Source organism: Camelina sativa, chromosome 5 (genome assembly GCF_030686135.1).
Source record: "Camelina sativa cultivar CO46 ecotype springtype chromosome 5, ASM3068613v1".
NCBI classification, from domain to species: domain Eukaryota; kingdom Viridiplantae; phylum Streptophyta; class Magnoliopsida; order Brassicales; family Brassicaceae; genus Camelina; species Camelina sativa.
Window position 1 is genome coordinate 1,350,450 of NC_141884.1, and position 119,220 is coordinate 1,469,669.

At 35.4% G+C, this 119,220-nt stretch overlaps 24 protein-coding genes, 2 long non-coding RNA genes, 1 other non-coding gene and 3 pseudogenes across 41 annotated transcripts; 14 read left to right on the top strand and 16 right to left on the bottom strand.

Annotated features, from left to right (window-relative positions):
* Nucleotides 1-359: 359 nt before the first annotated feature.
* LOC104784788 (fasciclin-like arabinogalactan protein 8) lies at nt 360-2,174 on the top strand. The gene has a single exon (XM_010509865.3). It carries the CDS (start codon nt 647-649, stop codon nt 1,916-1,918), a length of 1,272 nt encoding a protein of 423 aa, XP_010508167.1. The 5' UTR covers nt 360-646; the 3' UTR covers nt 1,919-2,174.
* A 501-nt stretch (nt 2,175-2,675) lies between these two features.
* Nucleotides 2,676-7,747, top strand: LOC104784789 (uncharacterized). 2 transcript variants are annotated; one of them, XM_087512928.1, is made up of 13 exons: nt 2,676-3,242; nt 3,343-3,521; nt 3,619-3,722; nt 3,816-3,896; nt 4,027-4,127; nt 4,232-4,318; nt 4,462-4,664; nt 5,055-5,256; nt 5,350-5,400; nt 5,510-5,608; nt 5,704-5,763; nt 5,966-6,090; nt 6,366-7,747. In XM_087512928.1, the coding sequence occupies exons 1-13, from the start codon at nt 2,988-2,990 to the stop codon at nt 7,531-7,533; spliced, it is 2,715 nt and encodes a 904-aa protein (XP_087369054.1). In that variant the 5' UTR covers nt 2,676-2,987; the 3' UTR covers nt 7,534-7,747. The 2 variants fall into 2 exon arrangements, with proteins under 2 accessions (XP_087369054.1, XP_087369055.1); XM_087512929.1 differs by having other exon boundaries at nt 5,969-6,090.
* A 2,982-nt stretch (nt 7,748-10,729) lies between these two features.
* LOC104788752 (protein LITTLE ZIPPER 1) lies at nt 10,730-11,635 on the top strand. The gene is made up of 2 exons (XM_010514536.2): nt 10,730-11,068; nt 11,168-11,635. The coding sequence occupies exons 1-2, from the start codon at nt 10,971-10,973 to the stop codon at nt 11,346-11,348; spliced, it is 279 nt and encodes a 92-aa protein (XP_010512838.2). The 5' UTR covers nt 10,730-10,970; the 3' UTR covers nt 11,349-11,635.
* Nucleotides 11,636-12,040: 405 nt separating this feature from the next.
* On the bottom strand, nt 12,041-13,953 carry LOC104784791 (4-hydroxy-tetrahydrodipicolinate synthase 2, chloroplastic). The gene is made up of 3 exons (XM_010509868.3): nt 13,479-13,953; nt 13,162-13,245; nt 12,041-13,061 (listed from the first exon to the last, which is right to left on the bottom strand). Exons 1-3 carry the CDS (start codon nt 13,562-13,564, stop codon nt 12,134-12,136), a joined length of 1,098 nt encoding a protein of 365 aa, XP_010508170.1. The 5' UTR covers nt 13,565-13,953; the 3' UTR covers nt 12,041-12,133.
* A 1,772-nt stretch (nt 13,954-15,725) lies between these two features.
* On the bottom strand, nt 15,726-17,208 carry LOC104784792 (AT-hook motif nuclear-localized protein 22). The gene has a single exon (XM_010509869.3). It carries the CDS (start codon nt 16,866-16,868, stop codon nt 15,900-15,902), a length of 969 nt encoding a protein of 322 aa, XP_010508171.1. The 5' UTR covers nt 16,869-17,208; the 3' UTR covers nt 15,726-15,899.
* A 6,842-nt stretch (nt 17,209-24,050) lies between these two features.
* LOC104699457 (LOB domain-containing protein 18-like) lies at nt 24,051-26,483 on the bottom strand. Its single transcript, XM_087512933.1, has 2 exons — nt 25,768-26,483; nt 24,051-24,703 (listed from the first exon to the last, which is right to left on the bottom strand). Exons 1-2 carry the CDS (start codon nt 26,140-26,142, stop codon nt 24,284-24,286), a joined length of 795 nt encoding a protein of 264 aa, XP_087369059.1. The 5' UTR covers nt 26,143-26,483; the 3' UTR covers nt 24,051-24,283.
* A 4,944-nt stretch (nt 26,484-31,427) lies between these two features.
* Nucleotides 31,428-32,422, top strand: LOC104788753 (LOB domain-containing protein 19). Its single transcript, XM_010514537.3, has 2 exons — nt 31,428-31,825; nt 31,905-32,422. Exons 1-2 carry the CDS (start codon nt 31,517-31,519, stop codon nt 32,166-32,168), a joined length of 573 nt encoding a protein of 190 aa, XP_010512839.1. The 5' UTR covers nt 31,428-31,516; the 3' UTR covers nt 32,169-32,422.
* A 5,435-nt stretch (nt 32,423-37,857) lies between these two features.
* Nucleotides 37,858-40,281, top strand: LOC104784794 (protein BRI1-5 ENHANCED 1). The gene is made up of 4 exons (XM_010509872.3): nt 37,858-38,185; nt 38,618-39,160; nt 39,761-39,956; nt 40,066-40,281. The coding sequence occupies exons 1-4, from the start codon at nt 37,981-37,983 to the stop codon at nt 40,202-40,204; spliced, it is 1,083 nt and encodes a 360-aa protein (XP_010508174.1). The 5' UTR covers nt 37,858-37,980; the 3' UTR covers nt 40,205-40,281.
* Nucleotides 40,282-40,381: 100 nt separating this feature from the next.
* Nucleotides 40,382-40,454, bottom strand: TRNAK-CUU (transfer RNA lysine (anticodon CUU)). The gene has a single exon. It is a non-coding gene; the product is annotated as a tRNA-Lys (tRNA).
* A 1,872-nt stretch (nt 40,455-42,326) lies between these two features.
* On the top strand, nt 42,327-44,493 carry LOC104784795 (putative protein S-acyltransferase 14). Of its 2 annotated transcripts, XM_010509874.3 has the most exons (8): nt 42,327-42,777; nt 42,867-43,092; nt 43,187-43,278; nt 43,409-43,532; nt 43,628-43,713; nt 43,811-43,876; nt 43,965-44,091; nt 44,429-44,493. In XM_010509874.3, the coding sequence occupies exons 1-7, from the start codon at nt 42,568-42,570 to the stop codon at nt 44,088-44,090; spliced, it is 930 nt and encodes a 309-aa protein (XP_010508176.1). In that variant the 5' UTR covers nt 42,327-42,567; the 3' UTR covers nt 44,091; nt 44,429-44,493. The 2 variants fall into 2 exon arrangements, with proteins under 2 accessions (XP_010508176.1, XP_087369060.1); XM_087512934.1 differs by lacking the exon at nt 44,429-44,493 and having other exon boundaries at nt 43,965-44,402.
* Nucleotides 44,474-46,308, top strand: LOC104784797 (uncharacterized). 3 transcript variants are annotated; one of them, XM_010509876.3, is made up of 7 exons: nt 44,474-44,648; nt 44,845-45,197; nt 45,285-45,451; nt 45,533-45,613; nt 45,721-45,796; nt 45,902-45,967; nt 46,073-46,308. In XM_010509876.3, exons 1-7 carry the CDS (start codon nt 44,614-44,616, stop codon nt 46,183-46,185), a joined length of 891 nt encoding a protein of 296 aa, XP_010508178.2. In that variant the 5' UTR covers nt 44,474-44,613; the 3' UTR covers nt 46,186-46,308. The 3 variants fall into 3 exon arrangements, with proteins under 3 accessions (XP_010508178.2, XP_010508180.2, XP_010508179.2); XM_010509878.3 differs by having other exon boundaries at nt 44,509-44,648; nt 44,853-45,197; XM_010509877.3 differs by having other exon boundaries at nt 44,514-44,648; nt 44,790-45,197.
* On the bottom strand, nt 46,281-47,247 carry LOC104784796 (uncharacterized). Its single transcript, XM_010509875.3, has 2 exons — nt 47,090-47,247; nt 46,281-46,991 (listed from the first exon to the last, which is right to left on the bottom strand). Exons 1-2 carry the CDS (start codon nt 47,147-47,149, stop codon nt 46,386-46,388), a joined length of 666 nt encoding a protein of 221 aa, XP_010508177.2. The 5' UTR covers nt 47,150-47,247; the 3' UTR covers nt 46,281-46,385.
* Nucleotides 47,248-49,679: 2,432 nt separating this feature from the next.
* Nucleotides 49,680-50,264, bottom strand: LOC147943167 (uncharacterized). Its single transcript, XR_015598193.1, has 3 exons — nt 50,039-50,264; nt 49,908-49,972; nt 49,680-49,823 (listed from the first exon to the last, which is right to left on the bottom strand). It is a non-coding gene; the product is annotated as an uncharacterized LOC147943167 (long non-coding RNA).
* Nucleotides 50,265-50,975: 711 nt separating this feature from the next.
* LOC104784799 (pentatricopeptide repeat-containing protein At2g45350, chloroplastic pseudogene) lies at nt 50,976-52,916 on the top strand (annotated as a pseudogene). 2 transcript variants are annotated; one of them, XR_015598195.1, is made up of 2 exons: nt 50,976-51,419; nt 51,539-52,916. The product of XR_015598195.1 is annotated as a pentatricopeptide repeat-containing protein At2g45350, chloroplastic pseudogene, transcript variant X2 (transcript). The 2 variants fall into 2 exon arrangements; XR_015598194.1 differs by having other exon boundaries at nt 50,982-52,916.
* A 108-nt stretch (nt 52,917-53,024) lies between these two features.
* LOC104788755 (uncharacterized) lies at nt 53,025-56,611 on the bottom strand. The gene is made up of 4 exons (XM_087512935.1): nt 55,676-56,611; nt 54,908-55,168; nt 53,821-54,720; nt 53,025-53,725 (listed from the first exon to the last, which is right to left on the bottom strand). The coding sequence occupies exons 1-4, from the start codon at nt 56,103-56,105 to the stop codon at nt 53,238-53,240; spliced, it is 2,079 nt and encodes a 692-aa protein (XP_087369061.1). The 5' UTR covers nt 56,106-56,611; the 3' UTR covers nt 53,025-53,237.
* A 4,445-nt stretch (nt 56,612-61,056) lies between these two features.
* LOC104784803 (uncharacterized) lies at nt 61,057-62,872 on the bottom strand. The gene is made up of 8 exons (XM_010509884.3): nt 62,567-62,872; nt 62,352-62,462; nt 62,117-62,264; nt 61,938-62,027; nt 61,780-61,834; nt 61,565-61,687; nt 61,415-61,471; nt 61,057-61,315 (listed from the first exon to the last, which is right to left on the bottom strand). The coding sequence occupies exons 1-8, from the start codon at nt 62,737-62,739 to the stop codon at nt 61,191-61,193; spliced, it is 882 nt and encodes a 293-aa protein (XP_010508186.1). The 5' UTR covers nt 62,740-62,872; the 3' UTR covers nt 61,057-61,190.
* Nucleotides 62,873-63,189: 317 nt separating this feature from the next.
* On the top strand, nt 63,190-65,566 carry LOC104784802 (uncharacterized). 2 transcript variants are annotated; one of them, XR_015598197.1, is made up of 6 exons: nt 63,190-63,643; nt 63,962-64,170; nt 64,264-64,435; nt 64,618-64,826; nt 65,034-65,292; nt 65,376-65,566. XR_015598197.1 is itself a non-coding variant. In XM_010509883.3 (6 exons), the coding sequence occupies exons 1-6, from the start codon at nt 63,418-63,420 to the stop codon at nt 65,502-65,504; spliced, it is 1,176 nt and encodes a 391-aa protein (XP_010508185.1). In that variant the 5' UTR covers nt 63,329-63,417; the 3' UTR covers nt 65,505-65,566. The 2 variants fall into 2 exon arrangements, 1 of the variants encoding a protein (XP_010508185.1); XM_010509883.3 differs by having other exon boundaries at nt 63,329-63,643; nt 64,264-64,407.
* Nucleotides 65,521-67,054, bottom strand: LOC104784801 (UDP-glucuronate 4-epimerase 4 pseudogene; annotated as a pseudogene). Its single transcript, XR_015598196.1, has one exon. The product of XR_015598196.1 is annotated as a UDP-glucuronate 4-epimerase 4 pseudogene (transcript).
* A 1,345-nt stretch (nt 67,055-68,399) lies between these two features.
* On the bottom strand, nt 68,400-71,273 carry LOC104784800 (3-phosphoshikimate 1-carboxyvinyltransferase, chloroplastic). Its single transcript, XM_010509880.3, has 8 exons — nt 70,634-71,273; nt 70,287-70,531; nt 70,036-70,189; nt 69,568-69,782; nt 69,369-69,486; nt 69,012-69,222; nt 68,866-68,927; nt 68,400-68,782 (listed from the first exon to the last, which is right to left on the bottom strand). The coding sequence occupies exons 1-8, from the start codon at nt 70,979-70,981 to the stop codon at nt 68,564-68,566; spliced, it is 1,572 nt and encodes a 523-aa protein (XP_010508182.2). The 5' UTR covers nt 70,982-71,273; the 3' UTR covers nt 68,400-68,563.
* Nucleotides 71,274-71,616: 343 nt separating this feature from the next.
* On the bottom strand, nt 71,617-72,832 carry LOC104788756 (F-box/LRR-repeat protein At3g03360 pseudogene; annotated as a pseudogene).
* A 1,871-nt stretch (nt 72,833-74,703) lies between these two features.
* Nucleotides 74,704-76,579, bottom strand: LOC104784804 (cyclin-B2-2-like). Of its 4 annotated transcripts, XR_015598192.1 has the most exons (6): nt 76,004-76,453; nt 75,641-75,747; nt 75,409-75,543; nt 75,294-75,315; nt 75,023-75,201; nt 74,704-74,912 (listed from the first exon to the last, which is right to left on the bottom strand). XR_015598192.1 is itself a non-coding variant. In XM_010509890.3 (5 exons), exons 1-4 carry the CDS (start codon nt 76,059-76,061, stop codon nt 75,177-75,179), a joined length of 240 nt encoding a protein of 79 aa, XP_010508192.1. In that variant the 5' UTR covers nt 76,062-76,579; the 3' UTR covers nt 74,704-74,912; nt 75,023-75,176. The 4 variants fall into 4 exon arrangements, 3 of the variants coding, with proteins under 3 accessions (XP_010508192.1, XP_010508188.2, XP_010508187.2); XM_010509890.3 differs by lacking the exon at nt 75,641-75,747 and having other exon boundaries at nt 76,004-76,579; XM_010509886.3 differs by having other exon boundaries at nt 75,294-75,543; nt 76,004-76,498.
* Nucleotides 76,580-79,793: 3,214 nt separating this feature from the next.
* On the bottom strand, nt 79,794-81,911 carry LOC104784806 (DNA repair protein RAD51 homolog 3-like). Its single transcript, XM_010509893.3, has 9 exons — nt 81,738-81,911; nt 81,501-81,599; nt 81,268-81,390; nt 81,158-81,191; nt 81,000-81,070; nt 80,705-80,931; nt 80,455-80,586; nt 80,246-80,312; nt 79,794-80,147 (listed from the first exon to the last, which is right to left on the bottom strand). The coding sequence occupies exons 1-9, from the start codon at nt 81,847-81,849 to the stop codon at nt 79,972-79,974; spliced, it is 1,041 nt and encodes a 346-aa protein (XP_010508195.1). The 5' UTR covers nt 81,850-81,911; the 3' UTR covers nt 79,794-79,971.
* A 66-nt stretch (nt 81,912-81,977) lies between these two features.
* LOC104784805 (putative tRNA N6-adenosine threonylcarbamoyltransferase, mitochondrial) lies at nt 81,978-84,925 on the bottom strand. Of its 2 annotated transcripts, none has more exons than XM_087512936.1 (13): nt 84,539-84,925; nt 84,385-84,429; nt 84,073-84,143; nt 83,839-83,935; nt 83,650-83,740; nt 83,514-83,563; nt 83,234-83,424; nt 83,050-83,135; nt 82,856-82,931; nt 82,696-82,779; nt 82,500-82,614; nt 82,329-82,417; nt 81,978-82,245 (listed from the first exon to the last, which is right to left on the bottom strand). In XM_087512936.1, the coding sequence occupies exons 4-13, from the start codon at nt 83,903-83,905 to the stop codon at nt 82,078-82,080; spliced, it is 1,017 nt and encodes a 338-aa protein (XP_087369062.1). In that variant the 5' UTR covers nt 83,906-83,935; nt 84,073-84,143; nt 84,385-84,429; nt 84,539-84,925; the 3' UTR covers nt 81,978-82,077. The 2 variants fall into 2 exon arrangements, with proteins under 2 accessions (XP_087369062.1, XP_010508193.1); XM_010509891.3 differs by having other exon boundaries at nt 84,073-84,147.
* Nucleotides 84,926-88,769: 3,844 nt separating this feature from the next.
* Nucleotides 88,770-90,922, top strand: LOC104784807 (cytochrome P450 704C1). The gene is made up of 5 exons (XM_010509894.3): nt 88,770-89,438; nt 89,516-89,800; nt 89,895-90,233; nt 90,321-90,521; nt 90,617-90,922. The coding sequence occupies exons 1-5, from the start codon at nt 88,917-88,919 to the stop codon at nt 90,803-90,805; spliced, it is 1,536 nt and encodes a 511-aa protein (XP_010508196.1). The 5' UTR covers nt 88,770-88,916; the 3' UTR covers nt 90,806-90,922.
* A 334-nt stretch (nt 90,923-91,256) lies between these two features.
* On the top strand, nt 91,257-93,200 carry LOC104784808 (protein GRAVITROPIC IN THE LIGHT 1). The gene is made up of 2 exons (XM_087512937.1): nt 91,257-91,474; nt 91,750-93,200. The coding sequence occupies exon 2, from the start codon at nt 91,799-91,801 to the stop codon at nt 93,086-93,088; it is 1,290 nt and encodes a 429-aa protein (XP_087369063.1). The 5' UTR covers nt 91,257-91,474; nt 91,750-91,798; the 3' UTR covers nt 93,089-93,200.
* A 738-nt stretch (nt 93,201-93,938) lies between these two features.
* Nucleotides 93,939-95,358, top strand: LOC147943168 (uncharacterized). Its single transcript, XR_015558505.1, has 3 exons — nt 93,939-94,297; nt 94,568-94,633; nt 94,889-95,358. It is a non-coding gene; the product is annotated as an uncharacterized LOC147943168 (long non-coding RNA).
* A 3,272-nt stretch (nt 95,359-98,630) lies between these two features.
* On the bottom strand, nt 98,631-102,038 carry LOC104784809 (methionine aminopeptidase 1A). 3 transcript variants are annotated; one of them, XM_010509896.3, is made up of 15 exons: nt 101,613-102,038; nt 101,337-101,387; nt 101,069-101,254; nt 100,890-100,965; nt 100,572-100,619; nt 100,412-100,456; nt 100,221-100,320; nt 100,043-100,094; nt 99,914-99,955; nt 99,754-99,815; nt 99,565-99,663; nt 99,379-99,452; nt 99,222-99,291; nt 99,063-99,128; nt 98,631-98,980 (listed from the first exon to the last, which is right to left on the bottom strand). In XM_010509896.3, exons 1-15 carry the CDS (start codon nt 101,684-101,686, stop codon nt 98,817-98,819), a joined length of 1,209 nt encoding a protein of 402 aa, XP_010508198.1. In that variant the 5' UTR covers nt 101,687-102,038; the 3' UTR covers nt 98,631-98,816. The 3 variants fall into 3 exon arrangements, with proteins under 3 accessions (XP_010508198.1, XP_087369065.1, XP_087369064.1); XM_087512939.1 differs by having other exon boundaries at nt 100,039-100,094; nt 101,613-102,003; XM_087512938.1 differs by lacking the exons at nt 98,631-98,980; nt 99,063-99,128 and having other exon boundaries at nt 99,173-99,291; nt 101,613-102,003.
* Nucleotides 102,039-106,770: 4,732 nt separating this feature from the next.
* Nucleotides 106,771-109,297, top strand: LOC104784810 (putative pectinesterase/pectinesterase inhibitor 17). Its single transcript, XM_010509897.3, has 2 exons — nt 106,771-107,797; nt 108,445-109,297. Exons 1-2 carry the CDS (start codon nt 106,951-106,953, stop codon nt 109,128-109,130), a joined length of 1,533 nt encoding a protein of 510 aa, XP_010508199.1. The 5' UTR covers nt 106,771-106,950; the 3' UTR covers nt 109,131-109,297.
* Nucleotides 109,298-111,094: 1,797 nt separating this feature from the next.
* Nucleotides 111,095-111,905, bottom strand: LOC104784811 (auxin-responsive protein SAUR36). The gene has a single exon (XM_010509898.2). It carries the CDS (start codon nt 111,763-111,765, stop codon nt 111,292-111,294), a length of 474 nt encoding a protein of 157 aa, XP_010508200.1. The 5' UTR covers nt 111,766-111,905; the 3' UTR covers nt 111,095-111,291.
* A 2,032-nt stretch (nt 111,906-113,937) lies between these two features.
* LOC104784813 (Golgi SNAP receptor complex member 1-2) lies at nt 113,938-116,088 on the top strand. Its single transcript, XM_010509899.3, has 6 exons — nt 113,938-114,251; nt 114,585-114,781; nt 115,195-115,284; nt 115,403-115,474; nt 115,586-115,715; nt 115,806-116,088. The coding sequence occupies exons 1-6, from the start codon at nt 114,119-114,121 to the stop codon at nt 115,901-115,903; spliced, it is 720 nt and encodes a 239-aa protein (XP_010508201.1). The 5' UTR covers nt 113,938-114,118; the 3' UTR covers nt 115,904-116,088.
* The last annotated feature ends 3,132 nt before the right edge of the window (nt 116,089-119,220 follow it).

The following is a 119,220-nucleotide window of genomic DNA, read 5'->3' on the forward strand; positions in this document are numbered from 1 at the left end:
CAAACCATTAAGAGTTCATACATATTCGTTTTTGTACGATACTAATAAAAGTCAGTTTTGAATCATCATTAATAACTAAGAGTCTAAGATACACATTCTTATCCAAGCCACTAATCCACAACCACAAACAAATTTTTGTGTTTGGAACATTTCGCATAACAAAAACGATAACACGAGAAAACGTTACTGACCATCACATTATTTTACTTATTCACAATCGATCAATGATAAATTAAGTTAGATTAACAAAAAACAAGAATCTAAAATGTTTTATTTATGCCAAATAAATATCTGGTTTAAGTAGAAAAAGAAGCCCAAATATCTCAAATTGGAAAAATTAAAGAACAAGACAATTAAATGGAATGGACTCTTTCTTCTTACAGCTATGTCCGAAAAAGAACACATGGCCCCCAATCCAACCCAACTCTCTCTCACTCTCTTATAAACAACACACATTTCAAAAATTAAAAAAAGGCAAAACTAACTCTAGTCATTATTCTAACTTAACCACGGTTAAAATGTTAACCGTGGTTAACAATGATCCTTCTCTTTCCTTTATTAAAACTTCTCATCTCTCTCTCTCTCTCTCACTCTGTCTTCTCCACTTCCTCTGCTCCACACTTAAAAAAACTCAAACCGTCTCATCATGGCGGCGTCACAGTCACGGACCTTCTCACTTCTCGCCTTGTTCACTTTCTCCATCCTCGCCTTCGCTTCAACCGTGAGTAGCCACAACATCACTCAAATCCTCGCTGATTCTCCTGATTACTCTTCCTTCAACAACTACCTTACTCAAACGAAGCTCGCCGACGAGATCAACAGCCGCACGACCATCACAGTCCTCGTCCTCAACAATGGCGCTATGTCTTCACTCGCCGGAAAACATCCACTCTCCGTCATCAAAAGCGCTCTAAGCCTCCTCGTCCTCCTCGATTACTACGATCCTCTCAAACTCCACGGCCTCTCTAAAGGCACAACTCTCTCCACCACACTCTACCAAACCACCGGAAACGCTCCCGGAAACCTAGGATTCGTCAACATCACCGATCTCAAAGGAGGCAAAGTCGGATTCGGCTCCGCCGCTTCAGGCTCCAAACTCGATTCATCTTACACCAAATCCGTTAAACAGATCCCTTACAACATCTCCATCCTCGAGATCGATGCTCCGATCATCGCTCCGGGAGTTTTAACCGCTCCTGCTCCTTCCGCCGCCGTGTCTAACATCACCGGATTACTCGAGAAAGCCGGATGCAAAACCTTCGCGGATTTGCTTGTTTCGAGTGGAGTTCTCAAGACTTACGAATCCGCCATTGATAAAGGCTTGACGGTGTTTGCGCCGTCCGATGAAGCTTTTAAAGCTGAAGGTGTACCAGATCTGACGAAGCTCACACAAGCTGAGGTGGTCTCGCTCTTAGAGTATCACGCCCTCCCTGAGTACAAACCTAAAGGCTCACTCAAAACTAACAAAAACAACATCACCACATTGGCCACTAGCGGAGTCGGCAAATTCGATCTAACTACCTCAACCTCCGGCGACGAGGTTATTCTCCACACCGGCGTTGCTCCGTCGAGACTCGCCGACACTGTGCTCGACGCGACTCCCGTTGTGATATTCACCGTGGATAACGTCCTCCTCCCTGCTGAGCTATTCGGAAAATCCAAATCGCTTTCTCCGGCACCGGCGCCTGCACCGGAAACAGCAGATGCGCCTTCTCCGGCGGAAGGACCTTCACCAACCGCTGCTTCACCACCGGCACCTCCGATGGACGATGCACCTGATAGTGCTCCTTCAGACTCGCCGGCAGGTTCAGCAAAGAGTAAGTCGGCTAACGCGGCGGTTGGCGTGAGCTCACCGTCGTTGTTCACCTTATTGGTCACATTCGCCGCCGTAACCGTCTCCGTGTCTCTGAGGTTTTGAAACCCTTTTCGAATTCTCCGTAATTAATTATTTACGCAATCTGCCACTCCCTCCTTTTGTTTTTTTTTTTTTAATTTCTTTCTATTTTTGTGGTTCTGTGTTGTTGAGTTGGGATTAGTGAGTGAGTGAGGTTTTTTACTTTTATTAATCTTTTTGTTAATCACATTTTGCATTATTGCTTTCAGTGTTTGATCTGCTCGATTATATCCTGTTGAGATCTTTGGCCTCCAAGTTATACTATTTAACTTGTTTTCCATTTTTGGATATAGCTTTCATATATTATAATAATTTTTGTACCGACAAATAATGCAGCAAACTACTAGAAGTGTTTTACCTATGGAGTTTAAAGTTTTATAACATCAAAATATTAAGGTTTAGAATTTTGATGTGTTCGTTCTCTCATGAAGTGATTGATTCAAAAGATGCTCTAAAAATTGAGTTGGGCCCAAGTTCTTATGATAGAAATCAGACTTTTTGGTTTGTTTAGAAAGCAAAAGCAAATTGATACCTTCCTCCTTATTTTTACCTTCGCCGGCTTAAAACGCCGTGTAATGTTTTCCCGGGAAGCAACGAACAATGCAACATTTCCACTTTTGGACTTTTTACTTGATTTAATTAATTAAAAAATGAGAATATTCCAAATTTGTGTGTTACAGCACACGATGCCGTTTTAATCATGAACAAATCAATTAAACCGGTCTACATTACACGGACTGTCGAGGGTTGGAAAAAAGGTGGCCCAGTTATATTTATTAATGAGAGCGAAAAGGCCCGATTTCTTTTTTCTATCATTCTCTTGACACCGACACTTATTTCAACAATGAAACAAACGTTTATATATCCCGAGAACACAAACCCTACCGTTCTCAACTTTATAAAACGACGAACATTGTTTATTTCCTTTTACCTAACGACAGAGCGTTTAAGCATCGGTCTTCCTCGAGAAGCTTCACTGAGTAGAAAAGTCCAGAGAGACTCGTTCTTCCTCACTCGTTGAACTGAATATTATTATATAGTTAGGGTTTCAAAATCCCCGCCAATTTTCTCCCCTTCCACGATCGGAGCTCTAATGGCGTCTACGGCGGCTGAACAAGTCGAGAGAAAAATTGCGTCGGTAACATCAAACCCGAACCCGGATATCAAAGCGGCTGTTGCATCTCGGATCAATAGCCAAAGCGACGCTTCTCCATCTCCCACGCTCAATTCGAAGGATTTCATTGTCTCCGTGGCTGCTAAAGTTGCTTCTCAGCCTTTGCAGAACTACGATTTAAACGTCTGGGGAGTCCTCACCGCAATTTCAAGCAATGCTCGCAAACGCCGGCAGGTTCGTTTCCTTCTCACCGTTTTTGGTTTTCTGGAACTTGCCTTATTGTGTAATTCTCGCTTAAAAAGTTTGATTTTGATTCCTGATTAATGGCTTTTAGGGAATAAATATACTGTTGAGTTCTGATGAGCATTGCTTAGGACGGCTACCATGTCACGCCAGCTATCAGGTGGAATCAACTGCAATTAGTGGGAACCATTGTAAGATATACCGTAAGCCTGTAACAGGTGGTGATGGGGATAATACTTCTAGCTCTGATGTCTTTGTAGAAGACACAAGGTTAGTGAACCTCTCTTCTGTTGCAATTGTGTGATTTCATTTTCTATGCAGTTTATAAAACCTAAGCTTACGCCTCCTACTCTCTTTGATGATTCAGTACAAATGGGACGTTTATCAATTGGGAGAGGTTAGAAAAGAAGGGTCCTGGAGTCAGGGTTCAGCACGGTGACATTATATCACTTGCTGTTCCTCCAGATCATGGTAACTTTAAGTTTTCTGTGTTGTATTTCCAATGTTATGCCACTTTTCCCATCGATTAACATGTTAACAAAGACCTCTGCATTTTTTTTTCAGAAAAGGCCTTTGCATTTGTTTACCGAGAAATACTTGGTAATGATGCTGCACTTTCCTGCATGAACAGAAAAAGAAAAGCAGGTATAAGTCACGAAGGTCACATATATCTTTCTTTTTTTTCTTCTAACTAAGGAATGGCATGTCTTGGGGCATTATATAGCATGTGTTAAACTTTATTCACTTTTGATCTGTGTGTTTTGCTCTTTTGAAGAGGATTCTACCTGTGAAACTAAGAGGCAGAAAGGCATAGGCATTGGTGGTCCCAATCCAATATCTCTGGATGATTTTAAGAGCCTCCAGCGTTCAAACACAGTATGTTCATCATCTGTTTTGGTTTCCATTATAACATGTAAGTGATTCTATCAATCTTGGTGTCATTCTAACTCAACTTTTGTGTAAATCAATGTTCTATGCAGGAACTGAGGAAGCAATTAGAAGCACAGGTGCTTACCATTGACACTCTGCGTAATGAATCCCGCTCAATTGTGGAGCACCATGAAAGTGTATGTTGAGTTTTTGTCTTTGAATCTTTGTTGTGGCGCTTGTTGGTTTTGTTATGAAAAGTTCTGTTAAATAATAACAATAATCACGTTTGAGTAATTGGTGAATATATGAGTATCCTTACTCATATTCTTTGAATTTGCAGGAAATAAAACAGATTAAAGAATCCACCGCAAAATCATTTCATAATGAACTGATTGAGCTGCGTGATCAATTAGATGCTAAGCAGAAAGAACTGGCGCAGGTCAACAAATTATCAGCTGAACAAAAGAATTCCATAGATGAACTTGGTGAGAGAGTAAACGCTTCTTTGCAATCTCTCAGTGAAGCAAATGAAATAGTTAAAAGGTAACGAAATGCTTTTCCCTTGTTGATTGTTATTCTTATCTTCTTAAGATCATATATTATGCTAGTATTGTGAAAAATTTAATTTACCTGTCCCGAGAAATGATCTGCTTCACGTTGAGTCCGCCCTCAAAGTATAAAAGTTAGAGGTCTCTGAGGGTGAAAAAGTGAGGCAGCAGACACTTCGAAATGTTACTTTGGTCTTGTTTATAGCTTCAACATGTATATACACTGATTCTTTTGGTTGTCAGTTGGTCTGTGAGCGTTTCATGTTCAGAGAATTTTCTTCATATTGAGTTATTGACCTTTCTGGAATATCTTATGTGGCTTTGCTTTTATGGCCTAAATATTGCATATAAGTAACCCTAAGTAAAAACGACATATTGCTTTCAGTCAAAAGGCTTCTATAGCTGAACTGAAGACTGGGTTGGATGAAGAAAGAGATCAAAGAAGAGAGGAAAGAGAAACTGCCACTGCTGAACTTAAAGCTGCGATACATAGATGCCAAATTGAAGCTCAGGAAGAATTGAAAAGATTTTCTGATGCTGCTATGAGACACGAGAGGGAACAACAAGAAGTAATCAACAGAATGAAGGTATGAAAAGAATTAGCGGTGTTTAAGTTAACTCTTCGGTCTTCCCATCATTATGTCCTTAGAATAAGACAGTTTACTTGACAAATATTTTAGGATACAGAGAAGGAAAGATCAGCGCAAGTGGAAACTTTGATGTCAAAATTGGTATGTTCTTGTAACGTTTTTCATAATTAGCCTCTTGATCACACAAACCTTGTACTCCTATGTTTTTTTCATTTTGTTGTCATTTAAGAATTTTGGTTGTGTTTTATAGGAAGATACGAGGCAGAAGTTGGTCTACTCTGACAATAGAAACCGTCAGCTAGAAGCTCAAGTTTCGGAGGAGCAGCTTGCTTCTGCTAATGCACAAAAAGTACTTGACCTGAATGCAATTTCTGTCTTATATTGCATGGTTATTTTCTCTCTTTTATTGCTGTACTAATGGGTTCATTTTTTTACTTCTTACAGAAAATAGAAGAACTTGACCTTGAAATAAAAAGACTCCAAAAGGATCTGGACAGTGAAAAGGTAAGAATGGAAACAATTTGTGTGCCTTATACTGTTTTCACAGTTTTACATTAATGACATGCTTCTGTTTCCTACCTCTGATTTCTGCTACAGAATTATGATAACATGTTTTAAAGATTGTGGACTTGTAGCTAAGACTTTTTTTTTGCGGGGTCTCCGTCTCCAGTATATGTTTAAGCTGAGACTGTCTTTGTTATGTTAGCAGGCAGCTCGAGAAGAAGCATGGGCTAAAGTTTCTGCTTTAGAACTAGAGATAAGTGCTGCTGTTCGAGACCTTGACGTTGAAAGACAGAGACACCGTGGTGCAAGAGAAAGAATCATGCTCCGGTAAGAACAGTTCCATGTATCGTACAAGAACGTTAGGCTGATATTTCTAGAGTACATGGTGGTTTGCTAACATACTTTCTGTTTGATGGTGAAAAATTTAACACATGCATTTTCTTTTTCCTCGTTTAAGTTTGTGATTAGTGCCTCTATACAGTTCTTTTGCTGTCTAGGTTTCCTGGTTGGAAGGTAGTTTCTTGTTGACAGTGTTGCGTTAAGATGCACTTCACGCAAGTTTGATTGGTCTAACTAATTGAGGACAATGAATCTTTATGCAGTGAAACTCAGATGCGGGCATTTTATTCTACGACTGAGGAGATCTCGGCTCTCTTTGCAAAGCAGCAGGAACAGCTCAAGACTATGCAGAGAACTCTGGAAGATGAGGATACTTGTGACAATACTTCACTAGATATTGATCTTAATCCAATAACCAGAAGTCCCAACAGAGCTAATATTCAGGATGATAGAAGAGCAACTTACCATTCAAATTGTGCTGCCAGGACAAGCTCGTCCACTTCAGGGCAAAGGTCTACCAGAAATGAAGTTTTGGACACGTCTTGTGAAGATGCAGATGCTACTCAGAAGCATGATTGTGAAATTATGAGTCAGGAAGGTCAAAACACCCAAGAAGCGGAGTGTACAAGCTCTGAAAAAGTCGTGAAGGGTGTCTTTGGCTCAGATATAGAAGGTGTTGGTACAGCACCCATTTTGGGAACAGACCCTGTTGGAACAGAGCAAGTTAATGAAACTCAAAGTCCAGGAAATGATTATGAGAGAAGTGATCATCTGAGGAAGTCAGTCATTTTAGCTAGTGATACAATGCAAATAGATTGTGAAACTCAAGCACTTGAAAGTGTTCAGAATCAGGATGATGGAGCTGTTATCTTGTTAAGGAACCCAAACGATCGAAGGGATACCCAAGACACAGAGGGCGTAGGCACTATAAGGACGTCAGATCTTCTAGCTTCTGAAGTTGCTGGGAGTTGGGCTCATAGCACAGCTCCTTCTGTGCATGGAGAAAACGAAACTGAAAGAGGTAGAGAGGATGAAGAGAGTCAGACTCAAAGAATCAAGGAAGTGACTGTAGTACACGATTCTGCTGGTCAGGTAGGCGAAAGCCAAACTAAACCGACAAGTTCAGGGATCATGGTCACTAGGGAGGATGATGCCGAGCGTGGAGTTGTTAACGAGCCAATTGGGATCATTGATCAATTGAAAACAAAACATGCTACTGGTTCGGACTCTGAGACAGAGAGTTGTTCTGAATCTGATGATGATCATGAGAAGGAAAAACACAGTCCTGTCTTTGATTCTGATACAGAGGGTTCCGATGTGAATGATGATAAGGGATCACACTCTTCAGAACCTGATTCAGAAGGAAGCCATGAAGCTGACGGAGATCTGAAACAAGTAGACACAATGGACGAAGACGATAAAGCTACCTAGCAAGATTCCCTTTTCAAGATCTCATTCTCAGTACATTCATGAAGTTACACTCTTTCCAAATCCATCTTCTTCTTTTTTCGTACACGCTGAGCTTATTTTTTCGTTTGATTTAGAAGTAAGGTTAGATAACGCAGGGAAAATGGTGAGTTTGTAACATGGGGAGTTGTAATTAACGTGGAATCTAAAGTAAGTGATTAAAAGAATTGAAAGTTTAGGATGTGTCTACTTCACAACAAAGTCGCTCCATAGTGTGATGCAATGATAACAAAAGTAGAAATATGAAGAGGGGGGGGGAAGGAAGGGGCTAAGCTAAAGAGATGGGGCTAAAAATAGACAGCGGAAAGAGTTAGTCAGAGGAATCATCAATGGTTAATCTGAAATTAAAAGAGAGACTTTGATAGTGAGAGGACGAAGAGGAGCTCCTTTTACAACCATTTCATCATTATAGAAACAGTAACAACTCGAGAGGACGAAGAGAAGCTACTTTTACAACCGTTTCATCATTATTAAAACAGTAACAATTCCAAAACTTACCCTCCAAAAACCCTCATCAATATCCTGGCATATCTCTTATGTTTGATGAGAAGATCCATTGTTGTCTATGGAGATACTGAAAAGGATGGCTATAAATAAATAGTAGTAGATATAATAATAGAGTTGTAACGAAATAATAACAAGTATTGAACACTTTTTAGATAAGCGTGGATGGGGGGTTTCATTTTAGTGTTGACTATATATCCTCCAATTCCATTGATGCCTCTTATTACTTGTTTGTCTTTGCATTTTGGTTTCTATGAAAATATCAATACTTGAAATGAGTAGAGTTTATAGTGGTCCTAGTCCTTACCCTCATCAATTTATTCTTTTTTTCTCCATATATATCATCAATACATGTAATGAGTAGAATTTGTTTTTGTCAATGATCGCTTGATATTTTTTTATTGAATGGTTATGAAATATAGATTTATATAAATGTTCCACAGAAACTACATACTTTGAAGTGTTTTTTTTTTTGCATAAATCTAATATAGTAAATTTTTGTAACGAGGTTGGTATAAAAATAAATCTTTAGTTTGGAAAATATTGAGTATTACTGATTGGGCTATACGAGAAGAAGAAGAAACGGGATTGGGCATGTGCATGTGGGTTTTGAGCATTGAGGAGAAGAAGAAAAAAAGAAAAATAGCCCACAAAAATTCATAATGCATGATGATGGTTGATGATAATGATGAAGAATCCATCGTCGTCGAGTGGGGGGGAATGGGGTTATTATGGCAAATGGGTATGATGATTGTGGGAAGAAGAAGCCAAATCGGTGGTTTCGTTTTCCAAATTAAATGTGCTTTGGCTTTTGCTTCTACTCCTACTCGAGTACTCCATGACTTTTTCCACTACTACATACAATACTCATACTGTCATACATGTATAATATTGCTAAAAAAGTCACTGCACCCGATTCGGTTGTATCCATTTCACACTTTTTTTCCTCTCCCTTCCAAGTTTCAGAACCATTCCCTAAACCCCAACGCCCAACCTCCGCTGCCTCACGTGATCCATCACGAGCCATGATTTCCTTTTGGTACTTTTTTCACCTGATTCTCTTACGGACTTCCCCCCGAAATATTTTCATTTTATATACTAAAATCATAATTCATAATCATATGGATTGGTGTTTACTGTTTAATATCAAAACTACCCCCTTTTTAACGGGTTGGAGGGTGAAACATACTAGAGAATTGACTTTAGGATTGGCTTTATATCAATACGTAGGTTATAAGAGATCGTAAATTAAAAATGTATATACGAACTACAGTTACATAATTTCTACATGTGTGTTGCGTTTCATGTTTAGTCTATAAAATTTACCGCAAATAATCTTTTTACTTTTTGGGTATGATTTCATAATAATATGTATTTCAATCAAACACGAAATGTGTTTTATCGTAGATTTTTAGACTGCTGCCCAAAAAAGGAAAAGAAAATGAGAGTGCTATTAGTTTTAAAATCTTAATATTACACATCCAACATGTAGAAAAAACTATTGGACGGGGAACGACGACAACACATTGGTGTTGGTTCACTTGGTTGTGATATGTAATCAACTTTAGAACTTAAGTCTTGGTTGTGATATGTATTTAACGGAATGATTAACCATCATTAGATATGACTTTCAACGATTTGAAAATTCTGGATTTACACTCTCTATACCTTGGATGCTTAGGTACGTAATCTTCTTTTTCCCTTTTGAAAAAGAAGGGTAAAACTGGGATTAGGTTTGAGAAAAGCAATATTAAACCGGAAAAGAAAAGAAAAATAAAAAAAGACAAAGACTTGTGGTGATTATAAAAAAGTTAAGAGAAACACACTTGTACTTGTTAAGAAGATCGAGGTTTTGACGTACTCTTCCTAACCTTTTTTGACTTATTTGGCTCCTTAATAATCATGATTTGACCTTTTGGCAGTCAAAGAAATCTGCCAAATCGATTCATAAACCTCCAGATAATGAATCTTTTGTTGTAGTAATTAATTTTGTAGGTTTAATCTCTTCACATAGACGGTATAAAATTACTTTCTTACTTTTTGGTGTAAAAAAAACCATTTATTGTTATTGTAACGGTATTGAAGTAAAGGGAAGATTATTTATACATGTATGTGTGTGTCAGTATGTGTAACGGTAAAATATAATGTATGAACATATTTGGTTGAGCAAGGATAGAGACATAGCTAGAGTTAACAAGCCTGGTTTCCGAATTTGAGTTGAGTTAGGTCAAAGATCCATAAAGTTTATTTTATATCTTAAAAAGCTTGTAATAGTAATTTATAAGGTCAATATGTATATACATTTGTAAAGTCTAATCTCTAGTGTATTATTATCATGTAGAGCCAAATGTTACGCAGATTTGACTAACTGTCACCTTGATTTAAGCTTTCCATGCCACCGTCAACATTGTAATTAAGTTGACAAACAAACAAAAACGTATTGTAAGTTATAAACCAAAATTGAATAGTTTGTTTATGTCGTGCGTTGTGTACCTTTTAACGGTGAGTTGTGCTTTTTAGGAAAACCTCTTAAAATTATCTTCTAAATAGTTCGTTTAACTAAAATCAATCAGTCAAAAAATAATAAAAGATAGACTGATAGAGAGATATATATAGAGAGAGAAAAGGACTTTGTTAAACTTCTTCTCTTCTTCATCCTCAAAAAATTTCAACTTCATCTTCTCTCCCTCATCACATTTTTCCCTGTCCCTTTGTAATCATGATTCTTCTTTCGCCATCATTACCTTCTAAAGGAGTCTCTCTCTCTCTCTAAAAGAATAATGCAAACACAAACTTTCATCTATATAAGTATATAACGCGTCTATATCTCTCCCCAACTCAACAAAAACGTCTCACTACTTCTTCTCTCTATCTTTTTCTCTCTTCAAGCTCCAAAGATGTGTTTGAGTTCTTCAGAACCATTTTCAGACTCACCCACGAGATTAGTTTTGTACCTCAAAACACAAAGTCACGTTCGTATCCCTCGTCTCTCCAGGTTTCCAATCTCTTCATCATCACAAATACACATCTAGGAGATTATATAATCGAGTTAATGTTCTGTTTTTTTCTTTTTCTTGTTTAATAATTATTTCAGGAGGAGAAGGATGTGGCGGGAAGAAAAGGAGATGGAGATGATCAATCTAAAGCTTTACATGGAGAATCAAAACATCATACGAGAAAACGAGAAACTTAGGAAGAAAGCTCTTCTTCTTCACCAAGAAAACAAAGCTCTCTTCTCTTTGCTTCAGACCAAAAAAATCTGCTCTGTTCCATAAAGACCATCCACCAATCACTAAGATCATATTCTTCTTTCTTTACTGAATTAGTAGTAATAATAATAAGATCTGAGGGGCTCCAAGAAATAGAAAAAAAAAACCATAAAATTTTGGTTATTTAAAGTAGTCTTCTATCTAAGTTGGGTTTATATAATCAAGGGTTTAGTTATTTATTTACTCGGTATACGTCTAATTTTTATGTTATTTTTTAGTTTAATCTCTCATGTAATCTCGATCTCTCTGTGTACCTGAGTTCTTTTGTTAATGGTTAATCTATTTTTTCTATATTTGCTACTACTCAACAGATCCATAATTGATATACTCCTTTGTTTGGATAACATTTGTATAATAAAAAAACTTAGACTATTTTCTTTTATAAATCTCTCCATCGACGAGAAATTTTACACAGCTGGGTACGAACATCTCACGTGACGTGGGTACCCTAATCAACGTAGAGAATCACCTTAGTATTAAATTTTGGATTTTTGAGTATCCAACCAAAATTTATGATTTTCACATGGCGCTGCAGTGACAGTTCCAAGATGGCAAAGCCATGCCGTTTCAATTCAATACATTCCAAAACATGCATGCCGTTTCTATCACAAGGACTCATCCTCCTTCCAAAACACTTGAATGAAACAGAGTATACGCAGCAGAACATAACGAATGAGAGACCAAAACAAGATCAGAAATATGATGAAATCATTCCATAAGTTTCATTCATCAGCTATATATAAAACCAAATGATAGTAAAACAAAGATCCGAAAAAAAAAGTAACAGTATGCTAATATCGAGCGATAAGGATAAAATCATCATCATCAAGAGCCTGCACATCTTTCTCACCCACAAAATGCTCTCGTCCAATCTCCTTCACCAGTTTCACAAACTCAAGCCTCTTCGACAGAGGCAACGGGGCGCACGGTAACCTGAAAACAGGCCTCGACACTCCAAGCTGAGCCAAAGCAGTGTTCAATCCAATCGGGTTTGGCTCATGGAATAGCCAAGACATTAAAGGTAGAAGCTTTGAGTTCAAAGACGAGTTCCTACCTTCAAACATCAGTTTCCTCATCAAACCCGGAACTAAGTTACTAGTAACAGATATAACCCCGGTTGCTCCATAGTCCCATCTAGAATCATGACACTCATCATCATTCCCACTCCACACAACAACTCCATTCTCAGTATACTCTTCAACCCGCTTGTTCCCAACACATTCCTTCACACCAGCCAAGTTAGGACTCTGAGAGAGTTTGAAGATGACACGAGGAGGTATATCTTGCCCTGTTCGAGCAGGAACATTGTATATAATCGTCGGTCCCATATGAAGAACTGATTGGAAATGTGCTATTAGACCCTCGATCGAAGTCTTGCCATAGTAAGGGTTAATGTGAAGAGCGGCGTGCATTCCAACAGCGAACCCTTGTTCAGTAGCGTGGATAGCTTCTCTTGTACAATTGCTACCAGTGTTTCCAATGACTTTGATGCTTCCACCAAAACAGTTAACAGTATGGCCTATAAGCATAATATGTTCGTCCCAGCTCATCAACTGTCCTTCACCAGTTGTACCACCAACAATAACACCTTCAGCGCCGTTTTGTATCTGAATGTTCACTAAGTCATCATAGGCTTCAAGGTCGAATCTTCCATCAGGTAGATAAGGTGTTTTGATAGCTGTGATCACACGTAGAGCTTTTATGTCGTCTGTATTTGTCCTGACAAGAACCAAAACAAGTCCCGGGTATAAAATAAACTTCCAAAACAGAGAGTATATATACAGTATAAGATATCATAATCATTGACATACACACAAACCTGTTTTTAACCTCCAAGCTGCGCATAGGGAGATGAAAGTTGGGTACAACAGCTGCTGTTGGAGAGACCCATTTGGAGCTCCTTCTGTGGTTATCAACACATTAGATTGACTCAAATCAATATGCAGAACAATTTCTCAATGATCATAAACCGGTTTGATTGAAATTCTATGATTCAATTTCAACTAGAGACGATGAATATGAAAGCCAATTCCAGATATCAAGATAAGTAAAAAAGACAAAAGCTTTCCAGCAAAACTCTGAAGAACGTTTACATATCTGGAGGCAAGATATAAAAGGAGGAGAAGAGAAACGAACCTTTTGTAGCCATTGAATCGCTTTGGGCAGGGGAATTGTAGAGCAGAGTCCATAGAACACAAACCATAACCTTTCAAAGCAGCCATCTTTGAGAAACACACACAAAAGGAACAAAGAAAAATATAACCAAAACCTTAAAACGTCACGCCAAAAGCTGGGAAACAAAAATCAGTTCACGACGATGATGATGCTAATAGTTCCAATGATAGTTGAACAGAGAAGAGAAACAATCGAGCTTTGGTAACAATGGTGGATGAGCATAATGAGAAAAGATTCCGATAAGATAAGAAGAGCGAGCAGTGTGGATTTTTTGTGTAACAAGGAAAGAAGAAGAAGAGAGCGGCGAGGAGCTTTGAGACGGAGGAAGCAAAATATTTTACAAAGCCGCCCTTTAGGGTTTTTGTTTTGTTTCTCTCTATCTCTATCTCCTCAGATTTTGCCACGTGGGTTCGTGATTTGATTCGCTAAGTTATTCAGGTCAATTTTGGTTTTTTTAAGGTTTTTTTTATAGCATAAAATCCTTCTGGAAGACTTTTTTTTAGCTTAAAACAATCGTTTAATATGATGATTAAGGGCTCCATTCGGATTTTAATCTTTCCATATTAGTAGGGTAAAGCGAGGATCGAGCATATTTAATTCATGCAACGCACGTTCGTGTTCATACACGGTCAATCGTGACTGCCCTATATTGTATGTTTTTTTTTTTGATAACCAAGTATAGTACTAAACTAGTATATATTATAAGCCTTAATGAATACTAAAACTCTCCCTTCTGAGCCCATTACAGGCCCAAATTCGACGGATTTTGACCAAACGACGAGCACTCTGATGACCAGTATAGGCCCAACTTCCCCAATACTGAAATCTATTTTTGTATCTATTTTTGGACCTAATCAGAATGATAGACCAAATATGTTGGTTATATACTTATATATATCCCAATGAACTAATTGGTACGTAGCTATTATATGTTTATCGCAAACCAGCAAGATTCAAAAGGTTGAACCATGAAAGAGGGAGGAAGATCAAACATTAGCATAAAATACTTTGTTCCTTTCCACGTTTATATAAATAAAACAAATTCATATCCATACTTGACATAGTGACAGTAAGGAAATATAGACATCAATGCCATTCATTATACATATACTCTCATAGTATTAGTCTCATTGAGCCATATAAAAGTAAGCAAAATGGTTGCATCAAGCGTTTTAACAGAATATTTTCATTTTTCAAAATCTTGATCATCTATTGTTTGGAATTTGGATCAATATCCTTGTGATTGATATTGGTTTAAATTAGGAGAACAAAAATGACCGATAGCTTCATATAATCATAGGTTATATAAACAATAAAGGGTGGAGTGTGGTTATAAATGCAAAAAGAGAGAGTGGAGGGAATGAATGATGGGCAAAGTGGGAGGGAGGTGGCTTTGGAAGTAAGGAACTCTCTCTCTCTCTCTTTCTTCTCACACTTTCACTCATCGCCTCGTAAAGGAACTTTTCTTCTTTCTCTCTCAGAGACACGCACGTGCGTCGGTGCATCACCCAATGCTCTTCTCTTAATTGCTTTCTCATCTCTCAAGTGAGTTTTAGTCGTCGATGTATGTACTCATCATTTTCTTGTTCCAAATTCTAGAATCTATTTCTACTTCGACCCTTTTAATTTTCTCTTGTAGTATATGTAACCGAAAAATGATTATTAAAAATATTTTTGAATTTTAATATTAGGATATTATATACAAAAATTTCCGTGTAAATGTGTAAACATAGAAGTATAAGCCAAATGCAATCACCTTGTTCCCAAGTCTTGTTCTTGTCATTATGCTTCTTGCCTCACCATCTTCTTACCAACCTCGGAACAATCATCTCTCTTTTTTTTTTCTTGTTATTTTCCAGCTTAATATGATATATATTTCTATAGCCGTTTAATTTTATAAAAAAAAACCGTTGTAAAATCTTTGAACGCAAAATTATACAGCCAATGTGATTGAGTTTATAACGAAAAATTCATTATTTGACCTCTTACCAAAAGAGTAACGGAAGAAAATAACAGCTTAACATTGTTAGTAAACCTGTTTAGTCTTTCAAACAAATCATAGCGTATGCTCTATAATTCAACATAGACGTAAAGCTAATAATCACCAACACATGAATATAAAAACTCATAAATCAACAATTTATAATCTCCTCCTAGTCAACGCAAACACACAACCCTCCTCTCAAACCTAAAAATCGATCAATACCATGACCAAAACGATTCTCTTCGATTCATACGTACCACGAATCTTCGTCAAAGACTACAATTATCTTTAGAAAACAAAGAAGAAGAAAAAGAAAAAGGGAAATTAAAATTTGACTGAGAAGAGAGATTATAAATTTAAAACAACGAACGTATCTAAGTACTTGTTTTTTTGGTGATTTAGAAAGATGGTCGTGGAGTTCCCCAATAAGCTTCAGCTGGCAACTGAACAGAATTCATAAGATTAGGAGGCAACCCTTGTATAAACGACGTCGGATCTTGCATCAACTGTTGTTGTTGCTGCTGCTGCTGCGTCTGATTCTGAGTCTGCGTTGGCGTTTGCGTCCCACCACCCATCGCTGCGTTTCCATCGATATTATTAGCAACCGCTCCAGCCGTTTGCTCTTCTTGATCATCTTCCTCTAACGGCAACCTCTCATACGCAGCGTTCCCAAACGAAGCTGCCATAATCACCACAGGTCCCGAAGCCATGAGTGGACCAACCACGCTTCCTCCAACGACCTGTCCTTGACCACCGGCTAAGTAAATCGTTAGACCTGACGCAGCTGGTGGAGCAGGTGGAGGAAGGAAAGATCCCGAGAGTGAGAGAATCTCGAAACGTCCGTGTAAGTTAACGACTGACGAGCCACCACCAGGTACTGAAGCCGGTTGTCTTATGGTGACGTTAGTAACGGCGCCGTTTCCGCTAAGAACGCAGATGCCACGTTGACGACGGCGAGCGAAGACGGTAACGCTCTCCATGACGTCACATCCGTTTGCAACTTCCATGACATGAGATTTGAGAGCGTTTGCGCTGTCTCGAGTGATGATGATTGGTGGTTTTGGTTTGTTCTTGGACCCCGCTGGTCTGCCACGTGGCCTTCTCGTGATATGATTATCGCCTCCTCCGCCTCCGCCGCTTTCTCCCCCTGAGCCGGGAGTGTTTTGATCTTTTCCGGCAGAAGAGTGCTCGTTGGGATCGATCTCAGCGTCTCTGTCACGTTTTAGCCCGCCGATTCGGTGCTGGTCGATCTCGTGGCCGTGGTTCTGTTGCTGCTGCTGCTGCTGATGCTGGAATTGATGGTGTGGGTGAAGATGGAGATCTCTTGAGAGAAAAGGTGGAGGAAGAGAGCGAGAGACCTGATCCATTAATTATTTCTTGATTGGAAAGCAAACAATTGAAAACCCTAATTAATCAATAAATCTCCTCTCTTCTCTTCAACTAGAATCAAAAACCAATAGCTTAGCTTGACGATGATGTACAAAATAGAGCTCAATTCAATTAATTAAGGGAAGAAACGATTGAAGAAGAGAGAGGTTAATTAAAGGAAGAGAGGAACAAAAGGTTAATTAATGAAACTAGAGCTGGACTAGTAATACATGAAGATGAAGCTTTGTAAGAAGAAGAGGGAGAGAGAGGAGAGAGAGATGGGTTTAGGGTTAGGTCTGAGAAGAAGAGGAGGTTAAGGGTTAAGAGAGTATTCAGATGAAAGATGATGAATGGGTTTAGTTTTGGTTTAGATAGACAGCGTGCCGCATGGGCGGTGTGTGGGTCCTACCTACTGTGTCACTTTGTGGGCTCTACTTTTTTTTTTTTCTAAATCTTTTGTTTGTGTAATAATTTTCAGTTGTGTGTTTGTCTCCAACTTTAATTGTAAAAATTATTACAAGGTTTTTTTTTAATTCGTGAAAATATTGGATGAGGTTTACTAGATATAGTCCATGGATGCGTGAGATTATATCAAACATTATAATGGACACACAAATTGAAGCGCACGAGTCTATAATCTATATTGAATCAGAAACTATTTTTAATTTTTGTTTTTAATTAAGCTGATGATAAAACTGATGCATATATGCATGATTTTGTAGGTGGTACATGCCTTAATGTACGGTCTTTAACTACATATTTTTTCAATTCACGAGTCTTTTTTTTTTCTTTTTCTTGCCAACAATCACGAGTCTTTTCTTTTATACTCGTACTATGTTTATCGATGTAACGGTAGAACATTTTTTAAAAAATAACAACAATTTTATACACACGCATTCAAACTTTTATAGAGAAAAATATAACAGTATATTCTGTATACAATAATGTTGGTAGAATTTATAAGCTTATCTATAGATATTTTCCTTTTAAATCACATATATAAATAAAAGAAATGTACTATGATGCATGTGTCAGTTTAATTTGTGTTTATGTATGAGAAATTTCGATTTGCCTTGATAGGACAATTCTTAAACAACCATTAAGGAATAAGACTCCCAATGCATATGATTTTTTTTCTTTGTTTTCACATTACTGATTTGTTTTTCTTGTTAACAAAAAATAATTTTAAAACATACATGTGTCCGCATATATACGTACGTTAAGATTAATTAAAGTGCATGAAAGTTAGTGACAAATAATTAAGAGTTGAATTGGAGAAAAGACGATGAAAATGTGAAGAAGAGACGTTATTGTGGTTGGATGATGACAGAAACTGTTTAAAATATTTCACTTAAAATCTAGCATAACCACTTAATTCTATAATGTATATACTTACTGCTGCCTTGAATTATACTATTCTGAAAAATATGGATACTGTTATTTTATTTCATAAATATTTAAAATAATATCTGTGTACTTCAATTTATGTTTTAGTAATCACATTTTTCTTTTATTTTCACGTTTTGTATCAGAGTCAAAATTATACTACTATATACGTGTTACCAGTCGTATGTTTGGTTTACAACATCAACTGGTCGTTGGCTAATAATACTACACGTTTAACATCAGCTTCAATTTAATTCGTTGTCTAATTCACCTCCGTAAAAATTTATGTAATTTTGGATATATATATATATATATATCGTTGCACCACTTTATATTAGTAACCAATAAGACATTATCAAGTAAAACTGACTTTAAATTCCTTTTATGAGCATAAAGCAAGTAACTAGTATTTACCACTACTAGTAGTATAGTATTATAAAATGTATATATACAGAGATTAATTATGTTGGGTCGATAAGGCAGGCAGATTCAAGCTCGTAAATCGCGTAAGCTTGGGGAAAGACTAAAGAGACAGGGGAGTGGAGGAAAGAGAGGATGACAGGCGCGTCAGACGCCGTTGGATGTTTGTCCCCGTCGGTTGCGATGCCTTCACGTAACAAGACCAGCCAGCGAGGACCAGCTCACACTCGCACGTGCAGCCGCTGACTGACACGCGTGAAGGCCTTCATTTAATTGTGGTAACTAATTTACTTTTGAAAACATTGACTCAGTTTTCAGGATGTGCCTGAAACTGAAAGATCAGATTCAGAAGGGTGGCTTTCACGTCACGATGCTGGGGAATATTTTTGGTCACCAACGGGTGTGTTTTCACAAAAATAGTACTCCCTCCGTTTCAAAATATAGGATGTTTTGGAGAAGTTTTTTGTTTCATAATATAGGATGCTTTCAAATTTCAATGCAACTTTTAGATTAGTTTAGTATTTTATATTATGCAGTATTATTTCTGATTGGTTGAACTTGTTAAAAGTAGAGACTTCTTAATCTGCGTGCTTTGCTTAAAACATCTTATATTTTAAAACGGAGGGAGTAGTATATATTTTCTACATTCGAATAACTTACCTTAAAATATGTCAAAACTGTCAAATTTCCCAAAAATATGTAAAAGCTTCTTCAGTTCTTCTTGTACTTCTTCTCACCCCACCAATGTAACATTCTCCGGACAAGACATCTCAAAAAGTGTTTGACAGTGCCACTTCTCATTACTTTCTTGTTTTCCACTTTATTTGTTTTCCTATTTATATATACATTTTATTTTATTTTAACAAATAGTTAGAATCACGAATAACTACAAAAAATATAAATGATGCATGTTACGATAAAAAATATCTCAACTTTAAATACAAAAATAACATACGTTTTAGAATCGCTGTTACATATACAGGCATACCGCTCTGGATTCGATTATGTGATTAAAAAAAGGTTTAATCAACAAATTTAGTTTTCATTACCAAAGATAGTAGTATAGTACTACTCAATTAATGCTGGATACTGAAATTTTGAAGCTTGTTAAACGTTGGGCAGATAGACCAGCATTAAAAATTGTGATCTCTTGATTAAATCTTGTTTTAAATGTATATGAGTATACCTCTTTAATAACTATTTTTATGTGATTCATTAATTATGTCGGATTATTTATTAATAATACGGCGTTCTACATATAAAATTTATGTATACATAAATAATACTATACACATGATCCCTTACAAGTTTCATAATGTCTACTAAAAGGTCCTTAGCTTTTGTTTTCTTCTTGATTCCATATTATATACTACATGATATATAAAACAATATTCAGCCAATATAAGAAAAACAAGGGTATTCTTTATAGATATGTGATGATTGGGGAACAACCTTGAGGAAATTCCTCAGTCTAACACCATTACAACTATATAAAAACAAATTTGTGGGCTATATGTGTTTGTTATGTTTACATATAGTCTGTACCATGGTCGATAATGTTAACACTTTTTTTTTTTTTTATTATAACGTTCATAAACATATGTCATCTAGGGATCTTTCGGTGATCAGCAAAAAATCAAATAATAAGTATTATGCAAATATTATGGAAAAAAAAAAAGAGTATGGTTTATGAACGTCGGCGATCATCCCGCTAGTAAATCCAAATTTTGTTGTTCCACTTTTAATTTTCTTTTGCCATTCTATTTATATGGTATCTTAAATCATATTCATATAAGTATCGTAATGAATACAGAATACGAATACGTATACTACTCGTGTAGTTAATCATAAAGAGAGAGAGAGAGAGTAAAATGTGTGTTGACCGCATGGGAAGAAGAGAGAGATGTAGGTTGAATCTGAAACCAGGACGTGTGGGCGTGATTCTCACCCATCCCCCGCGGATCCCGCTGACACCCGACCCGAACCGATCCGGGTGGGTGGACATCGGACTAACCACTCGCATCTCACGTTTTTTGTCTTCACTTGAAATCCAATTAGGATGGGCCATGTGGCTCTGAAACCCATGTTAAGATATTCTAAACTAATTGCTTTTTGAAAAAACCAAAATCTGCAACCATTAATACCACTTGGATCATTACTCACTAAAGCCTAATTAACATGTTATGTAAACCCCCATTTTGTAGTTATCAAGAAATTTTGAGAATAACTAAATCTTTTTTTTCTTTTGCTTAAAGGAATAACTAGACATTTGGACTGTTGTGTGTGTATAATCTCTTAGCTCAGTGAATTGCATATGCTCATTAATGTTCACATCTTACCTTTTCTTATCATGTGTATATAAGTTCATTATTTTAATCGAATTGAGATATATAGCTGACGATGATAATCACATGATTGTCACTATAAAATCGAATTTTAATCCATATAAGTAATTCATTTGGAATGTAAGACATAATTATTAACCAATTAATATTTTTCGAAAAGCTATGGACTGTTGTGTGTATTATCTCTTAGCTCTCAGTGTCATATTAAATCGAGACAGCATAATTGTATGTGATAATATAAAAAGAGGAAATTAGTATTTCCAAATTGCTATATTAAGTATATATCCATTTATAAGTATAAGATTACATTGATAAACAATTTAGGAGGCATTTGATATAATTATCTTCAAAATATTCATGAATATAATTCACTATGTAATCGGTTATTTAAAGTCACTCAACATAACTATAACGTAACCTGTTGACAAAAAAAAAAAACTATAACGTAACCTATGTACTAGTCTCTATAAATATGAAATAGTTTTGTAAGAAAACGAAAGAACAAAACACAAGCAGTGACATGCAGTCTCTTATAAATAATTGTTGGTAGGGTATTTTTAGAAACTCTGTTTTCAGAAAATTTATAAATCTTGTAGAAAGAATGTAACTTTCTCAATCAGATTCGCAAACTATGGAATATGAAAATATCGGTTAAGTAGAAATGAAAAGCTAATGGTTTGATTTAAGTGAGAGATAAGGACGGACGTGTAATATAGACAAAAGCAAAACATAGCTCGATGCATTTTTTTGGCACCCAATAACTTTTTAATCTATTACGTAAATCCATATCGGAATTTGTCATATATGCTTTGCTTTTTTGGATATGTGACCTTATGTGAATATATATAACTCGTATGAAAAGGCACTCAAGCTTAAGGACATATAACTCGCAATGGACAAGTTCTTTATGGCTAAAATGTTGAAGACAAAAGATATGTCATCTATTCAATTATATATTACAAGATATTACCAAATGTCATTTTCTAACCTAATCAATCAAGTTGGTGTTTATCATCACCTTAACAAAAAAAACATCATTCGTCTAAATCTTGCGTACCATTCCATATTCACCCGAGACTTATAACTCTATTGAAAGTTTTTTTTTTTTTTTACCTATCTACGAATATATAACCACTGAAATCAAGAACCGTAAAAAAAAAAAAAAAAAGAATAAGTAATTATGCGAGCCACCCCGAGTAATCTGTATAGAAAAAAATTGAAAAAAAAAAAGAGATTAAAAAGAATGGACCACAGGTCCACAGCCGAGGTTGTCATGTGATGGACAGCGATTTACTTGGAATTATTAATTATCTTTGATCTTCTTTTGAAACGAACATATGCCTCGAGAACTCGGTGCCAAAATGTCAACGATTCTCTTAACATCAACTTAAGCATCAAAGCACGACGCATTTGGATTATTTAATTAAATGTTATTACAATCATAATCTTCTCTCATTAATTTTTGTTTATGTTGTTGTTGGGCGTTGATTATGGTTCTTAGTTACTTATCTAAATCGACCGTAGAAACTATCTATCATCTGTTCTCCTACGACATTATATTCAAATTTATGATTGTTTATTCGAATATTTTGTACATAAATGACAAACAAACAAAATTCAGAGATGAAAGTTGAATATTAACCAAAGAGAGTGATCTGCGTATTCGTAAATGGCTGTCTTTAAAAATGTACATTATCTTATTTCTACAGGAAAAACAGAGAAAGCACATAGTTATCATAATATTTGAAAGAATAAAAAAATACACTAAATTTCAGTATAATTTCGTAGAGATTATGAAAAATAAAATTCTAACAAACATCGATAATTGAAAATTTTGTTATCAGCAAATCTGACTATCATAATAACGAAGGAAACATAGGTAGCAATTAACAGAGAGAGACAAAGAGTCAAAAAGTTATATAATACTAACATTCAATATATAAGCAAATATGGGAGATAAAGGTACAATTTAATAGTTATATCAAGATTTATAGATGCAAATATTTTACAGGAGAGAGCTCCGACATGTAAGGAAGTGCAAGCTTTGTTATTCTAATCTTGCAACATTCAACAAAATGATTGCGTTTGATGTCGCTTAATATTAAATATTGTGCATGGGACGAAATAAGAAAATAAAAAGTGAGTTCGATAACGAAACTAACAATAAGATATATATATAGACGAAGTTAACTAATAACTAGCTTTCTATATAGTACTATAATTATACGAATTAAAGAAGAAAAAAACAGTTCACCTTTCCCCTGGCTTATTCACATAGTGATATAGATTTATTAAAAAGTCTAACGTAAACGAGCTCTTTTATATAATTACATGAAAATTCCCGTCATGTATATGTGTACTATACAACATTGAACTAAAAATACTAAAATACGTCTACGTTATCGAATTTCGAAAAGAAAAAAAAAACCGAAATTCCCGATCTAGAGAGCTTAAACCATCATTACCAGTCATGAAAGTTTACGACCTTATCAAGCTCAACCAAACCCATTGCGACTTGCGAGAGTGTTAAAACTGGCCTAAACCTAGGTCAAGGCCCAATAGAATGTAGGACGAGTAAGAATGCATGTAGCACCAACAACAAAACAACAGAAGTTTAAAATCGAAATTGTGTTGAGCTTGATAAGGCCGTGAATTATTTTCTATGAAGAAAAAAAAACAATAACGTACACGTAAATCAGCTAGCGAATAAGACTTTTTGTTGAAACAGTTAGTGTAAACACTTTTTCGAATTATTTATTAGTCTATTGGTTGTGCTCCTTGCAAATTTTGATATCTGGATGATTCGTAGTTTAATTGTATCATATCTGCTATAAGTTTATAACTCTGTAACTTCATTTTCTGGATAAAGAAGCAGATATTATAAAACTTAAGAGTGTGAGGGGTTAAAAAAGAGCTTGACAACAACAACAAAATGAAGGTTAAGGCCCACGATAACAAAGGGCCTTGCGAGAAAATCCCCCAAGGCAAAAGTATGAAGTATGAACTATGAAGATATCGTTTGACAACTAATTTAGTAAAAACGTAAGACTGAGTTATATTCAAACTTAATAATAGGTGAAAAATATAACGGCAAATAAGATATAGTCACCAGAACAAGTTTGGAAAATACAGTGTAAATGTTAGACAAATTATAATCAACATTTCCTTATAATATTCGAAGAAAATTAAATTTTATTGAGTAGTAATTTAATTTTCCTAATAACAAACAGGTAGATGTAACGATCAAAAGATTCAAAACCAACTCATCTAGACATAGACCGAGACGGCGAATCGTCGGTTGCTGCGGGCGGAGGAGATCCTTGTCTATGGAGGAGTTCATGTGCTAATGCTTGAAGGTCACTGTTTTCACCACCGAGGCCTATGGTGGCAGCGGCCGAAGATGACGATGATACACCGTATTGCTGGCGTGGATCAACGAACCTTCGTTGTTGTGTGGCCCACGCCGAAGACGGTGTAGTTTGATCGAAGATGGAGGCTAGATCGTAGGTTGAGGGTAAGGGTGAGACTGATGCAGGTATATCGGTTATGGAGAAAGGCGGAGGAGGTGCGAAATAGAGCGGTTGCTGCTGCGATAGAGACGGTGGCCGTGTTTGTGGTTGAGGTAGCTCTAGTGATGCCAAATGGGCTTGTAAGTAAGAAACTTCTGCTTGTAGATTCACCACCTATGTATACATTTTACGAGTTAGAAAAAAATATATAAAATGATACTATGTAACTTTCAGGACATTACGTGAGGATGCGACTAATTTATGCCTTGCAATTTCTTGCCAACATAATACGGTTAGTTTGATAAGTGAAATCTCTATCTCTTAGTTTTTTTTATACGTTTAACGTACGTGATAGTTTTAACTATCCTAAAAATGGTTTATACGTGTTAAATTTTAAAACTTCTGATTTCATGTAATTGATTATACTTATCTAAAAGTTTAATTAATTACCCTTCTATTCAGCTTGATTTACTTTCATTCAGAAATCGAATTAATGTATTTTCGATTGTTAAGGTTGTTAAGCCACAATTTATGTAAGGTATTCTAACATAGAGAGTAATAATTTTTAATGACACGCATGGTATAGATTCATCCCATTATCACATGGAATATGGACATGCAGATACAGTAACAGTTAATGAAACTAATTAAATGCGAAGAAACAAAATAATGTTTATACACAAAATAAATACTACTATTTTATATTCATAGTACGATAGAAAAAGATCGATATATAGTGGAAAATACAAAAATTGGTATATCTACGTATTAACACAGAAAATTGTAGCCCGACCAATTCCCGAAAACCAGCAAAGAAACAAAAACTCCATAATTTTGCAATGGGACTTGTCACGACCGTATCATTTTTATATAATTGCATAATACATTATTTTAAGAGATTTCATAAGTAATTAACCAGACAACCATGCCTTTTTTCCTTTATACTCAAAGTAGAAGATTAGATAACCAAGAAAACTCAAGAAAGTGACAAGCTCTCGAAAAACTCTAAGAAGATTTCATTTCATGCACCCAAAAAATTGTTCATCTTTAACCTAATTTACATGACTAGAAAATTATATATATTCCCAAACGAAACTGAAGTTTGCTACTTTGGAAAAGAAAAACGTAACTGTCATCAAAATAATTTTTGGTTAGTTTAATTCAAGAAGTATGTTTCACATATAGTGATTTCCAACGCATTTTAATAATTCTTTACCAAAAAAGGTTAAATTAATTACCTGTTGCTGAAGAGCAAAGATGTGAGCGACGCAACCATAGATAGGGTCCCTTATCCGAGCCTGAGCTTCATAGCAAATAGTTACGACAGCATCGGACCTTCGATGAACTGGTATGTGCAAAAGAAGCTTCGAGACGTTACTGGCTCCGAACACTTTATGCACCGCTGCAAAATAAGCTGAGCCTTGCTCGGAGTCGAAGTAGGGTGCAAATATACATCCCGGCACACACTTTCTCCTTAGAAACTTACAAGCACCACATGGGCCGCCACCCCCACTGCCACTACTGCTTCCTCCACCCCCGCTGCTACCTCCTCCTCCACCACAACCACCACCTCCGCCTCCCACGGCAGTGATTGTGTTCCCACCACCGCTCATGATCACCCTCACACAATGAACGAGTTGTTGCTCTCTTTCTCTCTTTTGTTTAGGGTGTTGAGAAAAAAATGTATTGAGATTTAAGTTTGGTATTGTTTAAAGAAGAGATGAATATTTGAGAAAAGGGAATCAAGAGAGGAGAATTAGGGTTTGGTAAGAGGAGAGTATAGAGAAGAAAGTCTTTAAAGCCACGCGAGGACAAAGCTAACCACAAAAAAAAAGGAAAAAATAAAAGAAGAACGATCTCTCTCTCTCTTTTCTCTTTCTAGCTATCTCGTATTTAGTTGTTTGCGTGAAGCAAACATGGGATAAGCCTCTTCTATTATTATTTCTCATATGTTATATAACCTTTAATGACACAATTATATCATTTATAAATCAAAAGAGACATAAAAAGGGAAAAATCGTTTGATTATCTATTTCCCTTGGAACATCTCGTGATAAAATTTTATTTTCCAAGAAAAATAAAGTTCTTGCTTTCTCTTTATTTACTGTGAATTTACATGTGAAATATTATTTTTGGAGACATCTCAGTATCTCACGACTTTAATTATATGAATTACGTATACAAGATGGATAAATAAATAAAATAAATTCATATCATTAAATAAGTTATCAAATTATGACTTGACGTCTAATTAAATTAGGCCATCAAAAATTATTATATTTACAAAATGCATGCCATTAAAAAATAGTATACTATTTTATCAATTTAATAGCCATAGTGCATAAAGAAATGCTAGGTCTTAGTTATTTTCTTTAATGATTCGATTTTCCAAAATTTGTATAATCGGAATAATAATGCAAAAGCGTACGTAACTGATTAAAGACCTTCTCAAGTAAAAATATGGATAAGAAAACAAAATCACTATTAGCTTACGAAATAGTTAAATTAGTTACGCATAGTCGCATACTACTAGAGCATTGTTAACTCATCCATTCCCATATTTTAACTTCACGTTCCCCATCGATAATTACCGTAAACTGTGAAAGTGAAGGTTAATGGATTCGATTTCGGTTTATTAACGAGATCAGAGTGAACCGAAGTAACCCGGGAGTCAAAATGTCTAAAATCTCTCGGTTTGAAAGGAAACAAAAAAAAAAACGTAGCTACGTGTGCCAATAACAGAAGTACACATGGCGATAGTGATTGTAACTGCCTTTAGCGAGTGAAAGAAAAATGAATGACGTCATACGTCACGTAGGTCCCACGCGCCGTTCCCTTAGAAAGTTAGTAACGCCCCTTTTGCTTCCCCAGTGTCTCCTCCACGCGTCTGTGTTTTTTTTTATAAAAAAAATCTTTAAAATGTGTATATAAAATTATTGTATAATTCATTTTATAAGTTAAAAAATGAAGTTTGTTGTACTTCTAATTAAGAAAATAAAATAGAAAGTTTAAAGTAAAGACGTTGAAGTAAAAAAAAAAAAAAAAAGAAGGACGTTAATGTTTCCATGAGGAAATGCTAACAATCAACGATATGATTAATCAATTCAATAGTTATCTAACAACAAAATGTAAAGCTTGCTCTATAATTAACTTTGAGAGTTTCATATATATATTTCAGTTTTATAGTTTTAGGTAAAAAATATGGTCGACCACGAAATTTTGTTTTGGGAATGAATGCATATGAGTCAACAGACGATTCTAATTGCTATCATAAATTTCATTCTTTTTTGTTAGTGATTGATTACTCGTCCTAAACATCGTCGAGTTATGTAATAGCGTAATATATTATACTAAATGAGATAGGTACAGAAGGTGGAAGTGACATGGTACCTCAAATCTTGGGGATGTACAAAAAGAGTCGAACATTTTCGATCAAACACAAATTAGTTTTAATTCAGTATATTTTTCTCATAGGTTGTTTCTTTATAGCTCATTATGTTTTAATATACACATAACATACTCATATTATCATTAATCACTTGGCTTTTTGTTGATGAAACTTTTTCGTCCACTCGTGCAGTCACGCCCTAATTCGCTTATCTTAACATTCTCGTCGAATTTGGTAAGGGATATATATTATATATGTATATGATCTGTCTTACATTTTAATAGATGTAATTACACACATGCGTAGTTTCTTTTAACTCATATTCATATTGTGGGTTGATACTTGATCCTATCATCCTAAGACTCTATTATTCCTTTGAACTCTAAAATCCACCAGTCAAAATCTACTCAAAATAATATTAAAAAATTATCCGCTGTCGCCTAAAAACAAGGCAACACGATTTGTTTATAAGAGTTTAAGTTGGAGCTGATGACACTGATATACTACTAATCTTCAATTAAATATGCTAATATTTAACAAAATGATCATCAGTACAATCTAGCTACGGTAATTTGACCCGGTTGGTCACTTACTCGTAGCAACTAACAAACTGTTTTTTTTTTTTTTTTTTTTTTTTGCGTGTGCTAAATTATCTGTAAGAATTTATCGTAAAATATATGTATCGGACTAGTTAATTAGCTGTAGATTTCAGTTCAACCAAATATATATGGGTTACAAGGAAGCTTTTGCTCATCAGTAACAGAAAATCTAGCTAGCTAAGTATTAATCAGAATGAACTGTTAAAAGTTTCCAATGTCGTCACACGTTATGTAATTAATTAAGGCCCAACGACTTTAGTCAATGAGTGGTTTGTCTCCGTATTTCATAAACTGACAAATGATTCCTTAAATGTAGAAATGTTGCCTTAGATTAAATTTGTATATTAAAAGAGTTTATGTACTACGTATATATGCTTAAACTAAATTATAAATTATAGTATAAACACAATCCCAAAATTCTTGTAACTTGTTTATGTAACCACAAACACAAAAACACACGCACACGCATACATATGAGTTCCTTTCAAGTCCAACTGATGAAAATATAATAAATGACTAATGTAGCAAGAAAAATATGTATATCAAATTCATAGAGCTTCTTTCTCAAAATCATAAAATAAAAACTAGGAGTATTTTGTTTGATATAATAATTGGCCCCTGGTCGGATAATTTTCAGACAGTGGTTGTATATCAGACGTAAGACCGTTTCGATCTATAGTTCTGGTCGCAATTTCAAATTCGACAATATTGTGGTCAAATCTCAAAATTCTTCATTATTTTTTTCGAAGCACATCATCAAAATTTATGGGGCTTTATAATGATAATGTATAAAAATAAAAATGTGTACAACAGAAAGATTTCAAGCAATTCTTTAATTAAGTAAATTGTACTACTGATCGAATAAATAATATAAAATATATAGTGTTTTAATGTTATTAAAAGAAAAAAAAAAGGAAATGGTGCAAGTTTGAAGTAAGAAGCTCTTTTGGGGGGTTAAACTAAAACATTAGAAAGTTAAGGGGCTGAAAGCTAATGATGTAAAATAGAGTGTAGAGACTAGAGAGTGAGAGAGAGTCTCTCATGGATTAGATTAGCAGACAAGAAACCGAACGGCGCGAGTCTCTTCTCCAACGCTCTCGTTTCATACTTACTCTTAATTAAATTCGAGCTTACCCAATACATATATATTATGGATTGCTGAAGATTATTATCAATATTTTTTTTTCAAAAAATTCATCTTGTTTACGTTGAATTCAGTCCATCTATTTTTAGGAAAAGAACTATGAATGATGACGTGATTTTATATATTTTTACGGGATTGGTAACTGGTTTTGCAAAAAAATAAAAAATGTCTGGTTGGCAAATATTGAACGAAACATAAGTACAATTGTGATCAATGCATTACAAATGTTAGACCATAGATGCAATAAAAGGGGTTTGGTTATAGGCTCACTATTAGAGAAGCGATGGTGAGGTCAGGTAAGTAAGTGACTGATCGCTTAGGTCCGTCCGTGGGACAGTGAAGTCATAGAGAGAGGATACGAGTCTCGCTTGGCCCACGTGTCTAGATTTTACGACGTGGCTTTGTTTTGGTGTAGTAGTGATCTGAGAAGCAAAACGTACCTAGCTAGCGGGTTGCTCTATCGATCTCAACCGTCGATTCTCTTTGCCTCTTTGACTGGAACTTTTTTAGAGAACAATTTTTTTTTCTCACTCGCCGCATTCAAGCGCGTGCATTTCAATGTAGTGTGTCCCCTTCTACAATTTTTTTATTTTCCCATATGGTTGATAGAAATGGATTACAAACATGATTTCTTGATTAACCTTTTATAAGAATTTTCTGGATAAATTGTTTGTTATACATTCTTTTCTTAGAGTAAAATTTAATTTTCATTCGTAAAAATAAATAGAAGCACTGAAAAGATCGAAAGTGAGTTATGTCGGGTGGAACAGAAACAAAAAGGAAGGAGAGGCAATAAAGAAGGTCAAGATATTGGATTTTCAAATCTCTCTGCACGTATGATAATCGCTTTGACTGTGATCGTGACCGTGATTGTGATAGTGGAGAATGGAAAAGAGAGATATTATTAACCTGTCTTGTCTTACTTACTTTACAAATGCTATACTTATTGAATACTTTACATGGTTTTTGTGTTTGTGTGTGTTTCAGTGTCAATTGTGCAACGTTTTGTCGCAGTCTGGTTTATCTAAACCAACCCTCGTGAGTCGTGATGATGTGCTGTTATATATAGGGTTATGGTATGAAATTATGAATCAGTCGACATTTCAAGATCTCTCTCCTTCCTACATTTCCAATGTCTATGAGTTCATGTGGGGATATCTATACATGTATACACTCAAGTCCGTCTACATACGTAAAGAAAGAGAGTGAGTGTGACAGGAGATGTGATAGTATGAAAAGAAATGTGCATGGGGAGGGGCCGCTAGGGCTAGAATATATGTACGTAAATTTTTGAAAATGCAAAGGGTTTTTAGGGTTATGGATGGACATTTGAGCTATATGAATCGATCACACGTGGTTTGTGCTCTTTGACATCGATCTTCATCATTGCGTATATATATATATATATATATATATATATCTTCATAACAGTATACTAGTTCAGTTGCGTATACATACAATCTTGTGAATAATTGTCTTTGCTAGGCTTTCTTTGGTTTAACTTTTACACTAAATATCTAGAAGTACATGTTAGCAGAAGATCATTTATAACATCGAATTTTGGAACCCATATTAATTGTTCATACGAAGATATATTAGAATTATGTACAAATGATGAGTAGTATTCACGTAAAGACCAAGAAATAAAAAAGATGTGAAATGAAATAAATAAGCGGCCGATCATTCAATAGTATACAGAAACTTACATTGACAGTCAAAACCCAAACACTTTTCATTTATTTATATAAATGTTGAAACTAGTTCATCGAGTTGCCTTGATGTAATTAAACAACCCATCTCCTTCTCTCTCTCTATCTATACTATCCCCCTCTTTCTATCTCTCTTTACTTTTGAAGATGATGACCGGAAACGTGAACGGCGGTGGAAGAGGAGGAGGAGAAGGACCGTGCGGGGCTTGCAAGTTCTTGAGGAGAAAGTGTGTGAAAGGGTGCGTTTTCGCTCCATATTTCGATGCAGAGCAAGGCACGGCGAGGTTTGCAGCGGTTCACAAAGTGTTTGGAGCCAGCAATGCCTCTAAAATGTTACAGAGATTGCCTTTGCACAAGCGGTTTGACGCAGTGGTCACGCTCTGTTACGAGGCCATGGCTAGACTTCGTGATCCTGTTTATGGCTCTGTTGGCCATCTCTTCTCTCTTCAGCACCAGGTTCTTCATCAAAACATTTTTTGTAGAACACAACTGTTTATATATATAGAAACTTACAAGCAAGACTGTGTGCATTTAGGTGATGAATCTACAAGCAGAGCTTGCTCATGTTCAAGCTCGTCTTTCAACATTTCAGCACTTTCCTTTACAGTCGCCACAGCTGCCGCCTATCGATCTTGCGCATAACAATGAATATCCGATGGAACAACCGAGTAACTTGGATAGTGCGTGGGAAGAAGAACCTTTAACTCAAGGTGGAATTGAAGATGGGGAATTCCAAGAACTGGCGATGCAGTACATCTCAAGGTACTTACCAGCGGTCAAACTTCCGGCTGGCAATTAGGTCAAACTACTAGTCAGACGTATGTATCGTAGCAATGGAGAGTAGGAAAAAAAAAGGGACGAGTCTCTGTTCCCAAAGTTGACCATTCCACTTAAGATCACTACTATGCCAATAGGCCCATCTTAAGAGATATATATAGCTAAAATTATGTATGCCTGTTAGAATTGGTTATTGCATGGAGTGTTTTTTCGATAAATCTGGTAACAGAGCAAACTCGTTTTAAGAAAGAAAACAAAAAATATAAGATAAGAGCTTATGCGTACCACTTAAGATTCAATTACTGTAGAGCCACCAGATAGGTATCCAAGATGCAATGAAATACTTGTGGAGCATGGAATATATATACCTATCTTTCTTGTAAAGAGAGCTTATATAGTGTACTGTATAATGGAACTAAGGTAGAATCATAAAAAGGAAACGCATGAGTAACGCAGAAACAGAACCTGTTTTGATTAGGGGAATTCGCCAAGAGATTAAAAACAGAGCCTTAAATAGGAAGACAATTCACTACAAACATATAGAGAGACAGAGAGAGTATATGAAAGTGACATATTAAATCTTTGTTATGAAATAACTGCAAACACCATAAACTCACTAGAACAGCAGATAACAGTTTCAATCCTAGTTTAAAGCATCAGTAGGATTCAGAGTTTAGTGGAGTTTAATTGGTCCAAACATATTTTAGTCTTCTCACAAACGATGAGGGGGGGACTAAACCAAAGATTTTCGGAGTTTCATTGGTCCAAACTGATTGGTTTACAACTGGAAACAATTTTAGTTGCCCGAACAGTACTATAGTATAATAGTGATGCTTCAAACAGTTCAACCAGACTGGGAGATACGATTTACAAGAGAGAAATAACTTCTTATGAAGGTTATAATCCACATTTTGTTCCAAAAAAAAATAAAAAAAAATGAAGGTTATATAATCCACACATGCATTATGCATAGCTCTTAGGTAAAAGCGTTTTTTGTTGTTTTTATTTATTTGATTCTAAAAGTAATTTTGTGCAAATACTACTACTCATACATACTTTGCTAATTCTCAAGTCTTTAAAAAATAACGATTTAACTCTCTATGGTTAATTAGGGTTATGCCTTTTTATTTATCTTCTGTCATGTGTCTGATGCCTTATTACTCTCTCTCTCTCTCTCCGACTAACACAGATCAAGAACCAAACACAAACACTCTAAACAAGAGGCAAGACTTATTATTATACTAACATATATATGTTAGAGATTATTTTGACCTTTTGTTGTTCCAAGCCAGCTAGCCATGATGCTCTGCTCTGTTGCTCTCAACGGAAGATGCAGCCCAGTCCCAACGTAATATTTTGTTTATGGTTACCGTTGTGATAATTGATATATATATATATATATATATATTATATTATTATAAAGGAAATTAAACAAACAAAGACACATCCCTTAATTAATTTTTATAATTATTAATTAATATATGACCGTTGTGATTATAAATTTCCTTTTTTCTTTTGAACCGTTGAGAGAACCCATACGTGTGATTTACGCTTCCTTCTTCGATCGTCCTTTTTTGAGAGAAAGAAATCAAAACTCTCTGTTTCTCGCTTCTTCATTCTTCTTCTTCAAAACCCTATCTTATTGTAAGAGTATGTATTATTTGATGATCCATGATGAAGTAGTTTGTTGTCTTCGAATTCCGATGGATGACGATGATCGGAATTCTTCTGTCTCCATCATATCTTAGAGTAGACATCGTTGAAAAAAGCCGATGATGATCGATCATATCGATCGAACGATCTCTGCAATGATCTCCATCCATCCGAAGAGAGGAGGTTCTTAATAGCGCTAATCATCATTGATAAATTGGATCGTCGGTCGCGTCGGAGTGAAATAGATCATGTAAAAAGAAGTCTTATATGAAAACGACGGCGTTGTAAACATTGGGCTTGCGAGTCATCACTGAGTGAGTCGCGACGATGCTCTCAGGTCATGTATATCTATCTCTCTGTTGATTTTTTTTTTTAAAATTACTAATGTAACATTCTTTTGTGAGCAGTGAGTTAATTTTCCTTATTTTTTGTCTTCCGTTTAGTGGCTTCAGATTGGATGCAGACACAAAAGGTCGAGAGGTCCATCCTCTTTTTTCTTAAGATATCACAACACACAGGTATACTCCCTTTTTCCCCTTTTAAAAAAAAAAAAATAATTTAAGAATAATGATTTTGATTTTTAAAACTAAATTTATATGATTTTTTCAACTGTTTTTTAATAATTGTTTAAAAATATTTTAATAAAATATATATTCAAACTAATTAAAGTGTTAAATTTTAAATACGTTGAAAACAAACCGGACTTAGCATCCAGTCCCATTCTACAAGTATGTAAGCAAGGTGTATAAGTTTAATATGTATAAAATAAGTATTGTTAATTTAACAATTAAGTTTTTCAACTATTTTTTGGCATAACTTGTTTAAAACAAAAATTCTTCAAAAAGGTAGATCTCTTCAATGCAGCGGTGTGGTGGAATAAATTTTGAGGGATGTGGTTTCTTAGAAGTGGAAAAGTCTATGACAAGCTTGATTTGTGTTCGAATGTTTGCATGGACATGGCGGCAAAACACGCGCTCTGGTTGCCTGCAACGACGTGACCGCTCGCGATTCTCACCACATCGTATTCACTTGCAACGCTATCATCGCCGAATGCCGATCACGTGCGAAGTCAAGAGTTACAAAGACGTACGCCTTAACCTCTACGAAAGAGGTCACGAGTCCAATATTAAGCCTCTACGAAAGAGGTTAATTTCTTCAATCGTATCATTAAACTCCACTTGGACCATGGCGTGTAGATTTTTCGGCATTTTTAATTCAAGATTTAGAATAATTTAGTAATATTACAATAGAAATCTTAAGTCTTAATTACTAATTAAATCTTCCAATAACAACATGGATCAAAAAACCTTTTGCATGGTAAATTTACTGATCTCTCATGGAAACGTCGAGAGTGATGACAACTACATGCACTCGGGCTTGGAGTTTCACTTTAGCAGAAAATGTGAGCCGGAAGTTTTTTGACTGCCTCCATCTTAGGTATTTCTACAATGTATAGTATTTTATATACTCTCTTTGTTTCACATATTTTACTTAAAAGAACATATTTTAAAATTCATATTTGTTTTTTTCTTCTAAAACTATAATTTAGTACTTGATTTTAAAAATTCAACCGACTACAAGAAAAAAAAGTGCATAATACAAATATTCATGAAAAATTAGATGTATTTAAAGTGCATAATGTATATAAAAATTTAAACCATAGTATCTAAAACATCCTATATATTGATTACTTTAAAGTTCAAATGGAGTATTTATACATTACTTCAAATTTTTGTGTTTATAACAGAATGTTGATAATGAAAATATTATTGAATTCAACGGAAAACGCAAAACCTAATGAAAATAACATTTAAAGCATCTTGCTTTTTTCAATACATGTCAAAAACTTAAAAACAATACAGTATTTTGTAAAGTAATAATCAGTTAAAAAACAGATACTCGGTACTTAGGGAGTGATATTGGTTTGAGATTTATGAAGATTTTTGAAGAGTTCAATAAAATTATTAAAAATGAATAAGTGAAAGATTGTTAAAGATTGGTAAAGAGTTTTGTTGATTAGTTTTCTAAAATCTTGTAAAGTCCTCCAAACAATCTCTGTATTTTTATGATACTTTCCATGACTTTATTTTGTAAAGAAAGTGTCTAAAATCATGAACCAATAACATAATAACTGAACTCATTAACAATCCTAGATTCTTTTGTTTTAATTTAATAACACAAAACTTTTAATGACTTTATAAAAGTCTGAATCTAATAACTCAGATTTGTTAAGATTTTAAATGACTTTTTACAAATCACAAACTAATAACACTAAACTTTAACAGAGTTTAACAAAATCTTGATCTAATAACAACAGATTCTACGTAACATTTAAAGTCTTTAAAACTCTCTTTTTTCAAATCTTAAACCAATAACCCCCGCTTAGTTTGTTTGCGTATATTATTAGGCCGCCAATAATACTTGAATTAATAATCTTGACTTCATATTCGTCTAATATTGTTTTATGGACCATATATATAGAAGCGTGATGTGAATTGTGAACCAAACCCAAAAGAAATATTTAATTTGGCATACGTCACGCGCATTCACTAATAAAGTAATAACGTCAATATATAAATAATTAAATATAGATAGCTGTGATCGATTTTTTTTTTTTTTGGGGGTCTCATATACTAATATATAGCTGTAATCGATTTAAATTGAATTAGGGGGTACTACTATACTTGTAAGGTTTAGAATAGCCATCTACGATATAGACTTCCGAACGTAGGGATCATCGATCCCCCTAAAACTATAGTACTGTTACTGTTGTATAGTCATAGAGGGTGTTTTAATAATTAGACAAATATATTACAAAAATATAGAAATATCGAAGCCTCAAATCACCAATGTCAACAAAAAATGTTTTCTTTTTTTTCCTAAAGATTTTGCTTTAATTTTAAAACGTGAAAATTCGGATCCGAAACTCGAACATCTTACGCATGCTTAGATCAAAAAGTCACGATATCAATTAGCTCAACGTTAAAAAAAAAAAAAAAAACTAAACGTAATACAACATTTTTTTTCGTTTAACGTTGTAATAAAACATCCAGTGATCCAGATCCTTGGAAGAGTGAACGAACGAACATTCAAATACTGTTCCGGATAAGTTTTTAACGGATTACAAGAAAAAAACAAAGTGTTCCCCTCTGCTTATTTGTTTTTGCTATACAGGCGAAAAAACGAAAACTATCAAATCATATAATTGATTAGAGGTTTTTCTTGATTTTTTTTTCTTTCTTTTTCATTTGTTACTTTTTGTTTTTTTGTTGTGGTTGTTGGAAGTTGAACTCTTAACTATTTTAGTCTTACAAAAATAATATATGTAATGAAAACGAGTTTTTGTTTGGTATCTCTCTCATATGAAATTTCATACTATTTATATATGCATACTTTTTGGACTTGGAACAAAAACATCTATGGAAACTGGAATTTCCTAGATTAGCAATTTGATTATATTTAATTCTAAAAATGTCTAAAATGAATGGCCGATCCAAAAGGTTAAAGTCAATTATACAAAGGAAGACAACGAGAAAAGGAAGAGAGTTCGCAACATCGACAAAGCAACATCCCGAAAATAACGGTAGCTTTGTGGAGTCACACAAAAAAAAAAGAGAGAGATAGTTGCAGGATCATGTGCCACGCCTACGCTTTCTATTCCATTCCATCTCATTCACGCGTTTTATTTCTTTCTTTCTTTCTCATTCATATTAATTAACTATATATATGTAACCACAATCCTGCTAATAATATCCCTTAATCTATGCCTAGAACATGCAGAATATTATAATTTAATACATTCATTCGATCGCACCACTAGAAGCCAAAAACTATACTAGTAGTAAAAAAGAGAAGAAGAAGCTCATGATGATTCGTACAAAGAGGATGAAAGAATGAAAAATAACGGAATCCAATAACAATGTTTGTAATAAACGGACATAGAATGTGAATTATTTATATAAATGATCTGTAAAAAATGTAGCATTCGATTATAACGGATATATATATATATATATATTAATATAATAAAACAAAAAATTTGTAATAAAGAGAGAAGAGGGCAAAACGGGGAACATGTCACGCGGATAGGTGTGAGAGAGTAAATGACGTAGGTTCCGTTATTTAAGAACCCCTTCTAGAGAGGTTCCCACACACCAGAAGAGAGAGAAAGAGAGAGAGAGATGGGGAGAGATGAAGAAGAAGATGACAACGGAGGAGGACGAGAGGGAACAAAGCTCGTGGCAGATGAAACGGTCCCGTCCTTGTTGTTGGACGGGACAGGGTTGGTTTGTGTTACGGGAGGTACTGGTTTCGTTGCTTCTTGGCTCATCATGCGTCTCCTCCAACGTGGCTACTCCGTTCGAGCCACTGTTCGAACCAATCCAGGTTCGAGTTCCTCTTTTATTAAATTATCATCATTAATTTGCCAAAATGCGAATAAATTTGTTCTTGTCTTATATATATAGCTGATTGGTCCGTTTCAACATATATAAAGTACATAAATAGAAAGATTGATTATAGTTTTTAAAAAAATATATATAGATATAACATTTTAAAGTTGATTTTTGGATCGACAATTTAAAATATATATATATTTTATGGATGTGAGGAATTTATTGTACTCGGCTGGAATTATCTGTCAGTTTGTAGGATCTTGAAGCTCCATAGCTATGTCATGTTACATGCATCTTCTATACAAAGTCAACCATATTTTTCTATAATCAATAACTAAATAACCAACCATACGATATAAATGTAAGTTGATAATTTCATAATTAGTTTTGTTTATATATCTATTGTATTTTATGCATATTACAGAAGGGAATAAGAAAGATACAAGCTACCTAACCGAACTACCATTTGCATCGGAGAGGCTTCAAATATTCACCGCTGACCTCAACGAACCGGAGAGCTTTAAACCGGCGATCGAAGGATGCAAAGCCGTATTCCATGTGGCTCATCCTATGGACCCGAGCAGCAACGAAACCGAAGAGACCGTTACGAAACGCACCGTTCAAGGTCTCATGGGGATACTCAAGTCGTGTTTGGACGCTAAAACCGTGAAACGGTTCTTCTACACGTCAAGCGCCGTAACCGTTTTCTACAGCGGTGGCAACGGAGATGGAGGAGGAGAAGTGGACGAGAGCGTTTGGAGCGACGCGGAGGTGTTTAGGAATCAGAAAGAGAAGAGAGTGAGCAGCTCTTACGTTGTGTCGAAATTGGCGGCGGAGACGGCGGCGCTTGAGTTCGGCAATAAGAATGGATTGGAGGTTGTGACTCTCGTTATCCCTCTTGTCGTCGGACCTTTTATATCTCCGTCGTTGCCTTCCTCCGTCTTCATCTCTCTCGCCATGCTCTTTGGTACTTAATTCTTATAACCAATAGAATTTTTTTGTTTTCTTCTCCATGATTAGTCTAGAGCTAATTATAAAATATCTAACAATGAAAAATTTAACTACTTTCATTATACGTAATATAATGTAGGTAAAGGTATTAAAGATTATAAAACCTATTACAAACATTTTTGTTTATCAAATAAATTAAGTAAATTCATAGTACTATAGCTGGCTAGCTAGAGTAGTACTTAAATGGTTCACCATGTATCGTGAGAGACCATAGCTCGAATTTTATCATTTATAATACTTATGTTTGAACTGCCTGCTACTTTGTAGACTATTCTATATTTATGTTTGGATATTGTGACTATTAAAAATGTAACAAGTTTTATAACTTTAATCAAAATATATATTTTCTATACGAAAAAATTAAGGAAATAGAATTCTACTTATAAACTAATAGATATTGTTACAATATGAGTAAACAAGTAGTTTAACTATTAATAATATACAAGTATAATGCTTTTTTTTTTTATGTGCGTGTTAAAACACGTGTTTTCACGAATAGTGTTTTGAGTAGTAATCACTATTCACAATAACAATTTACCCTTTTTCTTGTACGAAGGAAATTACAAGGAGAAGTATCTGTTCGATACTTACAATATGGTGCATATAGATGATGTGGCAAGAGCGATGATATATTTATTAGAAAAGCCAATCGCGAAAGGGAGATATATTTGTTCGTCGGTGGATATGAAGATAGATGAGGTGTATGAGTTCTTGTCTACGAAATATCCTCAGTTTCAGTTACCTTTCATTGAGTAAGTAAAACTTTTACAAGGATAATATTAACTCCAAGACGTGAGCATATGTTGTTAATTTCTCTAGAGATTTTTTGATTTATTATGTGTTTTATGTGGGTACGTAAAGTTTGAAGAATTACAAAGTAGAGAAGAGGATGAGTCTCTCGACGAAGAAGCTGAGAAGTGCAGGGTTCGAGTTCAAGTATGGAGCCGAGGAAATCTTCAGTGGAGCTATAAGGAGCTGCGAAGCCAGAGGCTTTCTTTAAAAATTCTTGGGTGATTTAATTTGTGTTAAAATTTTAAATTTGTATATGAATTGAAAATATATATTTTTTTCCCCCTATATTGGCCATTTCGGTTTAGTAGACGCCTAGACGGAAAGAAAAAAGAGAAAAAAAAAATGCTAAACTCCATATACATATTGGGTTTAAAAATAATAATAACGCCCACCGTGGGGTTCGAACCCACGACCACAAGGTTAAGAGCCTTGCGCTCTACCAACTGAGCTAGACGGGCTTGTTTTTAATACTTCCGAATGATAAATTTATTACCGCTTTGTTTTGTTTTCTACAATTTGTGAATGATCGTATTCGAAGATGTTAGTATAAAATTAATGGTTAATCTCTATCAGGCTTTCTCCAACAATAATATAGAGATTCTGTTTTCCGAAGATAGTCATATCCATAATATATATCGGCTCTATGCATGTGTTGGGACTTGGGTGTGCATATGCATAAGGTTCATTAATTTTTTGAGTTTTTTTAGTTAACATTTAGGATCCAAATTTTGTATAAAAAAAAAATTACATGGGAAAAGGGTCCAAATTTTTATTTTTGCTCTGGGTCCATAAAACTATTGAGTCAGGCCTGATTTATGAAATCGCTAGCTACCAGCAGCAAAGCATGTCATTTTCAAGCTCGTGAAAAAATTAATAGACTCAGTAAAGTTTAAACTAATCATTAAAAATGATACAATAATCAAATTCTCACTTTTATTTTGATATATCATTAGACAAAGAGACTTACATCAAAGGAGCATGTAGAGAGAGATATCATACATCAAATGATCCGATCGAGGAAACGAAACAATAAGTCTTAGTAGTAATAAAAAACATTGATTATGAGCCATTTTATATGGTACTAACGGAATAAAAGATTTCATCAATCACACACAAATATGTTGAAATAAGTATGCACTAAGAGTAAAGTTGGGAAGTAAAATGCAAACGTAATCGATTAGTCATGGTCATCAACTGAATATTCCGCTTTGAGTTTATTTAAAATAATCATGATGTATTATCATGTAAAAATAATCATGATATATTATTTTGATAGTTTAATTCCCTTCACCTTTCACTCTATAAATAATAATTCACTCATCCTCCATCATTATATCCCAACATTTAAATATATACTTTGTTTTGATTTTCTTACAAGCAAAATATTTGAGACATTATCGTGGAAAAGAAATTGTTTTTAAATTTGATTCTATATACATATATGTTGAATGTTGTAACTTACATTTTTAGAGTTTCTTTTACATATTATTCAATTAAATTTTTATTAAGGTTTTGTAACAAAATATAAAGCTTTCATATGTGTGATAAGAATCATGTTTATTGCACAAAGTAGGCCTGGGCATTCGGTTAACCATTCGGTTTCGGTTCGGTTGTATTCGGTTTCGGTTATTTTGGATATAGTAATATAGTAACCATTTGGATATTTTTGAAATTTCGGTTCGGTTCGGTTCGGTTTCTTTCGGTTCGGTTTCGGTTTATGGTTATTTAAAATAACCATAACTAACATAAATTATATTAACATTAACCAAATAAACCAAATATAACCAAAACTAACCGAATATAACCAAAATTAACCAAATATACAATAACAAAAATACAAAAAAGGGAAAAATATGGATTCAATTTTACAAAATAGTATTTAACTTTGTAAATTCAAAATAATAACATTTACATATATTGATTATTTAAAATATTTAATTGTTTTGAATCTAGAAATAATTTATATTTTAAGTTTATTTTATAGTTTTGCATAATATTAAGTATATAATATTTGTATCTTCTAGGTTTTCGGATATTTCGGTTAACCATTTAATTGTCGGTTCGGTTCGGTTTCAGTTAGTTTGGATATAGATTTTTACTAACCATTCGGGTATTTGAAGAATTTCGGTTCGGTTCGGTTTGGTTTTTTTCGGTTCGGTTTCGGTCGGTTATTTGGTTATCGGTTATTTTGCCCAGCCCTAGCACAAAGAATGTTTAGCTTAACCGGCTCCTGAGGTCTCGAGTTCGAATCCGTCGTTCTACGTGTTACTTTGCATTTTCCTTATTATTATTTTTTATTTTTTAAATATATATTTTTTTCTGTTAGCTCTGAGAAGGGAAAAAAAAAAAATTAATTTCGTCAGGTTTGAAAGCTTCCCCCTTGTTGATCTGACATATCTTACTAACATTTGTCTCGATAAACCCTTTTGAATCATCATCCCCTCTTTTGATTTCAGACAGAATCTTAGATTCCTCGTTCGAATTCAATTCCCCATTAGCAACAAAACCGGAAAAGATTAGATTTTTTTTTTTTTTTTTTTTTTTGGTTTCAAGGGATCGCTGATTTTGAATATGCATAGATCTGGCACTACAATGGCGTGGAACGTCTTCAAATTCTGTACAGCTCTACGAGGGCTCGGTTCAATCATGATCCTTCTGGTCTTGGGTGTTGTTGGTGTAACCTATTACGCCGTCGTTTGGACCAATTACGGACCTGCACTATCAGCTGGATGGCTCGATTCTCTTGCTGCTCTTTCTATTATACTCCTTTTCCATTTCTTGGTAAACCCTTTTTGTTAGTTTCATTCTTAATCCAACTAAAAAAAGCTTCCTACTTTGAGTTAGTGATTATGTTGTGTTTATTGTTGTAGTTGGCAATGCTTTTGTGGAGCTACTTCTCTGTTGTGTTTACTGATCCTGGTGTTGTGCCTCCTAATTGGAGGTTAGCTTCAGACGAGGAACAACGAGGTGGAGAGTCTGATCCCTTAAACAGTTTGGAGTTTGGCGGGTTGCATCCGGATTCTTCCAACCAAAGAACTCGGTTTTGTAGAAAATGCAATCAACCTAAACCTCCTCGTTGCCATCACTGCTCTGTTTGTAAGATCACTCAGTCACACTATCTCTCTGTATTTATTTTTATAGCATTTGTTGAATGAGCAGGAAGCTGATTTGTGGTTTTCATAAAATCTAGGTGGCCGATGTGTGTTGAAAATGGACCACCATTGTGTTTGGGTTGTTAACTGTGTCGGGGCACTTAATTATAAGTATTTCCTTCTTTTCTTGGTAAGTCTACTTTGATCTATTTAGTTAGTTTTCCCTTTTATGTTTTGATCCCTGTGCTTTGCTCTTCCCCATAGAAAGGTTCAAACTTTTTAGTTAGCTCCTAACTTTAGAGTTGAATTTCAAAATGCAGCTTTACACCTTTTTGGAAACAACTCTTGTGATTCTACTTCTCATGCCGCACTTCATAGCATTCTTTAGCGATGAAGAGATACCTGGAACCCCAGGCACCCTTGCTACTACTTTTCTTGCATTTGGTACGTTTCCTGTTTCTAGTGTTACTATGTTTAATCCGATTTTCTCGGTTCCACTTATCAATCCATCTCACAATGTTTCATCATCTTTACCGCAGTTTTAAACCTGGCATTTGCTTTGAGCGTTATGGGTTTCTTGATCATGCACATCTCCCTGGTTTCCGCCAATACCACAACTATAGAGGTATATATATATGTTCTTTTCTTTTTCTTCACTATCATCTTAACAGTTTGGTGCATAACATGTTAAGATTTATTTGGTGTATTGACTCTGTGAACAGGCATATGAGAAGAAAACAAGTCCAAAATGGCCATATGACCTCGGTCGAAAGAAAAACTTCGAACAAGTAAGTGTAGAATTGGAGGATTCGGTATCAAGTTCTTTATTTCTCTCTCTCTCATGTTGTAATATCTTTTTGGGGGGTTGATGTTTAGGTATTTGGTACGGATAAAAGATACTGGTTGATTCCAGCATACTCAGAAGAAGATTTAAGACGAATGCCGGAACTTCAAGGGCTCGAATACCCTTCCAAACCGGACTTTGATTCCCAAGATTTCTGAAGTAAGAATACTTTCTTTACTGTAACAATACCCCTTAGAGATGACAGTGACAGAGACTGAGAAAGAAAGACCATGAAAATAACTTTGGAGGAGTAAAAATCTACTCTTTAACTTACAAGACTCAGCTTCCAGCTTGTGTGTGTCGTATCTTCCCACGGATAGAAGAAAACGCTGAGACTAAGGGCAAAATCAAATTTTGTAATTTCCATGTGAATATTGATTATAGTTAACAATGTAGAGCCGTTGAATAGAATTTCCCTCTGGTTAAGTTACTGATTTATTTTTCTTAAAAGTCTATTCCTTTTGTTACAACCTCTTAATGTATTCCTTTTGTTTAGTTTCAATGCTTGCCATTGGACTTTTGTGGTAATAGAAATTCACAAGGATGAAGAATGATGACGAAGCTTCTAGGTTGTATTGACACGTGTCTCAATCTCAAACGTTTGTTTTCTGTTAAATATGAGGTTATAAATATAAAAAAGCAGAGTGATTTAAAGGTGCTCTGTCTCTAGGCTCTTCTCGGATGCTCTTCGCAAGTTCTCAAATTCTCTCGACAAGGTACCCTCTTTGCTGATGTCTTTGTTCGAACTCTTCGATTATCTTATAGAACTTTGTTTTCTTTATTAGAGATTTAGTAAAAACAATTGTTCATTGAGATTTGCTTAGTGAAAATCTGTAAAATTTCATTGATGGTTACAGTACAGAGAAGAGTTGCTGAGATCATGTCTAGTGCCTAACTTGTTTTATACAAAAGGACTGCAGAGAAAAATAGAAAATTTGGGGAAATGGGAGATCCATTTGGTGGTAGGTTTGGAGGATTTAGAGGTAGCTTGGTTGGAGGAAGAGATCCTTTTGATGATCCTTTCTTCTCTCGACCATTTGAGGATTTACTCCAACCACCCAATAGTTTCACGTCAGGTGCTTCCTTTAGTACTAATGCACAGAAGAACACTGATGGAAGAGGAGGAGGGTTAACAATTGAAGAATTACCATCTGATGAAGAAGAATTAGAAGAAAGGAAAGGTTTTAGGAGTGATGAAGAAGAACATATTAGTTCAGTGAATCAACCATCTGTTGAGCACCCTGAAGATGATTATGATTCTGATGGTAAACTACTAATAGTGATTAGACAAATTTGTTTACGGATTGTATCTAATTACAGCTTTACGTGATTTTGTTTGGTGGTTGTTGTAGCTGAGAGGAAGATTCGGAGTGTGAATCATAGGAGTGATTTCAATCGAAGAGAGGGTACACAGTCTCGAGTTAACACATTCAGACATCACACCTCTAAGGTTACATATGGTGGCATAGATGGTGCTTACTATACATCTACTAGAACCAGAAGAAAAGGAAGTGATGGAGTAAGTTTGTTTCTCCTTTTCGATCCTTTCTTTTAATGGAAGTATTGTTACACGTACGTGCTAATTGGATTCCGTTTCTAGATGGTGGTAGAGGAAAGCAAAGAAGCTGATAAGACTACAGGTGAAGCCACTCATAGGATCTCCAGAGGAATCAATGATAAGGTGATTGATTATTACAGAGTTGATGTTTTGCTATATCACTTCTTGGTTCCACCAAAAGTTAAATAAATATTTAGATGTGTCTGAGTCTGTTTGTTTGGCGTATTCAGGGTCATTCGTTTACTAGGAAGCTTAACTCAAGTGGTGGCGTTGAGTCGACACAGACTCTTCACAACCTCGAAGAAGGTCTGCAGAAATCTACGCAGCCGAATCAGTAAGTAAAGCTCTTTGAAGGAAAATTGCAAGCAGCTGAAGAAGTTTCTTTGGTTTTTTTTTTGTTTCTTGTTTCAGAAGAACTAAGTGGCTTTGAAGAAGCATGGAAAGGAAATTCATCTCTTACCAAACATGAATCAAGTGGTTAGCAAACCCTTTATCTCATCACTAATCTTTGATCTCATTCGGTATCGGTCCACTTTACTGAATTGTTTTTGTTCTCTGTACTATACTATACCTATGTTGCAGGCTTTAATCAAAGTTTTGGAGGGTGGCTTCTCCCATCTCTGGACCAAACTCGGACCGGTGCAACCACTTCTGCACCAAGAGCTAAGAAAGTTGTTCGAATCAACATTGAGTGATAGAATCATCAGAAAAAAACATGTATCAAAATCTATATTTGTAATCAAATAATGTTGTAGATGATCTTTTGATACATTCGAGGAAGATATAAGACTTTTGATTATGGAAAATTATTATTCAAAGTTTTGTGTAACGTATATACATCATTTAAGACTACAAAATGAAGGGGTGCAGAAACGGTAGAAGAGGTCATTCAAAATTAGCGTCTGAATAAATGCTCTTCTCCCGATTGATGATCCACGTGTCTAATCCAACGGCTAGGAACCTTCCTGGAGTCACCACGCTGGTGGCCACCAGTAGCACCCACGTGTGCTATATCCAACCCTCTACCAACCGGCAAAATCATGGATCTCACCACACGTGTCCCTCTTTTCAACACATCGTGCCATTTAAACCCAGAGATCGCTCTCTGCGTGGCGTTTTTACACACCAAAACGGCACCTTTGCTGCTCAGCTTCGCAAACCTCAGCGTTCTAACGAACTCTCGCCGCTTCGAGTCCACCACCATGAAATCCACGCCGTGAAACTCCTCCACCGCGTTTTCCACTGAGTCTCCCACCACCACAACCTCCGTAGACTCCGTCGAAACGACTCCTCTCATGGCCAGCACGTACTCATGTTTAGATTGCTCGTCGGGTACTATACACACGTGTCTTCCGCACGTGTGAGCTGCAGCGACCGCGAGTCCAACGCTAGTTGCGATAGGATCGCCGCGTGACCATGTCTCAACGATGAGTCTCGCGTTCCATCCAGCCGCTGTAGCTGATAAAAACTCCGCCACGCCTGAGTCCTTGTAGCTCTTACACTACACACACATAGTATTATATTATTATTAGGCATGCAAAACTATATAAAGACAAAATCATGTATAAAAAAACACATAGAATACAAAATATCACATACCGATTTGACGGTGTCGATGTAGGCGTCAGAAGCAGTTTCAGGCGACCAGACAAGCTTCATAGCGAAAGTGAAATGGAGTTTGATGATTTAGGAAAGAAGACGAATTAGTGGTTAGGTTTTATAAATGGACAAACGAAGCGTTGACATTTGCTTACACTAATAACAACGTGTCAATTGGTCTCATTGCTCCTATTTATTACTCCTTTTTTATCCTTACCATCCTTTTTTTTTATTATAGAAATCGGTTACTGGTTATTTTGTCAATCAATAACTCTATTTAATTTTTTTTATTATTTTAATTCCATTCTATGCAAAAATCGAGAATTTATGTCGTCGATTTGCGTTAGCCCACTCTTTGACAACCTGTATTGTAAACCAATACTATCTATATATACAAACTGTAAAAGTTATCTAGACATGAATTACATAACTGATAATTTAATCACTGCAGGTTTTGTTATAATACGGTCTAGTTGAGTGCTTCTGTATTGATACTTATTTCATTGTCGTCAAAATGGTACGTAGAGTGTGAAAAAAACACGTAGTAGATCAAAGGATAACTTTTGATTGCTGATATTGTGGACTTGGTGAGATAACTTGAATAATAACATGAGACGGTCAGCTACTTTCTTTGATTTTTTTGTTTCTTTTATCTCTAAATTTTCAATCTTTGATTTGTAGCCTTTCTTGTTTCAACATAATGACGGTTCATATAGCTATTTTCCTTTGCATTCGCTTTCATTGTGCTACCCAACGAATGTATAATAAAAGGTTATGTAAGAAGAATTAAACATATATATATAAACGTAATTTATCGCCGGCTAGTTTGGTTTATTATGCACGTACCACATAAGCTAACGGGTATGCGACAAAGATATCTATAGATTACATATATATAAGATATTCGTTGAAGATATCTACAAATTATTAATTTAAGTTAATTAAATATATAAGAAAAGACTTCTGTATAGTAGAAAATTTGTCTCGGTCTTAGGTAAAAATAAAATAAAAAATAAATCAAAACTATAAATACCTGGTTTGATTAATCAAAAATGATCAAAATCCAATCAGAGTCTGACAATCACTTTGTAATCCAATTATAAGGTGAAAATAATTAATGAAGCCAATAAATATCTCATATTAACATGATATAATCATCAGTTCATTGATAAAACTATATATACGATTTAACTACGCCGGTAAAATCGCTGGAATTACAAATAGTAAGTGACTAAGTGTACATGTGCGTGCATGTGTGCCAAAATGCGTAAGAAACTGAAGCCCATGAGTACGATTTACGAACTTAATTTGCATAACTATAGCAACTTAAATCTAATACTATAAAGCTTGTTAGTATACTATTTTTGCTCGAGACATGCCTGTACCATGTCTCCTGAATTAGTACGAACAACCAAATAGAGAACAAATCAAACACTCTTAAGCTTAATTATTAAATTAAATCAACAACTCAAGTTGACATGATTTCACTTAATATTAACGATCAAGTAGACGACAAAATAGCGCTTTAGTTTTAATAAAAAAGACGTACGCACGATATTTTAAAAATTGCAACTATGCATTGAAATCATATGATATGAATAAACCTAATTTGATAAAGGGAAAAAATTGTACGATATATCGTACCACTCCATCCTGACTATGACTTATGCAAGAAGTCAATGCCTATCGCACTGCTTGCTTATCAATTTATATATCTTATTATCACCATCATTTTTTCAATTTTCTAAACTTGGTTGTTTGATCATCAAGTTGGAGGTTGTAAAAAAAAAAGGGTCTTTATTCTAGGATTTATACTTTCAAGTCTTTTCCTATGTCTCTCTCTCTCTCGCTCTCTCTAATTTCAACGATGAGCAAAAAATATTAACAAAGTCCATAATAATATCACAAAGTCCTTAATTGAATATTACAATCATAGCAACAAAGTCCTTAATTAAATATTACAATCATAGCAGCAGAACTAAGTGTTTTTTAGGTGATCATATATCATATGCATAGTACAGTAAAACCTCTATAAATTAATAAAGTCGGGACCATGAAATTTTATTAATTTATAGGGGTTTTAATTTATCGTTAAATTAATAATTATTAATTTATAAAGAGATTTTTAATTTTCATAATTAAAAAATATATATATTATAAAATAAGATACTTTTGTTATCATTCATAATATTAAAGAATTTTCTTAATTTATAATCTTGGCTATCTTAATTGTTAAGTTTAGAGTTTAGGTAAAAATGATAAATGTTAGAAGTTTAGAATTTAGAAGAAATTGCCACTATTATTCATGGTAGTGATGAAGTCAAACAAGATATTGCGATAGTTTTAAAACCAAATACATCACATTTAGGATTCTCCATAATTTTTGGATGCGATTTGAGAAGACGGCGATGAAAAAGATTAGAGATGAGCTCTAATAAGAATGCAAATTCAAGAATATGGAAACAACAATAGAGTCATATTTCACTAGATCTTCTTAGATATATATATATATATATATATATATATATTAATATTACTTTGATTATTAATTTATGATATTGATGGAACCATATTTTACATAGGATTTCCGAAAAAAATTATTATCTAATTAATTTATCAAAATGTGTCATATTTTACACCAGCCTAACTCGGGACCAGAATAATTTATTAATTTATAGCGAGTATTAATTTATAGAGGTTCTACTATAGATAGGTTGGTTCTCTTTTTCCCATTCTGCAAAACAAAACAAAAAAAAAAACAAGATGAGAAAACTTTTAAAAATATCAAACTTTTGAAAAAATGAAAAAAAAAAATTACCATTTGGTTACATTTAAGGCATTCTTCAGCATGAGACATGATCGTTCCATCTCTAGGCGGTGGCGCTACAATGTTGTAAAAGTTCTATTAAAAGTTACGAACTAAGACAAAAAAAAAAAAAAAAAACTCACCGTATTTTGCAAGAACGTTTTAACCGAGTGCTTGGAACCGATTTCCCCTTCAAAAAAGTTTATTTCCTTGACGAACCCTTCTTTAGCGATGTCACCATCAGCTGCATCCCTTGAAGTTGAAGATCTCCCTTTTCGTTCAATGAGTTTCTCGATCTCAGTCTTCAGCTCCTCTTCCTTGTCTTATATCTTCTTCACACGCTCGTTGACCATCAGTTTTTTACGGAACAGGGTTTTGAGACAACACTCGGACATTAACTTAAGTTGACATGCATGATTTCACTCGGATATTTAAAATTAACGATATTTTAAAATTAAGTAGACGACAAAACAGCGCTTTAGTTTTAATATAAAAGACGTACGCACGATATTTAAAAATTGCAACTATGCATTGAAATCATATGATATGAATAAACAAAACAAATTTGATAAAGGGGAAAATTTGTACGATATATCATACCACTCCATCCTGACTATGACTTATGCAAGAAGTCAATGCTTATCGCACTGCTTGGTTATCAATTTATATATCTTATTATCACCATCATTTTTTCTATTTTCTATACTATACATAATCTATTATTTCGTACATATTTGTTGGTGGACATATTTCTATAATCAACTTAAACTCTACGATCCAATCCAATTCGTTTAGATATACGAATATCCTTCAAATTCAAAATTTCTTTAATTCTATCTCATTTTATTATCTTTAATGTCTCTGTTAGTACGTATCATTTAATAATTAACCCCCAAATTAAAACATATAGAATACGACAAGAAACCTAATTTCCTTTAGCAGGTATTGGGCTTTTCGATAAGTCTACTACTAATATACTTCTGGGCCTTAGAGCCCACTGATAAACAAAATTTAAAACGACATCGTTTAAGTGATTCTTGTAGAGAGACTACAGATAGCCGTTAAAAAGATAATAAACCCAATCCGGTTTATTATCTTCAACAGAGGAACACTGGTGATGCTTGTTTCCGCGAGTTCTCATCATCCATGGAGTTCGATTTCAACTACTGTTCAACTCCTCGGATGCTGCAAAAATTCGAAAGATGTCAGAAAAATCCACGCGGGATTGATTACTTCCGGATTCATCAAAAACTCTAATCTCACTACGAGGATCGTTCTCGCCTTCGCCGCTTCTCGATACCCGCATCTCGCCGAGTTTGCTCGTTGTATCTTCCAAGAGCATCACGTATGTTCATATTCACAAGGAGGAGCGGTGGAGGATCCATTTTTATGGAACGCTGTAATAAAGTCTCACTCTCATGGAACAGAACCAAAACAAGCTCTGTTTTTGTTCTGTTTGATGCTCGAGAACGGTGTTTCCGTGGACAAATTCTCAATGTCTCTTGTTATGAAAGCATGTTCAAGGTTAGGTTTTGTAAAAGAAGGAATGCAGATTCATGGGTTTTTGAAAAAGACTGGACTTTGGTCGGATTTGTTTCTACAGAATTGTCTGATTGGTTTGTATTTGAAATGTGGCTGTTTAGGTTTTGCACGCCAGATGTTTGATAGAATGCCGCAGAGAGACTCTGTTTCTTATAATTCAATGATTGACGGGTATGTCAAATGTGGTTTGATTGAATCAGCGCGTGAACTGTTCGATTTGATGCCAAGGGAGTTGAAGAATTTGATTTCTTGGAACTCTATGATCAGTGGATATGCTCAGACATCAGATGGAGTTGATATAGCGTCAAAGATGTTTTCTGAAATGCCTGAGAAGGATTTGATTTCTTGGAACTCAATGATCGATGGATATGTAAAACACGGAAGAATCGAGGATGCTAAAGGTTTATTCGATGTGATGCAGAGAAGAGATGTGGTTACTTGGGCTACCATGATTGATGGGTATGCGAAGTTAGGTTTTGTTCATCAGGCTAAGACTCTGTTCGACCAAATGCCTCATAGAGATGTTGTGGCATATAACTCCATGATGGCTGGTTATGTTCAAAACATGTATCACATGGAAGCTCTTGAGATATTTAGCGACATGGAAAAAGAGAGTCACTTGTCACCCGATGAAACGACTTTGGTGATAGTTCTTTCAGCTATTGCTCAACTTGGTAGATTATCCAAAGCTATGGATATGCATTTGTACATTGTGGAGAAACAAATCTTTCTAGGTGGGAAACTAGGCGTTGCTCTCATTGATATGTATTCGAAATGTGGAAGCATACAACACGCCATGTTGGTTTTCGAAGGGATTGAAAACAAAAGCATTGATCACTGGAATGCCATGATTGGTGGGCTAGCTATTCATGGTCTTGGAGAATCCGCATTTGATATGCTCTTGCAGATCGAGAGACGCTCCATAAAACCAGACGATATCACCTTTGTTGGAGTTTTAAATGCTTGCAGCCACTCTGGATTAGTGAAGGAAGGTATTCTCTGCTTTGAGCTCATGAGGAGGAAACACAAGATAGAACCAAGGCTGCAACACTATGGGTGTATGGTTGACATACTGTCGAGATCCGGAAGTATAGAGCTAGCCAAAAACTTAATAGAGGAAATGCCAATTGAGCCAAATGATGTCATATGGAGAATGTTTCTCACCGCTTGTAATCACCACATGGAGTTTGAAACGGGAGAGCTTGTCGGGGAACACCTTATTTTGCAGGCTGGCTATAACCCGAGCTCATATGTGCTCCTCTCTAACATGTATGCTAGTTTTGGAAAGTGGAAGGATGTTCGTAGAATTAGAACGATGATGAAGGAAAGACAGATAGAGAAAGTTCCTGGATGTAGTTGGATTGAGCTTGATGGAAGAGTCCATGAGTTCTTTGTAGATACCATTGAAGTTTCCAATACATTGTAGATAAACGATTGTTCAAGCCTTCAAGGGCTTAATCTTATTCTGCAATTCCTTGACATTGCCATACATGAAGACAATGCCACAACATATCCGCATGTTGGTTGGTTGGTTTTGTGCAGCTAAAATATGTCTTAAAAAAAAACTTCCCACAAGATCAACTAAAATGTCTGAAAATTGCTTAGTTTATACAGCCTAAGTACATCAGTTACAGTTACAAGGAGATAAGATTGTTACATCATAAACCGATATTTTCGGATCCCCTATACTGAACCTAAAACAGAGTTAACATCAGGGGACCGGTGATTGTCTGAAACCTTGGTGTGCCGATTCTTGGACTGTCCAAGTTGGACAAGCAAGAATCTGGTTAAACGGAAAAACTAATAATTCGCCGCGAGTCTATTGAGTTCTTGCATAACATCTTCCATGGATGGCCTTTGGTTTGAGGATTCATGAGTGCAGAGAAGACCAAGTCTAGCAAGCTGAGCAGCTTCTGCTTCCGGAAAATTCCTTCGAAGATTTAGATCCATGAAATCTTCATTCAATCTTCCTGACTCTACAGCTTGCAAGATCATCAAATGGCTGATTTTGCTTTTACCACTGAGTATCTGCAACAGAATCATACCAAAGGCGTAGACATCACTCTTATCAGTGAACCTTCCTGTAGTTATGTACTCAGGAGCTAAGTATCCCATTGCAGCACTTGCTTTAAGCTTGGAGAAAACGATATCATCCGTGAAAAGCTTGTGAAGACCTGAATCCGCAAGAGAAGGATTGTACCAATGATCAATGAGAATCTTCTCTGCAGATAGATTCTGGTGAACTATTGCAGGCTTGTTCCCATTTTCTCCATGTAAGTAAACAATCCCTGAAAGACAGATAACAAATGAAGACATCAGATTACACATACAAAAAAAAAAAACAGAGTTTTAGCTTGAGAAAGAAGGAATCGTAGAATCTAACCTCTGGCTATTCCATTTATGATGGAAACTCGAGTAGTCCATTCAAGAACCTCGCCAGTCTCATCCTTCACATCAAGATACTGCAAAAGGTTACCGTTGGGGACAAACTCATAAATAAGGAAACATTCTCCACGTCCTTTGGAGCAGCAAAAACCTCTCAACCTCACTAAGTTCTCATGCTTCAACAATGTCAGCATCTTCAACCCTTTGAGAAACTCAGTTTCATCGGATTTACAGCTCGATTTAGCTATACATTTGACAGCTGCAACAGAGCCATCTCTAAGGATACCTTTATAAACAGAAGAGACATTACTCTTCCCCAACAAGTTAACCTCAGAGAAGCTCTGAGTAGCTCTCTCAATCTCCTCAAGATTGAACATAAAGCTCTCAAAGACTTCTTGAGACAATGCACTGTTGTTGTTACTGTTCTGTCCTCGTCCTAACGGATCCCAACCACTCGCGTACTCTAAGCTGATCAATGGGGAAGAGCTTTTTCTTCTAGAAGCTTCTTTGAAGTTGTACTCAGTGCTAATCCTACCGTCCATAGCATCAAGACTGTTTCCAATCTTCTGTTTCCTTCGTCTGTACCATGTGAATGTTGAACCACCGAAGATTGCAACTGCGAGGATTGAACCAATGAGTCCCATGACGATACCGAAAGGTGAAGACTTTGAGGCTTTTGATGAACACCCGCCGTTGTTGTTGTTACTGCAATTGCTTCGTTGTAAATCTGCAGACTCTGGTTTGACGTCAACGGTTGTGAGATTCTTTGGGTTTGTTGGGTCTGGCCGGTCAAGATTCGGACCGTTTAAAGCGGTGCAAGCTTTCAAATCCGTGAACCCTTCTCCGCATAAACCGTGATTGTTTGAATACTGGAATCCATTGTTTAGCCTCTTCAAAGCTTCATAATCAAGAAACAAGTGAACAAAACATCTTTTAATGTGGTTGTAAAATTCGATTTCGGTTTGGTACAGATTTTTGAATTGGTTATCAATTCAGCTAAACCGGATTGGTCAGCCCTAATCTTTAAGTACTCTTAAAGAATCAATTAATAATCATAAGTACAATTAACAGAAAATTATAATTACCAGAGGGAACGAAGCCGGAGAAAGAGTTATTGCGGATGTCGAGAACTTCAAGCAAAGGAGCACCGGCGAGTTTCACCGGAACAGGACCAAAGAGATGGTTGAAGCTCAAATCAAGCCTAGTTAACGTATTAATATCACCTAAACTCGCTGGAATGGCACCGGAGAGTTGGTTATACTGTAAAGCCAAGACAGTTACCTTCTTGAGAGAACCTAACTGCGTCGGTATGCTCCCACTTAACTTGTTGTAACATAACTGAACAACTGCAAAATAAAAGTACACCCAACAAAACATAGTTATGAGTAGATTGAATTTTTTTCTTGAGTTTTGGCTTTAGCTCTTTTTTAAATCTTTTTTCTTTTTTTGAACAACCTAGTTTCCCTAGTTTAATCTATGATCAAAAAGCCCCAATAAAATACTTTTTGGGGGTTTGCATAAAAAAAAGTGAAGGTGTACAAAGAAAAAAAAAAAGAGTTTCCCTATTTTCTAGGAGAATCAAAAAAATTCAAACTTGAATGGGTACTCAAACAAAAAGTTATTTTACCAATGTTCTAAAAAATTGATTGGATGATTAGATGAATTTTTTATAGAAAAAAAATTATTCTAAAATCTAAGACCCATTTAAAACTAAATAAACTCATTTTCGCTTATCTAATAAACCAAACTTGACCCATTTAAGGTCTTTTGGCTGCAATAAGTGAATTATTAGTGAATGAGTTTAATTAAAAACACATGCATATATATAAAAAGACCTACTATATATAGTTTACCTTGAAGATTGTCTAAGTTTCCGATTTGAGGAGGGATTTCACCGGAAAGATTGTTGACATTGAGGTATAAATCTGTGAGGAGAGGCAAATTTGAGATAGCCTTAGGAATCTGACCGGTCAAGGAGTTGAAGTGAAGGTATAAACCGGTTAAGCTAGTGAGAAAACCGATTGAAGGAGGGATAGTTCCGGTGAGACCCATTCCTTGAAGAGATATGTTAGCAACACGGTGGTTTCCGTCGCAAGCGACGCCGTCGAATGAACCGGGAGAGCAAGGGTCGGCGTCGGGAGTCCATGAAGTGAGGAAACGTTTTTGAGGGTCAAGAGAGGATTTGATGTCGAGGAGAATGTCAAGCTCCGAGGAGGAAGACAGTGAAGGATGAAGGAAGAAGAAGAAGAGGATGAGAAAGAGTGAGAGTGGTGGAGAGGCCATGTTTGGTTGGAGAGAAGAGAGAGAGAGAGAGTGTGTGATGAGGAAGAAAATGACTTTCTCTCTTGTGGTTTTGAAAGCAAATTTTTTTGTTTGTCTATTGTATTAGTAAAATACTATCACGTCTTGATTGTTAATACTGAAAAAAGCGTAAACCACAAAAGTGTAGATATCGTAAAAATAATAATAAAAAAGTTAGTTCAACAACGAAAATGTAAAAATAAGTATTCATAACTCTAGTTTTATGACTTTTTCTATTGTAGTTCGACAAAAAAAAAAAAAAAAAAAAAGAAGACGTATTACTTATTTGCTCGTTAAAAAATAAAAAGTATCTCAAAAACTTTTACAACACTATTCTAGTTGTTTGTTCATGTTACATCAAGTATATTACATTTACATTCCTAATCTATCAAACCTTTTATATATAGTTTAACATTTATTTTTGTGTGTGGTTGTTTTTGAATGATTAGTAAATAAATACATAAGCTTATTTGGAATTGAAGGGAAACAAAAGAGGAGTCGCGAAAACTGAAAATATAGAAGTCCACGAGTGAGTTCATTTCATTTTCAGTACTATCTACGGTAAAGACTACTTTTAAAGACTTTTCAGAGAAAAACAATAATAGTTAGGCGAATCTTTAGCTTTCTTTCTTTTTTTTTCAAAATTGAAAATGATACCACCCTCTCTAGATTTAATGGTAAGAAAACTTGTTCCTTTTTCAGTGCACCAGCTATATAAAATCGTACTTTTTTTATATCATTGTTTTACCTTTTCATATATCCATATAAAGTTATTATATGCTACCATTACTTACTTAGTCTAAACTCTAAACCAAAATAGTTGATTTATAAGTGAATTCATAAATTAATTATCAATCCACTTAAAAAATAGCTACCATTATTCTATAGTTAATGAAATATATACTGAAAGAATGTCAAAACTGTGTGATAAGGATTCCAGTTAGGAAAAGAAAAAAAACCTTTACTTAACTAAATTAAAGCTCGACTTTGTCAGATCATCATCATCTGTAAATAACTAAATACTAAATACACTTAGATATGACATGTAGAAAGAACCTGATAACCAGCTTTATATGTTCACATAGAGAATAAGGTACAAAGATATATGGGATTTCTTGAGATTATTCCTAGAACTAAATTACTATATTTGAATGCAAATAATTGTTACATGAATAAAACAAAGAATAGCTTATATTTTATTTGCATATAAAAATAAAATAGAATAAAAAAGAGAAAAAGGCATCCAAGAGGCATGGGGCTAAGAGTACATCAAATGGGACAAAGAAGGTGATGGAGGCAAGTCAATAGAGAAGCAACATGTGAACATTTTTTACTCAATTTTTTTCTTAAACATTTTTTTTTTTAAAGTTAAAAATTTTAAAACATGTGAACTCCTGATTGTGTTAATGTTTTTGCTATCTTCTTGATCTGGTCATAGCAAAAGGTAAAATAGACCAAACACCTCGCTCTCCTCTAAGTATGACATGTGAGTTTACAGAAACAAGAAAGACATAAAGCAAGAGAATAAAGCAAAAAGGCTATAAGGCTACACTTAAGATAAATATTCCATTTTCTCTGTAATCTTCTTTCTTCGTGGGTAGTGGTGGATGATTTTTATGGTGAGGTGGTGGATGATATCTAGCTACACCTATATATATATATATATATTATACTATATATATGGAATTAAATCATCGAGTGTTATCAAAAATAATGTGTGCATGATGATAACTTAATTAGTGCAGTCAATTCTCTATATGATGATAGTGTTAGACCATAGTTGAGCTCCTAAATTAATTAATTATGATTTTATTTTCTTGCTAAGCAATACAGTATGATATATTTACTTCACTTATAAAACTATAAACACACTTGAAAGAAATATTTCATGACCAAACTAGTTGACATACATTTACTGTATAATAATACTCCTACGAATTAACTATGCAGATATATATGGCATACAGTAGAACAAAAATATCTGACAAAGCTGAGAGTTGAAACTATTTACACAAATAATCAAACGTATTTTCCACCATTATACTATTCTAAATAGTAATGTTATTTACCTGGCTATATGGTATCTGTTTGACACAAGTAGATAAGGCCATGTTTATTAGTATATTAGATCGGGTGTTCTTAGGCATTTTAAAAATGAAAATAATTGAATAGTGGATTTAAGATCATGCTCATTGATTCTAGAACTATTCTTGGGCCTGATCTTGTGTGACGTGTCTCTCTCGGATTGGAACAAATTAATTAAATAAAATGTTTGTCTTGTTTAATTAATTAAGTAATATGTTTATTTAAAAAAAAAAAAAAAAATTTATTTACAATGTTTTTTTTTGTTTCATAAAAATATGGCATTGTATTTGAATTTTAGTAAAAGTTTTATAAGTTTGCAATTAAAATGTTATTTTATAAATTTTTATAATTGTAATATGTTTAAAAATATTAATAAACATTATATTATTAAATAGTATTAAATATTCTTAAATTATTTATTAATCTATGTATTTATTAAACATTCTTAAATTTCTATAAAATATTATATTATTAAATCTTAAGATCTTACACATGATCTCTCAATAACTAACTTCTTAACCAAAATTCTTAACTACTGATCTTACATTATTTTTACAATATTTATACTCTAAGAACACCTTAAACTGATCTCCCTATAAACATTACCTAAGTATTCTAACGAAAGAAGTTGATTGTTTTTTTTGTTATTCGCATAACTTATATATACAGTATAAAAAATTGTAATCATGGAGCTTATATACCTGTCATTCTGTGTTCTATCATGGACATTACTTCGTTTTGTCTTCCCGTGTTAGGTGAGATAGAAGAAACTTTTTAATATTTGAATTCTCTGAATTTGAAATGTGATATTTTTATTTTTCCAGCTTGTGGAACTTTTTGTAGTGGAGCTTATCTTTTTATGAATATGACCAAAAAAGTCTTATTTACTGTAATTATAAATAGTTTTAACTATTTAACGTAAATGAGAACCGCAAATCTGATATTGTATGTGACGAAACAACTTTAACCAGTATATTAATCTTATACTACTAACTAAAGAAAATTGTTTTGATGCATTTGATCACACATGGTAATAAATTGGCACGCCTATACAACATATAGCGTTTGGACCAATTTTATAGATCTAAATAAATTAAAGAACACATCGAACACATATAAGTTTCGGTTTTCAACGTCTAAATATACGAGAAGGACAAAAAAAAACACTATTTTTTTAATATAGAAAAAATGGTAATTGTTCCAGTCAAAAATAGACACGATATATAACAAAACAAAATTCATAGTTTTGCTCAAAAACAAAACAAGGATTGATATATCAGCAAAATGCGGTGCCTACCAAGTACCAACATATGATTATTCATAAATAAAAATATAGTATTTGATGTTATTCAATTTGTAACAAAATATGAAACATCGATCTCATACATCCAAACAAAATGGGATAGGCTGGGTTAAAGATAACGTGTGAGGGTTTTCTCTGGAGACGATCCAAATTTAAGGCGTGACTTTTAAATCATATCGATCACACTACTGTTTGTTTGTTTTTGTTGTCCAAGGGTTTTATCACACTACTGTTTCTTATATATCAAATATTATAAGACCATCCGCAATAGGGAACACTTGGTGTGTTCTTAGCTTATTAAAATTATAAATATAATGAATAGTGGCATAAGAACATGTTGTCCAGTTCTTGATGTAGAACTGATCTAGGCTCAGTTTTAAGCTGACGTGGCAAGCTGTGATTGGATACAATTTTTTGCAAACAATTTTTCACAAATTAAAAGAGGATTTGATTTAAACTATGTATTAATTAAATAAAATGTTTGTTTGTTTTAATTAAGTAATATGTTTGTTTGTTTTTTTTTTAATCTTTAATGTTTTTTTTGTTTCACAAAAATTTGGTATTGTATTTTGAATTTTAGTACAAGTTTTATAAGTTTGCAATTTAAATGTTATTTTTACAGTTTTTATAAATATAATATGTTTAAGAATATTATATTATTAAATCTTATGATCTTAAACATGTTCTCCCAATAATTAACTTTTTAATAAAAGATCTTAACTACTGATCTTAGATTATTTTCATAATATTTTTACTTTAAGAACATCCTAAAGTGTTCCCCATTACGGATGTCCTAAAAAAATTAGTTCAAAACATTTTTTAAATTAGTCAATATTTTAGAGGAAATTTTTACAAGGTTTTTGTCAGGTACTTAATTATTATATTGACTAGGAAACAGTACATAAGGAAAAAGAAATATGATATGAAAGGTCTGCATCACGGACATCGAGTTTTTTGTTGGAGACCACAAAAAAACAAGCAAGTCGAAGACAAGATTCAAGTATAATGTTCAAAAGCATACACTAATTTAATTTAATTTTATTATGTCGTATTATATTCATTCTCTGCTAATAACTGAAGAGTCCAATTCCTACTGCTGTTTACAAAGAAGAAGATAGTATATCACGTGACCAAGACAAATGTTCACTTTAAATAGTTTATTAGCAGAGTAATCTCGTCGACAATACATATCTTTTCTGAGTTTTTCTCTTTTTGCTTTCACAGTTCTCACTCTTTTTTTATTCTTGCGTTTCTCTAAACCTTTTTTAAAAACAATTCATGATATGTTGAACTATGCTTTTAATTAAAGAAAAAAACCTGACATTATGATACAATCAAAGACTAATGATACATTAAAGATTTGAAGTAATTGACAACCTGCAGCTTAAAAGACTAAATCCAGCTTTAAGCATATGCATAATTACAACTTTTCAGACCAAACTTGCAAAAAGAATAATTCTTTCATTGTTCTTAAATATTTCTTTCGTACTTGGGCCTTGAATTCTCTCTATTCTAATAGTTTGTTTCTTTTTGCACGCATAGGTCTTTCGACAGCGGAAACAGTAAACACCATAATCTCAATTGTTCCGGTAAACTGTCATATGTGCAATTAAAAACATTGAGAGACATTACATAATCGAGGTTCACAAGAATCTTCGCATGATGTTGAATTGTATGAATCAGAAAGGAATGGATTGCCGATCAGGCCAAGACTCAATCTTCTGGAAGTAATCGACAGGGACTACACCATCAATGCCTTCAGTCAAAATCACTTTGTTGTCTGAGACGTAGAACGCAATCCCATCTGGATATATTCACAAGTATTACTGATTATTAGATCTTTGATGGACACAACACTTATTTTTAAAAACAGGGAATTAAAGGTCTCATGCTAAAGTAGTACCTTCAAGAGCTTTCTTCATGTCGAGGAAGATCAAAACATTAACATTCCTTCTCATGCCTTCGCCAAAATCATGTAAAATTTTTAAAATCAGATAAATGTGCATATTGCAACAATAATGCAGAACAACAACAATAGGATCAAAAATCTTACCACTAATCACTTCACCATCTGTTGGTAAGCCACAAGAGAAGTGAACATGCATTCTATTCATACGCTTTAACCCCGATGCTAAGATGGATTCCAAATTCTTCCTATAAGTTCCATGTACACACACTGCCATTACAGAAACTTCTAATTAACACAGAGCAACAATGCAAGTCATACATATAACAGAAGTCACAAGTATGTGTCCTACTAGTTAGTACCTGGAGCTTCTTCAGGTGACAGTATTGGTTTAAGTAACTTTTCTGACTCCACCGTCTGCACACAAAGACCCAAAATAAATGGAAAGGTCTCAACTTTCAAAACATAAGATGAAGATGAAAACAGCTAAATGCTAAGGAATGTTTTAAAGTTCAATTACCGTGATGGAGTGGCCTTGGTTAGCGCGGATCAAGAGCTCACCATTCTCTTCTAAGAGGCTAAAACGTTGTTTGTTGTCTCTTCTCACAGCCTGCAAATTTAACGAAACCATTCCAAAACACTCAATTCAAACGAACTACAATCGAACTTGCTCGTTAAGTGAAAGACAATGAAACTGACCTCTCTGATTTCATCAATCGTGTGTGACTTCAGTTGAACAGTAGCAGTCGTTTTCAAATTCAGCTTAAGTAAATCTTCAACTTTAACAAAACCATCACCTCTCATGTTCAATCTCAGCTCAATAGCCATATGTCGCAAGATTCGTGTCCTAATCACCCAACCAAAAACAGAGTCCAAATCAAGCTATATACATATATCTACAATACATCTCGAGGCAGTAACGATCGCAACTTACAAAAGTCTTCCAAGCGCATCAATATTATCTTTTCCGCCACCGCCACCGCCGCGGCCGTGAGGTCTGCGTCGATCGTTCTCTCTCTCATAGCCTGATGATCCTCTACCGCCGCTACATCAATCAAAAGACGAAAACTAAACATCACATGAATCAATGAGGCAAAATCAAAAAGGGATGTTGAGAGTTTTTAAATAATGTGAAAATTTTCGATTCACCTTCGGCTAGACTGAGCGAAGGAAGAGAAATTAGGTTTTCTAGAAGAATTGGGGAGTGAAGCATCCATGAAAACAGAAGAAGAAGCAGGAGACAATTTCGGGAAGATAGTGCTCAAGGTCACAGCTTGAAGACGACGAAAAAAAAACCGACCAGTGTGGTACATTGATACCATAATCACCGATTAAACCGGTTCATAATCGTGTGACTTCGGTTTAAATCAACAAATATCTATTGGGCCTTTCGTTTTCTGGCCCAGTAACATTAGTTAAAATACAAGAGAAAATCGCGTCGTGGAGAGGAGGAAGACTGACCAACGGTTACTGGGCCAATGGCACAGGACTAGACTGACCAACGGTTCTTAACGGTTTTGTTTTCGTCATCCAGCCAATTTGGTGAAGAAAACTCTTCGATTGATGAAGGAAAACGCCGATTTGTTGAACAAGAGTAGCCAATCGTGACGGCGCCGGTGGATTTGATGATCCTGGTGGATCGAAGACTCGGAGGTTTCGTTTTCTCTCTCCGTTTCGTTCCTATCTCGCCGTCAATGTGTGAGAGAGAGAGAGAGAGAGAGAGAGATGACGAAAACAAAGAGAGAGAAACGCGGACCAATCTAATTGTGACACGTAAAGGATCTAAAAGTTTCCAAAAGCTCCAGAAATAGAACCAAATCCATTGTTTTAATGGACACTTTTATTGGGCCTTTCGTTTTCTGGCCCAGTAACGAGAGAAAATCGCGTCGTTTGTTAATTATATGTTAAATAAACAAACGTCACGTAGTTTGGATCCGTCTCGGTTCTGGCGGGGTTAGTGTACTCAATCCTCCTCCGATCAGCGATTGCAATCGAAATCAATGGCTTCCCGGAGAGATTATCGGAGCATGAGATCTTGTAGCGGATGGCGTCGGTTTCTCTTACTTATTCCTGTGCTATTTGTTCTTCCTCATCTCTCGTCACTTGTTGATTTTTCTTCCGATTCGGTGAGGAACGATGCGCAAACCGTTCGTAGTAAGAAATCGAATCACCTTGTGCTCGGTCCTGTAGCTGGTCAAGGCTTGCCGGATCGATTACATTGCCGAGGTTAGATTTTTTTGCGTATACTCCTATTTTTAGGTTTGCTAGAAGCTCACTACCTAATTGCTATAAGTTCGTAAATTAAGCACTATTTTGGTATAGGCAACAGATCTGAATCAATCACCATCTTCGATTTGTGTTCAGAAAGTGATCTGAGTAATAGTTTTAGTATACCTTGAATGTAGAACTCAGGACTTTTGTCTTATGAACATTTGAATGAGATGTCATACACTTAGTTTGTTTTGGTTTGCTTCATAAACGTTGGATCATTGTTTAGGAACTGCAATTTGGGATTGACAGTGTTGTAAATTGTCTTTTGTTTAGGCACCAAGGCTCTGAACAAGACTCACACTTCAACTTCTCAAGTGTCTGGTGCTGGAAATGGTGTTTCTTTTGTCACAGTGTTTACTATTTATAATACTACGGTAAATAATGTGAAATCCTCCAATATGGTTTCTGTTGTTGGGAATGTTACCTACAGCAAGCCACAGAGGTCAATGGCAGTTCTGAATGCATTTGCCAACTTCATTCAGGTAACTAACTTGCTTAGTTTTCCTCTAAATTTTGAAACTTTTTGGTGTTTTTTAACTTCTGCGTCTGCTATCTGATACAAATCTGGTTTTTAGGTGACTATGCCCAAGAGCAGTGTTGTCATATTGACTGATCCAGCTTCTGATCTCTCCATCCAACAAAGCAATGTGGTGGTACAGCCTGTTCGGGGTGATTATTCACGGGGTAACCTGATGCTTCAAAGAATCAGGTCTTACATTGTAAGGGCAAAATCGCACTGATACCTAGGTAGAATAAATTTGTTGCTTTTGCCTATCTATCTATCTATCTATCTATCTATTTATATGGCATCATCCATTTCTTAAGACCCAACCTAAGTTTCCTTTTTGTGTCTAGTAAAGTACCTGAATTATTGTGAGTAAACAAATGCTCATTGGGTCATGATTCTTGTTAAAAATTTGATTCTGCAGGCTTTTCTTGTGATGAAGCTTGAGAAGAATGAGGGTGGGATAAACCACTATATCTTCACTGATTCTGATATAGCTGTGGTTGACGACATCGGGACTATATTTGACAAGCATCCAGGCTTCCATTTAGCACTCACATTCAGGAACAATAAAGATCAGCCGCTGAATTCAGGATTTATAGCAGTGAGAGGCACACGTGAAGGGATCCTAAGGTTTGCATCTATCCTTTTCTCTCCTTGTTTAATTGAAATAGAATATCTTATGCTAGTTAAAGAAATTCTCGTTGTCTCTTTGGAATCAGTATCTGAACCTGGTATGAAAATCAGCGTTTATGATCACAAAAAGCTGATTGTATCTCTACTAAAACTTATATGTACTCAGCATATTGATGGCTTTGTCTTCATGTGATTCGAATGCAGGGCGAAAGTTTTTCTAGAAGAAGTCCTAAAAGCATACAAAGCCAAATACATGAAAGCTTCGCGCATGCTTGGTGATCAATTGGCTCTAGTATGGGTTGTAAAATCTCACCCTTCCTTTGACGCAAAGAGATTTACAAAGCCACAAGCATTCACAGAGGAAATAGCTGGAGCTTCAGTGCTGTTTTTACCATGTGCTCTATACAACTGGACACCTCCTGAAGGTGCTGGTCAGTTTCATGGCATGCCATTAGATGTCAAGGTACACTCTAAATCCCTAAACCTTAAAAAAACCCATCACGAATCCTTTCATCATATTCTCACTACTATTAAAAAAAAACACAGATCGTTCACTTCAAAGGATCAAGGAAACGCCTAATGCTCGAGGCATGGAACTTTTACAAATCTACTTTAAACATTCCAGATATGTTATGTCTTGTTCTAGGTAGTGGAAGAACTAAATACGATTTCTAAATCGAAGAATAGACTGTTTTTGTGATTTCTCTTTTATTTAATCAAATCAAACAACTACAACAGTTACGTACCGGAGAAGTAAAATAAATAAATTAAATTAAAAATCACCGAATGGGTCTCTCTCTGTGTTCTTCTCACTCTCTGTTACAACAATCCCCCAAAATTACTCAAACAGAAGAAAAAAAGGAAAAATAAAAACACAAGAAATCAAAAGATCATCATCTAGCGGCGGCTTTAGACTGACCGGAGGAGGAGTAATAACTCAAATACCATCTGACAAACTTCTTCAAACCGGTCTGCAGATCAGTGGTGGGTTTATAACCAAGCTCACGTTGAGCTAAACTAATATTAGCATGAGTAAACGGAACGTCACCGTTTCGTGGCATCTTAATCAAATTCTTCTTCGCCTTCACTTTCAACTGCCTCTCCAATATCCTCACCAGATCTGAAACCGGCACCGGCGACGTGTTCCCTAAGTTAAACACTCTCAACATCGCCGGACCTCTCTTCTTCCCTCCTGTCCCCGTACTCTTCTCCGCCGTATCAAGCGACGCTAAACATCCTTTCACTATATCGTCAATGTAAGTGAAATCCCTAGCCACCGTTCCGTGATTCGCCGATTCGAATATCGAAATCGATTTGCCTTTTAAAATATCTTTAGTGAAGAAGAAGTAAGCCATGTCAGGTCTTCCCCAAGGTCCGTAAACCGTGAAAAATCTCAATCCGGTTAGTGATAAACCGTAGATGTGGTTATAGGTGTGAGCGATCTCTTCGCCGGCTTTTTTAGTCGCGGCGTATAAACTCGCCGGTTGATCTGTTCTATCTTTCTCAGAGAAGGGGACTTTAGTGTTGAGTCCGTAGACTGAGCTAGACGAAGCCCAGACTATAGCTGGCTGTGGATTCGCGGATTTGCAGATCTCGAGGAGATTAACGAATCCGGCGATGTTGCTGTGAACATAAGAGCTAGGGTTTTCCATTGCGTACCGTACACCAGCTTGAGCTGCTAGATGCATAACGTGAGTGAAGGTAACGATCTTGAAAAGCTTACGAAGCAATTCGACGTCGTTTATGTCTCCTTCTACTATGAAGATACCGCTTCTCTCTAGTAAAGCTTGTCTCGCTCGTTTTAGAGATGGATCGTAGTAGTCGTTGAAGTTGTCTAACCCGATTACGCCGTCTCCTCGTCGTTTTAATGCGGCGGAGACGTGCGTGCCGACGAAACCGGCTGCTCCGGTTACTAGAACTGTGATTCCGTTGGTTGTTGAGGTTCGGATACGAGCAGAGGATCGGATACGTTTTTCCCAAGCGGGTCCTCCGTAGGTGTTGGTACGGAGTGAGCGGCGAGATGGATCGGATGAGGAGGAGGAAGGGGAAGTGTTGACGGAAGGAGGAGATCGGAGGAAGAGTAGTGAGATGAGACAGAGGAGGAAGAAGGAGAAAAATGCAAACTTTGTGAGAGAAGATTGGAATCTGAGACGATGCAAGTATGAAGATTTCTCCATCTTGAACTTTCCTGGGCTTGAAGGTATCATCTCGTCTAGACGCGACATTTTTTTCTCTTCTTCCTCTTCTTCTCTTTTAATGGCAGCTTCTTCTTATTAGAGAATCTTCAGGTTTCTTGGAGGGGGATTAAAATTAAATGGAAGGTTTCTTTATTATGACTCCAAAATGAGAAACACGAATATTATCTTTTTTTTTAATTATATATATTTATATTCGAGGATCAAAGTTTGTGTGTGTGTGATAAAAAAGAGACTGTTGTAAATTTTCTAAAAGTTAGAACATGGGGATTGAAGATTTTAGAGATCCAAATCAAGGAGGAAGAAGAAGAAGAGAGTCAAAAACAGGTATTTTGATCTGTTTGACTTGAATTTAAATTAGAAAAAAAAAATGAATAGAAAAGATGGAGATTTCTGTTAATAATTGATAAATTTTTTTTGACTGTAAGAAGTTGTTTGAATCTTCTCAAGAGGACTTGAAATTTTGTTTGATTGGTGAATAAGAATACTCCAAGATTTTCGGGAAGCCTCTGATCCCAAAGAGGTTTTTGAATTTGAACCAAAAGTTTCAACTTTTTGGTTAATAGGTTTGTTTTGCGGGGATAGTTGTTAAATAAGCAAAAATGACTCTAAATTTGAACAAAAGGTTGGTTGTTAGATGACCCTAAATCCTATGTTTATTCGTTTTCCTTGATTGGTGCTGTAAGAAGATATTTTGGGCTCTTCAAACTTTGGTTTTAGCGCTTTCCTCTATAAAAAAAACACGATACTCTAAATTACTATACATTTCCAAGAAACCAATTCTCTAAATAGGTGATCGCCAAAGTGTGTAGGGTTAAAAATCATGGTTTAGTATTAGTAGTGTGTTATAAACCAACTTTTTTAAAAATGGCTAAACAATAAAAGGTTGTTGGAATCACAAGATAGTTTTTTTTTTTTCTTTTTATTATTAGAAAAAGGAACAAGTGAATAAAAAGGCTATAATGGCACTCAAGGACCCCATGTGAGGATTTTGATTACATAAGACAAGAACATGTCCTCTTTTTCTCCTTTATGAATTGGCATAACATGTCCCCGTGCCTTTGTCCCTCTTTCAGATGTATCTACTCCAAGATCTACTCTCTTGTCTCTTTCTCATTGCTGTTAAAATTCCAAGACAATGCAATACTATACCCATTTAGCTCCGTCTTCTTGATTTTAAGGCAATGTGATTCGACTGTGATAGCGATTTGAATGTGTTAAGAGATGTGGTTCTCGAGTGATGCATATTTTGTATGCGATTTTGTCCAAACGTGTAATCAGGCAATAAACATTTCCCATACAGAGTTGCTATCAAAACGGGCTAGGACAGAATGGGCTTGGTCACCCCATCATAACAACACTAAATACAAGTGTATAAAGAGCAAAAAACTGATTCAATGATTGCATCTCACTCAGTTCCAGTACGTACACACACAAACAATACTCTCGGTTTCTAATAATGTTACAGAGGCAAGAAACATGGAAAACAGATAAGCAAGCATTGGATCGAAAAAGTAAAGACAGTGGTGTTTCGATTGTTTAGTGCTTTGTGATTCTTTCAAGGACTTGGAAGTAGTCAGGGAAGGTTTTTCTGGTGCAACCAGGATCTCTGATGGTGACCGGAACATCAGCACAAGCTGCAAGAGAGAATGCCATTGCCATTCTGTGATCATCATATGTATCAATCTCCGCTGGTTTCAGCTTTTTTGGTGGAGTTATCACACAATAATCTGAACCTTCTTCCACTGTAGCTCCCAGCTGAACACAAAAAGAGGAAAAATTTGTGCACTGATTTACTTAGAACGAGCATTATAAACCGAGAAACGAGGGGGAAATCTTACCTTTCTAAGCTCTGTGCAAATGGCAATCATCCTTTCTGTCTCCTTTACTCTCCAGCTAGCCACTATATTAACCAAATAGAATGAACTATTAAGTGACCATGAATATTGAGAAACAGTAATCTAAAGAGAGAGTTTTTTTTACTTACCATCTCTAATGGTGGTTGGACCATCGGCAAAGAGAGCAACGACGGCAAGAGTCATGGCTACATCAGGCATTTTGTTCATGTTGACATCAATAGCGCTCAAGTGTCTCATTCCGAAAGCATCTCTAGGTGGGCCTGTCACAGTCACACTGTTCTCTGTCCAGGACACTTTACATCCCATTTTCTCAAGAACCTCTGCGAATTTCACATCTCCCTTGAGACATCACAAAAATTTGAGTTTAGATTCTTCAAAATAAGTTCACACAACTTGACAAAGCCTTAGAGAGACAAAAGTTTGAGCTGATCGAATTGCATTATAAACTTAGTATCATCATTGATGATTCAGAGTAGAGATAGTACCTGCAAGCTGGTCGTTCCACAACCTTCAACAGTGACAGTCTCGCCAGTAATGGCAGCGCCAGCCAAGAAATAACTAGCACTAGAAGCATCACCTTCTACGTACGAATTACCGGGAGACCTGAATCATATCACCATTTTACATTATATTGTCAATCTAAGGTTTGTGATTTCAGGTAAGGAAGAAAATAATAACTCTTACTTGTATTTTTGCCCGCCCTTGACAAAGAAACGATCCCAGCTATCACTATGCTCGGCACTAACCCCGTAACGTTCCATCAACTTCAGTGTCATTTCAACATATGGAACAGAAATCAATTTATCGACTATCTCAATCTCGACGTCTCCAAGAGCTAAGGGAGCTGCCATGAGCAGAGCGGTCAAGTACTGACTACTAATTGATCCCGAGAGCTTCACCTGCAAATGCAATATATGTCTGAGGTGTCAATCAAGTAATCATACAAGCAAAAAGGTAACTGAGAAAGAAAAGTAATCACTACTAGAGAAATCAATTTCACACCAACCCCAACTTCTTTAGGATCTATCCGCTAACAACAAACTAATAAATGAAACTTGGACAAGCTAAGCTATGATGAGATCACATTGCTACAAGTGTTCATAAAGTAAGTTTCTAGATTCAAAATCACACAAGCCATTTGTAAGATCACACCTTTCCACCAGGAAGGCCACCATTAGCGTTAACACGAACAGGAGGGCAGTTAGTTCCAAGAGTGCATTCAACATCAGCACCAAGCTGCTTAAGACCAACAACCAAATCTCCAATAGGTCTTTCTCTCATACGAGGCACCCCATCAAGCACATAACTGGAATAAACCGATCGAATAAATAAATATATCAACACAAAGCTCCATTCTATAAACATCAAAAACTCACTCAGAAGCATCAACTCCTTTAATCTACCTTGCATTGCCACCTGCAGCAGTTACTGCAGCGGTAAGTGGACGCATGGCTGTTCCTGCATTTCCGAGGTAAAGTTCGATATCGCTCTTTGCATCTACGGAAGCTGGGAATATCCCACCACATCCTTCAACTACGGAACGATTGTTATCACTGTCAGTTTCCACATTAAGCCCTAGTTTCTTCAACGCATCAAGCATGTAATTGATGTCATCACTGTTCAACAAGTTGTCCACTACAGTAGTTCCCTATAACATGACAGCCAAAATGGTAAAGTCTCTATCTTTCATCCTCAAGCTAGAAGAAAAACGATACAAATCGGAGACATATATATATATATATATATATACCTCAGAGAGAGCGGCGAGAAGCAGAATCCGATTTGATAGAGACTTGGAGCCAGGAAGCTTAATCAGACCCGAGATTTCTCTAATGGGCTGAAGCACAATCTCAGACGCTTTCTCAGCCGTGGAAACAGAAGCCATAACCTTAACAGGACGAATCTTAGAACCGCCGTTTAGAATCATCATCATCCCAGTCTTCTTCAAACCCAAGGACGAAATCGGATAAGCACGAGGCTGCTGCTGTTGCGTCTTCAACGAGACCGATAAGGGCGATTTGTGTTGATTGGATTTTGAAAGATTGGAGATAATGAATGGGTTTTGTACACCATTGCAGATTCTGCTAGCTTGTGCCATTGGAGAAAACTTGTTGTTAGAAAGATTTGATCTTTCTTAACTCTGCTTTGGTCTAAATTTCTGATTACAGAAAATGAAATTTATAAACTTTGGCGGCTTTACACTATTAGGGGGTTTGGGGGGAGTTGGTGAGAGGAGAAGAAGGCATCCATCAAAATCTTTCACCAACCCAACTCTTACGACTCTGGTCTGGTTAGGAGAGCATTGATCATACCCAATCATGACATGACACGTGTTAGTTAGGTGTTCACGTCAACAAGTCGAGAAAGCAAGTGGTGAGAGAGAGAGAGGCTCTTTTGTTCTTTGGTAGGTGAGAGAAATGTTATTTTCTATTGGGCCTTAAGAAAGTTAATGGGCTTTTTTTAGTTGTGAATTTTTGGAATTGATAAATGATAAGTTAATTAGTAAATTGATGTAAAAAAAATGTAAATTAGGAAAATTTTGACAACCAAAATGGAAATTCATGTTTTGGCGAAAAGGAAAACTTCAACCATAAAAGTACAGAATACCAAATTACCAATGGGATTTTGAAGTAAATCAAATACAAAGAAAACATAAGCATATTTTGAAATTTCTTTATTTGGCTGTAAGAAGAAGATATGAGATACTCTGTTTTGAAGCAACTTCGGATTGGTTTAGGTGAACACAATGGCTACATTGTTGTCGTGTGAGAGCACTGGAACCATTTGAAGCAACTTTTCAAAACCTCTTCCTTGAAGATCATCTTTCAGTCCAATTACGACCATCTTCTCTAATCTCTTTGTGTTTTTCAGCAAATATTTCATGAAGAAAGACACATGCTTTGACCTTAGTGGCCAACTTTCCCTAAGGATCCTGTATCGATTCAGATTCAAACTATGCGAATACAAGTAGTAGTCAAGATGCTTGTCCTGTAAACAGATGATCAATATCTCAGGTTCATCGAACTCAAAACGTTCTAGGATGATGATTCAAGCTCGTCAATAGCTTGAATGGTCAAGGAAAAAAAAAAAAGGTGGTTCAAGGTGAACATACCGGTATGATGCCATAGTTCGATTTACGTTTTAGGGTTAGCTTCTTTAGTTGAGGTGAGTTTTGTAGCACCCTTACTATCCCATGCATTACATACTGGGAGAAATTTGTCTTGAGCGTCAAAACTTGAGCCTTTAATATCGGAAAAGGAACACCTCGGAGTTCGACAAGGGATAGAATCTACAAAAGCACAATCAAATACTAGTAGTGTGAATATATATATATACCGAATCACGAAACTCTAGAGCAAGACAAGTAATGGAAACTAATCAATCAGCATACCTTAAGAAAGTTTTCCCCAAAAGTAAGCTTCTTTACAGTCTTTAACTTCTTTAGCATCTCTAGCGCCATGACTTGAAGCAAATCAGCATCGAGCCGGTCCTTAATTGGACAGAAGAAAAAGTCTAGTTTAACTTTGGTTAACGACGAGACATCAACTAAGGTAACAGGGTACTGATTGCTTGTCAATCTGAGGTAATGTATATATGGATTTTGAACCCCGGAAAGATGGATTTCTAATAGACGCGGTGACTTGCTGAGATCAACAACTTTAAGCTGAGTGAGGAGCGTGAAGCCAAACAATCTTAAGCTTTCGAGGACCGGACAACCACATAGAATCTTGGCAAGTGATTCTTCAGAGATATCGCAAGAATCCAATGAGAGTTTCTTCAATGATGCCCAAGACACGGAGCAACTACTTGTAGTGAGATGAGTACATCCGTCTAGATGGAGTTGCTTAACCGATGAATTGGTGTAAAAAAAATCAGGAATACTGTAGTCGATGAGGGATTGATGAAGATGAGGGAATGCTAGTGACAAATTCTCAACGTTTCGGGACATGGCGAACTCGATCCACTTGTTCAATTGAGGAAGACACTTTATTATGGAACCTTTGGACTACAAGAGTCTATTATGGATGGAACCTCTACTTAATTAAGCTAATTCGATTTTTTAAGTCATGGATGTGTTGTGATTGAGACCACTCGTGTACGATTACCACTTTAAAACCTGCAATCATAAAAGATTAAAACAGAGTCTTATTAGTGATCATAATGCAATTTTCACTAAGGTTATTCAGAGTCTTAGTGAGGAACCTTATCGTAAGTAATCTTCAATTTTCTTTACGAATAATTTAAATGGAGTTCACAACTCTCGCTGTATACGAAGTTTGTTCTCCAAGCAACCGGCACACGCTACGGCTACGCTTTCGTTCCTTCTATTTAAGTCTGATATAAGGGAGATATAGCTAGAGACTAGAGTTAAATTAACATAAACATAGTGAAACACCTTCCTATAGCAAATTTATGAAATTCTTTCCGTTAATTTCAATTTTCTTTTAAGTTAAACTTAACGACACCTGACCAATTAATTAAACAAAAAAACAAAAACAAGTTCAACTTGCAACAGAGTAAATTTTTCTATAGGTTAAGGGGCATTTTTTTTTAGTTTGTCCAGAGCATGTAATATGTTTAAGCCGGCACTGCGTCGCCGAAATCTTTACTATGGATGGTAGAGAGCCACAACTTCGACACGGATCGGAGACTGGATAAGAAAGGCGTGGGCGAAATCTTTACTATGGATGGTAGAGAGCCACAGCTTCGACACGGATTGGAACCTCATGACAGATTTAGCCGGAAGCCTCGATAGTATCTCGAAGGTGAGCTTAAGAAGAAAGGTTGTCATGGAGTTTCCAGCATGGTCTAGGTTAAGTGATGTACACGGTTGTGAATCTTGCATTGCGGCGTGGTAGTGATTGCCCTAGAAACATAATATCCCATATATATATATATATATATATATATATATATATCACACAAGGCATTTTTCACTTCTTTCTTAATTAGAAAAATGGAAAGTTTCAGTGCAAACCGCTTAATTAGAAGACGTGATCGGAAATGGAAAGTTTTCTTTGTGGCGTTTTCTTTCTTAATTAGAAAATGGAAAGTTTCCAATGGATGATCGGTCTTTTTTTTTTCTTTTTTCTTTTTAGTTTCAATTTTTGTTTACTTTTTTTTTCACTACAGAAATTGCCAAATTGGAAAGTGTTACTGTGCTATACATGCATGAACTTTTTTGTATACGCAAATATTTTTTGTGCAATTTTGTTATCAATCAAACTATCAAAGTATGTATACCCCTAAATGTTACTAATTATCGTTTTCAAGAATATTAGCAATTATCATTAAATAACATACTTTTCTCAAATCAAACTGAAGCTATAAATGTGCCACAATCGTAAAATCAAATTGAATTTATGATTTTGTTTTGCTTGTTTCATACTCTCAAATTAGCCTGAGGAAATTGATTTATTGACCGACAAAAATAAGCAAAGTCGTCCGGTTTCACTTAATAACGAATATAAGGATAAGAATAAATCTGATAAAACCAAAACGCAGACAAACTTTGTTCCATTCCTAATGGTAGAGACGTAGAGTGAAGAATGGAAACAAAGCATGTCCCATCATTGATGGTTAGCTCGCATGTTTGTGGCTTCATATTATTAGCTCTATCTTTAAAAATATCTTTTGCTGTGAAATTTGCCTATGCGATCGATCATAGAGATCATTAGAGCTTCTCCAACGGTTAGGATGTTATTTTGAGGTTTTTTAATTTTTTTAAGGATATATTTTGTACTTTTTGGAAATAAGAACTTGTGAAAGACTAATTAAAATTTTGCTACTCCAATGGTGAAGCTCTTATTGGATTCTTAATTTTGAAAAAAAATATTATTTATGAAATGAAATTATTTTAAGTAAAACATAATTCTACTCTTTAGTGAGAATCTGACACAAGAAAGAGTGCAGCTTCATACTTTGTTGTTATGTATCCGAATTTGGAGGAGCTGTATTTCCTATGTACTCCTGTTAGTTTATCCGTTGCAGCTTTCTGATGCAGCCTAACCATTCTTCTACAACATTCTCTGCAACAACAAACACAAATCGACTCAAAGATCAGTTTATGTATGTGATTTCGTTATGAAGATCAATCTTTTAGGATTTCCTTTTGTGCAAATGGATAATAATGACTTACAGGAGCTGATGTTCTGAGTAGTGACTGTGGAATTCACAAGTGTTGTTCCATTCACTGAAGCCATGGATTGTACATTGAGCTGTGTACACTGCAGTGGCGGCTAGCAAGGATGGTGAATACTGAAGCATTTCGTAGTCCACAAGGGCAAGCTCGATCAAGAACGACGCCAAGATCTCAAGCTGTTTCAAGTAAAGAAGATAGTTGTAATTCATAATGTTTGATGAGTATCTGTTAAATTACGAACAAGTCACTGATAGATTAACTGATTCACCTTCTTTGTCTCTTCTTGAGGTCTGCACATATTCAAAAACAATCTCAGATCTTCTCTCTTTACTCAGCCAAAAACAAAATCAGGTCTGCACATAAGTTAATGTAGTGAGATAAACCTCTTCTCTTGTTAACAACGCAAGGATAAGCTTTTGAACCAACGAGATTCTGGTTAATCACACTCAAAGCTCCTCTCCTGTTCTGTCTCTTCATCTCTATTCCGACTTTTCTGCTTCTCGTATCATCATCATCATCTGACAAAAAAAACCAGAAGAAAAAAATCAGACTTTTTCATGTTTTTGAAACCGTAGAATTCTGTGATTCTCTATCAAACTCGTTTTGTCAAACTACCTTCAAGATGAACTCTATAATATGTTTGGCAACGAGATTACGATTAGTCTCTGGATTAACCATTCTTTTTTCTCGATTTGGATAGTGTTCCCTGGAGAAACACTAACCTGGCAAACCAGTAAACTTAATCGTCATGATGATCAGATTAATTCCAATCTCCTACTCTCAAACAATAGACAAGACCGATGGAATCAAACAATATATGCCTAAACTCATCTTCAATCATGGATAATTTCATTAATCCTAAGTTTAATCATCATGCCTATCATATAAATAAATTAAGATATGAAGAACCCTAATTTTCAAAATCAAATACCCAAATCTCTAAACAACTAATTCATACAAACAAAAATAGAAACGTACCATGACAAAGACAATTGTATAAGCCTCGATTTGGTGAAGGAGACTCGTCGTTTTCCATGAATCGACTGGCCGATTCGCTGACCACAGTCGACGTTGAAACTCGGCGACGGTGGAGATGATGTTAAAACGTCTGATCACCTCAGATAACCATACATCTCCTCCGATTATCGTTCTGATGGTCGATCTCACAGAGATATTATCGGGACATAGAGAGAGAAAAAGGAAGAAAAAGGAAGATATTATCGGGACATCATCGAACAAGAAGCTGACCCGTATCAATAAGAGCTGCCTCTTTTTGATCCGAAATTAGAATTGCCTTTTATTCTTTTCTGTGTTTTTTGATTTATTTTTTGCCCAATTTTAACATAAGAGGTTTGATAAAAGGCCCCGTTGGAGAAGCTCTTAGGCATCGTTATAGGTGAGAGATGTTGTGTCACTTCTGTTCCAAACAAAAATATATGCTAATCATTACTATTGTTTTTGAGGCGGTTGCATGCATCTACGATAGTCTAATGGCGGTTGCTTAATTTAATATTGATGGTTGTGAATCGTGATATAATATTTCTTTATGAAAGTACTGTTTATGATATCTACAACGATACTTTTAGACATTTTGGATTTTGGAAGTTGGGCTATTGATATCTGCGTAGCTTAAGCTAAGCTACGTGTCTCTTGTCCACATTTCTCCTTGTACACAAGTAATTATTAGACCATGCTGACATGACAATATGGATTTATTGACCGATAAAATAAACAGTCTGGTTTCGCTTGATACCGAATTAAAGATGCTAATTAATTGAATAAAACTAAAAAGCAGACAAACTTGCACCATTCGTAGTGATAGTAGTAGTAGTAGCAGCAGCTAGCAGTCTTTGTTAACAGGCCCGGGCCACCCATAAAACAGCCAAAGCATTTGCTTTACGCTACACATTATAGGCAATTTTTGAGGGCTACATCTTTAAAAGATTAAATAGGTCAGATGTCTATGTGTTTTGCAAATATATATCAAGACTATGGTTCGAGCCTTCTCTCCTGCATTTTTTTATAATACGTTTTTCTCCCCCTTTTACAGTTATATCTATTACGTTTTTATTTTTCTTTCTTTTTTACGTTTTTAGAGTTGTCAAATTTTTTTAATTAATTTTGTTTAATTACTATTTTTAACAATAAAATCTCCAAATATTAAATTCTACTAGATATTTAAATATTCAACTTCTTCAAATAAAACTAAAACTAAATAAATTTACACAAGAACATCGATCATTGCTGCTGCTGGGTAAGTTTTTGTTTTTTCTCCTCCTTGACTTTAATTATTTTTTAGATTTTTTTTACATTGTTAAAGTATTCAATAACTTTTTAAAATATTTTTAATTATATTTTAGTATTTTAATGAAATTTTTTTTTATTAAATTTTACATAAAAAATATGCTTTAGGCCACCAAAATACAAGAATCGGCCCTGTTTGTTAACTTCCATTACGAGAAACGAAGTTCCGAGACATACAAAATAGGAAAAGCAGACTAAGACATAGAGATACATTTAAAAAGCAAAGACAGAGACTAAGACATAGAGACACAAAGAAAAAAGATAAGAGTAGCAATGAAAAGCAAATACTAAGGAAAAGAGGCTTATTCACCATTAATTGGCTCAAAGTAAACACCAATATCTTCAAGAAACCCCGAACCTCTTCCAAAGAAACCCACTATCTTATGACCTCTCTTGTGCAAAATGAGCCTTTTGGCATATTTCACTGGGCCAGTAGGATCGTATCCTAACACTTGAGCTCTTTCCCTGTTTGTCTTAATTTTCAGCATAGCTATGGAAAGAAAACCAAGATAATTTGACATGCCAACTTCAACGGAGGTGACAAAATCATCAGCACCGACCTCAAGCTACCAAGAAGAAGAAAAAAAATTAAAACAAAATTATATATATATAAGTATATATAAGTTGGGAACTAATTAAGAGACGAGAGCACGAACCGAATATGTGAAAACTGACTGTGTATGCACAAAAATTGTGCCATCATCATCAACATCTATATTCGGTTCTTCACGGTAACCTCCATAGCGAATGATATGTTCATCATGATCAATAATCATCGAGCATCGCAAACTACAAGTAGAATAAAGAAAGAAAAACCTTTAGCAATTCTTTGAAAACAAAATACGGGATTCATTAAAATAAAAAAAGGAACAGAGGAAATGAATCAAGAAATGAACCATATATACCTCTTTTGGTTCTTCTGGTGGCTCCTCTCCGTGGGAATGAGTTATCAAATCCTTAATGCGCTCAAATCCATCAAGTCCACCAACTTGCGAGACTGAGGGTACCCAGACGTCTCCATTGCAATATTCAAACTTGATGTAGCTCAGACGGCCATCACTTTCTCCAACCCACCGTTTTTCCACACCTTCATCATAAGCCCCATCATCACACCTTCATCATAAGCCCCATAGTAAATGGAACAGTTAATATTGTAACCACCATTCATTTACCCATCTATCTAGCTAGCCATCAAACGGCTATATGCATAACTTTTATTGCATGGAGAGAAATGGATTTACGCTAGCATTGAATTTTTTGGTTGATGTTGAAAATTTTACCTATTTAAATGAATCAGTTATTATTTTAACCAACTCAATTCCCACATTTACCCATCTAGCTAGCGCAAACGGCTATGCGTAAATTTTACATACATGAAATGAATTTATGTTCATATATACACGGCATTGAAATATTGTTATTATTAATTATTTTGAAAATATAGCCATTTCAACGTGTACGGAAGTTTTTCTTGCCAGTTAACGTTCACAATGCTTTTTTATTATTTATTGTTCAAAATATATGAATTGTAGTTATTGTATACATATAACTAGATTAGGACCCGTATTAGAGCACAAATTGAATTTTTTTTGTTTATATTATAATTTTATAATAAAATTTAATTTATATGATTATTTAAAAAAATTGTTTGGATAAAACATTATGCAATAAAATCATATGCTAAATATGATGATTTGAAAAAACATTTGTTTTGTAAGTTTTATATTGTTAATTTTGTAATTTTATGTATGAAATGGTTATGTTTGTTGTTTGTTTTTATTTTAATTTTTGAATATGTTTAGTGAAAGTGTTTTAATATGACATGTGTTTAGGTAATATTTTATTTTTTAACTGCACAAACAAATCTCGGAAATTACTATTAAATGTGATAAATTACCAAAATTTTATTCTTTTTTATGCCTAACAATATATATTTTGTAACAATACATGAAATACTAAAGATTTTATTTTGAAAATTGTATAAATCATTAGATTTGGAATTATACAAACATGCATAGTAATTTTTTACTAATTGATATTTTAAATTAATCTACAAACATCAATTTGGAGCCATTTTGAGAGAGTGCCTAAAGAACGTAGATTCTATCTTGTGAATTGAGAGAAGTGAGAAAAAAATAAGAGTGAGTAATGAAGAAAAAACTCATTTTAGGTGAGGAAGACATTTTTGTCCAAAAAAAAAGGTGACGAAGAGATTATGAATCAACCAATTAGATCTCGTCAAGCTAAAGAAAATCTGACCGTTGGATTCAGAAAAGGACACAAACTTGACGGCTATGATCCTCTATGGCTCTAACATTTATCGAACATAACTTTTTTTTTGGTTCAATTTTCCAAGTCAAAAAACTGAAAAAGTATATTATACGTATAAGATTGACAATGCGGCATTGGTGGTGCGCAAAGCAAAAGCCAATAAGCCATGGTCATGACTCATGACAAGCAAGGGTTGGTGAAGAACATAATTGCTTTAGATTTGAAGGTTACAAACTTACAATTATTTATTTAGTCCGGTATTGACCAGTCTAGATCATGCACTTCCATCGAATCAAGAACCGAACCAAAACTAAACCGGAGAAAGCTTACTCATGTACAGATGTACTTTGTAACTGTGTTGTGGTGTGTTACTACATCATCTTAACTCTTTTGCTGCTTGAGGATGAGTTTCTCAGACCTCTACTAGTTACTGTGTATGAAGCCGAGGCTGAAGGCAGTGAAGGGGACTTATCAATATAGGCGTAACGCTCATCACCGTTCCAATACAGAATGACTCGGTTGGTGCACGAATGAGACCAGCTATCGCCTGAAAACAGCACAAGATTGAACATTTAAGAATCATTACAAAATGAGTGCTGATGATTATATAGCAACCTAGAGACAGAAGATTTGAGTTTGGTTTACCTAATGCAAGAGCTAGTTGAAACGAGCCTTCAGTGTACTTTGTGGTCACCTGGTTTAGTAATACAACCTGAGATTGTATTATAACACTTTTATTATGGAACCTTTGGATTATAAGAGTCTATTATGGATGGAACATCTACTTTAAGCGAATTCGGTTTTAAATCATGGATGTGTTTGTGAATCAGATCAATTCTTGCAGACATTCTTACCGCAAGTGAGAACTTTTTGGCAAGCTTCATGAATTTAAGAGCCATTTCGCTGAGCACTCGAGTCCTCTGGACCAAGTCATCAAAGTCCTGACGGAAATGAAACGTGATACTGTCAACGATTACCACTTTAACCTGCAATCATAAAAGATTAAAACAGAGTCTTAGTGATCGTCGAATAATGTTACAATATACTTGGAGCAGCAAGATCAATGGATGTCAGAGTTGAACTAATATTCGTATATATACCTACATCTTTATTTTCAGAGATGAACTTGTCAAGATGATTAACCAAAGCGATTTGCTCGGTGTAACTGCAGACACGGAAGTAGAATATGTTGTCTAAGATATCTTTAGGTTTCATTTGAACTTGATTTGCTTTAAAATGTTTATGCATGTATCCTGTGTATTCTTCCATATCCTCTACACAAGCTTCTGCTATCTGTAAAGCACGTTCCACCATGAAGCTACCTTCTGTATCTGTAACATCCCCAGGCATCAACAACCAACCAAGTCATTCATCCTCGTTTAACTAAAAGAAAACATACCAATATATATAGCTTTCCCTCCAAGACCACCAAACTCACGAGGAATCTGAACATTCACAGAGAGCTGGATCCTAACAAATCAAAATCGAAGTTAACCTAAGAGCTAAAACTCAATACATTCACAGTAGAGGAAACCAGAGAAAGCGGATAATATTTACCCAATCTGAGTCTTGCCAATCCCTGGTACCCCACCTGGACAAAGAATAGAAAGAATCACACTTCTTGTTGCCAAAATACAAGAAACAATCAAGATCACACTTCTTGTTACCAATCTCTGTAACATCCCTACAGCTAATCCCACCACCCAAGATGTTATCAAGATCAGAACAAGATGTAGTAATGCGTGGCAAAGACTCCTCTTCGTGAAGCATATCCCAAGCGTTCTTTGCTCCTTTGTTTATATAGATAACAAAAACGTATCCTTTAGTGAATCATCCATCATACGAAGAAGAAGGAGAATAAAAACCCCAACAAAGTTCCAAAGGAGTTCATCAAACTTACCATTTATGAGAGAACCGCTTCCATTGCAAGAACTGGATCCAGAGGATTGATTAACCAACTTTAAAATCTCAAATGCTTCATCTTCTGTGATATTTGCATCTGCTCATAAACCCACAACAAGGTGTATATAAACCCTAAACATCATCAACCCAGGAGTAATCGATTGCGATTTACCTTCAATTCCAGATTGACCCCAAAATTAAAAACCCTATACGAAGAACAGATTTAGAAATTCACCTCGAGCGAGATCAGAAGAAGAGACGGAAGAAATCGAAGATAGACTAGTGTAACCGGCCGATATAAGCTTTCCTCTAATCGAAGACGACAACGGTAACCTCCATGCCTCCATGACTGTATTCGCTTTCGCCGGCGAGTTGCGCCGCCCCAATTGAGAGTGTGTGTGTGTGTTGGCGCCAACTAAAAAAAAAAAAAAAAAAGTAAAATGAACCGGACACGGTTTAGGTTAACCGGGACAAATAATCGAACGAAATTGATTCAATAATTAACCGGAAATAGCGTTTGTTAACTCGGTTACATATACACAGTGAGAGACGAATAAAGCTACAAGGTTTGGAATTTATGAGACTATGTTTCTTGCTACGTTTTGTGTTTGTTGTTGAAGAGAATCATCAGCTCGGATGATTGAAGTAAGTGACGGGTGAATTCGAGCAGTTCTCATAGAACGAGCTTCACTTCTTCCTTTCGCGTACTCCTCTCCAAGAGGCCACCTCGGTCGAAGATCATACTACATTCATTACCCACAAAGTTAGAAACTTTTCATCTTTCTAAATAATAGAAGTATCACAGAGCTTTGCTTAAAAGACATACCACGTAATCATCAGGTTCAATTGCAGGTGGAGGTGGATCGTATCTTCCTACACGAAAATGCTCAAGACCAGTCCAAGCCACCATTACTCCTGGAGAGATTATTGAATTTGTTAATTTCTCTTCTCTGTATATCTAATTCGATCAGACAGGAGAATCTCACGCTCTGTTTACCATTGTCTGTGCAAAGGCTAGGAGGAGGGCAAACAAGTTTCAGGTTTTTGTTTTCAACAATGTGATTGAGTCGAAGTCGTACATACTTGTTTGAAGCAACACCACCAGAGACTACCTGAAGATTTAGTCAATATTAGTCTAGAAGCGTTTGTTCAAACAAATCAGAGATTTCTTGTTCCTCATTTTTAAGCCTCACCATATGTTTTATAGAAGGCTCTAGTTCTAATGCCCAGTCTATTGCTCGCTCACACTTTTCCTCAAGATGCAAGACAGCTACTCGCTGGTTCATATAAACTGAACATGTTTAGAGATCAGCATTTCACAAGAACATCAAAACACTGATTGATTTGGTGTACCTGGAAAGAAGCGGCAATGTCAGCACGGTTTCTTCTGTCTTCGTTTGTTGTAGAAGAGAGGGGACATTTACAATCGCTGCACATCCAGCAAAAGACCATTATTTTTGTTAACACAAAGCTTCCTCATATGCAACATAACTCAGAGAAACAACTTCCTAAGCTGACTATAAGATCTAACTACTTTAAACGATTACATTTTTTTGGCTTCAATGGCTAGCCTCACTTGTGTCTTCAAACCAGCATAAGAAAAGTTGCAATCTTTATGATTTTTCATTGGAACCTGATAAACATCGTAATGTAACATATTTGATTCTGACTTTGAGAGTAGAACAAGAATAAGTAAGTTGTTTAAGTAACCGACAAACTAGTTTCACTTACATTAAACTTAACAGATTTGGCATCACCCTCAAGAGCAAGTTCTTCAACAGCTGGTCCGCCACTTCTACGCATATCAAGGCCGAGCCATTTTGCTGTCTTGTCAAATGCTTCACCGATAGCATCATCGACCGTAGTCCCAAGTTGTGTGTACTGACCCAGCTTATGAGCGAGAACAAGAACATTGTGCCCTCCTAGACAGAAAAAGGGGCAGCACTGTTTAGACAAAACCTAAATACCATTGCGAAATTTTTTCTGCTTTAGAAAACAATAAGCAATGTACCTGATATAAGCAATGCCATGAAAGGAAAGCTTAATTCCTGTTCCACTAATCTACAAAGACAAAGAAAAAAGCAGATGAGCAATTCACAAAACTCAAAATGCGAGCAAAAACATAAAGTGAGCATATTAAGCAAGACCTAGCTACAAGGGCATGAGCCTCCATGTGATGCACCCCAACCATGGGGAGATTGAATTCACCAGCAACTCTTCGAGCCTTCCGTACACCAACTGTATGACTCAGAAAGAAACACTTGAACCCTAGTTAGAACTCAAACGACACTAGTTATTTCAAAGTACAAGAGTGAATACTTGTTTCTCCAACTTACCACGTAGACAGAGGCTCAAACCAGGTCCAATGGTAACAGCAACAGCAGAGAGATCCTTCTCGGTCATATTGGCTCTATCAAGCGCGTCTTGCACAACCTGCAACCAATATATCATCATTTATGTCCGAATGCTGAAACCTACGCATATCTTAGGTTGTGGAAAGAAGCAGCTGGACCATTATTGAGTGTAGACTTGCAATGCTGTTGAATGAGGAAAAAGAAAGTGTAAATAACCTTATCGATAACCCGGGAGTGTGCTTCTTCAGCCTGTTTAGGAGCGACGCCTCCATATTGGGCAAGCAGTTCTGCCTTATGTCGCCAATTCCAAAGATCAGAACATGTGAAAACTTGACGAGTTACAGAATATAAAGGAAACAAATTTTGAATTCCAAAGAGAGAGTTAAAAAGAAGTGAAAGGGGTTTCTCAGACAAAACAATGTCTTCAAGTTACATTAGTGTTGAGTCTGGTAAAACATAATGCACGCCAAAGAATCTTCTAATAGCTGTAGCTGATAATAATAAGAGAAAAAGGACTGATCTTTTTACCTGAGAAGAAATGACTTGACTAAGAACTTCACCATTACCTCTCACCTAAAACCCCCCACACACAAAATTCAAGCAATGAACCGATATCAGTTCACATAAGTGTAAAAGATAAGGAGAAGAAGAAAAGAAGAAATGGTGATTAAACAGGACTTACGATAGCAGCGGCAGTGTCGTCGCAGCTAGTTTCAATACCCAGAACAACCAAATTATCATCAACATAATTCGAATTTGAGAAATTTCTTGATCCGGTTGAATAAAAACGCGTCCTTTTAAAATTGGGTGAAGATGATGATGATGGAGAAGCTAACGGTAAAGTCGGGGTTTTGGTTTTGAATTGATGGTGTTGTTGTTTTCGTAATCTGAGAGAAGGATTAGTCGCTGCTAATACGGAGATTCCAGGATATATACTGAATCGAGAAATCGTCGGAGAAAGTGTAAAAAAAAGGCGAACCATTTCAACTGCGAGCCCAAAGAAAGAGAGACGGGGAACTTAACTTGAGCTGTGCGGAGAAGATGAGTTTTACAACAACAGGCGTGGGTTGCGAGTAGGCTGCTGCCCAATCCCGGTTTAAATCCGAACCGGAAATTTAAACCGATTTCAATTTCGGTTTTGGCTGAACCACTTCAATTGGATTCAATTTCGGTTTTGGCTTAATTCTATGTACAAAGTTTTCACTTTGACTATGATCAATTGATATCATAAACGAGAGTGCTTTTATGATGTGATTAGATCAGACATAAGGTGGTAACACAAATAACCTATGAGAAAATAAATATAGAAAAAAAAAATTAATCATTATTTCAACGATGGTTAGCTTACAACATAAATGCATGTTTGCTGACCGATCTGCGTAAGACGATGAAATCCGAAGAAGATGATGCCCTAGTGAGAAGTTTGCTGAAATCTTTAAAACTTTTGCCAAAAAAGAATCAACAAAAGATTCAATAATGGAATGAATCTACTCTATCTATATCTATCGTTATGAATCATAATATAATTGTTTACTTTTAAAAAAAAAAAATCATGAACCATTTAATTGTAAACAAATAAATAATAAAATAAAACCGTATTAAATCGATTAGTTAGTAGCAAAAATTCTACGGATATGCTATATGTATAAGTCCACGGTGCACCAAAACGGGTTTAAGTTAATTCATAGGCAATTGTTCAAAGGCTAAACATATCTCATCCTCTGGTTTTTGTTAATCACATCATTTAATTTCCACTGTTTAGTGCTCAATAGCGGGTTTAAGTTAGTTCTTGTTTACCATTTGAGATCAAAGCTCACTTTGTAAATGCATGTTTTGGTAACATAAAAGCCTATTTTCCTGAGACCAAGTGTTAACCCACTTCAACATTCGATTAATGTCGTTATAAATCTGTTTAAAAAAAACATATATTGTACATTCTGCTTGCAGCCAGATTCTTAAGAACATTACTCTTCCACTGCTCTGGATGATTAGAAATTTAAAATCATATAAGCATCAAACAACTAAATCTGACGATAATACATAGGGATTTTTGCCAAAAATGCCACATTTTCTAAAAAAGTTTTCACCAATGCCACATTCTCAAAACCTTAAAGAAAATGCCAAAAAACAACTTTATGGCATAATGTCAAAAGACGATTTTGCCCTCATGATAATAATGAAGCAAAGAAGCGGGAAAGTTGTGTCTCTTTCATGGTTTTGGAGGAAAAGGTACGAATGATGGACAAGATGGTGGATAAGATGATGGACAAGATAAATATGATGGACAAGATGCGGTTGATGGACAAGAAGCAGATGATAGACAAGATGATACAGAAAATGATGGACACGATGATAGGGAGAAGGATGAGATAAGATGCGGTTGATGGACAAGATAAATATGACGAACAAGATAAATATGATTGACAAGATGAAAATGATGGACAAGATGCAGTTGATGGACAAGATTCAGTTGATGGACAAGAAGCATATGATGGACAAGATGATACAGAAAATGATGAACAAGATGATAGGGAGGAGGATGAGAAGACGATGAAGAAAAAAATGACATGGAAGATGATGGATAAGGTGATAACATGTAGGATTGTGGACCAAAAGAACATGTGGAGGATAATGGACCAAAAGAACATGTGGATGATGGAAAAAGTGATAGCATAGAGGATGGTGGACCAAAAGAGGATGTCAAGGATGGTGGACCAAAAGAGGATGATGTGGATGAGAGTGGAGAATTGAGTTTCTCGCCGGCATCTTTCTCCATATAATCTTGTCCATCATCTTAATTTTGTCCATCATTTGCATTTTGTCTATTATCTGCATATTGTCCATTATCGACATCTTATCAATCATCCATATCTTGTCCATCATCTTAATCTTGTCCGTCATCTGTATCTTGTCTATCAGCAGCATAGTATTCATCAAGGGGCATTTTTGTCTTTTTAAATGAGAGTTGTGGCATTGTGGAAAAGAAGTGAATAAAGTGGCATTTTGACTAAATTTTTTTACTGTTCATGGCATTTCTTTTAATTAACTCTAATACATATGCCCAATCCCGGTTTAAATCCGAACCGAAAATTTAAACCGATTTCAATTTCGGTTTTGGCTGAACCACTGCAATTGGAAATCAATTTCGGTTTTGGCTTAATTCTCTCTGCTCGATTGATTGCGATACACACAAAGGGAGAGGGGAGCGATGTCGTTACTCCTACGGAAGCTGAGGGTATTCTCTCTATTTCATGTCACAATATTAGAACCCAACCCATTGTCGTAATTTCTTAACTCTAGATACTGCAGCTGTCTGAGGTTGATCCTGTGACAAAGACTGCTACGATCTTCGATATTATTTTGCAGCAGATTTCATTTTGTAATGCTAAATTAGGCATTGCATTTAGTGCAAGTTGCTCCAGGAGCAACCAAGAAGACCTGACTTGCTTCTGGATTCATACTTCTTTCTCATGTAAATTGGGAGATGATGAGACATGGTTATATGGTTATTAGTTTTCTTGTAGCCAAAGCAAATGCTTTAAAGGCTCAGCTGTGAACTTCTCAAGATTTTTGTATCTCAGGTTAAGTAGTATCCATCCATGTTTGCCTTTTTAGACACTACTCACTTTTCTTCTCAACTCATCATGTCTTTTATCTAATGGATTTTTATCGGAATTGGCGGAGGCTGTGCTGCACACTGCTAGCATCAGGATTCACTTACTTCTAGAGGTTCTCTACAGGTTGATGAATCGCTCAGAACAGAGATTTACTATGATGCAGGAGGGCTGTTCGGGGAACTACTCAAGGGACCTCCTAATATCAGAGACCAAAACCACACATGATGGAGACAACACTGCAGAAATCCCATTCACACCATCAAACTGGATAAGGAATTCTGATTTCAATCTTCTGCTTGCTTCATTCTCACTGATCGACCTTGTTGACATTAAACTATCTATCTAAGAATCAGAGTACGGTTCTCTACATAAACAAGGATCAAAAATAGGATATTAGTATGCAATTAATGCCTTAACAAAAATTCAGTGAAGCAATCAATCCTGATACAGAAACATATCACTTATAAAATCTACCAACATCACCGTCACCTTCCAGCATTTAGGATAAAGAAAGAAGAGAAAGAAGCAAGACAGATACCCTTATTTCCGGACACTCCCAACACCGTTGATGCTAGAAACAAGCAAAACAGACATTAACAGATCACGTATGGTATTGAAAGAAGTCAACTTACATAGCTACAACCATCCCCTGCAACTAATACAATTTATTAAAAATCAAACCGTAGATTCAGGAGTGGAAGCGATGATGATCGGATCATAAGATTCGCTTCCAAAACACACACACCTGCAAGACGAGACACGAGAAACTTAACTTAGGGAACAAATTAAAAAAAAATCAGAGACGCGTTAAGAAGAAAAAGATTTCAATTAAGGAGAGAGATCAAACCCTAGAAGAATTCACAACTGAGTAAAGAACGAAAGAGATGATGATCGGTTCGAAACCAAAATCAGAGACAACAAAATATAAATAGAAGAAGAAGATAATGGGGTTTACAAGTAGAGAGCGTTACAAAATAATGTAGAGTGAAACATTTATTTATAGATAATGGACTCGGGACTCGTATTTCTCCTTTTTCCTCTTTTTTTCTACTAATCCTAGTTAGATTTCCATTTTTCCTATTATTTTAGTTTCTTTGTTATTTTCTTTACTAATTTTTCCTTTTCCTATTATTTTCCCTTTTTTTTAAAATTACAATGGCTATTTCTTTTCATCTACGTTATTATTTGAACACTACTCCACTAACGTATATTGTGAGTTAGTGACTTACTAAAACGTTGTCGTTTTAAGTTTCTTTTTCAATCTTATAAGAGAAAACAGCCCACCAAATTGTATCCACCACATAGAGTTGTACACATGCGTGGCCCTTGCATAGATCATCTTCATCGTATAAACTGTTATCACCCATTATATAAAATATTATATCTTCTCTGTCTATCTGTTATCTCTTGGTTCAGTAGCCGTTGTCGTTGGCGTGGAAGCAAATGGAGATTTTTAGGAGCATAGCTGTTACACTAGTAACAACCATCTTCATACTTCTTTCTTTCACTATCTATCTCACGATCAGAATCTTTACCGGGAAATCACGAAACGACAAGAGATATGTTCCGGTACACGCCACGGTCTTCGATCTTCTCTCCCACAGCCACGAGTTGTATGATTACCAGACTGAGATCGCGAGGACAAAGCCTACTTTCAGGTTCTTGAGTCCGGGACAGAGCGAGATATTAACTGCAGATCCTCGGAACGTGGAGCATATTCTCAAGACAAGATTCCGTTACTACAGTAAAGGACCAAGTACTCGTGAAAACCTTGCGGATCTTTTGGGACATGGTATATTTGCTGTTGATGGTGAGAGATGGAAACAACAGAGGAAGCTTGCGAGCTTTGAGTTCTCTACTAGGGTTTTAAGAGACTTTAGCTGCTCTGTTTTTAGGAGAAGTGCATCTAAGCTTGTCGGTTTTGTCACGGAGTTTGCTCTCTCTGGAAAAGCTTTTGATGCTCAAGTAAGTTTAGAATCAAAGCTAACCAGACCAAAACTCATTATTTCCAAAAACTCAAGGATGCCATTTTGTTTTTGTAGGATATGTTGATGAGATGTACACTGGACGCCATCTTTAAAGTTGGTTTTGGTGTGGAGTTACAATGTTTGGATGGGCTTAGCAAAGAAGGGGAAGAGTTTATGGAAGCCTTTGATGAAAGTAACGTTGCAACTAGTTTAAGATACATTGATCCACTTTGGAAGCTGAAATGGTTTCTCAACATTGGATCACAATCTAAGCTCAAGAAGAGCATTGCTACTATAGATAAATTTGTCTACAGTCTAATTACCACTAAAAGGAAAGATCTTGCAAAGGAACAGAACACTGTAAGTTCTCTCTTATGTTTACGTCTCTTAATTAAAGATTGCATTTACCATTTTAAAACCTTTTGACGAAATGGTTTGCTTGTCGATCCTTTAGGCTGTGAGAGAGGACATACTATCGAGATTTCTTGTGGAGAGTGAGAAAGATCCGGAGAAAATGAATGATAAGTACCTGAGGGATATAATTCTGAGCTTCATGATTGCTGGGAAGGACACAAGCGCTGCATCACTCTCTTGGTTCTTGTACATGCTCTGCATAAACCCACTTGTTCAGGAGAAAGTCGTACAGGAAATAAGAGATGTGACATCAAGTCACGAGAAAACAACCGATGTAGATGGTTTCGTTGAAAGTATAAACGAAGAGGCTCTTGATCAAATGCACTATCTCCATGCAGCCTTGTCTGAGACCTTGCGGCTTTACCCTCCTCTGCCTGTGGTAAAATAAACAAGTCCTTCAAAAACATTCTTCTGTGATTGATCATTATAAGATTTTCTTAATCTATCTTTTGGTCCTTCCGCAAAGGACATGAGGTGTGCAGAAATTGACGACGTTCTTCCAGACGGATATAGAGTGAGGAAAGGGGATAATATTTACTACATAGCCTATGCAATGGGGAGAATGACTTACATTTGGGGTCAAGATGCTGAGGAATTCAAGCCAGAGAGATGGCTCAAGGACGGCGTGTTCCAACCAGAATCACCATTCAAATTCATAACCTTTCATGTTTGTACACTCTCTTGCTGACAAACTATGTGGCCTAGAGTAAGGCATTATTTTCTAATGCCAGAGATATTATATTTCTTTGACTATGTATGTAGGCTGGTCCAAGAATCTGTCTTGGCAAAGACTTCGCATACAGGCAAATGAAGATAGTATCAATGGCTCTTCTGCACTTCTTTCGCTTCAAAATGGCTGATGAGAAGAGCAATGTGTGTTACAAGAGAATGCTTACACTTCATGTCGAAGGAGGACTCCATCTATGCGCAATCCCAAGGACAAGCACCTGAATCTACCAGAACAATTGCATTGAACACCTCGAAAAACCTCTTTTCGTATCTATACTGTATTGTAATTCTTCTGTTTTGTCTTTTATATAAGAGCGGAGACCATCTTTGAATTCAAAATTCTCTTTAAGCCGCAGCATTTCGTAATGATGATTTTACCCTCTGCACTCTCGTTACATAATAATAGTAACAATTTCATTATTACCTAACGAACGATAAAGAGAATGAAAAGACAAAATAGAGATTACTACAACTCGTTTCACCAGTGTCGTCGTCACAGCTCGTATCAATGCCCATATATTATCATCTAAATTCGGATTTGAGAAAATTATTGCTTCCCAATCCGGTTTATATTCGAGCCGATTTTGAATTCCGGTTTTGGCTGGACCACTGCTATTGGGAAACCCTCTGACTGGTTTAGAGGCTTTTAAAAGCAAGTAGAAGAAATAATGAATGAGAGAGATACTTTACCAATTCGTTCACTTCCTAAAAAAGTATAATACCTTTCTCTGTATATTTCCTTCACCTCCGGCTAAATCTCCGGCGAAGGATCCGACCGTGAGCTTGATGTTTCCTTCTCCTCTACTTACTTGGCGTGAAAGCTGATCAAAACCTTAGTTGACTCTTGTCTCGCGAAACTTCTTTCTTTTGTCTGAAACGGAGCAAATCCAGGTGATCTCTTTTGTTTCCGATCTCTTCTCTCTCGATTCAGATGTACTTCTTTGTAAATTGCTAAAATTTTTGAAAGAACATTATCTGGGAATGTACAGTATTAGAAAGATCTTTAGGGTTTTGATAAATTTCACATTTTTCACTTAAAGATCTGTAGTAAAACGAAGAAGGTCTTAACGAGAGATTTGCTTTTGTGAACTAGTTTCGTTTTCTGGTTTTTTTTCAAATTGAGTCTCCTATGAACACAAGTTTGATGATTCTGAGACAAATTGCAGGACAAATTTGGATTAGAGAGAGAATACATCTGGTTTGGTTGTTTCAAGTATGCTACCAAGTGGGTTGAAAGAAACCCAACTCCGTGAGAGCAACAACAACAACAACCAAAAGGTCCATCCTCAACCAATGATGGAAGAGTCTATCAATCAGAATCCAGAAGCTATGGAAGCACTTATTTCCAATCTCTTTGGAAACATCTCTTCTTTGAAATCTGCTTACATCGAGCTTCAAAGTGCTCATACCCCTTACGATCCTGAGAAGATTCAGGCAGCTGATAAAGTTGTCATTTCTGAACTCAAGAATCTTTCAGAACTGAAGCATTTTTACAGAGAGAATAACCCCAAACCTGTTTGTGTCTCTCCACAAGACTCTCGTTTAGCTGCAGAGATTCAAGAACAGCAGAGTCTCTTGAAGACTTATGAGGTTATGGTGAAGAAGTTTCAGTCTGAGATACAGAACAAGGATTCTGAGATCACTCAGATGCTGCAGAAGATTGAAGAAGCTAACCAGAAACGACTTAAGCTTGAGAAGAATCTCAAGTTAAGGGGTATGTCTACAAACGAAGGTTCTGGTGGAGATAATGGCAATTTGCAGTTTCCTGACTTAACCACTGAACTCTTCATATCTACTTACGAAACTGCTGCTAAAGCTGTGCATGATTTCTCCAAGCCACTGATCAACATGATGAAAGCTGCGGGATGGGATCTTGATTCTGCAGCCAATTCTATTGAACCTGATGTTGCTTACGCCAAGAGGCCTCACAAGAAATATGCATTTGAATCATACATTTGCCAAAGGATGTTCAGTGGGTTTCAGCAGAAGAATTTCTCAGTTAACTCAGAGAGTACTACGGTTATGGCTGATGACGACACTGACACCTTCTTCCGCCAGTTTCTTGCTCTCAAGGACATGGATCCACTAGATGCTCTAGGTACAAGCCCTGATTCCAACTTTGGTGTATTCTGTAGGAGCAAGTATCTCATCTTGGTCCACCCAAAGATGGAAGCTTCTTTCTTTGGGAATCTAGACCAGCGTGACTACGTGACAGGAGGTGGGCACCCGAGGACCGCGTTTTACCAGGCCTTCTTGAAACTTGCAAAGTCGATATGGATCTTGCACAGGCTTGCGTACTCGTTTGATCCAGCTGCAAAGATCTTCCAAGTGAAGAAGGGTAGTGAGTTCTCTGATTCATACATGGAGAGTGTTGTGAAGAACATAGTTGTGGATGAAAAAGAAGAGAACCCAAGGGTTGGTTTAATGGTTATGCCGGGGTTTTGGATTGGTGGCAGTGTGATTCAAAGCCGAGTTTATGTTTCAGGTGTGAAGGTCCTTGAGTGAAGGAACTGTCACTTTGGTGTGCAATTTTTATCTCATCTTTGTTATAATTATATTCTCAGCAAGCCTATCCTGTATCATCTATTATCCAAAAAAAAAAAACAAAGTTGTTATCTTCGAGTCTGTGATTTAATATCCTATAGCCAAACGGCGTCCAACCTAGTTTTAAACAAACACTTTTCATTTTGCTAGATCCGCCACTCATTTTTTGGTTCATCATATAGTTCATCGTGGCTCATCTTTCTCTCTAGATAAGCACAAACTAAAGAAACCGTAGTTATCCGACGAGATGTTTCCACAAACCGTAGTTGCCGCTTTCTAAGATATCTAGTTTAATTGTCGTTTATGTTTTTTTCTCTTAGAATATTTATTATAAATAAATGATTAAACAAAAAGGAAACTTAATTTGAATATCAATTATTTATAATTTGTTTCATTATTACCTCATTTTTAAATAATTCATATATTTAACATCGTTTAACATAATTGTACAAGTGATTATTTGCTAAGAGACTATCATGCAAGAGATGATGTTGGTCAGTTTTGTGTCTTGCAAAATTCTTATTGGGATAATGCAAGACAACAATTTTTACACATAATGAAAGCACTGTCATACTGAAATTGGGTAGACAAGATAATGGATCCAATTGGCCTTTTTACCTAAACATTAAATCATTTTGTTAATCATAATATCTGATTTTTATATAGTTTTAATAATATGTTATACATAAGGCCATCCTTAATGGGATAACTTTCCCCCTATTCTAAGCCCAATAAATAATAAAAATAAGAAACAGTGGGCTTAGATCAATATTTTTGATCTTGGTTCAGAACTGATCCAAAGGGTGTTCTAATATTTTTCCTCTCCTCTGATTGGTCGAAAAAATAAGGGAGAGAAGGTTAATTTTTTCATTTCTTTCATTCGCAGCAAATCGTGTCTAGGGTTTCTTTCTCTTCTGGAAAAGGCGACAGCTTCGTTCTCGCCATCCTTGCCGCCGAAGCTCCATTTTCCGGCAATATAAACACCAAAATCGAAAGGATCTTAGCTAGTTTCGTCCTATTCCTTCCTTGTCTCCGTCGTTGTCTCCGTCGTTTCCGTTGTCCGGCTTTTGGCAAATCGAAACCAAATCTCGATCGAAATCAAAATCAAAATCGACTCGCCTTTGTCTCCTCCTCTCCTTTGTTGGGCAAATCTCCGGTCATACAGAGAAGGTTTGTCACAGTCGTTTCCTCTTTCAATCTTTGAATTAGGTTTTATCGATTTAGGGTTAATCTCAAATCTGTAAGATTTCGGTTTAGGGTAAACGATTAGGTTTCAGTGTAGTACAGGATTTGGGATTAATCATTATACGATTATAGTATAGGATTTGGGATTAATCTATATCTATCTATGATTGAATTCCGAGAGTTGTATTTAGATTTTTGTATCAACAATAAAACTGATGAATTAAACTTGAAATTTCTTTGTCTCGGAGTTTGTAGGTGAGGTCAACAAGTGGAAACTACACCGGATTCTTCAAGAAATCTGCGTTTGCTCGAAAGATAAAGGTTAGTCGCAAGGTTGGATTCTTGAATTGAGTTGTGATATTAGTGTTTATTCTGTGATTATAATTGGTTATGGTTTGGTTTTGTGGTGTCGGATGTTAGACATTGTTGTTGTCAAGTAAGTGTCTCTTTGTTTTGGTCTTTATGTCTCACCATATTTGTTTTGGTTTGGTATTGGTTTCATTTTGTGGTGTCGGATGTTAGACATAGTTACTGTCAAGTAAGTGTTTCTTTGTTTTGGTATGCCTCCGGAACCAGGTCAACGTACCAGCTCCTGCGATTGATCCAGCTCAACTGAACCTGCTCAACGTACCAGCTCCTGCGATTGATCCAGCTCAACTGAATCTGCTCAACGAACAGGTGATCCAGCTCAACGACCAAATGATCCACCTCAAGGTACTTGTGATCCAGCTGAAGGATCAAGTGATCCAGCTCCAACACCAAGTGATACAGCTGACTGACCACGTGAACCAGCTCAAGTAATGTCTCGGATGTGTGGTTGTTGTTTGTTTTCGGATGTGTGGATGTTGTTTGTTTTCGGATGTGTGTATGTCTACCCGTGAATGTTGTTGTGTGGATGTTGTTTGTTTTCGGATGTGTGTATGTGAACCCGTGAATGTTGATGTGTGGATGTTGTTTGGATTTTTGTTTAGACTAGTTTGATAGTATGTGAACCCGTGAATGTTGATGTGTGTATGTGAACCCGTGATGTTTAGTATCATTTTGTTTCTTTGGATTTTAGTTTCATCACTTGTATATATGAGATGAGAAGAGCACAATGTTTTTTCATCAAAAACAAACATTTGCTCCTTGCACCAAAATAAACATTTCTTCCTTGCTCCTTCCTCCTTGCTTCTCTCTACAACAACAAATAATTCTTTTTCTTCTTTATTGCTATGGCTTCTTCTTCCAACAATTTTAACAAATTTCACTATCATTATGATCCAAATAATGATAGTATGAACCAATTTTTCCAAGAGCAATATAATAATCAATTTGAAGCTGCTGAAGAGTAAATTCCGGAGGAAAAGACTACACGTACGCATATCGATAGACAACGGGAAGAAGTCCACGAACGTTTGTGGAACGATTATTTTAGTGATAATCCGACTTACACGACGAAGCAATTTCGCTGACGGTTTCGCATGAACAAGTCATTGTTCTTGCGTATTGTCAATCGTCTCAGTGAAGAAGTTCCATATTTTAAACCAAAAAAGGATGCAACTTTCCGGAATGGTTTCTCACCGATACAACAATGTACTGCTGTGTCCAAAAGTTCACAGCTCACAGCTCAACTTTTTGATTTAAAGTCCAGGTACTTGTAACGATTTAAATGTTCTTGATCAATCACCAGTATTTAATGACATTATTTACGGTCGAGCTCCCGAAGTTACGTACTATGTCAACGGAAATGAATATAATTTGGCTTACTATCTGACGGATGGTATTTACCCGGAATGGGCGACATTTGTTAAATCCATCCCACAACCACAACATCCGAAACATCGTTTGTTTGCAGAAAAACAAGAAGGTGCACGAAAAGATGTTGAGCGTGCATTTGGAGTCCTACAATCTAGATTCGCCATGATTAAAAATCCATCTCTTTTATGGTCAAAGGGTAAGATTGCATATATTATGAGAGCATGTCTCATACTCCATAATATGATTGTCGAAGATGAACGAGATTCATACACACTCTATGACGCACATGAATTCTAATAAGAAGATGGAACCAGAAATATTCCGGATCTTTCGTTTTCAGTTAATATGTCTACAAATCTTGAGGGTTTAGGTGATGGCCATACAATAGTTCGTGATCGACAAGCACATCAGAAATTAAAGGAGGATTTGATAGAGCATATCTGGAATAAATTTGGTAATATGTAATATGTTAGTTTTTTTAACATTTTATTTTCAAGTTTATAAGTAAGCAATTTAAATGTTATTTTATAAGTTTTTATAATTTGTGAAATATTTATGAATATTATATTATTAAATCTTATGATCTTAAACATGTTCTCCCAATAACTAGCTTTTTAACAAAAGATCTTAACTACTGATCTTACATTATTTCACTTTATATTTATTCTAAGAACACCATAATTAGTTTCCCCATTTTTTTTCTCTATGATCTTAACAACTGATCTTAGATTATTTACACAATATATTTAATCTAAGAACATGAAAAATAGTTCTCCCATTAATATCTTTGAAAAACATGTTATTGTTGTATACAATTCAAATGTAATTTCTTATTTGCTTATTACATGTTCATTTTCTTTCCAACCGGATCAATAATTCTAAAATTTTTATTGATGATTAAGCACTATTTGTGCAAGAACTATAAGGAGAGATATTATGTATTGGGACCTAAAACCTCTTTCTTAAAGAGAGTATTCCAAAGCTTTTTAAAATTTATAAAACCTAAAATTTCTTCGACGGTACCTCTCTTCCACAGTGGCATTTGATTTTCTTTTCGAAATCGTTAAAATCTTATAAACCTAAAACCTCTTCCACAGAGTATTCAAGTACTTTCAATGAGATTTGTTGTTGTATTTTTTGTATTTAATTGTAGATATGAAAGAAAAAAAATCATAGTCAATTGTTGCATAAGACCTTTTAATGAAAAAGAAACTTCATAAAGCAAAATAATAATTACTCACAATTGATGAATGTACACTTGAGTTTTTATGGCAAAGTGGACAAGAAAAAACACATGATCAAGTATTTGAAATGTGTGCTAGATGAGATGATATGTTTGAAGATACATAGATATTATTGATTTGTAACTTTGATATTTTGATGTTTAATATCTTTGAAAACATATTTTTCTATTTGGAATTTTGTTCATTACATTCATCCTTTAATCTTTTGATGTTAAATATATTTGAGTACACAAATGTATTATTGATATGTGATCAATATCGATTTTCCTTCATAGTAATTGGTATAGTGGGATGAAGATGTGTATAATGTGTGCATCTTTACATATGATCAATTTGGTGAATTTATGGAAGTTGTTATGATTATTGTAAAATCCTCTCAAATTCTAGTTAAAACCATGTGAATTAAAATTTATGTTGTAGTTTTAATTAAGAAAATCCATTAAAATCTATTAAATTCATTACAAATTAAATCCTTAAATGTTTTTAATAGCATAGAGCTTATAAAATTATTAATTTAATAACATTAAATTTCATCGGATGTTTTTTAATATATAATAAAATAACATATAATTTATTATTTAACAAAAATCAATTGAAATGCTTGATTGAGTACATCCTTAGTGTTTGTATTTTTCTTTTTTGACGTCTTAATTATATGATAACTGTTTTTTTTAATTAATTAGTTTTTTTTTTTTTTCTGCGAAGTTATAATTGAATATTTGTGATAGTGTGATGATGTTATATGTACTATCCTAACTAATAATCAAAATGTTTTAGTATGACTAGATTAAGGAAAATATATATTTCCGTTCTAAGGTCGCAATATTTTTTATTAGCCATTTTGTAATGCTATAGAATTTTAATAGATTTGGAGTTATCAAGCTCTATTACAAAATACTAACATATGTAGAAGATATGTGGTGCTCAATTGCCCAAGAAGTTACACTAAAAACCAATCCCAAAACGTGATAATTTAATAACCTTATTTACCCAAGAAGCATGTCATCAATGGAATTCAGCATGTCATCACAGCCCGTCTTGATCCTCTATCCCGTGCTCCACCAGACCTTCCTTCTACTGTTCTTTCTTCTTACTTCCTGGTTGGTTTGGTCTGTTCCAAGTTAGATGATTTCTTATCTGGGTGAATGTCTGGTTTAGTATAAATGTGCAATTAGTCTTGGTATGATTGTAAACCAGAGAATCCTCTATGCGATTTAATATCCAAGCGACGTCCAAACTGGTTTATATCGATTTGTTCAGAATCTCAGGTTCTGATTTTAGCCTAAAAAGTTGTCCTCGTCATAATATAACGAAAAAATGAAAACGGTAACAGGTTGAGATAAAAACAGGTTTCTTACATTTTAATCAAAATGAAAGTAATAATAAAATTACATAAACGACAACAAGGTAACAGAGATCAAATGGTCTTGAATGGCAAAAAGATGACACTAATATTCCAAAGTTTACGAATCAAACCCAATGAATCAGAAAAAGAAATAGGAACCATGCCCCTTAAATCACTAGGTAAGCCAAGGGTATACATCCGGCGATGAAGGAAGCCTCGCCGTTAAAACCTCAACACCTGTCTCCGTTACCAAGAGGGTATGCTCAAACTGAGCGCTGCGTTTTCCATCTGCAGTAACTGCAGTCCATCCATCAGGCCATGTTCGATCCCGCCATCCCCCTATCATGAAAATGTCCTTATGTTAAGTAAATGGAGTAACAAGTTTAAACATTGAAGGAATGGGGAAAAAAAAGAAACTCACCTGCGTTGATCATTGGCTCAATTGTGAAAGTCTGACCTGCTTTCATCACTCCAACTGCTTTGTTTCCTGATTTTGAGGTTAAGAAAATTTACAATGGAAAAATAGACTAACAAGACAACAACATACAATGTCACGAAATTCTAAAATAACAAAGGATACTTGCATAGTGAGGAATGTTTGGGGCACAATGGAAGAGATCTCCAATACCATGACCACAATAGGATCTCACCTGTTTAACCACAAGTAAGTTTTTTAATTACGCAGACAGATGCTATGATGATCATAAACAGCCAAGAAAGAAAAACCAAGACTTTACCACTGAAAACCCAGACATTGTAGCATGGCGGTTGACTATCTCTCCGATTTCACGAAATCTTACTCCGGGTTTAACTGAAAGAGACAAATCATAGAAAGCATCAGCATCTCTTCTCAATTTTTTGACATAGACTACAGTCAAAACATTAAAGCTTAGAAGTTAGAACAAGTGTAACTTAGCACCTACCAATTGCTATGGCTTTCTCCAGGCACTCATATGTGCATTTAACCAGTTGACGTGATGCTTCGTCAACGTTTCCAACAAAGTATGTGTCATTAAGGTCACCTACCCAAACATCATTCCATGAGACAGCATATCTCAACAGGTAACATAAATAAGAAAAACTATCAATTTTTTTGCAGGAGATAATCTTACCATGGCAACCTTTATAGTAGACTGTTACATCAACATTTACTATATCACCATCTTCAAGTTTCCTGAAGCAATTAAAGCATGAGTGATTAGCGTAAAATTTCCTAAGTCCTTTTAGCTATGTTGTTAGAAAGGTTCAAAAAGGTCTAGATAAAAAGCATACCTCGCATCAGGAATTCCATGACAAATTACTTCATTAACAGATCTGAAAGGGAATATTCAGAACATACACTTTAGAAGTAGAGGGAAAACATGGTAGAGGTAATAATATAGACACAAAAGAAGTACCTACGTGCAGCAAGATTTGGGAAAGAAATAGTAGTTGAGGGGCGATGGATATCCTCCTGCCAGAACATAAGATTATACAATAGTTATAATGCTGCTGTGATGAACTTGAGTGATTGACTTACAGAGAAAATAAGAAAAACTAAAAGATTTAAAGTAAACAGTAAATCCTAGAAGACACAAACCTGCTGCAATAGTTGCTTCATGAACTACTCGATCAATCTCATCAGTAGTCACACCGGGGCGAATCACCCTAGCGGCTGCATCCAAGACCTCTCTGGCAATCTGATAACAGAAGATTCAAATAAGAACCGTGTAAAAAGATCAGTGGGAATCCAATGTCATTACATGAAAGAAAGAAAATAGCACTACTAACTTTACAGGTTTCACGCAATCTCTGGATTTGTTCGGGCGTTTTTATCTACAAGACAACCAAAATACATTGTTAGTGACCATGAGATAAAAGATTTGTGTTCATGGCTCCGCATTCAGGACAATTGAATGAACAAAGGCTAATGTATTAAAGCATCACTAACCTCAACAACATGTTGTAGATCACTATTCGGCTCAATTTTAGGAGTCCCCTGAAGAAAATGGTAGAAAGTATAACATGGAATATTAGAATCTATAAACTCATAGCAAGACAAAGTAAAATCTACACAGACATAGTACAGGGAACTGTTTTATAACAACTCAAGTCAAAAGTACAAGTCTTGAGACGAAGCCATTATTAGATAACTAATCACTACACTATCAAAGTCGAATTAAATCGACTTCAACGTTGCTAGTAGTAGAGTACTGGTGCAGCAGAACAATAAATCCAGATCACAAAATGGTGGACACTGGACACTTACATCAATTGCCCAGTCAGGCTTATCAATCCCAGCAGGCACAACACGCTTGGTAGATATAGGATATTGCTTTAGGGGCCTACACAACGCAAGAAGAAGATATAAGAAGTCCAAAATCAGGAAGAAGTAACATTACACAAAATCTAATCAAGAAACAACACTGGGAAATATAGGTTACAAACCCAGTCCAATCAAAGTGAGGAAGCTTAGGTGTTCTAGCTTGGCCTTTCTTCACGCAATAGAGCCAACCTTGAGAAATAAGATCAGAGTTCTGATCACCGGGAAGGGATTTGGCAAGTGAAGACAGCTGAGCTTTCAAATGTACTGACTTGTGCGAGCTCCAAGCTGCCTTGAAACATTCTTGAGTGCTGTAACCATAAGAATGGAAAGATAAAAATCAAAACTTTAGACTCGCCAAGTAATTAAAAAAGGTTAAAGGTAGACATATACCAGAAAGAGGCTTCTTCACGAGGAAGCTTCAAGTCTACGCATTTAGGACACCTGCAAACATAAACAAACAGTTCATTCCAAATCAAGAGCCAAACAAAAACAAACATGAAACAATGCTCAAACACGATATCAATTAATCAATAACATCTGAAATCGAAGTGGGCATCATCATTCCATCTCCTAACCTAGCTAAAAAGCAACAGTTCTCGAAAAAAATCGAAACTTTGATACAAACTATGCAAGTCATATAGAAAGGAAGAAAGGGTAATTACGTACTGAAGATGGGCAGGCTTCTGGCAGCGAGCACAGGAAAGAGTCGCAATGGTCGATGCATCTGATTCACCGGCCATTCAATTTCCTTGATCGTCGTATCTAAAGCCCTCAACAGTTCAATCAGAGAACCACCTCCAAAATCGCCGGTCTGAATTTTGGAGAGAGAGAAACAGAAAAGAGAAGACGAGAGAGACTCTAGGGTTTATCGATGACTTGATGATGTTACGAAAAATTAACATATCCCCCAAACGACGTCGTTTTTTAAATCTTCTCTGTTTAACTGGTTTTGATGACAACACTACATAAAAGTGTTAAGACACAATCAAAAATTATTTTAAAAAAAAGTCGTTTAAAAAATCGCAACCGGTAGGGCTCGAACCTTCGTAACGAGAACAGACAAGACACCAACCCACTATACTACCACGTATCACTTTGAATGATTCCCTATAAATAAATTATATAATCTGCTGCCTAAAGCTGCTGCTTGTTGGGCTTCTGCTCCGGGCCGGTCTTCATTGTGACAAAGGCTTTTTTATTTACTTCTATACTTTTGAATGTGCCAAAGGTTTTTTATACGCCAAAAACACATTCTGTACAACAAAGTAGTCTTAGAAGTCGTACTAGATCTTAAATTTGTCAAAGCTTTTTATTTAAAAACATCATTTACACAACCTGCATTTGTCTAATGTATAAAATATCATGACATTATTTATAAATGCATATTCTTTTAAAATGTATTGTATAAAATATCATATCATTTAAAAGTTTATATGGATTGATGCAATTTTGAAATTGTGGACAAGAAAGCCCACAAGCTTCTCTAATAATGTATCGAATAAGTTACGTAACTAATAGAATAAAAGAGTTCATGAATAGATAAATTTGATGAATAGGTTTGATCTTTCCGAAACCATTTTATTATTTTTTTCCTTTGGATTTTAATTGTTTTAAGTTGGTTTTCCGGATGCTAGTGAATCTGGTATTCGTTCGTGTTCTAGTTCGAATGGATATTTATCTGGATCAGCTAAGGAGCTGAGATCTGAAAATATTGATAAGAAAAAAAAAGTTTTGGAAAGAAGCAAAAAGAGGTAAGGTTAAAGAACAGTAAATGATTAGGTAGAGATATTAGCTATTATAACCGTGTACCCAATTAGTGGGAGACTCGTACTAGTTATTTTTCTAATTTTATTTTTTTAACCAAATCTTAAAATAAAACCGCATTTTTCCAATATTACCGTGTACCCAATTAGTGGGAGACTCGTACTAGTTATTTTTCTAATTTTATTTTTTTAACCAAATCTTAAAATAAAACCGCATTTTTCCAATATTTATTGTCGTTGCATTCGATTTTGTATAATCAAGTATATACTCACAACAACATTTACATCAATTGCTTGCATGCATACACATAAGTTACATAATGCAATAATAGCACTGAAGTGTTCCCTGGGTGGCCCATTTAACTTTAAACCAGGCTTTTAGGGCCCAAGTCCATGGCCGCCCATCTCTAATACACACTAGTAAACAAAAATTAATTGACCATCTAAATCGATATTTAACAAGTGTAAAAAACAATCGGTTAGGAATAAGTACATATGTATTATCTCATCTCATGCATGCGGACTTGTCTCGTACATATGTATTCAAATTTAAATCACGTGAAGTTGTTTTATCTCTTACAACTTGAAACCATCCAGAAAATAAACTTATCTTTATTTTTTGGTTGCTAAATTCCCGATAATTGAAAGAGTTTCCATTTTCGTAAATAAGAATTAAAGTATATTCACCTGGAACAAAAAAAAAGTACACATGATTACTTGAAAATCACATAAGCTATGAAAGTTTGTTAGGCTTTAGCTAAAATAAATTATATGGAAAGTATTAGTCTTGTCGTGTCAAGCTAAAGAATTTGCAATATAGCGTACACTATTCAGTTTTAAGTTTTATATTATAAGATGATACCCAAAACTATTTTATTGTGCTTATACACGGTTTAAGTACTCGGACGTACACCAAGAAATATTTGTAATTTGTATAGAACAGTTTATGCGAATGGCGTTGACAATTCGCAACACCCAGTTGTGAATAAAAGAGATGGATATACAACATAATCTAAAATGATTACGATCAAGGACGGATCGAAACGAAGACAGCCAAACAAAGTCTTTGCGGGCCTCGAACGGAAACTTGAGTTATAAGTAATCAGTACCTTATAGTCTTTATACTAAACTATTCTGGAAACCCGAATATTCCAATTTATTAGTTAAAACGAGAAAGTTTCAATTTAATATTTGTACGTCCTTTCGATAACGAGGTTTTAACGATCTTAATTTAAGTCTATCTATTATTGCTACACCTACTTATGCACCTCTTTTTCTTTTGCGTGAGAATTTTAAATACTAATGTCTTCTTTTTATATAATAGATTATGATTAATACATAGTATGATATAGATTAGATGTATTTAACACATATATGCACTGCCGCTTATAATTTAAAATTTGGTCTTCATTGCTTAAAATAGGTCTTTAACTAACATGACTCCTGTACATGTACAGATTATATCTAAATCGGCTTGGATTGTTTTTGAAATTTCTGAAAAATCGGTTCATTCAAGGAAAGGTTGCTTCAAGATTACCTACAGATTATAGTTATTTTCCTTTTATAACTTTGATTTTTTATTTGTCTACTCTAATTAATTTTTAAAAACTAATCAAACATTTTGTCTCTGCGATGGTAAAGCATCATAATGTGTCCTTAGGAATGTCAACAAAACAAAACAAAATCCCCGTAGAGGTGAGAAATGTCGTCAACCAAACCGTTGTTTTTAAATGCTTTGTAAGTATATTCATGATGTAATTTTGTCAAAAGAGTATTATGATAGTACTCAAATTGGTGATAACCTCTTCAGCATTTGATTTTTATTCTTGTTGTCCCTAAATAAGAAATTTCTATGGATAATCCATGAGAAGACTAATTAACGTCCAGAGTCAAATCGTAGCGTTACTTCATTCACAATTATTTTATTCAAAAACAATTAATTTCGTTTACCAATAATAAAAGGAACGTGTTAGTGTTTTGTGGTCGTGCTTAAAAGTCAACATAGACCAAATGATAGTGTTGGTAATCTACTCATGGATTGAGACCTCTCTACGGTTTCTGCTAGTTTTTGAAACCTCGTTTCTTCCGTCGACGTTTCGTGTAACGCACACTTGCTTTGAACGAGGACGTTTCCCAAATCTATAGTCTAATCTATGTACAACACAATATTTTTTTTTGAAATTTGATATACATAACCATAAACAAAAAAGGAGAGTCTAATTAAGTGTGAGCACAAAAGAAAAATTCACATTTTGGTGTAACTAGAGATACGTAAAACTTATATTTTCTTTCTTGAGCAGGCTAATGCGGACCTCCCAATATTGACCACACTATGTGATGTCTAAATCTTATAGCCCGCATATATCATTGTCTTGTGTCCAGAGTCTCGACCCAGCGGTGTTACATGTTTAATTAGTAACTATATACCGTGTTACTTTTATAGGTGTGCATTGCATGTAACGAATTCTTCAACATGCAACTTAACAAATAAGATTTTGGATGGATAAGATCAATAGTATCTTTTTTTTTTGCTTTTAAATATTAGATGGCCAACCTACCATCGACATAGTCTTACGTATCCTCGATTTGTTTGCTTTTAAAAGAAAACAAAACACATACTAATTAAATGGTTGAATCTATTATAAATATGTTTCCTTAACAACTTAATTAGTTTAAGCACAGTTGACAGACGTTTAAAAAATGTTTTCCAGAGATCGTTGTTCAATTCTAACCACCAAAATGCCATATCAATCTATCTATTCAAACATGAACTCTAACCGGATTTTGTTAGATATGATGATTCCGTAGTTAGTTGGACGTATTGATATGTGTATGTTTTCCCATCTTTACTTAAACACCTTACTTTCATTGACTTCATCTAGAATTACATACTAATTGTATTTGTCGTAATAATGGATACTTCTGCGCGGCTCGTTCACTTGATAAACAATTAAAGTTTTAATTTGTTTTTGGAAGGTTGAGGTTCTTGCATCCGATCGCGAGTTCAAAGTTTCCACTGAAAAAAAATGATTTACATCTTACCAAGTATTGGTTTCAGACTCAAGAAGATTATTAAGTTTAACTTAATATTCATACCCAAACAAAACAAAAAGATTATTAAGCCTAAAGGTGGAAAAACTTTGTTTTTTTGGGTAGTTTTTTGCGTATGACAAAACTATTAATATTATACAGCTAGAAAACCTTTTAGAATAATCTTCTTTTGTAATCTGATTATGTACACGAAAACTACCCGAAAACAAAGTTCGTCAATTTCAAATTACTCACATATCACCTAGTAACAACATGTAACCCGTGATAAGACTAAACGTACATGCAGAATATATATCTTTATTGTGATTGTTAACAACAACAAAAAAAAAGTATCATTTTCTACTGTCTTTTTCGCCATTATGGTCTACTTTAACTTAATATTTAATTAAAAAAGGAGAATTTGCTTGATGTTTAATAGACTTGTGCAAATGGCTACGGCAAAGGAATCGTTTATTGATAAAACGATAAAACCAGTGAAACATCGAAGTTAACGTTAACGGTTGATTAGTCTTTGTGGATAGCGATTACACAGTCTCTGCCTTAATTACACACATATAATAATTTTAATTATTGTACGTCGCTACAAACTAAATTAATTATAGTGGCATGACTTTGAACTTTTTTAGTCTCCTATTTTTAATAGACTTTTGAGAATTCGATTAACTTCCAAAGACGCGTTTATGCCAGTTATGTTATTGAATTTCAGAACTGAATATAATCTAATTAACTAGTAGAAAACATTATTACTTGATATATAAAGTAGCATTAACTAGTTACGTCTTCTAGTTCATTCGTAAACCGTACCTATTATTTACTTGCGAACACATTTAATATGTGTCCAAAATTGTGTACAAAAATCGGTTGTCGAGTATCTTTTTTTCAGACTATTATTCAAAGTCACTTCAATTTGTATCGTAGTTGAATCACAGCGTATTACACACGTCAAAAAAGATAGCTCAGAAAGAAAAAAAAATCAACAAAAGAGAATCTATGACGGCATGATCGTTACCACTCCATTTGTTGATAAACTATAATGAAATCACATATTAATAAATTTATTTATTTGTTTAATTAGGAAAAAGCAAGTATCACCCCGCATCTATATAAGCACATCGATTCAATACATAAATCTCATCAATCCAATACCTTCAAACACAAACTTCTGTTTTCGCAAAACATTTGGTCTTATAATGACTTTTCGAGCTTATATTACTACCTTTGTGCTCTTATGCATTCTCGTGGCATCGACCGTTTCCGGGTACAACCGGAAAGACGTGAAAGCGTGGTGTAGCCAAACTCCAAACCCTAAACCTTGCGAGTATTTCTTAACCCATAACTTAGACAACAAACCCATAAAGTCTGAATCTGAGTTCCTCAAAATCTCAATGAAACTCGCATTAGACCGAGCCATCCTTGCGAAAACCCACACGTCTACACTAGGACCAAAGTGTCGTGACACCCGCGAAAAAGCAGCTTGGGAAGATTGTATCAAACTCTACGACTACACCATCTCTAATATCAACGAGACAATGGATCCAAACGTGAAGTGCTCGAAAACCGACGCGCAAACATGGCTCAGCACGGCTCTAACAAATCTTGACACGTGTCGAGCCGGGTTCGTAGATCTCGGTGTTACCGATATCGTCCTTCCTTTGATGTCAAACAATGTCTCAAATCTTTTATGCAATACACTCGCCATCAACAAAGTTCCTTTCAACTACACCCCACCGGAGAAAGATGGGTTCCCGTCGTGGGTCAAACCCGGTGACAGGAAACTTTTGCAAACCTCGACGCCAAGAGATAACGCGGTGGTTGCGAAAGACGGGTCTGGTAATTTCAAGACGATAAAAGACGCGATTAACGCTGCTTCGGGAAGCGGTAGGTTTGTGATATATGTGAAGCAAGGCGTTTACAGTGAGAATCTTGAGATTCGAAAAAAGAATGTTATGTTGAGAGGTGATGGTAAAGGAAGGACGATTATTACCGGAAGCCGAAGTGTTGGAGGAGGAACGACAACGTTTAATTCAGCTACTGTCGGTACGTAAAGTTACAAAACAACAAATGATTAACTTTGCTTATTTTCGTGAGATATAATAAGGTTTAGTGTGTCAGCATTTGAATTGTTACGTGCATGAACACACCAAACAAGATAGCGAAATTGAAAATGATACTTAAAAAAACCACGTCACTGCGTCTTATATTTTATAGGTTCAAGATTTTGAATTTCGTCTTGAATTTTCTACGATAGCCGTAGGTCTAGATGTTTTTCGTACCAATGAAGTGGCAGAAGAAGAAAAAACGCTTTACAATCTTATGATAGACATAAAGTCAACCTAGTTTTTTTTTTCAATAATGTTTCGGATATTTTGATATGTACGCAACCCTCCATTATTACTCAATAATTTACAAAATCATTACTGAAATGACATAATAGTTTCACAAATTCGTACGTTGTTATTGTCTTCCTTAACAAAATTATATAAAATCACTCTTTTGCAAAATTATTGATATATTCAAAAATTATTGATAGTTCGTTTTTAATTTGACGTTATACAAAATTCTACCAAAGTAAAGTTGCAACAGAGACATACTTTATGATAATATATTAGATTTATATAACGTTTAATTAACATTCAGTCAAAATGTAAAAACAAGAATTAATGGTTTGTCTCACATAATTGCAGCGGCGGTCGGAGACGGTTTCATAGCGCGTGGGATCACGTTCCGAAACACGGCGGGTGCAAACAACGCACAAGCGGTAGCTCTAAGATCCGGGTCGGATCTATCAGTTTTCTACCAATGCAGTTTCGAAGGTTACCAAGACACACTCTACGTCCACTCCAACCGTCAGTTTTACCGCGATTGTGACGTTTACGGAACCGTCGATTTCATATTCGGAAACGCAGCCGCGGTTCTCCAGAACTGCAACATCTTTGCACGTCGCCCACGTAGCAAGACCAACACAATCACTGCTCAAGGAAGATCCGACCCGAATCAAAACACGGGTATTATTATCCACAACTCCCGGGTCACCGCAGCTTCTGATCTTCGACCTGTTTTGGGATCCACCAAGACTTATCTAGGTCGACCTTGGAGACAATATTCTAGGACGGTCTTTATGAAGACTTCTCTTGATAGTTTGATCGACCCACGTGGCTGGCTTGAGTGGGATGGTAACTTCGCTTTGAGGACTTTGTTTTACGCTGAGTTTCAGAACACGGGTCCAGGTGCTTCAACCTCCGGTCGGGTCACATGGCCTGGGTTCCGGGTCCTTCGTTCTGCTTCGGAGGCTTCCAAGTTTACTGTTGGTACTTTCCTCGCCGGTAGCTCTTGGATTCCTTCCAGCGTACCGTTTACATCTGGTCTCTAAAAAATTTAATATATGATGCAAATTAAGCTGTATATACGACGCAGTTGATTCGTCTATTATAAAGAATAAAATATTGCTTGTTTCATTGTAAGAAGTCTTTATTAGTATAGATTTTCATTCATGTATGTAATTTCATTTTCTTTATTAAGGCCCATTAAACTTCTCTATGACCCAGTGTTACAAGGGATACTAGCTAAGCTTGATTCGTTCAAAAAAAAATTGAAACGGTTTTTTTGGTTAATATGATGAAACATATATGTATATATAAAACTCTTTAATTATAACGATATCAATTAATTAAAACAAATTCTCACTAATTATTTGCCTCGTGTACTTACAAGTTGGGTTTATGTTCTTTGTATGGACCAAAACAGCTAATGGTTACGACCACACATGCAAATTAATGTCAACTCAATAGATAAATCTTAATATTGGACCAATCTATAACTCAACCTATGATGAAAATTGTCTCATTACAAATCTTCGACTAATACACCTGAAAAGGAAAGATCGCACCAAGCCACCAATAGATATATATATATATATGTACATATGGTCAAGTGGAGAAAGTTATTCCGAGAACCGTGGCATGTATTGTTTCCATAATTTAGTATCATCAATTTTTACACTTATTTCATTGTATTCAAGCAGTGCCCGAACCCGCACGTCGTTTTTTTTTTTTTTTTTTACAATCATACATGCATGATTGATTGTAACTTTTCAACATAAGAGTACCAATTTACCCTATTAGTAAATATGCATGTGAGATGTGAATGTACGGGTTATTATTTTTCTTATTATTTTTGATCCGTCTTTGAGATTAATTGTGATAACATGTACTGCGTAAAGTGCATAGATTCTCACTACGTCAGCCATTTTTTGGTAAAACACGGCTGCCTCTTTCTTTATCTCAAGACTACGTTATGTAGAGATATATAGGTTGAAGGAGAATACTTATTGACAAATGACAACTAACAAGTTCAAAACATTCTTCTGTCTTCTTTTTCACAATAACTAACTGCTAATGAATACATATACATGGCATCGATATCTTCAAATGCATATGACCACGGATACCTTAACGTGGAATGTTTTCTTCCAACCATCGTATTTGACTTTTTAGCTGGATTTTTGGTTAATAATTTTCCTCAAATATTAGTGATGAAAAGCAGAAAACGTAAAGTCAAATATATAAACGAGCTAGATTCGTATATCAATTTCGTGCTATATATATTTGTCATTATAATTTTAAATGTGAGCACTTAACATCGGTGTCTTATGCACTCTACTTATGGACGAATCGTCAGTATATGACATATGAAATTGAAATATCAATTTAGTATTCTCTCATAATTCATTTGATCACGAGTATCCCAAATATAGTTTTCATGCATTCATCATTATTTGTACGTTTAGACAAACCGAACATCTGTAACCAAAAAGTCACTTGGAACATGTAATTTTTAGTTAAGTGGTTTGTACTAATAATATTTTTCACAGTGTAAATTTAAACAATTCATTGTATATTTGTATATATGTGTGAACATTAGAGATATATGTAACCAGAAGTCAAAAATATATAAATGAATTAGTTGTTTTTCGGATATCAATCGCATCCCGACGCTCGTTTTAGATTTGAACATCTTTCACGTCAAAGTGTTTCGTATTCAAATCAGACAAGGCAACCACAAAAGCCAAAATGTTTTGTCGTCTAACCTAGCCACACATAAATAGTATCCGAAATATATTTCTTTTGGTAGAAGTAGTACTATTCGATAAAGGTTTAGAATCAAGTTAGTGGGAATAAGCAAGCAACAAACAAATCCTTGCGGTTGATAGCTAAAAAAAATCTTGAGTAGACCATAGAGAGAGAGAATAGAATCGTGTTACACTTTTTCTTTGCTGTTTCATCACCAATTCCATTTGATCTTTATATCAATGTTCAAAGATAATATACCACTAAGTGTCCCCATGCTAATCACATCATTTATCAAGACCCAATAATTATTTACATTATCATCTTACTGTATAATTGACTATATATCACAAGAAAAGAGTAAAGTGACAAAAAGTAACAAGATAGGAAAATGGTAAATTAAAGGGAACAATATATCTACTAAAAAAAGGTTGAAAATCCTAAGAACTTTTTCCATAATTGTCTTCAATTGCGGCAAAGGCAGCTCCATGGAAATATCCGAGAACTTGATCCGGATGCGATTCGGGTCTTGACCCGTTCGAAGTCAGAATACAAACAAGGAATAGTGATACCACCTTCGTGGCAGAATCCATACTCTTTTTCGGATTCTTTGAGCAACTCACCGAACAAAGGATGGTTAAAGTAAACGATGGGTACCAAAACTCTGTGACAGTCGCCGTCTTTTTGACCCACGTAGATCGCTAAGTGTCCCTTTGGAACTGGGTCCGGTATGCATTCGGATCTTCTCGTAGACCTGAAATGTCTGAAACCTTGCTTGAGACGTTGTCCCCAGCTTTTGAGTTTTGCGAGTGGTCTCAGCTTGCAAGCTTGTCTGGTCAAGTGTACTCGGTTGTAACCGGAACGTCGGATCCGGGTATTACGAAGGATCCATCTAGAGACTCGTCTCCCGATTCGAAACCCTATGATCTTCTTCCTCATCTTCTTAGCTAACTTTAAAAACAGTATTGTCACAAAGCTATACTCTTTGAAAGATCTGAGACATATCGGAGGTTAAGAGAGTGAAACGAGACAAGAACTAACGAGTCAAATAAAGAGTGATTCATTTGGACGACAAGAAAACAAAATTATCAATCACTTTTTACATTTCTAGTGATTTCCTTTGTTAAAAAAAAAAATGAACAAAAATCAGAATCTTGACGGCGGAGTCACCTATGGGATAAATCGACGGCAAGAATGATGTAAACGGAAAAGGGAGAAATGCTTTGTAGTTTGTAATGTGTAAAAACGTTAATAAAGAAGAAGAGGTCAAGAGAAGAGTGAGTGAAAGACAGAGGATTTTAAAGGAGTTTATCTATGAAGTCTAAATAAATGAGCGGTTAGATGAAGACTTGAGACTTTTGACCGTTGGATTAAAAGCTAAATAAAACTGCCACATTTGTTTAATACTATATCGCTTGGCAAATAGTCCAAAGTCCAAACCCGAAGAATCTTACATTAAATGTGACACGTCCCACTTAACCGTTAGCCTAGGTTTATCGTCATCTATGAACGTTTTGGGATGGGTTATATCAATCACAAAACAAAAACAAAAAATAAGTAGTATAGCGTATAGAAGCTTTAATTACACATATATTTACTCATGGTTGAGTTTGAATCTGACTGAATACATTATTAAACAATTGCCTAAAAATAACGTTTATTAATTTGGAAATGTTTTGTCGGAGCTTCATTATACTGTTTAAACTTTGAAGATGAAGACAAAACTATGCCACCACACGTGTGCTGGCCAAGTGGGACAAAGTTTTTTCTAACCTATTCGATAACACTTACACGAGATCAAAATCCCCACCATCTCGTTTATTTATTTGTTAGTGATCATCTACTGTTTTTGTTCTTCTTTTAATCAGGGTGAGTGCCCCAGTGATCATCTACTTGGCCTGTGATTTTGTTAAAATATGCATAAATATATAAATACGATCGAAAACAAAATGTGTACGGTGCGTCCTCTTGTTGCGTTACTTGCGTACGTTTATAATGGTTAATATATAAAATCATATCAGGATAAACAAACTTTTAAGCAAAAGCGAATAAAGATAGATCTAGTTTTGAGTAATTGGGGGAGATTCACTAAACGTTTTGGTGTTGAAGTAGTGAATAATTCCCACGAATAATTTTCTCTATATTTTGATCTACTTTACACGTTCATTTTGTAATTTAAGATCGTGTGTTTGCTGTATCCAAAAAAATCTGTTTTAAGTTCAAAGAAATCAAAACAAAACTGAAAAAAAAAAAACCCAAAAATTATCAACCAAAAGAAAAAAGCACATGATAGATCAATCAGTATTGCACTCTAATGCCATATTAGCTAATAAAATTAAAATATAAAAAAAATTCTTTTATTCAGTCAGTGTAATATTGACATATTAATTGTACTTATACGATACACACTACCTTATTAATTACAAGCAAAGCAAAAACAAAAAAGAAACCCGACAATAGATACACAAAAATCCAATATTCCTTAGGATCAATCTATATTTTCAACCGACAATTTTTTTGAATCATATTTGCTGCAAGTCCGTATCATAGCTAAAAGACGTTTAAACGTTTCATAATGAGATATTACCAGCTGGAGAATATATTCGTTTATATATTTTTCTTTTTTGCCATCACTGTGTTTCCCATAAACCCATATGGCCATATTTAAATGATATTTGTATATTGGTCGTCACAGTTAAAATTCACAATTGGTTATGTGTTGTTATAATCTACACTTTTCTGATTTGATTATATAAAGTTTAGCACAATTTGCGGATCACAAAAAAAAAATATTGTTTTGGACCTTTCGATAATAATGAGAATCTGAAAGAAGTTTGTTCCAAACACAACACTTCTGTCGATCGTGATCGTATAAAATTAGAATCTTTCCCTTTATATGTCCCCAACTCATCAGCGTCGTGTTTCCGTACAGTTCGTCATACGTACAAGAACGTGTCACTCACTGCACTGGTCACCAAGTCGATAGTCAAATTAAGGCTTACCAAAAATGGGCCTCTGTAAGCCCATTATTAAAATTGTATGGATAGAAAGACCCATAACTAGTCGAGCGAAGAAGTAAGCCCATTATAAAAATTGTATGGATAGAAAGGCCCATAACTAGTCGAGCGAAGAAGAAGCGGAGGAGGGAAGAGAGCGATCCTCTCTCAGTCTCGTTCGTCGTAGTTTCAGTTACAATCAGATCGTCGCTGCTCCGGCATTGGTTCAAGGCGGAGCTGGCGAGTTTACCTGAGAACGGAGAGGTTACTGATCAGAATTGTTGAAGATCGGAAAAATGACAGAATCGAGTCTGGATCTGCAGGAATCTGGTTGGGAGGAACTTCGGCGGGAAGCTCGTAAAATCGAAGGCGATCTCGACGTTAAGCTCTCTTCTTACGCTAAGCTCGGCGCCAGGTTTACCCAAGGCGGTTCGTTCTTCTTCCTTTCAGCTTTGATCATGCTCTCTGTGTTAGTAGCTTTGTAATGTGATACGGATCGATGAATGAATTTTCGATATGATCCCTTCAACGCATTGAATTTTGATTGTCTCTCATTCTATATGTTATGATTCATATCTTTGCTGTAGAATGGATAAATCCGAATGTGTTTGTATAGTGTTCTCAGTGGATTTGTCAAAATTAAGGTGAAGTAGTGCTGCAATTGATAGGGAAGCACTATTTTTGTAATGAATCATTAGCAAAGTGTTGAAATGCAAAGTTCAGGTGCCTTTGTTTACGAGAGTTCATATGTTTTGGTTTCAGGGTATGTCGACGCTGGATCTCCAACCGTTGGATCTGGAAGATCATGGAAGTCCATGGAGATGGAAATTCAATCGTTGCTTGAGAAGTTGTTGGACATTAATGATTCCATGAGTAGATGTGCTGCATCTGCTGCACCCACAACTTCGGTTACCCAAAAGCTTGCAAGACACAGGGATATACTTCATGAATATACCCAGGTTTTCCAAGTTTTCTAATAGCTAGCCCCTTCACCTAGATTTCTTTTGTTGTTTTCATAGTTTTTAGTGAATTCTGGAGTAACTGCAATGAATAGATCCGGCATCTCAAACTTGACAATTCTGATCTCAATGCTACTACTAATGCAATAATCTTCAGCTCAGTACCTTTGTAGTATATGCATAGGTAGATAAGTTAATAGATGTCTTTGCATCCACTGTTTTGGTACCATGCATCCGAGAGTTAGTGATACAAGATGAGTAATCGCAGTCCCATTTTCTTGTAAAAGGCAAAAAACCTTAGCACCAGTGTGGCTTTTGTTTAGTGATAGTTATGTTCCTGTAGTATCATGACGTGATATGTATTATCTGACATGTATTCCCTCCTATAATGTATATTCATGTATATTTTCTAGGAGTTTCGAAGAATAAAAGGAAATATAAACTCGCTGAGAGAGCATGCTGAGCTTTTAAGTTCTGTCAGGGATGACATAAGTGAATATAAGGTAATGAGTTTCCTAAAGCATTTTAGTTTAGAAAACGAAAATTCTTATGATTGGAGATACGCATTCCTTCTATGCTCACATTTTGATTGAATGTTGGGTTCTATTTTTGCTTCTGCAGGCTTCTGGTAGTATGTCACCAGGTGTGCAGGTGCTAAGGGAGCGAGCTTCTATCCATGGAAGTATAAACCACGTAAGATACTTTGTGTAGTCATGGCTTTTGTAATCTGAGTGTTATACTCTACTAATAGCCCTCTTTATAATGTAATTCGTATGATGAGTTTTATGGAGAATTTGGCTGCAGATTGATGAAGTCATTGGTCAAGCTCAGGCAACAAGATCAGTTCTTGGCTCTCAACGATCTCTGTTTTCAGATGTTCAAGGAAAAGTAAAAAATCTCGGAGACAAATTCCCAGTGATTCGTGGCTTACTTGGTATCTCCATCAACCTCTATATGATATCTTCAGTTAATCTCATTAACCTTCTATAATCCTTGAGCTAATTTTGCTTTTTCGATTTAATAGGTTCAATTAAAAGGAGACGTTCTCGGGACACACTTATCCTCTCTGCTGTTATCGCTGCTTGTACGTTGTTTCTTATCATCTACTGGCTCTCGAAATAAACAGAGTCTGTTCATACACCTAAACAATAAAAATGACTTTGCCTCAGCATCTCTAGATCGAGTTTTTCCAAGTTTTTTTTCTTCTTGCTTTTGTGTTTTTTGCCATTTTGTTGGGTTATGTGTTTGTTGTAGGACAATATTATACACCCTGATTTATAAAACAAAAGTAGAGTAAAATTCGAAAACTCAATTTTCACAACATAGAAGGTCAACAATCCATGTGACATCATTCAGGTACTTGCTTTTTTTACCGCACGCTTAAATACTTCAATATGGTCCAACATACAATGTGGTCCAATACACACTATGCTCTGTTTTGTTATGCTAGATTTTTATTACTCTCAATACTTTAGTTTGGTCCTCTCGACCACAACAAGTGTACGAAAAAAGTAATCCAACTCATAAATCCATCTTTCAGCTTACCATTTACATCCACTCAGGTTAAAATATCTAAAGGCCTCGCTCTATTAATTTTGGGTGGGGATACACTTCAGTAATGATGATCCAGTCCTTTTATTTATTTCACTCCTTCCTATATGTCCTACGTATAGTTTTAACAAGTGCTAATCAATGTGGTTCGTAACTTCGTACCGGATTAGAGATTTTGTGGTGGGGCAAAGCCCACATATCAACTTGACCTAGCTTTGTTCAAAGAAAGAAAAAAAATCAACTTGACCTAGCTTTGTGGATAGCCATTCTAAGTTTTCGTCCCTTGAAGATATGGTCAAACGTGGACCTATCAAAAAAAAAATTGGATGAAAACGGTTAGTCCAGTATAACACATATCTATAAGCCAATCTATGAATAGATAAATAATCGACAAATAGTTATAACGTATAGTATCGTACGTGAAAGATATATATATAGGCTAAACGAGGAAAGTAACCAAGAGTTACTCCTACGCATGATTCGTTAACTAATACTAATTATAGTTTGAATATATTGTTTTTGAAGGGGTGGAGATTGAAATTTAGCTTTTGGCTTTTTGCTTTACATTGGCTGGACATAGGACTAGGAATCAGAGGCTCTTTTTTTGAAAATTAAAGCTTGTTAGATTCTACGCTTCCCAATGGGAGACCGTTTCTTACGAATTTTCAGACAATAAAACACTCGAAAGGATCAGAGGAGGTTCAGTTCCTCTTTTTGGTTAAAAGTGAAAAAAATAATAATGATTATAATTTTTTGTAAAGACAGTTGATATATGGTGTCTATAGTATAGTACTAAATTACTAATCAACCATTGAACCATCACCTGTATTCGATAACTCACGGATCGGGGATACAAACAATTAGGAACAATCGGACATATGGAACTCATATATATAGAACAATTCTCTTCTTCTATCTTTATTAAGACTCATAATTTTGTTCAAATAAAGTGTACAGAGACTTATAAATATGAGATTCATACTGGTTAATATTGACTTGGATTGTTAAATGCACAACATTCTTAATTTTTTTCTAACAAATTGTTTTTTTTTTTTTATTGTAACTGCCAACTCAGAACATTAGTGGTACATTTTTCGTTTGTATATAAATATATAATCACATTTTTCGTATGTCAAAGACTGAATGTGTCTTTAATGTAACAAAACAGAAATATTACTATACTACTAGATGTAAACACATACATAAATGCCAGCAAAAGAAAAGCAAGATATCGTTAATGTCGTCAATGCAATAAACACATTAATTAGTATGGTTGAAATAGTATGGTCAAACAATTCAATGGTAAAATTAAAATAACTAATTTTGAAGATTTATTCTATTGAACATAACAAATGATTTATATATGATTGATTGACGAGGGATCCACTCCTTGATGATCATTTATCAAAACAAGGAAGTGCAGTACTTCAATGTTCATTGATCAGAGATGAAATCGGGAATCATCTAGTCATATTTTGCATTCTTGCCTTGATTAGGCTTCGCTGAAATGTAGGACTAAGCATCAAAAGATTAAATAACATAACTAATAGTATGTATATCTATTAGACAATATATTAAAAACTAATAAATATGGAGGGAGAGAGAGGCTTTAATATGTCCAATTTGGCATGTTGCTGTGCCCTAACAAGGAAATGTGAGGAGAGAAAATAATGTACGTGGCAGAGAGAAGCCTGTGACATAACGACAAAGAGACGGACCATAGGGTCGGAGCCGAGGAGCCTGGACGGTCCATAAACATGCTTAACCTATTAGCCTACATGACTCTACCCTATGTGCTATTACCTACCTACTCTCTCTCTAGCTCTCCACTCCGTACTCTTCTTTAATTTTACTTTTCCACTCGTTGCAGTAAAAATTACTGTAGACAATTTTTAAATACACATCCATACATCCTTGAGTTTTAAATAAAACAAATAAAACATTCGTACTCGCATAGGCTAGGTACTAAAGGGGCACGCACGAATTAAATTTTCTTTTTCACTTAAACTTTTTCTAAATAGAATTGAATTCATACACAAAATAATATTCTCTTCATTTTAATTATATATAAAATTGGATTTTGTATTCTAGTAGTTTTCATTGTAGTTGCACGATATCAAGATATGAGTTCAAAGTTCAAACAACTGATTTTTTCGTAGTTGGGAATAATATGGATTTGATCAATACCATCGTTTTACAAGATATGGATACATGAAACATCTACATATATATAGTATTGTCAAAGTGTAAACACTCCAAAATTAGATTCAAATAATTCATATTGTTATCAAAACAATAATACATGTGAACATCGTTCTCAGTTACTCACTTTTAGAGGTTGAATCCAGTCGTAAATTTTTTTGTTTTACCCACACTGTCGCTTTCCTTGATATCCGAGAATTTTTTACTCCATAATTTACTGAGGCCAATTATATAAGAATTATGTAGAAAGCGGAATCTTACAAAAACCCATTTGCTTTTAATAGTTTTATGAGATTTTCACAATCGTAGTTTTGTATGAAAAGAAGATAGAAATAGAACTGGAGAAACCCTATAGTCTTCACATCTGCGACCTTTTTGAAGCACAGAATAAGTAAATGCTTTATTCACACACATTTATGTATGGATATAGGAATGTGTGTATACAGGAATATTAATATCCAATTTCAAATATTATACTTTGAATAGCCATTATTCTTTGTTCTGCGCAACAGCCCATTTCTAACTCATCCCTGGTAAGTAGCAAGCGTAGGCACATTTTTTGTTTAATTTTTATAAACAACCGAGTTTCTGATTTTAGATGCGTACACTTTTAATCCGTAACTAGAATGGTTCATGAAATACTGTATATTTAACTGATCATAGAAGTAGTATTTTCTCATAGTCTT

Bases quoted from the DNA above. Each gene is read 5' to 3' on its own strand.
- LOC104784802 (XM_010509883.3), top strand. From the start codon at position 63,418: ATGGCTTCCCGGAGAGATTATCGGAGCATGAGATCTTGTAGCGGATGG. The intron at 64,827-65,033 runs GTTTGCATCTAT...ATTCGAATGCAG, and splicing joins ACACGTGAAGGGATCCTAAG to GGCGAAAGTTTTTCTAGAAG. The intron at 65,293-65,375 runs GTACACTCTAAA...AAAAAAACACAG, and splicing joins GCATGCCATTAGATGTCAAG to ATCGTTCACTTCAAAGGATC.
- LOC104784805 (XM_010509891.3), bottom strand. From the start codon at position 84,838: ATGGTTCGCCTTTTTTTTACACTTTCTCCGACGATTTCTCGATTCAGT. The intron at 84,148-84,384 runs GTAAAAAGATCA...TGGCGACATAAG, and splicing joins GTCAAGTCATTTCTTCTCAG to GCAGAACTGCTTGCCCAATA. The intron at 82,780-82,855 runs GTACACCAAATC...TATATGAACCAG, and splicing joins ACATTGCCGCTTCTTTCCAG to CGAGTAGCTGTCTTGCATCT.
- LOC104784795 (XM_010509874.3), top strand. From the start codon at position 42,568: ATGCATAGATCTGGCACTACAATGGCGTGGAACGTCTTCAAATTCTGT. The intron at 43,093-43,186 runs GTAAGATCACTC...CATAAAATCTAG, and splicing joins TTGCCATCACTGCTCTGTTT to GTGGCCGATGTGTGTTGAAA. The intron at 43,877-43,964 runs GTAAGTGTAGAA...GTTGATGTTTAG, and splicing joins GAAAGAAAAACTTCGAACAA to GTATTTGGTACGGATAAAAG.
- LOC104784797 (XM_010509876.3), top strand. From the start codon at position 44,614: ATGCTCTTCGCAAGTTCTCAAATTCTCTCGACAAG. The intron at 45,614-45,720 runs GTGATTGATTAT...TGGCGTATTCAG, and splicing joins CCAGAGGAATCAATGATAAG to GGTCATTCGTTTACTAGGAA. The intron at 45,797-45,901 runs GTCTGCAGAAAT...TTCTTGTTTCAG, and splicing joins TCTTCACAACCTCGAAGAAG to AAGAACTAAGTGGCTTTGAA.
- LOC104784804 (XM_010509886.3), bottom strand. From the start codon at position 75,323: ATGTGCAGACCTCAAGAAGAGACAAAGAAG. The intron at 75,202-75,293 runs GTGAATCAGTTA...TACTTGAAACAG, and splicing joins CTCAAGAAGAGACAAAGAAG to CTTGAGATCTTGGCGTCGTT. The intron at 74,913-75,022 runs GTAAGTCATTAT...TTGTTGTTGCAG, and splicing joins TACTCAGAACATCAGCTCCT to AGAATGTTGTAGAAGAATGG.
- LOC104784807 (XM_010509894.3), top strand. From the start codon at position 88,917: ATGGAGATTTTTAGGAGCATAGCTGTTACACTAGTAACAACCATCTTC. The intron at 89,801-89,894 runs GTAAGTTCTCTC...TCGATCCTTTAG, and splicing joins TTGCAAAGGAACAGAACACT to GCTGTGAGAGAGGACATACT. The intron at 90,234-90,320 runs GTAAAATAAACA...CCTTCCGCAAAG, and splicing joins TTTACCCTCCTCTGCCTGTG to GACATGAGGTGTGCAGAAAT.
- LOC104784792 (XM_010509869.3), bottom strand. From the start codon at position 16,868: ATGGATCAGGTCTCTCGCTCTCTTCCTCCACCTTTTCTCTCAAGAGAT.
- LOC104784809 (XM_010509896.3), bottom strand. From the start codon at position 101,686: ATGGCCGGTGAATCAGATGCATCGACCATTGCGACTCTTTCCTGTGCT. The intron at 99,292-99,378 runs GTAAAGTCTTGG...GTGGTTAAACAG, and splicing joins CAATGTCTGGGTTTTCAGTG to GTGAGATCCTATTGTGGTCA. The intron at 99,129-99,221 runs GTATCCTTTGTT...CCTCAAAATCAG, and splicing joins AAACATTCCTCACTATGCAA to GAAACAAAGCAGTTGGAGTG.
- LOC104784813 (XM_010509899.3), top strand. From the start codon at position 114,119: ATGACAGAATCGAGTCTGGATCTGCAGGAATCTGGTTGGGAGGAACTT. The intron at 114,252-114,584 runs GTTCGTTCTTCT...TTTTGGTTTCAG, and splicing joins CGCCAGGTTTACCCAAGGCG to GGTATGTCGACGCTGGATCT. The intron at 115,285-115,402 runs GTAATGAGTTTC...TTGCTTCTGCAG, and splicing joins ATGACATAAGTGAATATAAG to GCTTCTGGTAGTATGTCACC.
- LOC104699457 (XM_087512933.1), bottom strand. From the start codon at position 26,142: ATGAGCGGTGGTGGGAACACAATCACTGCCGTGGGAGGCGGAGGTGGT. The intron at 24,704-25,767 runs GTAATTAATTTA...ATGTATACATAG, and splicing joins TCTTTGCTCTTCAGCAACAG to GTGGTGAATCTACAAGCAGA.
- LOC104784808 (XM_087512937.1), top strand. From the start codon at position 91,799: ATGCTACCAAGTGGGTTGAAAGAAACCCAACTCCGTGAGAGCAACAAC.
- LOC104784791 (XM_010509868.3), bottom strand. From the start codon at position 13,564: ATGGCTGCTTTGAAAGGTTATGGTTTGTGTTCTATGGACTCTGCTCTA. The intron at 13,246-13,478 runs GTTCGTTTCTCT...TGATAACCACAG, and splicing joins CGATTCAATGGCTACAAAAG to AAGGAGCTCCAAATGGGTCT. The intron at 13,062-13,161 runs GTTTGTGTGTAT...GGTTCTTGTCAG, and splicing joins AGCTTGGAGGTTAAAAACAG to GACAAATACAGACGACATAA.
- LOC104784806 (XM_010509893.3), bottom strand. From the start codon at position 81,849: ATGGAGGCATGGAGGTTACCGTTGTCGTCTTCGATTAGAGGAAAGCTT. The intron at 80,932-80,999 runs GTATGTTTTCTT...GGGATGTTACAG, and splicing joins AGGGAAAGCTATATATATTG to ATACAGAAGGTAGCTTCATG. The intron at 80,587-80,704 runs GTAGGTATATAT...TTATGATTGCAG, and splicing joins TCATCTCTGAAAATAAAGAT to GTTAAAGTGGTAATCGTTGA.
- LOC104784811 (XM_010509898.2), bottom strand. From the start codon at position 111,765: ATGAGGAAGAAGATCATAGGGTTTCGAATCGGGAGACGAGTCTCTAGA.
- LOC104788755 (XM_087512935.1), bottom strand. From the start codon at position 56,105: ATGGCCTCTCCACCACTCTCACTCTTTCTCATCCTCTTCTTCTTCTTC. The intron at 54,721-54,907 runs GTAATTATAATT...TTGATTATGAAG, and splicing joins CTCCGGCTTCGTTCCCTCTG to CTTTGAAGAGGCTAAACAAT. The intron at 53,726-53,820 runs GTTAGATTCTAC...TCTGTCTTTCAG, and splicing joins CATAAATGGAATAGCCAGAG to GGATTGTTTACTTACATGGA.
- LOC104784803 (XM_010509884.3), bottom strand. From the start codon at position 62,739: ATGGTATCAATGTACCACACTGGTCGGTTTTTTTTTCGTCGTCTTCAA. The intron at 62,028-62,116 runs GTCAGTTTCATT...TTAAATTTGCAG, and splicing joins CGATTGATGAAATCAGAGAG to GCTGTGAGAAGAGACAACAA. The intron at 61,688-61,779 runs GTACTAACTAGT...CTGTAATGGCAG, and splicing joins GTCACCTGAAGAAGCTCCAG to TGTGTGTACATGGAACTTAT.
- LOC104784789 (XM_087512928.1), top strand. From the start codon at position 2,988: ATGGCGTCTACGGCGGCTGAACAAGTCGAGAGAAAAATTGCGTCGGTA. The intron at 3,897-4,026 runs GTATAAGTCACG...GCTCTTTTGAAG, and splicing joins GAACAGAAAAAGAAAAGCAG to AGGATTCTACCTGTGAAACT. The intron at 6,091-6,365 runs GTAAGAACAGTT...ATCTTTATGCAG, and splicing joins AGAGAAAGAATCATGCTCCG to TGAAACTCAGATGCGGGCAT.
- LOC104788753 (XM_010514537.3), top strand. From the start codon at position 31,517: ATGATGACCGGAAACGTGAACGGCGGTGGAAGAGGAGGAGGAGAAGGA. The intron at 31,826-31,904 runs GTTCTTCATCAA...GTGTGCATTTAG, and splicing joins TCTTCTCTCTTCAGCACCAG to GTGATGAATCTACAAGCAGA.
- LOC104784796 (XM_010509875.3), bottom strand. From the start codon at position 47,149: ATGAAGCTTGTCTGGTCGCCTGAAACTGCTTCTGACGCCTACATCGAC. The intron at 46,992-47,089 runs GTATGTGATATT...ATGTGTGTGTAG, and splicing joins ACATCGACACCGTCAAATCG to TGTAAGAGCTACAAGGACTC.
- LOC104784800 (XM_010509880.3), bottom strand. From the start codon at position 70,981: ATGGCACAAGCTAGCAGAATCTGCAATGGTGTACAAAACCCATTCATT. The intron at 69,783-70,035 runs GTGTGATCTTAC...TTGCATTTGCAG, and splicing joins GTGGCCTTCCTGGTGGAAAG to GTGAAGCTCTCGGGATCAAT. The intron at 69,223-69,368 runs GTACTATCTCTA...TGATGTCTCAAG, and splicing joins GTGGAACGACCAGCTTGCAG to GGAGATGTGAAATTCGCAGA.
- LOC104784794 (XM_010509872.3), top strand. From the start codon at position 37,981: ATGGGGAGAGATGAAGAAGAAGATGACAACGGAGGAGGACGAGAGGGA. The intron at 38,186-38,617 runs GTTCGAGTTCCT...TGCATATTACAG, and splicing joins CACTGTTCGAACCAATCCAG to AAGGGAATAAGAAAGATACA. The intron at 39,161-39,760 runs GTACTTAATTCT...TCTTGTACGAAG, and splicing joins CTCTCTCGCCATGCTCTTTG to GAAATTACAAGGAGAAGTAT.
- LOC104784788 (XM_010509865.3), top strand. From the start codon at position 647: ATGGCGGCGTCACAGTCACGGACCTTCTCACTTCTCGCCTTGTTCACT.
- LOC104784810 (XM_010509897.3), top strand. From the start codon at position 106,951: ATGACTTTTCGAGCTTATATTACTACCTTTGTGCTCTTATGCATTCTC. The intron at 107,798-108,444 runs GTACGTAAAGTT...ACATAATTGCAG, and splicing joins GTTTAATTCAGCTACTGTCG to CGGCGGTCGGAGACGGTTTC.
- LOC104788752 (XM_010514536.2), top strand. From the start codon at position 10,971: ATGTGTTTGAGTTCTTCAGAACCATTTTCAGACTCACCCACGAGATTA. The intron at 11,069-11,167 runs GTTTCCAATCTC...TAATTATTTCAG, and splicing joins CGTATCCCTCGTCTCTCCAG to GAGGAGAAGGATGTGGCGGG.